This window comes from Phyllobates terribilis, unplaced genomic scaffold (assembly GCF_046119375.1).
Source record: "Phyllobates terribilis strain yellow unplaced genomic scaffold, ASM4611937v1 Scaffold_5__5_contigs__length_657084704, whole genome shotgun sequence".
Taxonomy (NCBI): domain Eukaryota; kingdom Metazoa; phylum Chordata; class Amphibia; order Anura; family Dendrobatidae; genus Phyllobates; species Phyllobates terribilis.
This window is the reverse complement of record NW_027362765.1, coordinates 66,748,160-66,864,572: the sequence shown is the minus strand read 5'-3', so window position 1 is coordinate 66,864,572 and position 116,413 is coordinate 66,748,160. Positions and strand designations below refer to the sequence as shown.

General features: G+C 45.1%; 2 protein-coding genes across 4 annotated transcripts; one reads left to right on the top strand and one right to left on the bottom strand.

The window, feature by feature from the left end:
• Window positions 1-25,649: 25,649 nt before the first annotated feature.
• LOC141270757 (uncharacterized) lies at window positions 25,650-35,614 on the bottom strand. Its single transcript, XM_073680869.1, has 2 exons — window positions 35,026-35,614; window positions 25,650-28,228 (listed from the first exon to the last, which is right to left on the bottom strand). The coding sequence occupies exons 1-2, from the start codon at window positions 35,125-35,127 to the stop codon at window positions 27,197-27,199; spliced, it is 1,134 nt and encodes a 377-aa protein (XP_073536970.1). The 5' UTR covers window positions 35,128-35,614; the 3' UTR covers window positions 25,650-27,196.
• A 24-nt stretch (window positions 35,615-35,638) lies between these two features.
• Window positions 35,639-82,797, top strand: LOC141270720 (uncharacterized). 3 transcript variants are annotated; one of them, XM_073680814.1, is made up of 10 exons: window positions 35,639-35,706; window positions 61,031-61,179; window positions 61,309-61,488; window positions 61,572-61,695; window positions 61,779-61,876; window positions 69,917-70,096; window positions 70,180-70,303; window positions 70,387-70,481; window positions 71,140-71,230; window positions 79,107-82,797. In XM_073680814.1, the coding sequence occupies exons 2-10, from the start codon at window positions 61,102-61,104 to the stop codon at window positions 80,528-80,530; spliced, it is 2,394 nt and encodes a 797-aa protein (XP_073536915.1). In that variant the 5' UTR covers window positions 35,639-35,706; window positions 61,031-61,101; the 3' UTR covers window positions 80,531-82,797. The 3 variants fall into 3 exon arrangements, with proteins under 3 accessions (XP_073536915.1, XP_073536914.1, XP_073536916.1); XM_073680813.1 differs by having other exon boundaries at window positions 79,104-82,797; XM_073680815.1 differs by lacking the exons at window positions 61,779-61,876; window positions 69,917-70,096; window positions 70,180-70,303 and having other exon boundaries at window positions 79,104-82,797.
• Window positions 82,798-116,413: the final 33,616 nt, after the last annotated feature.

Genomic DNA, 116,413 nt, shown 5'->3' with positions numbered 1-116,413 from the left:
CTGTGCCAGCGAAGAATGGCGCCATGAAAAACTGGCAGGTAGATGGCAACTACCACCTCCCTGTTTGTGCTTAGGCACTTTAATAAAGGGGATATGCCCTTTTCATAAATAAAATAGCTAAACTAGTGCATTTAGTTTTATATTAAAAATAATTTATTATATAATCAAAAATTATTAATGCAAAAATAAAAATTGTGGCATCTTCCTTAATAGACCAGGCACAAAAGTGGCATTTTTAGATGCAGACTAACGAGCTGATCTAATTTGATGCAGGTGTTAGTTTTGGAAATGAAAATTTACAGGGTGATTCCATAATATTTTCCTCAGAATTAAGTGATTCCATAATTTTTTCCCTCTGCTTGGTCTGAAAAAAATTACCCTTACGGAGTACCACATTTTTAATCTTGATTTCTTTTAGTGTTTCTTAAAGCCCTAAAGTTGCCATTTGAAATTACTTTAGTTTCGTGCCATGTCTGTGATCTGCTTTTTTTCAACATTAAACAACTGAATGAACATCCTCCGAAATAACATCCATCCTCCGAAATAAAGGGACACTCAAATAACACATCCTAGATCTGAATGAATGAAATATTCTCATTGAATACTTTGTTCTGTACAATGTTGAATGCGCTGACAACAAAATCACACAAAAATCATCAATGGAAATCAAATTTATTAACCAATGGAGGCCTGGATTTGGAGTTACCCCCAAAATTAAAGTGGAAAAACACACTACAGGCTGATCCAACTTTGATGTAATGTCCTTAAAACAAGTCAAAATGAGGCTCAGTATTGTGTGTGGCCTCCACGTGCCTGTATGACCTCCCTACAACGCCTGGGCATGCTCCTGATGAGGTTGCGGATGGTCTCCTGTGGGCTCTCCTCCCAGACCTGGACTAAAGCATCTGCCAACTCCTGGACAGTCTGTGGTGCAATGTGACGTTGGTGGATAGAGCGAGACATGATGTCCCAGATGTGCTCAATCAGATTCAGGCCTGGGGAATGGGTGGGCCAGTCCATAACTTCAATGCCTTCATCTTGCAGGAACTGCTGACACACTCCAGCCACATGAGGTCTGGCATTGTCCTGCATTAGGAGGAACCCAGAGTCAACCGCACCAGCATATGGTCTCACAAGGGGTCTGAGGATCTCATCTCGGTACCTAATGGCAGTCAGGCTACCTCTGGCGAGCACATGGAGGGCTGTGCGGCCCTCCAAAGAAATGCCACCCCACACCATTACTGACCCACTGTCAAACCGGTCATGCTGAAGGATGTTGCAGGCAGCAGATTGCTCTTCACGGCGTCTCCAGACTCTGTCACGTCTGTCACATGTGCTCAGTGTGAACCTGCTTTCATCTGTGAAGAGCACAGGGCGCCAGTGGAGACTTTGCCAATCCTGGTGTTCTGTGGCAAATGCCAAGCGTCCTGCACGGTGTTGGGCTGTGAGCACAACCCCCATCTGTGGACGTCGGGCCCTCATACCACCCTCATGGAGTCGGTTTTTAACTATTTGTGCAGACACATGCACATTTGTGGCCTGCTGGAGGTCATTTTGCAGGGCTCTGGCAGTGCTCCTCCTGTTGCTCCATGCACAAAGCCGGAGGTAGCGGTCCTGCTTCTGGGTTGTTGCACTCCTACGGCCCCCTCTACGTCTCCTGGTGTACTGGTCTGTCTCCTGGTAGCGCCTCCAGCCTCTGGACACTACGCTGACAAACACAGCAAACCTTTATTGCCACAGCTCGCATTGATGTGCCATCCTGGATGAGCTGCACTACCTGAGCTACTTCCGTGGGTTGTAGAGTCCGTCTCATGCTACCACGAGTATGAAAGCACAACCAACATTCAAAAGTGACCAAAACATCAGCCAGAAAGCATTGGTACTGAGATGTGGTCTGTGGTCCCCACCTGCAGAACCACTCCTTTATTGAGGATGTTTTGATAATTGCCTATAATTTCCATCTATTGTCTATTCCATTTGCACAACAGCATGTGAAATTGATTGTCAATCAGTGTTGCTTCCTAAGTGGACAGTTTGATTTCACAGAAGTTTGATTTACTTGGAGTTATATTCTGTTGTTTTAAGTGTTCCATATATATATATATATATATATATATATATATATATATATTTAAAGGGATATCACTCTACATGTGTCTCTAGTTATGTATATGTAAATATACAATACGTGTGTGCTTATATACTGTATGTCTTTCTACATATACGTGTGTGCATGTATATATTGTATATGTGTGAGATATATACAGTGTATAGATACTCTCTTGGGTGTACCACACATGATGGCATTAGATACATTCTCTGGAGTATCACACTTGATGGCATTAGATACAACTCTGCTATGTCAATTTAATACACTGAAGGAGGCTTACATTAACAAAACCGACCATGTATAAGTGATCAGAGCACAGCTGCTTGACTAATACTCTGCTGTGCTCTAAACACCTGCGGTGACAGCAGTGGGGAGCGGTGGTCAGCAACCTGGTACTTTACTACTACTGACAAGCTGCGAACACCGCCACCGATACTCGCCTCTTCTCGAACCTCCCGTCACTGCTCGCACTGTGGGTAATGACAAGGGGAAAGTGAAGCTCACAGCATAGCTGTAGGCTTCAATAAAATGGCGTCTATCTCCTCCAACAGTTGTGATCTAGACAGCTCATGGGTGTAGGAGCTACTGTAGGAGAGCCACCAGCAAATGCAGATGGCAGTCCCCATTGGCTGAAGATTAAGTTAAGGTATCAGGGATAGTGATGAGTCAGCAGTAAAATGCTTGGGTATTCATTGCTTAGGTTGAGCAAATCGTAATGCTCGGATGCTCGACCCGAGTAACAAGCCCAATGTAAGTCAATGGGAAACGCAAGCATTTTTGCGGCAGATCACCCGTAGGTCTGGAGGGGGCCTAAATATTGGTCAAATCGATGGAAACAGTGCTGAAATGACATGGGAACAGCATGGGGAAGACCCCTGGAAGCATCTCTGACTCCCAGGTCACTGCTGTGTTGTCAGAGTATTACGCCACTTTTACAGACTGACAATGAAACGTACAAAAACGAATCAAAAATGGATTTTCCTGGAAAAAATGTTAAGAAACCTCCTTTCCAGAATAATGACATATATAAGGCAAAATAAATAACCAAAAAACAAAAATGCTCCTCCACACCTTGGGCTATGTTCACACATAGAGTTGTTGATGCGTTTTTTCACTTTTTGCATTTCTCAATGGTGAAAAATACATTCACCAGTAAATGTAATTTAACATTTTACTACCGTATCTGGCCATGTGGTGTGTGAGACATGATAAGACACATGCAGAATGAACACTCATTTCCAGCTGATAATACAATTTAGCACCTGTCCCTGTCCTGGCAGCTAACAGCGTTCTCAATAGGGAATAGGTTTCTTTTTTTCAGCATGGAGTATAATACTATAATCCCTTACTAGATGCCTGTAAGACAGTATCCCAACTGCTATAGGTCACCCGTACACGAATCTCAGATAAGAGAGGTAATTTAGTACAATAGAAAATAGTAGTTTTGGCGTGCTCGGCATCTAAGTTTTAGCCGCCGCGGCTGCATGTGTCGCGGCTGTTACACAGCTGTCACAGGCAATCCCTGGATGTGTCACAGCTGTGTAACACATTTAGTATCCAAGACCTGTGATTCTGAACGTGTGTTTTCAACGTATCCTGTGTGTCCGGACTGCTACAACCAGTCTTCAAATTACCTCTGTCTGAGTCTCCGTGTCAGTAACCATTCTGCAGTGATCCTGAACCTATTATTTTGAATGGAGCCCAAGTCTGTGTCAGCGAACCTGACCCCCGGGGTCAGCAGTTGCAGTACCGGGAACTGCCTAGGAGTGATACCTGGTGGCTACCTGCAGCCAAGCCTGATTGCACCACCATGAACTCCAGTGAACACCTGGTGGCCACTTAACTATGCCACTTTCTAGGCAGGCCCGGCCCTATGGCATGGCTCTTTCTATTGCCTCTGCTAAGCCATAACGTTCATCTAGCCTAACCCAGATCATTTTGAGGCCAGTCTCAGGGTGGTTTATATTGATGTTTTTGATCCTTACTGCGTTTCTGCCTGACTCTTGCAGATATTTAACTAAGAGACCTATTGCTTCTCTGAGTGACAACCCCAAGTATCTAGTAACATTTTGGAAAAAGACTCCAGTGTTACGAATCACGATTATTTATTCCCACCTTGTAATGGATCAGGTCCGGTACTGCGCTACTCCAGTCGCAAGTGCCGCCATTGTCCTGACCCTAGAGGCGGAGTTACAACTCGTGCAGGGAAACTGTCCCAATCTTGTGTAGCATCAAGTTCTGGTGTTGTGGGGTGTGTGAGGACACGGGATGCTGTGTTCCTCACTGATTTCTCTGCCAGGGGAAGATGGGACGCTGTTGCCCGGGTTGCCAAGCAACGCAGGATGCTGTTTTGTTTGGCAATAAGCAATGGTGGGATTTTGTCCAGCCTGGTGTTGAAGCTAGCAGGGAGTGGCTGTCTGGAGATAATTGGGAGGTTACACCTGATCATTAGGTGGGCTATTTAATCGTGCTACCTGCTCAGTCCTATGCTGTTTATTGCAGTACTCTATGTACTTGGTGGTGAGTGATGAAGCAGTAGGTTTTGGTATCTTAGCACGGATTTCTAATTTTCTTGCTAAGGTACTCCCGTGGTCCTAGATGCCAGCTATCCTGCAACAGTGGGCCTGGGAAGGGCTCTGCCAAAATCCCCGTTCAATTTACTGGGAGCTGGGTGAAGAATATTTCCGGCCCTCAAGGGCTCGCCTAGCTGGGCAGCTTGTGCCAAGTGCGTCTGTGGCTGCTCCTTTGCTGGTTTGGTGCCAGTCTTGCTGGGTCCTTTTGTGAAGCTCATAACATCAAGGCCTTGTAGCCTTCGGCCTGATCATTGAATTTTAAGAGCCCTTTGGCTACTAGTTCACGCCGTGTAAAGAACTTAGCAAAGTTCATTGTGAACCGGTTATCAGCAGGGTATAATGGTGAGTCACCCTGGTAATGATGTGAGGTGTACTCATACTTGTTAGTATTCTGTGAGTTGCGCCAGCCGGTGTCCTATTGCTTTGATGTGACAAAAGATATGCCAGCATGGTGATTTGCTTAATTTGGCTGGTGAGCGGCATGGTTGTTGTTAGCAGAGTTGTCTTGCACGTTGCTTTCACAATCATAGCTCTAGATCTGCGTCTTATGTTGAATCCTGTTTGTCTCAATGGAGATATCGTGTTTTCGTACTGGCAAAGGCTGTGTGCCCACGTAGCGTTTTACAAGTGTATATGCTGCGGAATTTCCGCAACGTAAACGCTTCAAAAACGCTTGGTAATCCGCCCCCCATGGTCCTCAATGACAAGCCGCAATGTCAATGCCCATGCTGCTGATTTTTCCGCAGCGTTTATGCTGTGCTCAAAAATCCGCAGCACGTCCATTAATTTTGCGGACACGCAGCGTAATCGCCGCCATTGACTTGCATTGAGACGCATATAATCCGTGTCTGTACATTTGTACACACGGATTATATGCATTTCAATGTGCGGATGGTACCCAAGTCTGGAGGAGAGGAGACTCTCCTCCAGACCTGGGTACCATAGAAACTGTAAAAAAGAGAATTTAAAATAAAAAATAAAGTTTATACTCGCCTTCTGTTGTCCTCCCGGTGTTATCTCTGCCGCGTCCGCTCTCTCACATGGCTCAATGACGTCACCGCAGGTCCTTCACACCACCACGAGCCGCCCAACACACCGGACGCGGCAGAGAGAACACCGGGAGGACACCGGAAGGTGAGTATAAACTTTCTTTTTTACCATTTTATTCTTTTTTTTTTAACTAACTTGGTCACACTACTATAAATCCATGCCGGTTGCATGGATTTATATAGTGTGACCAAGTTGTCAAGCACTTTCCAAGTGATGCTAAAATCGCTTGGAAAAGCGCTTGATAACCCGCATGCAGAAATGCATGCAAAGACGCTTTACGAACGCTTCTACCTGGCAGGAAAAACGCATGTAAAATCCGCATGCGTTTTTCCTGCCAGGGAGAAGCGTAAAAAATATGCAGCATTTCTGCATCGTGGGCACATAGCCTTAGAATTGCATTTTGAATCAGGGAGCTCATTAACGTACTGCAATGTGCGTTGTAATGAATCTTGTGGTATAAACATCATGCTCTTGTCTTTGCAATTCAGGATATTGTGTGGCTTCTAGGAGCTCTGCTTCAGATAGAGCGGCTGCAGCCTTCTTTTCTGCTGCTAGTCTCTCTAAGGTGGCATCCAGGCGTGCATTCTCAATTTGTGACCTCCTCTATTGGTTAGCTTTTGCTATCTGCAGTGTTGCTTCCAAGTTCGTTTTCTCTAACTTCAGTTGCATTTCCACGGTGTTGCTGATTGACTATGCCTTTGTGGAAATAGAAGCTACAGATCTCTTTTATTATGAAGATTTTTGGGACATGGTGTCTTTAACCCTTTTGTCCCCACAAAGCTGTTTGCATGTTAATGACCAAGCCAATTTTTACAATTCTGACCAGTGTCACTGTAAGAGATAATAACTCTGGAACGCTTCAATAGATCCCACTGATTCTGAGATTGTTTTTGTGACATATTGTGCTTCATGATATTAGTAAAATTATTCAATATGAATTTGGCAAAATTTGGAAAACTTTGCAGTTTTCAAACTTTGAATTCTTATACCCTTAAATCAGAGAGATATGTCACAGAAAATAGTTCATAAATAATAATTAATTTCCTACATGTCTACTTTATATCAGCACAATGTTTGGAACAAGATTTTTTTTTGTTAGGAAGTTATAAGGGTGGAAAGTTGACCAGCAATTTCTAATTTTTCCAACAAAATTTACAAAATGATATTTTAGGGACCACATCATATTTGAAGTGACTTTTAGGGGTCTATATGACATAAAATACCCAAAAGTGACACCATTCTAAAACTTGAACCCCTCAAGGTGCTCAAAGCCAAATTGAAGAAGTATATTAACTCTGCAGGTACTTCACATGAATTTTTGAAATGTGGAAGAAAAAAAGAAACAACTTTTTTTCACAAAAATTTAACTTTTAGACCCAATTTTTTTTTTATTTTTGCAAGGATACCAGGAAAAAGTGGACCGTGAAATTTCTCCTGAGCATGCTGATACCCCATATGTGGGGGAAAACCACTATTTGGGCACACGGCAGGGCTCTGAAAGGAAGGAGCGCCATTTGAATTTTTGAATGCAAAATTTGCTGAAATAGTTAGCTTACGCCTTGTCGAATTTGGAGTGCTCCCGATCTGCTTCAACAGTGGAAACCCCCCACAAGTGACACCATTTTTGACACTAGACCCCTCAGGGAACTTATCTAGATGTGTGGTGAGCACCTTGAACACCCCTTTTTACCACAAAAAAAATCTTTTAGCCCCAATTATTTTATTTTCACAAGGGTAATATGAGAAAATGGACCCCAAAATGTTACATATTTCCCACAAAAAAAATGTTTTGCATTTTCATAACGGTAACAGGAGAAAATTCAACCCAAAAACTGTTGTGCAATTTCTCCTGAGTACGCCAATACCCCATATGCAGTAGCGTAGCTACCGGGGGGGCAGAGGGGTCGGTGGCCCCGGGCCCAGCACTTTGAAGGGGCCCACCCGGAGCTACACTTTTATAACTGTATCGGCATGTGGTGCGATACCAGATGTGAAGGATGGGGGGATTAAATGGCAGCTTACAATCATCCTGTAAGCATGTGTAGTTGTAACAAGACAACTGGCCAGCTTCAAACAAGGGATTCCACAACCCACCTAGATTCTAGATGCAAGCTCCTACAGAAAGGATCCCTGTGGATCCAAACCATGCTGTCTACTTTGTTCAGACACAGGAATTCCACATCAAGTTATGGAAATACTCTACGTCCTAGCCGAGCATTGTGTACATTTCCGAGATCCCCAGGACATGGTTAATGTCCACCTGGTTCTCGAACCATTCTAGCACATAAAGATAGGAAGATACCTAGAATAGCTACCAGGAAACAGATAGTACAGCTGTGTTTGGTCTCCACGCGTACTAAGGGCCTGGCTGGATCCGATGACACCAGAACCACCTTCCTAGGACCGTCCATAAAAAAGTTATGATCTTTCATAGGTATTGGGACATTTAGCTATAAACCTCCTGGAAAGGGGACTTAAGTCCAGCCCAGGTGGCAGGAGGGGAATGACACCAAATGGGTTACATGCTCGTGTAAAGCAGGGGTTAAATGCTCATGTAAAGCAGGGCCTAGTGCTTTTTCTCTGGGTCGCGACTATCATTTGGGGAGAAGTCATGCAACAGAGGAGATGTGATGACACAGCTTTTCTTTTTAATTAGACAAATTCAGTAAGCCAGGAGCCATATGCTTTTATCTTCATGTTGACCTTTGCATTGGCGTTCTACTCTGGTTGAATAACACAGGCTATTGTTTGAATAATCCTGAATGTTGACACTTGAGTTGAGATGTACTGTAACATATCGTCTGCAAATCTTGCAAGATAAGAGACATGGAGCAATACTGTGATTACGTATTATACTAAGCCATGCAAGTTGATTAAATGCTCAAATAATAAGTCATGAGCCCTTTGCCCCTTGATCCCTGACCCTTGACTTGTGAATGATGGCTGCAAGGACAATTGTGATCTATAAAAAAGGGGTCTCTGCTTCTATTCGGTGTCATTCTACAGCATGTCAGCTTAGGCGACTTCGGCCCCAGCTGAAGGAATACATATCGGCTGCATTGACCATTGCTGAACTCTCAGAGACGTCTTGAAGAATCCAGGTTGGGACAATCTGGTCACTTGGCCCCAGACTTTACTGCTCTGGGCTAGTTTCCTAAGCTTGTCTTTACCTTCTCTCTTTGGGGGCCCTTCGAAAGCGGGGTGCCACTGGTGGGGGTAGTCGGCCCTGGAAGCCCCGAAATCGCAGCTACTCTATTCTCGGCGGGCCAGAGGAAGTGTAAGAACTGTGTAATGTTGCACCATTCTGGGTACTTGCTGGGACTGTTCTGTATGTTTTTTGTCCGCTTTGTGGTTCAATAAAGTATTGCCACGCTGGTTTACCCTCACCCTGTGTTGTCTGAGTAGTGTTACGCCCACGGAAGACCCCGGGTCTTCACAGGAGACCACAAGCCTCCCATGTAGCAGCCCATTCCCCGCAAGCCAGGCCTTTTATCTGACTGGTAATTGACTTATGTATGTATAACCCCTGTGTATATGGTGTATTGTCTAGTGTGCCCTTAAGGTGATTAAAATTATAATTCAACCTTGCTCTTTTATCTCGATGCATGAATCCACATGTCCGTTGCTCGGTTTAATTTTCCATGCTACCGGGGCTGGTTTCTGGCCCGATATAATTCCCGTTAACGGACCGGGCTTATATCTAATGAGGAACTGGTGGCGGCTCTACCTGACTGATAAGGTTCTGTTTCACTGGGGCTAGTGAAAGGGGCCTCTCACAGCCTGTCAGGGGTGGGAGCAAGTGAGGTGCCACGTCAGTGACTGGGTGGGCCACACCCTCTCACTCCCTATGCCTTCCTGAGCCCGTGTGGACGGGGTGCATCCGTACATGTATACAGGTAACGCAGAAATACACAATGCAAATGACTTAACCGTTTATAAACAACATATGTTAAACCAGCCTGCTATCCTGTCTTATAAATGCACCTGACTAATGCAGGGGTGAGAGTCTTGGGTATCTGGTGGCTGCATCAAGTACCACATAATCCTTCTTACCAGCAATGCTATCACAAAGGGGAGTAAAATGGTGGATGTCCTCTGAACACCAGTCAGCGAGTTAATGAGCTTCTTCCCAAAATGCACCACTACAGAGCAAGGGATAGGAAGAGCAGAGGGACCAAAAGCTTGTCCTGATAAATAAATTCAGCCACAAGATGGAGCCTGTGTACTGAAAACAAACTCACCAAATGGAAATTAATGCTGAAGGCATGAAAACACTGTATACAAAAATTTATATATTGAGAAACAAAATTACATAAGTATAAAAGTGATAAATAAAGGTGCCTCAAGCCAAGAGAGATCGAAGCTACCAAATCATTATGGGCAAAATATAAAACAACAAGTAAATAAATGCTGGCTAGCATTGGTTGTACTAAGTGCACTTGTAAATAATAACAATCAGTCTGGTATACAGAATTTTCAAACAAGGAAAATATTGATTATACTACGTGCACTTATAAGTAATGTCAATCAGTCTGATATGCAGAATGCACACACAAATAGGCAATGCTATTATCATCACTGTTAATATTATAACACCAATGGTTATATTAGTAGGTAAATAAATCTATTGCATGTGCATCTCAACTATAGATATAATGTTCCCATTAAATATGCCCAAGATAGGCCAGATTAAACAAAAATTGGTAATTGGTGTAGAGTATATTAATTACCTAAGTGGCAAGCGTGTTGACTGAATCCATAGGACAAAGTGTAACTGTGTCCCTACACCCCGACATGCATTGCAACTTGCTTCTTCCGGGGGCATGTCAGGGTGGGGGAGCATCACTGCCATTTAAAGGGAATCTGTCACCACTTTGGAATTATCAGACCTCTACTATGGCCATACAGGGTATAGAAAAGTAAATCTATACATACTTGTATGGCTCATAGTAGAGGTCTGAATGCAGAGAAATGTAGTTTCATCTTCTTGGTTTTTCACAGGCTTGACGTCCCCCGGATGCCAAGCTATCCCTGCCCATCTGCTTATTATGCTACCAAATCCCCGCCTATGTACATATTTGCCATATTGTTTCCCCTCCCCGCACGCCATAGGGCCCTGTGACTTGGGCTTTTCTCCCTCCTCTCCCTCACCTCAAGGAGCGCACTTTGTTTCCTCCTGGGCCCGTTTGGCTGAGCACAGTGCCGCAGTGCTCTATTGCGCAGGCTCCGGGGAGTCACACTACAAAGACTACATCGCTCTGATTTATTATATTCAGGCCCTTCGCTGAAGAATTGAATGTGTGAGTTTAACAGTATGAAGGAAAGTGCATATATCACTATTAAAGTGCTAAGTTATGAAATATTTTGAGCTATGCAAATGCTGTTGTTAAAGTGCTCTGTGTAAGGACATAGTTTTGCACCTATTTAAAACAATGCAAATGGGCAATTATTAAAGTGCTATGTGCCAAGGCATTATAGGCTAAAGTAAAAAGCTCAGCCATATCAAATCATATTGTAAAATATGAGGATATAAAGATATATATGTCTGTGTTAAAGGACTCTGTGCAGAACTATGTTAGCCATATATGAGCAGGGTTGGACTGACCTGGCGGGGTACCGGTGAAATGCCCTGTGGACCCTAGAGAGGAGAAGGAAAAGGAAAAAATGTTTTAGGGGCACGGGCCTTTTTAAAACGGAGGATGCAGGAGCGCCACCACCCCGTGCATGCAGGCAAGTACTGTGGTCCGGGGAGGAGGGAATGATGGCATGTTATGGGACCCGCGCTGCCACTGGGGTCCCTCCCACCCTTGCCCCCCCCCATCTCAAATACTTACATCTCCTCGTTCCCCGCTGCTTCAGTGTCTTCAGCGTCTCCTGACTCTGATGTGTCAGAGCAGAGGGCGCGATGATGTCACTACCGTGCGCCCTGTGATCTGAGCACTGCAGAGTTAGAAGATGCGCTGAGTATACTGGACCTGCAGGAAACGGAAGAGGTGCAGCATTATATTGGGCCATTATAGTTCATGGAGCAATTTATGGGGCCCATTATATACTATATGGGGCCATTATACTGTATGGAGCAATTTATGGGGCATAGTATATAATGTATTGAGCAATATATGGGGCCCAGTATACACCGTGTTCCAAATTATTATGCAAATAATATTTTCTCAGATTTTCCCAAATTACCTATATGAATTGCAGTCATTGTAATTTTCCAGTCAAATAACTATTAGAGTACAATTGAAAGGTTTTTGTGCAAACTGCCTATGATAACACTATATTTAAAAAAAAAATAAAAAACTCAAACTGCACTCAAAATGCATGTTCCAAATTATTATGCACAGCAGAGTTTTCAACCTTTTCATTTTAATAAAGAACAAAAAAATGGTCATTTTTGAAATTATAAGCATTAGCAGGTTATTACAAACTGAAATCAAACAGTTTTCAACTCAAAACTTTATTCTAGATGATGTTACAATTGCACATAGGACCCCTTGTTCGAAAGGAGCTTCTGAACTCTCTCGTCCATTGAATTTGTCAGGTTTTGGATGGTTTCTGCTTTAATTGTTTTGCATGAGGACAGAATACCCTCCCAGAGCTGTTGCTTAGATGTGATCTGCCTCTTGCCATCATAGACACTCCTTTTGATGATGCTCCAGAGGTTCTCAATGGGGTTGAGGTCAGGGGAGCATGGGTGCCACACCATAAGTTTGTCCCCTTTTATGCCCATAGCAGCCAGAGATGCAGATGTGTTATGTGCAGCATGAGACGGGGCATTATCATGTATGAAAATGATCTTGCTGCGGAATGCACGGTTCTTCTTCTTGAACCATGGAAGTAAGTGCTGTTTGAGAAACTCAACATACATTATAGAGTTCATCTTTACCCCTTCAGGGATCCTAAAAGGGCCGACAATCTCTCTCCCCATGATTCCAGCCCAAAACATTACTCCACCTCCTTCTTGTTAGCGTCGTAGCCGTGTTTGCATGGGGTGTCCATCAACCAGCCATCCTCCACTCCATCCATCTGGACCATCGAGATCATTTCATGCATGATAATGCCCCGTCTCATGCTGCACATAACACATCTGCATCTCTGGCTGCTATGGGCATAAAAGGGGACAAACTTATGGTGTGGCACCCATGCTCCCCTGACCTCAACCCCATTGAGAACCTCTGGAGCATCATCAAAAGGAGTGTCTATGATGGCGGGAGGCAGTTCACATCTAAGCAACAGCTCTGGGAGGGTATTCTGTCCTCATGCAAAACAATTAAAGCAGAAACCATCCAAAACCTGACAAATTCAATGGACGAGAGAGTTCAGAAGCTCCTTTCGAACAAGGGGTCCTATGTGCAAATGTAACATCCCCTAGAATAAAGTTTTGAGTTGAAAACTGTTTGATTTCAGTTTGTAATAACCTGCTAATGCTTATAATTTCAAAAATGACCATTTTTTTTGTTCGTAATTAAAATGAAAAGGTTGAAAACTCTGCTGTGCATAATAATTTGGAACATGCATTTTGAGTGCAGTTTGAGTTTTTTATTTTTTTTTAAATATACTGTTATCATAGGCAGTTTGTACAAAAACCTTTCAATTGTACTCTAATAGTTATTTGACTGGAAAATTACAATGACTGCAATTCATATAGGTAATTTGGGAAAATCTGAGAAAATATTTGCATAATAATTTGGAACACAGTGTATATATATGGAGCAATATATAAGGACCATTATATACTATATGGGACCATTATATTGTGGAGCAATATATGGGACCCAGTATGTACTGTATGGAGCAATATATGGAACCTAGTATATACAGTATGGAGCAATATTTAGGCACCATTATATACTATATGGGGCCATAATACTGTGTGGAGCAACTTATGGGGCCCAGTATACCAGTATATACTGTATGGACCAATATATAGGACTCATTATATACTATATGGGGCCATTATACTGTATAGCGGAATTTATGGGGCCCAGTATATACAGTTATATGAAAAAGTTTGGGCACCCCTATTAATCTTAAGCTTAATGTTTTATAAAAATTGGTGTTTTTGCAACAGCTATTTCAGTTTGATATATGTAATAACTGTTGGACACAGTAATGTTTCTGCCTTGAAATGAGGTTTATTGTACTAACAGAAAATGTGCAATCTGCATTCAAACAAAATTTGACAGGTGCATAAGTATGGGCACCCTTATCATTTTCTTGTTTTAAATACTCCTACCTACTTTTTACTGACTTACTAAAGCACTTTTTTTGGTTTTGTAACCTCATTGAGCTTTGAACTTCATAGCCAGGTGTATGCAATCATGAGAAAAGCTACTTAAAGTGGCCACTTGCAAGTTGTTCTCCTGTTTGAATCTCCTTTGAAGAGTGGCATCATGGGCTCCTCAGAACAACTGTCAAATGATCTGAAAACAAAGAATATTCAACATAGTTGTTCAGGGGAAGGATACAAAAAGCTGTCTCAGAGATTTAACCTGTCAGTTTCCACTGTGAGGAACATAGTAAGGAAATGGAAGAACACAGGGACAGTTCTTGTTGCGGCCAGAAGTGGCAGGCCAAGAAAAACATCAGAAAGGCAGAGAAGAAGAATGGTGAGATCAGTCAAGGACAATCCTCAGACCACCTCCAGAGAGCTGCAGCATCAACTTGCTGCAGATGGTGTCACTGTGCATCGGTCAACTATACAACGCACTTTGCACAAGGAGAAGCTGTATGGGAGAGTGATGCGAAAGAAGCCGTTTCTGCAAGCACGCCACAAACAGAGTCGGCTGAGGTATGCAAAAGCACATTTGGAGAAGCCAATTTCTTTTTGGAAGAAGGTCCTGTGGACTGATGAAACCAAGATTGAGTTGTTTGGTCATACAAAAAAACACAGCATTCCAAGAAAAACACTTGCTACCCACAGTAAAATTTGGTGGAGGTTCCATCATGCTTTGGGGCTGTGTGGCAAATGCCGGCACCGGGAATCTTGTTAAAGCTGAGGGACGCATGTATTCCACTCAGTATCAGCAGATTCTTGACAATAATGTTCAAGAATCAGTGATAAAGTTGAAGTTACGCAGGGGATGGATCTTTCAGCAAGACAATGATCCAAAACACCGCTCCAAATCTACTCAGGCATTCATGCAGAAGAACAATTACAATGTTCTGGAATGGCCATCCCAGTCCCCAGACCTGAATATCATTGAACATCTGTGGGATCATTTGAAGAGGGCTGTCCATGCTCGGCGACCATCAAACTTAACTGAACTGGAATTGTTTTGTAAGGAGGAATGGTCAAAAATACCTTCATCCAGGATCTCATTAAATACTACAGGAAGTGACTAGAGGCTGTTATTTTTGCAACAGGAGGATCTACTAAATATTAATGCCACTTTTCTGGTGAGGTGCCCATACTTATGCACCTGTCAAATTTTGTTTGAATGCAGATTGCACATTTTCTGTTAGTACAATAAACCTCATTTGAAGGCAGAAACATTACTGTGTCCAATAGTTATTACATATATCAAACTGAAATAGCTGTTGCAAAAACACCAATTTTTATAAAACAATAAGCTTAAGATTAATAGGGGTGCCCAAACTTTTTCATATAACTGTACTTGTTGGAGCAATATATGGGGCCCATTATACTGTATGGAGCAATTTATGGGCCCAGTATATGCTGTGTGGAGCAATATGTGGGGCACATTGTATACTATATGGGGCCATTATACTGTGGAGCAATAGATGGGGCCCAGTATGTACTGTATGGAGCAATATATGGGGTTCATTATACTGTGGAACAATACATGGGGCCCATTATATACTATATGAAGCCATTATACTGTATTGAGCAATATACTGGGCCCATTATACAGTATGGAGCAATATATGGGGCCCATTATACAGTATGGAGCAATATATGGGCCCATGATACTGTATTGAGCAATATATGGGGCCCATTATACAGTATGGGGCCCATTATACAGTATGGAACAATATATGGGGCCCATTATATACTGTATGGAGCAATATATAGTGCTTATATACTATATGGGGCCATTATACTGTATGGAGCAATATAAGGGGCCCATTATATACTATATGGGGTCATTATACTGTATGGAGCAATATATGGGGTCATTATACTGTATGGAGCAATATATGGGGCCCATTATATACTATATGGGGTTATACTGTATGGTGCAATTTATGGGGCCAAGTATACAGTGGGTACGGAAAGTATTCAGACCCCTTTAAATTTTTCACTCTTTGTTTCATTGCAGCCATTTGGTAAATTCTAAAAAGTTCATTTTTTTTCTCATTAAAGTACACTCTGCACCTCATCTTGACTGAAAAAAAACCCAGAAATGTAGAAATTTTTGCAAATTTATTAAAAAAGAAACAGCCTAACAGCCGCAACACATGCAGCCGCTGTGGCTCAAACGTAGATGCTGAGCACACCGAAAATACTCTGTGAGCTTGCCGAAAGGGTTAACAATACACGCTCGCTCATCACTACTCTGCGGTTTTGGAGCATTTTTCTCTATAGGCTTGTTCTGAAAAAAACGCATGAAGAAAAAAAACTCCGCTGCATTTTTAAGTGCAGAATCAAAAGTTTTCTGTACTATTAAAAAGCGTTAAAAACTCTGCTTCATTTCTGCTCCAAAATCGCGGGAAAACGCATAAAAGAAACGCAGCAAACACAATAATCAGAGAAGATTGTTATTGCGTCGAGTGGTGCGGACAACTGCAGAAAGAACGCAGCATTTACACTGCGTGTGAACACGGCCTCAGCATTACAGTTTTATTACATTTTTTTATTGGTTTAATAGAGAAAAATATCAATTATGCCATTTTTTAACGCCATTTATCGATCCCCATAAATAATCTGATCGCTGTGTTCTGCGGGTCCTTACGATTACAGGGACACCAAATATGTCCATGTTATGTGCTGATTTGTGATGTTCATTATTTAAAAAAAAAACGCATTAAAAATGACTTTTTTTATTAAATATTTTTCTTTATTATTTTTTAGCAATTTTATAGGCTGAAAAAATCACATTCACATTCATTGTACACAGCAGTGTATTTCTAGCCTGCAGTACAGAGCCTGCAGTACAGATGAAGTAGACAGAATTCTAGCACTGATCACGATAGCCGGTAGCTCTGCAGGGTAAGTGTCTGTGTCAGTCATGATTTAAGGTTGTGGGTTTGAGACCAGGGACTCACAGAAAAAAAAACACATTTTTGTAATTGCTCATAAATTTACTACATTTTCTTCTGCTCAGTATATAGGCACCATAAAAATACATTGCTATACACAATGTATTTCTATGGACTTGTATGAGCTGCTTCTGGATGCATTGACTGCATTGTAGAGTCAAGTTAACTAAATCCTCCTATGGTCACCATTGAGAGCTGTAGCTCAGTGGTTAGAGCTGCAGCCTCTGGATACTGAGTTCCTGGTTTGAGTCCTGGGCAGGTGTGGTCACAGGAGAAAGAGGGGTGAGTAATATAACTTAATTTATTCACTGACCAGTAAGTGGCCCTGTCCCTGAGGAGGAGGAGCTACACCCCCGACATCAGAGAGCCTCTGATGGCCACAGGGACTGGGCCCAGTGAACAGCACACCAGAACCACTTCAAAATACACAAGTAGGCTTCAAGTTAAAAGGCAGTCAATCCAAAAGGTAAGTATACAGAAATTAAACCAAGTCTGTCGATAACCAGGGATCCAAATTTGGTGTGTATGAATATTCAAAGTTGGAAATAGGTCTGCTGGCACAGATGGATACTCATGCTGTCATGTTCTTACATCCTAAAACAAATCTTCAAAGGAAAAAAATGCTTCCTCACCAAACCAGAGTATTCCTTGTTTATATTCTCTGGTTGCAGAATATACAAGATATTCATTATTCTTGTTCTCCAAGATATTCATTATTCTTGTTCTCCAGACCCCTAAAGCCCAGTGGGATTAAGTCGATAATTTAATTTTTAGTAAATTGGTATTGCACTGATGATGTCGCCTGAAGTGTTTTGGAATTGTTTTCAATACAGATTCATCCTCCACATTTCTGGCCTTTTCTCTGTGTGACATGCATAAGTAGTGCTGTTGCAGAGTGTGACATGCAGAAGTTGTGTTGTTGCTTTAAAAGAATTCAGCAACTATTAGAAGTAACACAAGCACAGGAGACAGGAAGTGTTGTGCTCCAGAAGCACCCAGCGACTAGAGGGGTTAACACAATCACAGGAGAAGGGGAGTGTTTTAGCAGAGCACCAGGGCGGATTGTGGGGAAGTTGTTTACTGTCTGGCTGGAGCCGAAGAGAAAAGTGGCTTATGATCTGGATCTCACAGAAGGCAAGGGAACCGAATTCAGGTCAGGAGTGAAGCTAAACAAAGGTCAGTTAGACTCCCTGAGCTAACAGTGTGGAGTATTGTTGGCCTGGAAGATAAGGACTGGAAGGAATCCTATCATAAGGATCATCTCCCTCATCAAACCCTCCCCACCTCTATCTCCATGCAGGATAAAGAATGCTGTGTACAATTGAGTCCTTGTGAAGGAAAAGCCTGTGGTTGTGTATGCATTAAAACTGTGCTGCAGGATAATAGACTGTGTACTACTGTGCTGCAAAGGAAATTGTACTGTTACTACTGGAGCCTGTTGCTCAAAGAGACATTTACCTTGCATTGGCCGTGCCTCATTAAATGTTACTGTTCTACATTTCATGAAGACCCTTGTCAGATGTGTCTGGTCAGCAATTGAATCTGTCCTGTGCCTGAGAGAAGCTGCAGCCTATGGTCACCCGGAATAACGGTTCCCCCAGGATTCCAACAAATTTATGTAACTGGTCTCACCCTTATCTGAATTTAGGTGGCGTGCGTGTAACATATGTTGCTGCAATGCTCCCATATTAGAATTTTAAGTTCCCATGTTGTTAGTCCAATACATCTTTTTCGACATGGACATACCGCATAATATGTAACACCTTTGGATATGTAGGAGATGTACTTGCTGATGTCAAATGTTTTTGACCCATCAAAGTTGCTGAAGGTGTTGGCCTTTATAGGATTTGAACAGGCCTGGCATAGCCCACATGGATTGAAGTCTTTAGGTGTGAATCCGGCATTTGGTAATTTTTTTTGTAGGATTATAGTTCCTATGTAACAGCAAGTCCCATAAGTTACTAGATCTGTTTGCTACAATAGAGGGTGTAGATGGAAGAAATTTCTTCCGGATCGGTCAGTATGAAGGACTGTCCAATGTCTGTCTGTGAGGACCTTGCCACTTATTAAATACTTTTCCAGCACTGAGCACCCATTTTCATCGATCTTATTTTTGTATTTTGTTAGAAATTTGCTTGCTGTGTTTTGTTAGGATTTGTTTGCTCATCAGTTCAACCTCAGGTATCCATTCAATTCAGTGACGTTATCTCAGGGGCCTCGGGCCATTGTTTTTCAGCCAAGGGACCTCTTATGTAGATGGAAAGAGTGGACGCAGAGGAGCCGTCACCACAGGAGGTCTTACATGCAGTCCCATGTTAAACTAAATGGTTAAGGGGGAGGGTGTCATCACTTCTGGGCTTTTGAAGGGGCTGACCCCAGGGAGGAAGAGAGACACATGCTTTAGTGAGGAGTTGGGTGGAAGGACATTGAAGTAAGAGGATGGAGACCGTGGACTTGGAAGGATGGATGGATAAACATGTTACCATTATGGATTACGTCGTTTGGATTTAAATTCTTAAAAGGACTGTTGCTACTGGATACTTGGGCTTTCATCGTTTTATCTGTCGTCTAGAGGATTGTTGACTGTGGCTACAGACTATACTGGCTGGAGATACGAAATCTGTTGGCCAACCAAAAGTTGGGAGACAGTGAGCATCGCCTGGCACAAAGTCAGTTGAACTACTGAACCCAGATTGGTAACTTAAGGACTGAGAGAGCTGTATTTTGGCTATTTACCTGGAATTGCTTTATTACCATGGCTGTGATTAATAAAATATTGTTGCATCGTTAACCTGCCTAGGTGATTACTTACAACCCACAACCTCAGATCTCTACACTGTCTATGATTTCTCTGAATTTATGCCACTTATTGTGGTATATTATAAGTTGTACCTGATTGTCAGAATGGGAGTCTCTTTTGGTCCTTTTGTTGTTTAGTAATTCATTCCTGGGTGTCTTTTTGGCCCTCTGGTAGCCCTGTTGGAAAATTATTTAGCTATATCCACATTCCTGAAATCTTTGGACTAAGTCTTCAGATTGTGCTTCAAAATCCTGGATATCCAAACATATTCATTTCACTGTCAAATATTGTCCAATTGGGATTCCACGTTTAGTAACCTATGGATGAGGAGAATGAGCATGGAGAAAGGAGTTGGTTGCTGTAGATTTGCTAAAAAATGGGAGGATAAATAGGAGGCCATTAAGAGAGCTAATGAACAGCAGCTCCCTGTGGAACTAGCTAGAAATCACAGGCAGACATTCACCACACCACCCACTATGAAGGAATCCCCTTGAGTGTCCCACAAGGACTTTAAGCCTTTTAATAAGGCTGCAGGGGCCATTAGGGATTCTTCCAGGACTTTGAACACCAATGTGAGTTAATGGAAGTTTCAGAAATGGAGTGTTTACGGCGTCTGGTGGGACTCGTAGAGGGTGGAACTGCGGAAGCGTATCGAGCTATAGACACTTGGTGGAATCGCGAGTATGAGGACATTAAGGAAATTGTTTTGCTCGGACTGATAAGCACAAGCATGGTTCGTGGTCCCACTGTGCCACAACTATTAAATTGTCATCATCGCCATTACTGTTAATATTGTGTGAGTTAACACCTTGTATTCAAACAACTGACTTTCTCCACTTACTTATGAATTCCCCCAGGGCACACACTGTGCACTGCGAGGAAACGACCGGAGGGTATGTATGTGTTATGCATGCTGCCAGCCAGCTGCCTCACCCTCCACACACTTGTATTGCCTTGTCACTAGTCGGGTGGGGCCTGGGCTCCACAAGTGAATGGAGTGAGGCCACGCCCACTGACTGGGAGTATGTATAACTCATACAGATTGCAGACTTATCTATTTGGACCAGACAACCCCTTTAAGGAGGTACCCTGACCCTAATTACATTTTATAGATATGATTTTTTTTTAGTAAACCCATCATGAACATCCGAAGAATGAAGTCTGCAGGGAGCTCTCGAGCTGCAATTGTATGGCCATTACAAGGATTTTAACCCCTTCACCCCCAGCCATTTTCCTTTTTTTTTTTTCTCCCTTTTTTCCAAGAGCTATAACTTTTTTATTTTTTATCCACATAGCCATATGAGGGCTTGTTTTTTGTGAGACAAGTTGAACTTTTCAATGACACCATTCATTCTACCAAATAATGTAGTGGAAAGTGGGGAAAAAAATTCCAAACGTGTTTAAATTGCAAAAAAAAGTGCAATTCCACAATTGTTTGAGTTTTTTATTTACTATGTTCACTATATAGTAAAACTGACCTGGCAATATAATTCTTCAGGTCATTATGAGTATGCAGATGCCAAACATGTACAGTTTTTATTTAAGAGGTGAAAAAAAAATCTGAAATTTCTAAAAATAAATAAATAAAAATTGCCTTTTGTCTCCATTGTTACGAAACTGCAACTCAGAACTAGGGCAGGAGAGGGAAAAGCTGTCACTGCACTAGGACTAGACTGAAACCCTACGATGGAGTGGGCAGCCTATTCCTAGCGAATAGACTCACCAATGTTTCCTAGACTAAACTCAAAAGAAGACCTAAAGGAAGAGGGAAAGGAGACCCTGAAAGAACTAAGGACTGGGAAAAAACAAACAGGTGACCTGCTAGCAGGAAACTAGAGGAAGCTGCAGAAACGAAAAGGAAATACAGGAATCTCAGCAGGCAGAACTAGAGGATCCCAGAACTGCACAAATCTAAACACAGAAACCACTACTACCAAACCTCCTAGCTAGAACGCTTGCGGATTAACACGGTTGTCCGGCAAATTCTAGGAGGCAGGTGCTGGGTAATAAAGGGTGATACAATTACCTGACCTTAGTCAAAACCAACACCAGGGGAAAAAGACCAACAGCCAAAACCCACAACAAAATGGCGGATGGTCCCAAAGAAACAGATTCTAACATCCATTTTCCGAGATCTGCAATGTTTTAATTTTACGGCTGCATGAGGGCTTATTTTTTGCACCCTGAGCTGACTTTTTTATTGATATCATTTTGGGGCTGATATGATGTTTTGATTTTCTCTTACTGTTCTTCATTGCAATGTTGTGGCAGCCAAAACATGTAATCCTGGAGTTTTTAATTTTTTTCTTGTTACGCAGTTTACCTATCGGATAAATTTACTTTATATTTTCATAGATCAGACTTTTACAAGCGCAGCAAAACCAAATATCTGTATTTTTTATTGTTTTAATGCTATTATCAGTGTAGCTCCTGCTGTAGAGGCTGGGGGCCCCCAAAGGTGTGGGGGCCCTGGGCAATAGCCAAGTTTGCAGCCCCCTAATTCTGGGCCTGTGGTGACTCATAACAAGGCGGGTCATGGGATGTGGCTTCAGTTTCAGATTCCCCACATTCACAATATTTTTGTTCCTGAAGATTGCAGGAATTAGATATTGACGTCATGTTTTCTATTGTGATTTTACCTTTACAGAGAGACAAAGGATGATTCAGTTCACACCATCTATCAGTCCATTATTCAATTGGAGAGATTCTGGTGGCCCTACGCCGATGTGCGTGAAAGCGTTATGTCCGTCCCTTCGCTACGATGCCAAAAATCTATTTCCTATAAATATCAGATCGATACAAACCCCAATATTGCTATCTGGACCCTGGAGCTGAACTGGCTACCACCTGTGCTGGGGGAATGAAAGCTCCGTGCCTGTGAAAGCACACATCTCCTTTTGATATCTGTTTTCCCAGAAAAATCTTTCCTGTTTAATTACCTGTACTCTGCAGGAAGTCCTCTGCTTCACCTTCAATGGTTAGCTCTTCCTATCTTAATTAGTTTTAATCCCTTTTTCTCCCCTAGCTATAATTGGCTTCCTCTTCCCCATATGTCCTAAGTGTCAGCTCTTTGTCCCTGATGTTCTGTCTGAGGGCGGGAGGGAGAGGGGTTGGGTGAATGCCCCCTCTCCGGAAATGTCTTATGGATTTTAATATCCCTCTATGACAACCAGCTAACCAGTGGAGGAGTCATCCTCAACCCCAACAACCACCTCATACACCTACACATGGTTATTAGCCTCCAGGTTCCCTTATCTACTTCCCCAGAATGCAAATAGGGAGGAGTGTGCCACAGCGCACTTTATCAATGTGGGCAGCCCATGCATCTGCAAGCCTCCTGCCCTGCTAGTCAATTGAGGAATGACCCTGCACCAAATCTACCTATAAATTATCTACAGTCATCTACAATGGAGTAAGAGGTGTCACCACTCCGAGATTGCTCTCAGTGGGAAAAACAAGATAATCTTGTATGATACATTTAATAGCTAACAAAAATAAAATAAATGATGTTACAAGGCAAGCTTTCGAGACATCTTAGGTCTCTTCCTCAGACACTCCACACCTGTCACGCAAGGTGTGGGAAAGACTAAATGCAACATGAAGGGAAGAGGGGGAGGAAGCCCAAACACTAGGGAAAGGGGGAGTGGAGACCCCTAGGCAGATCTAATAACACCCTGCCTATCCTAACGTCCCTATATTGGTTCCACACCAATCGCCGAGCAGGACCCTAAACCCTCTATATCCCTCCCTTTAGAGCTTGGCTCTAAATAGGGAGAGGGAGCAGTCAGGCCCCAAAACAAACTAAAGATAACAAGGTAGACAAACAAAGGGGATTAACTTAGCTTGAGCAGACACCAGAGGAGTAACACCAATTGTCCTCCAAGGGCACCAGAGAAGAAGTCAGCCAACAGCTAATGCTCCAAGCATGCACAAAAGAACATAGAAGTATCACCGACAATTGCCTGGAGCAAACAGAGAGTTTATAACTCTCATGCAGGGGTCAATCAGCAGCAGGAGGGAGGTCGCCGCTGGGCCTTAAAGGAATAAGGATTAATAAGGTGTCTGCAATGCTAAGCACAGCGACCTTCTGCAGCCAGATCCAGAGCAACTGTCTATTACACCTGACACACCCGTGACAACACCACTCCGGGATACAGTGGGGAAAAAAAGTATTTAGTCAGCCACCAATTGTGCAAGTTCTCCCACTTAAAAAGATGAGAGAGGCCTGTAATTGACATCATAGGTAGACCTCAACTATGAGAGACAAAATGAGAAAACAAATCCTGAAAATCATTGTCTGATTTGGAATGAAATTTTTTTCAAATTTTGGTGGAACATAAGTATTTGGTCAATTACAAACAAACAAAAACAAGACCTGGAACTTCTTCTTTAAGAGGCTACTCTGTCCTCTACTCATTACCTGTAGTACTGGCACCTGTTTGAACTTGTTATCAGTATAAAAGACACCTGTCCGCAACCTCAAACAGTCACACTCCAAACTCCACTATGGTGAAGACCAAAGAGGTGTCGAAGGACACCAGAAACAAAATTGTAGCCTTGCACCAGGCTGGGAAGACTGAATCTGCAATAGGCAAGCAGCTTGGTGTGAAGAAATCAACTGTGGGAGCAATAATTAGAAAATGGAAGACATACCAGACCACTGATAATCTCCCTTGATCTGGGGCTCCACACAAAAGATCTCACCCCGTGGGGGGGTGTCAAAATGATCTCAAGAACTGTGCGCAAAAGTCATAGAACCACACGGGTTGGGGGGGCTAGTGAATGACCTGCAGAGAGCTGGGACCAACGTTACACAGGCTACCATCAGTAACACACTACGCTGCCAGGGACTCAGATCCTGCAGTGCCAGACGTGTCCCATTGCTTAAGCCATTACATGTCCGGGCCCGTCTGAAGTTGTCTAGAGAGCATTTGGATGATCCAGTAGAGTATTGGGAGATTGTCATATGGTCAGATAAAACCAAAGTAGAACTCTTTGGTAGAAACACAACTCGTTGTGTTTGGAGGAGAAAGAATGCTGAGTTGCATCCAAAGAACACCATACCTATTGTGAAGCATGGGGGTGGCAACATCATGCTTTGGGGCTGTTTCTCTTCCAAGGGACCAGGAAGACTGATCAGTGTACATGAAAGAATGAATAGGGCCATGTATCGTGAAATTTTGAGTGCAAACCTCCTTCCATCAGCAAGGGCATTGAAGATGAAACATGGCTGGGTCTTTCAGCATGACAATGATCCCAAGCACACCGCCAGGGCAATGAAGTAGTGGCTTCATAAGAAGCATTTCAAGGTCCTAGCGTGGCCTAGCCAGTCTCCAGAGCTAAACCCTATAGAAAACCTTTGGAGGGAGTTGAAAGTCTGTTTTGCCCAGCGACAGCCCCAAAACATCACTGCTCTAGAGGAGATCTGCATGGAGGAATGGGCCAACATACCAGCAACAGTGTGTGCCAACCTTGTGAAGATTTACAGAAAATGTTTGACCTCTGTCATTGCCAACAAAGGATATATAACAAAGTATTGAGATGAACTTTTGTAATTGACCAAATACTTATTTTCCACCAAAATTTGAAAAAAAATTCTTTCCAAATCAGACAATGTGATTTTCAGGATTTGTTTTTTCATTTTGTCTCTCATAGTTGAGGTCTACCTATGATGTCAATTACAGGCCTCTCTCATCTTTTTAAATGGGAGAACTTGCACAATTGGTGGCTGATGTCGTCACTGAATTTTGGGTCTTCTATCCTTTGGATTACGAGCTCGGAGAGAATGAAGACACAGGACAGGATGTTTGTGTCTAAACATACTCTAAAAACTTTATTACAAAACACAGGGCTAATATACACCCTAAAGGCAGGAAACGGATTTGCCATATATGGTTCGATTATACAGTTTAGCTGAACAAGCGAAAAAAGCTAGTTTCTGTATGCTTTAAAATATTTAATTAGACTTATCTAGTTAGCAAGGTCATTTCATCTTTCTGCAAGAACACATTATTGCTACACTAGAAGAAACATCTGGCCAGGGAGAATCACTTTATCTTCTCCCAAGGACACGCTATTGATACAAGAAGGAACATTCATAGCTGTTGTTTTCACCTAAAATAACTGTCAGACTTATATAGCATAGATGGGGCCTTTAAACTTGAGGGACTCCATCTTCTGCTATAACATTCCATCCTTTTGTTCCTTCATTTATCAATACGAATTTCTATGTTTTCTTTTAGTACAACGCTGAATACACATTAAAAAAAGCTTAAAAACCAAATAAACCGCAAGACACATTAGCAAAACCTGTAAAATAGCTTGTACTATACCAGCCAACCACCCACCAATACCTTTAAACCAATTTGCGGGATTTAGAAAGGAAAATCTCTGTGTGGAATTATTGGCCAAAGTATCTGAACAGTTCACGCAAAAGTTTATCTCTTCCCATGAGACTGGGACAGCGAGAAAGGGTATGCTAGTGGATGTCACAGGGGCATGTGTACATATCCAACAATTAGCAATGGTCTGGTTTTGCTCCTTTAGTCCATCGATTAGAGCAAGATGGTGTCTAATGAATCTATTGTCGTCTCCATCCATGGTGCCTAACCTAGTCCATGCACCTGTGGTCGCAAGGATGCAGGTAAGTATAAACAATGTCATCATTCTTTGTCCGCTGGTTCTCCTAGTATCTTTTTGCAATGGGACGCGTGGATCCAGGTCTCTTTTCCCTCTAGCTTAACGACTGTACTTGTGGTCAGCAGAACTTGAAAGGGTCCGTCAAACCGTGGATCTAGGCTTTTCCTCACGTGTCTTTTTATAACCACCCAGTCTCCAGGTTGCAGCGTATGGCTGCTAGCGTCTTGATCTGGATCTGGAAGAGAACTGAAGACATTATCATGTACTTGCTTAATCTTTTTGTGTAAAGCCCTCACATAGGAACTTAGCACATGGTTGTTCATTTCTAATGCTTGCGGATAGAAACACCCTAGGCTGGGTACGTTGCCAAACAATATCTCATATGGAGAGAGTCCAGTCTTTCTATTAGGCGTGTATCTTACTGAAAACAGAGCAAGTGGTAAACAGTCCGGCCATGGTCTTCCTGTCTCAGCCATGGCTTTCTGAATTTTTAATTTCAATGTCCCATTCAGTCTTTCCACTTTACCACTACTTTGTGGGTGATATGGGGTATGGAATGCTTGTTGAATTCCTAGAGCTGACATGACTTCATTCATTATTTCACCTGTGAAGTGTGTACCTCTGTCACTCTCAATTACCTCTGGTACCCCATACCTGCAGACCACCTCCGCAAGCAGTTTCTTTGCGGTTGCCGCAGCCGTGGCTTTGGCAATCGGGAAAGCCTCTGGCCATCCTGAGAACAAATCAATACAGACCAACACATATTCCCATGATCCTGACTTTGGCAGCTGAATATAATCAATTTGCAGTCTCTGGAATGGATAGAGGGGCCGGGGGGGTGTGTTTGGGTGGTGTTTTAACTACTCTACCCTGATTATGTGTAGCACATATCATGCACCCTTGTACCAGGTTTTCAATACAGGTGGAGAATCCTGGTGCCACCCAATGTTTCTGCATCACACTCATCACACCCGTTTTAGATTGGTGTGTCGGCCCATGTAGTATCTGGGCAGCTGCTGGGTACAGTGCCCTTGGAAGGCATCGTCGTGTCCCTTTCCCCCATACCCCATTTGCTTCATTCAGGCATGCACCTTCCTTTAACCACTTATCAACCTCCTCCTTTTGAGCCTGAGCCTGCATTTGGGATAAGATGTCCTCCGACACAAAGGGGTTTTTAGGGGCACTTAACTGACGTACTGCTGACCCTTGTTGCGGCTTACAGGCTGCTGTTTTTGCCGCTGCATCTGCCATCGCGTTTCCTCTGCTTACCTGGTCGGTGCGTCTGGTATGTGCTCTTACCTTTATGACAGCTACTTGTTTAGGTAGTTGTAGCGCATCAATTAACTGCTGGACCGCATCAGCATTCTTAATGGGGTGTCCTGCTGCCGTCAGGAAACCTCTTGACTTCCATATGGGACCAAAATCATGCGATATACCGAATGCGTACCTAGAATCTGTGTAAATGTTAACAATACCACCTTCCGCTAGTTTACAGGCCTCGGTTAGGGCCATAAGTTCAGCTTCTTGAGCCGACTGGTATGGGAGCATTGGTTCTGCCTTGATTACTGCATTGAGGGAGACAACTGCATATCCAGTATGGAAGGTACCTGAATCGTCCTGATGACGGGATCCATCTACAAAAAATTCAAAATCTGCATTTTGTAATTCATGTTCAAATACAGTAGGTAAACCTGCCGTTTCTTGTGCCATCATTTGTACACAGTCATGAGGAACTTCCTCTCTTGGATCTTCCTTAAAAAGCACAGTACCTGACTCCTCCTTTAGATCCGAGAGAGGTAACAAAGTTGCTGGATTCAGGGTAGTACACCTCTGTAAAGAAACATTGGGAGGCATTAACAGTGCACATTGTAACCTGAGATGACGTGCTGCTGAGAGGTGAGCGGGTTGCACTTGATTCAATATAGTGTAGACATCATGAGGTGTTAGAACGGTGAGCGGGTGGTCAAGAACAATGTCTGCGGATTTATGGAGTAATAGTCCAACAGCATGCAGAGCACGTACGCAGGATGGTGCACCTCTGGCTACCGCATCCAATCTGCCACTAAAGTAGGCAACAGGTCTCTGATTATCACCGTGTGTTTGAGTTAAAACTCCTGCTGCATGTCCAGCTTGTTCATGAAGGTACAGAGTAAATGGGAGCTCATAATTAGGGGTACCCAAAGCTGGAGCGGCCAAAATACGGTTCTTGAGAGAATAAAAACAGTCTATTGCTGTCATGCTGTCTCTGTATACTGGAGGTAGGGGGCCTAAACTGACCCTAAGCTGGGGCCCTGACTAATCCCTCAACCTGGAGGTACTGTTAAAGGTACAGAGGTCCAGGTCGCCAGCGTAACCCCTACCTCCTGAGGATCCCTGCACCTAAGTAATCTAGTCCTGAGAAGGACCCCGATCACAACAAAAGAGGACAAGTAATAATATTCCCACACACAGTACTTAGACGAACGAGACAGTACAAGGGAAAAACCAAAACCACCTTGCATACAAAAACTACACAACTACAACAGAGGGAACACCAACGGGAAAGGAGATAAATGATAAAGCGAGGAAGGGAAAAAGACTCCAAATACACTTATCTCAGAAACTCCAAATACCACGATCCGCTCTGTAAGTCTGTATGAAATGCTTTCACCGACACTTCCCAAACAGACCAGCAGGCATTTGAAGGAGACTCACTACAGCAGCATTGATTGCAGCTGGGCGAGGCTGGACCTCGTCTAGCACAGAGAGAGAGAGAATTAACTCCCTCACTGCCGAAAACACAAAGCACCAAAAAGTCAGCTGCGAGAAGTCAGGCTGTGTAATCGTGACGATCTTCGTGGCGACACACCCGTGACAATTGCCTCTGGTGTTAGTACAAAAGGTGTTGGAGTAAGACAGTCATAGAGGGGCTGCATCAAAATAGAGACGGCATGAATCCACTGTCTGCATTAGGAAACAAGTCCAAGAAAAGTTCTGAGGGCTGCAACATTAATGGGGACGGTGAATGCCTGTACTTCTTGTTTGTGTGCATTTGTTAAATGACGAGCTCCTGGTGTAATGCAATGTCCCAAAAAGGTGACTGAAGATTTACAAAACTGAAGCTTATCTTTCGATGCCTTGCAGCCAGCGCGATAGAGAAACAACATAAGCGATATAGTTGCACTATGACATTGTTTCCTGGAGGGGGCACAAATGAGCAGGTCATCGACATATTGCAAAACAACGATATGTGGTTCAGACCATCCCTCCAGTATTTCCTGCAGACTTGCAGTGTACATTGTGGGTGAATTCTGGGCACCCTGTGGCAACACTGTCCATGTATATTGACTACCCTGGAATGTGAAAGCAAACAGGTACTGGCAGTCAGGATGTAATGGTACACTGAAAAATGCATTTGCCAAATCGATCACTGAAAAACAAAGAGAGTTAGAAGGTATCTGTGACAGAAGAGTATGCGGGTTGGGCACAACTGGTGTTAGAAGTTCTGTGGCTTTGTTAACCAACCGGAGGTCATGGACCATTCTATATGCGGCTGGTTGTCCTGGCACACTCTTTTTCTTTACTGGGAACAGGGGAGTGTTGTAAGGGGACTGGGTTTTGACTAGGACTCCTCTCTGTAGTAATTTTTGGACCTGCTGGGCTATGGCATTCTCCTGAGCCGAGCTAAGGGGATACTGCCTCTGTTGAGGCAAGATGGCTCCTGGTTTTAATTTCACCATTACTGGTTGAACTCTTAACCTACCAACATCTGTTTTGTCTGAGGCCCAAAAATCATGTGCTACAGCCTGCTCCAATATCGGGGGAAACTCATTTGTCTCTTCTATGCTGGCAATATCTAGTGACATAATTTTGCAAAGGGTACTTGGTTTTAAACCTGGGGTCATGGTGACAGTGCCATCGGGATGATATTCAATATGTGCTTGTAATTGGGACAACACATCATTTCCCAAAAGATTACATTGGCCTCGGGGCGATACCATGAGCTGGCTATTGACAGTAGCTCCTTGAATTTGCAGGGGAATTCTCTTAGTGACAGGAAGCAGGACAGATGGGGAATTGAAGGGGGTGGCAATGACATGATGTGAAAAATCAGTGTCAGTATATGGCCAATCACCTTGCGTAATTACTGAATTGTCGGCCCCCGTATCTACTTGGAAATCGATTTCATGTCCCCCTGGTAGGTTCACCTGCACTATACAACTGGGAGTTGGGGGTAAGGAGATGAGGGGGTTCATGTGCAAGCTACCCTCATCCTATGGGGGCGTTGTTTGGTCGGCTGGAGGACCCGTACTCTGAGCATTTGGATACGGGTTGGTCCTACAGTTCTTTCTAAAATGTCCTGGCTTTTTACATCCGTAACACAGTTTCTGTCCTCCTCCTTCAGTCCGTCCTCTGCCTCTGTTGTTTCTGGGGGTCGTCTCTACTATATGTATTCTGGCAGCTCTTTTTGCCTGCGCTATGTCATGTTGTGCCCCCTGAGCTATTCTAGCTAAATCTTCTGCCTTCACTGATCTCCAGTCCGGTCTACTTGCTTTTACCTTCTCTGCAATCTCTTTCTTTAGTCCATTCATGAAAGCACTTGCTAATACCCTCTCACTAGTCTTATTCCCGGGGTTGAACCCCATTTCTGACCAGGTTTTCTTTAATGCATAGAAATAATCCTTAGGATCTTCCTCCTTCCCCTGCACTCTATCTTCTAGTGTAACTTGCTTTTCTGCTTGCCTGTCTTGACATGCTTTTACCAATGCTGCTGCGAATAGGACTCCAGCTGCTGCATCATTAGATTCTGCATCTACGGGTCCGGTCCTATTGGCATACTGTTTTTTTGTCTCATCTATCAACCTATCATAGCGGGCTTCATCTGCCAATTTTCCCTTAATTACCCCCTGCAGATCTATTCTAGTGGCATGATACGTATCCTGTATGGTGGTGATCATTCTAGCAAAACCCATAGGGGACTGGGACGGATCTGGCAGCTGGGAGATCAACGCCAACTGCTCTGAAGGGCTCCATGGTCTATACATTAACATTGTACGAGCTTCCTGACCTGGAACCACTGCATCCCCCACTGCTGCTGCTGCTGCTGCTGCTCCCGGTGCTCCTGGCACAACTACCGTCCTCATTGGGAATTGTCTAGCTGGGTGGGGTCTCGGTCCTCCACATGCCACACAGATGTCTACTGTCAAGGGATTCTGCTGTCCACATCTGGGGCAAACCCAACATTTAGGTTCCTGGGAATTCTGGTACTGGGGTGGGAGTGACGTCGGGAGCGGACAGGGAGGAAAATCTGTCATTCCAGTTTTTGTCAGTCTGTAACGTCCGTCTCCTAATTCTTCAATCTTTCCTTCAAAATAAGCGCATGCATTCATCCATACATCTACTGTCCCTAACAGACCCTTATCTTTCAACCATACATGATAGGAGTTAAAGAAGGATTTCCATTTCTCTCCATTCATCTCTCCATTCTCATTCATTCCCGCTTTACACAATATTTTGTCAATTCCAATCAGTGCCTGTTTCCCTTCTCTGCGTACCACTAAGTCTTTGGCTATAATGCCTTCCTTGGCATTTTGGTTCCCCATTTTTTTCGGTTCTCCTCACCTAGAAGAGACTCTTCAGTCACTTAGACAATGGTCACTTAGACAATGGGCCACAAAGGTTTCTGAACCATTCCACTACTAGCCTCTCTAGGACTTATACGCCAACCAGAAAAACAGACCAAAAACATCAATCCCGGGACACAACCACAACACAATCATCGGATCCATACTTTCATTCTTAAATTCTCCAAAGGATAGAGGGCAGGACTGTCAATTTATCTGAGGGATTCTACTGGTTCAAAGGGACCTGAGCCAGACAACAATCTGTTGAATTACCTGGGGAGCCGACCGCTCGGGGGTGAGGGAGTCTCTTCTATGCAGTGATATAATTAGGTAGAATATAACAGATATTCTTACCTCAGCGCTGTATATATCACCAACAGAGAGCTTCACTCGTCCCACGTCTCGGACCGGTCGAGCACCCTTGGGTAGATTAACTCAAGGTCCCTGTTCGGGCGCCAGCTGTCGTCACTGAATTTTGGGTCTTCTATCCTTTGGATTACGAGCTCGGAGAGAATGAAGACACAGGACAGGATGTTTGTGTCTAAACATACTCTAAAAACTTTATTACAAAACACAGGGCTAATATACACCCTAAAGGCAGGAAACGGATTTGCCATATATGGTTCGATTATACAGTTTAGCTGAACAAGCGAAAAAAGCTAGTTTCTGTATGCTTTAAAATATTTAATTAGACTTATCTAGTTAGCAAGGTCATTTCATCTTTCTGCAAGAACACATTATTGCTACACTAGAAGAAACATCTGGCCAGGGAGAATCACTTTATCTTCTCCCAAGGACACGCTATTGATACAAGAAGGAACATTCATAGCTGTTGTTTTCACCTAAAATAACTGTCAGACTTATATAGCATAGATGGGGCCTTTAAACTTGAGGGACTCCATTTTCTGCTATAACACTGACTAAATACTTTTTTTCCTCCACTGTAACTTACCTAATGACTCAGACACCAATGCTCGACCACTAGTCCCTAAAAAGGTCTTTTGGGTTGTTCACCGGTCTGCTGTCCCTGCTTGCTCTGTCACACCGACATGTACAATGAGCCATATACAGTAATGGTCATTCATAGTACACCTCTGCTCTTGTTTAACTATTAAGCAGAAAAAGGAAGGCCATAAGTGTTTCAACCACCCCAAAATTTACTATATAATCGGCTTATCCCGTCTGTCTGTCCGTCCAGGAAATCCCGCGTCGCTGATTGGTACAATCAGCGACGCGGGATTTCAGAACAAAATGGCGGCCGTTAGCGGCTCATCTGCCGCACGGAGGTCAGCGGCGACGCAGCCGGGAGATGACCGGCGCTAGCAGAAGTACCCCGACCGGCGGCCTAGGCGGCGCCGCTCCCCGGTCCTCCCTTCACACTTGCCGTCTGGAGATCAGTGGCCCTAACCGCTGATCTCCCGACGGTAGCCGCATGGAGGTCAGTGGCGATACAGCCGGGAGATGACCGCTCCCCGGTCCTCACTAACACGGTTCGCTGACCAATCAGCGATATTGGCGCAAAATTTAAAACACCGCTGTCCTGATTGGTTGTGGCCGGCGGCTGCCACCAATCAGCAACAAACGCAGTCCGGCCGCGAATTGGCGCCGGATTTGAAACACGCTTCGCTGATTGGTCGCACCCGCCCGGCCGTGACCAATCAGCGATATTGGCACGAAATTTAAAACACCGCTTCTCTGATTGGTCACGGCCAGCTGGCCGCAACCAATCAGCTACTGGCGCAGCCCGGCCGCGAATTGGCGCCAGATTTGAAACACGCAGGCCACCGTCGGGAGATCAGCGGCGACACAGCCGGGAGATGACCGGAGCTAGCTAGTCATCTTCCGGCTGCTCGCGGCAGAAGTACCCCGACCGGCGGCCTCGCTCCCCGGTCCTCCCTTCACATTTGCCGTCGGGAGATTAGCGGGCCAAGCCCCTGATCTCCCGACGGTAGCTGCATGGAGGTCAGCGGCGATGCAATAAAACGCGATCAAAAAGAAGAATGCAAATAAAAATGGTACCGCTGAAAACGTCATATTGTTCCCTGCAAAAAACAAACCGCCATACAGCTCCATCAGCCGAAAAATAAAAAAGTTCTAGCTCTCAGAATAAAGCGATACAAAAAAAATATTTTTTCTATAAAAGTTTTTATTGTGTAAAAGCGCCAAAACATAAAAAAAATATAAATATAGGACCACTGTAAACATACTGACCAGAAGAATAAAGCTACCTTATCAATTTTACCACACGCGGAACGGTATTAAAAAAAAAAAAAAAAACAATTCTGGAATTGTTGGTTTTTCTTTGTTCTCCCTCCCAAAAATCGTAGTAGAAAGTGATCAAAAAATGTCACGTGCCCAAAAATGGTACCAATAAAAAACGTCAACTTGTCCCGCAAAAAACAAGCCATCACATGACTCTGTATGCCAAAATTTCGGAATAATTATAGCTCTCAAAATATGGCGATGCAAAAAATAGTCTTTGCAAAAAAAAAAAAAAAGCGTCTTTTAGTGTGTGACAGCTGTCAATCATAAAAACCCGATATGATTCTGGTATCGCTGTAATCGTACCGACCTGAAGAATAAAGACGTCCAATTACTTATACCGCACGAGGAAAGGCGTAAAAAAACTCTAGGGTTAGGGTTGTGCTAGGGTTAGGATTGGGATTTTTTCAAAAGTAAAGAAAAAAAATGGCAATATGGCTACTAGTGTTGAGCGCAAGTGCTCGCTACTTGAGTTTGGGTGCTCGAGTCTCCTCCTCATATGTTTTGCAGCTGTTATACAGCCAAAAAAACCTTACGGGGATTGCCTGCCATGCACGAACGATCCCTGCATATTGTTTTTTTTGGGGTGTCTAATAACCGCGAAACATGCGGGCGGGGACTCGAACATGTCACTCGAGCACCCGCGATACTTGGTGCATATCTGAGTACCCGATGCAAACTCAATTAGCGAGCACTTGCGCTCAAGACTAATGACAACTTATTCAATATGATGACCTAATGTAAACAAATTCTGTGTCGTACCTCTGGGTTCAAGATGTTAACTATACCCCTTGATAAAATCCTTGAGGGGGCTAGTTTCCAAAATGGGGTCACTTGTGGGGGGTTTCCACTGTTTAGGCGCATCAGGGGCTCTCCAAACGCGACATGGTGTCCGCTAATTATTCAAGCAAATTTTACATTCAAAAAGTCAAATGGCGCTCCTTCCCTTCGGAACCCGGCCGTGCGTCCAAACAGCGGTTTACCCCCACATATGGACAGCCCCGGATACGGCGGACGTCCCCGGACACGGAGGACGGTCCCGGATACGGAGGACGGCCCCGGATACAGAGGACGGCCCCGGATACAGGGGACAGTCCCGGATACAGAGGACAGCCCCGGATACAGAGAACAGCCCCAATTTGGGTCTCTGCCATGCAGTCTCAGGCGTCTGCTGAATGCCCCTCACTGCCCTCATGCCCCCTCCGACATCTCCTCCTGCCGGGGGAGAGAAGTGGTAAATGTCTGTGGCTGGGGGCGGTAGGGGGGGAAGAGACATTTCTCGGAGCTGAGCAGAGTTTATCCCTCTTTCTATTCTGGGAACCTTTGCAGTTCTGCTTCCAGGACCTGTGATGATGTCACAGTCATGTGATCAGTCACATGGGGGGAGGAGCAGGATGGGGCTTGTAGGAAGTGAAGGGTTTTCTGTGTAGGAAGCGGCCACAGGTAAGAGCTGAAGCTGAGGAGAAGTCTACACTGGGGACCGGTAATGAGGGAGCAGGGACTGTGTGATAGAGGGGACAGGACTCAGTCCTGGGGGAAGCACCGGGACTCTGCACTGGGGACCGGTAATGAGGGAGCAGGGACTGTGTGATAGAGGGGACAGGACTCAGTCCTGGGGGAAGCACCGGAACTCTACACTGGGGACCGGTAATGAGGGAGCAGGGACTGTGTGATAGAGGGGACAGGACTCAGTCCTGGGGGAAGCACCGGGACTCTACACTGGGGACCGGTAATGAGGGAGCAGGGACTGTGTGATAGAGGGGACAGGACTCAGTCCTGGGGGAAGCACCGGGACTCTGCACTGGGGACCGGTAATGAGGGAGCAGGGACTGTGTGATAGAGGGGACAGGACTCAGTCCTGGGGGAAGCACCGGGACTCTGCACTGGGGACCGGTAATGAGGGAGCAGGGACTGTGTGATAGAGGGGACAGGACTCAGTCCTGGGGGAAGCACTGGGACTCTGCACTGGGGACCGGTAATGAGGGAGCAGGGACTGTGTGATAGAGGGGACAGGACTCAGTCCTGGAGGAAGCACCGCGACTCTGCACTGGAGACCGGTAATAAGGGAGCAGGGACTGTGTGATAGAGGGGACAGGACTCAGTCCTGGAGGAAGCACCGGGACTCTGCACTGGGGACCGGTAATGAGGGAGCAGGGACTGTGGGATAGAGGGGACAGGACTCAGTCCTGGGGGAAGCACCAGGACTCTACACTGGGGACCGGTAATGAGGGAGCAGGGACTGTGTGATAGAGGGGACAGGACTCAGTCCTGGGGGAAGCACCGGGACTCTGCACTGGGGACCGGTAATGAGGGAGCAGGGACTGTGTGATAGAGGGGACAGGACTCAGTCCTGGGGGAAGCACCGGGACTCTGCACTGGGGACCGGTAATGAGGGAGCAGGGACTGTGTGATAGACGGGATAGGACTCAGTCCTGGAGGAAGCACCGGGACTCTGCACTGGGGACCGGTAATGAGGGAGCAGGGACTGTGTGATAGAGGGGACAGGACTCAGTCCTGGGGGAAGCACCGGGACTCTACACTGGAGACCGGTAATGAGGGAGCAGGGACTGTGTGATAGAGGGGACAGGACTCAGTCCTGGGGGAAGCACCGGGACTCTACACTGGGGACCGGTAATGAGGGAGCAGAGACTGTGTGATAGAGGGGACAGGACTCAGTCCTGGGGGAAGCATCGGGACTCTGCACTGGGGACCGGTAATGAGGGAGCAGGGACTGTGTGATAGAGGGGACAGGACTCAGTCCTGGGGGAAGCACCGGGACTCTACACTGGAGACCGGTAATGAGGGAGCAGGGACTGTGTGATAGAGGGGACAGGACTCAGTCCTGGGGAAAGCATCGGGACTCTACACTGGTGACAGGTAATGAGGGAGCAGGGACTGTGTGATAGAGGGGACCGGACTCAGTCCTGGAGGAAGCACCGGGACTCTGCACTGGGGACCGGTAATGAGGGAGCAGGGACTGTGTGATAGAGGGGACAGGACTCAGTCCTGGGGGAAGCACTGGGACTCTGCACTGGGGACCGGTAATGAGGGAGCAGGGACTGTGTGATAGAGGGGACAGGACTCAGTCCTGGAGGAAGCACCGCGACTCTGCACTGGAGACCGGTAATAAGGGAGCAGGGACTGTGTGATAGAGGGGACAGGACTCAGTCCTGGAGGAAGCACCGGGACTCTGCACTGGGGACCGGTAATGAGGGAGCAGGGACTGTGGGATAGAGGGGACAGGACTCAGTCCTGGGGGAAGCACCAGGACTCTACACTGGGGACCGGTAATGAGGGAGCAGGGACTGTGTGATAGAGGGGACAGGACTCAGTCCTGGGGGAAGCACCGGGACTCTACACTGGGGACCGGTAATGAGGGAACAGGGACTGTGTGATAGAGGGGACAGGACTCAGTCCTGGGGGAAGCACCGGGACTCTGCACTGGGGACCGGTAATGAGGGAGCAGGGACTGTGTTATAGAGAGGACAGGACTCAGTCCTGGGGGAAGCATCGGGACTCTGCACTGGGGACCGGTAATGAGGGAGCAGGGACTGTGTGATAGAGAGGACAGGACTCAGTCCTGGGGGAAGCATCGGGACTCTGCACTGGGGACCGGTAATGAGGGAGCAGGAACTGTGTGATAGAGGGGACAGGACTCAGTCCTGGAGGAAGCACCGGGACTCTCCACTGGGGACCGGTAATGAGGGAGCAGGGACTGTGTGATAGAGGGGACAGGACTCAGTCCTGGGGGAAGCATCGGGACTCTACACTGGGGACCGGTAATGAGGGAGCAGGGACTGTGTGATAGAGAGGACAGGACTCAGTCCTGGGGGAAGCACCGGGACTCTGCACTGGGGACCGGTAATGAGGGAGCAGGGACTGTGTGATAGAGGGGACAGGACTCAGTCCTGGGGGAAGCATCGGGACTCTGCACTGGTGACAGGTAATGAGGGAGCAGGGACTGTGTGATAGAGGGGACAGGACTCAGTCCTGGGGGAAGCACCGGGACTCTGCACTGGGGACCGGTAATGAGGGAGCAGGGACTGTGTGATAGAGGGGACAGGACTCAGTCCTGGGGGAAGCACCGGGACTCTGCACTGGGGACCGGTAATGAGGGAGCAGGGACTGTGTGATAGAGGGGACAGGACTCAGTCCTGGGGGAAGCATCGGGACTCTGCACTGGGGACCGGTAATGAGGGAGCAGGGACTGTGTGATAGAGGGGACAGGACTCAGTCCAGGGGGAAGCATCGGTACTCTGCACTGGGGACCGGTAATGAGGGAGCAGGGACTGTGTGATAGAGGGGACAGGACTCAGTCCAGGGGGAAGCACCGGGACTCTGCACTGGGGACCGGTAATGAGGGAGCAGGGACTGTGTGATAGAGGGGACAGGACTCAGTACTGGAGGAAGCACCGGGACTCTGCACTGGGGACCGGTAATGAGGGAGCAGGGACTGTGTGATAGAGGGGACAGGACTCAGTCCTGGGGGAAGCACCGGGACTCTACACTGGGGACCGGTAATGAGGGAGCAGGGACTGTGTGATAGAGGGGACAGGACTCAGTCCTGGGGGAAGCACCGGGACTCTGCACTGGGGACTGGTAATGAGGGAGCAGGGACTGTGTGATAGAGGGGACAGGACTCAGTCCTGGGGGAAGCACCGGGACTCTGCACTGGGTACCGGTAATGAGGGAGCAGGGACTGTGTGATAGACGGGATAGGACTCAGTCCTGGAGGAAGCACCGGGACTCTGCACTGGGGACCGGTAATGAGGGAGCAGGGACTGTGTGATAGAGGGGACAGGACTCAGTCCTGGGGGAAGCACCGGGACTCTGCACTGGGGACCGGTAATGAGGAAGCAGGGACTGTGTAATAGAGGGGACAGGACTCAGTCCTGGGGGAAGCACCAGGACTCTGCCCTGGGGACCGGTAATGAGAGAGCAGGGACTGTGTGATAGAGGGGACTGGACTCAGTCCTGGTGGAAGCACCGGGTCACTGCAGTGGGGACCGGTAATGAGGGAGCAGGGACTGTGTGATAGAGGGGACAGGACTCAGTCCTGGGGGAAGCACCGGGACTCTACACTGGGGACCGGTAATGAAGGAGCAGGGACTGTGTGATAGAGAGGACAGGACTCAGTCCTGTGGGAAGCACCGGGACTCTACACTGGGGACCGGTAATGAGGGAGCAGGGACTGTGTGATAGAGGGGACAGGACTCAGTCCTGGGGGAAGCACCGGGACTCTACACTGGGGACCGGTAATGAGGGAGCAGGGACTGTGTGATAGAGGGGACAGGACTCAGTCCTAGGGGAAGCACCGGGACTCTGCACTGGGGACCGGTAATGAGGGAGCAGGGACTGTGTGATAGAGGGGACAGGACTCAGTCCTGGGGGAAGCACCGGGTCTCTGCACTGGGGACCGGTAATGAGAGAGCAGGGACTGTGTAATAGAGGGGACAGGACTCAGTCCTGGGGGAAGCATCGGGACTCTACACTGGGGACCGGTAATGAGGGAGCAGGGACTGTGTGATAGAGGGGACAGGACTCAGTCCTGGGGGAAGCATCGGGACTCTGCACTGGGGACCGGTAATGAGGGAGCAGGGACTGTGTGATAGAGGGGACAGGACTCAGTCCTGGGGGAAGCACCGGGACTCTGCACTGGGGACCGGTAATGAGGAAGCAGGGACTGTGTGATAGAGGGGACAGGACTCAGTCCTGGGGGAAGCACCGGGACTCTGCACTGGGGACCGGTAATGAGGAAGCAGGGACTGTGTGATAGAGGGGACAGGACTCAGTCCTGGGGGAAGCACCGGGACTCTGCACTGGGGACCGGTAATGAGGGAGCAGGGACTGTGTGATAGAGGGGACAGGACTCAATCCTGGGGGAATCACCGGGACTCTACACTGGGGACCGGTAATGAGGGAGTAGGGACTGTGTGATAGAGGGGACAGGGCTCAGTCCTGGGGGAAGCATCGGGACTCTGCACTGGGGACCGGTAATGAGGGAGCAGGGACTGTGTGATAGAGGGGACAGGACTCAGTCCTGGGGGAAGCACCGGGACTCTGCACTGAGGACCGGTAATGAGGGAGCAGGGACTGTGTGATAGAGGGGACAGGACTCAGTCCTGGGTGAAGCATCGGGACTCTGCACTGGGGACCGGTAATGAGGGAGCAGGGACTGTGTGATAGAGAGGACAGGACTCAGTCCTGGGGGAAGCACCGGGACTCTACACTGGGGACCGGTAATGAGAGAGCAGGGACTGTGTGATAGAGGGGACAGGACTCAGTCCTAGGGGAAGCACCGGGACTCTGCACTGGGGACCGGTAATGAGGGAGCAGGGACTGTGTGATAGAGGGGACAGGACTCAGTCCTGGGGGAAGCACCGGGTCTCTGCACTGGGGACCGGTAATGAGAGAGCAGGGACTGTGTAATAGAGGGGACAGGACTCAGTCCTGGGGGAAGCATCGGGACTCTACACTGGGGACCGGTAATGAGGGAGCAGGGACTGTGTGATAGAGGGGACAGGACTCAGTCCTGGGGGAAGCATCGGGACTCTGCACTGGGGACCGGTAATGAGGGAGCAGGGACTGTGTGATAGAGGGGACAGGACTCAGTCCTGGGGGAAGCACCGGGACTCTGCACTGGGGACCGGTAATGAGGAAGCAGGGACTGTGTGATAGAGGGGACAGGACTCAGTCCTGGGGGAAGCACCGGGACTCTGCACTGGGGACCGGTAATGAGGAAGCAGGGACTGTGTGATAGAGGGGACAGGACTCAGTCCTGGGGGAAGCACCGGGACTCTGCACTGGGGACCGGTAATGAGGGAGCAGGGACTGTGTGATAGAGGGGACAGGACTCAATCCTGGGGGAATCACCGGGACTCTACACTGGGGACCGGTAATGAGGGAGTAGGGACTGTGTGATAGAGGGGACAGGGCTCAGTCCTGGGGGAAGCATCGGGACTCTGCACTGGGGACCGGTAATGAGGGAGCAGGGACTGTGTGATAGAGGGGACAGGACTCAGTCCTGGGGGAAGCACCGGGACTCTGCACTGAGGACCGGTAATGAGGGAGCAGGGACTGTGTGATAGAGGGGACAGGACTCAGTCCTGGGTGAAGCATCGGGACTCTGCACTGGGGACCGGTAATGAGGGAGCAGGGACTGTGTGATAGAGAGGACAGGACTCAGTCCTGGGGGAAGCACCGGGACTCTACACTGGGGACCGGTAATGAGGGAGCAGGGACTGTGTGATAGAGGGGACAGGACTCAGTCCTGGGGGAAGCACCGGGACTCTACACTGGGGACTGGTAATGAGTGAGCAGGGACTGTGTGATAGAGGGAACAGGACTCAGTCCTGGAGGAAGCATCGGGACTCTGCACTGGGGACCGGTAATGAGGGAGCAGGGACTGTGTGATAGAGGGGACAGGACTCAGTCCTGGGGGAAGCACCGGGACTCTGCACTGGGGACCGGTAATGAGGGAGCAGGGACTGTGTGATAGAGGGAACAGGACTCAGTCCTGGAGGAAGCATCGGGACTCTGCACTGGGGACCGGTAATGAGGGAGCAGGGACTGTGTGATAGAGGGGACAGGACTCAGTCCTGGGGGAAGCACCGGGACTCTGCACTGGGGACCGGTAATGAGGGAGCAGGGACTGTGTGATAGAGGGGACAGGACTCAGTCCTGGGGGAAGCACTTGGACTCTTTAGATTTGCTTTGCTTTGATCACATATTTGTATTACTGTGAAGAGCTGTAAAACCTGCCCTCATGTAATGACCACAGACAGGATACAGATCCACAACACACAGGACTATAATATTCTAGGACATTCACAAGTTCCTCTTCCAATGGGGTGTACTTAATTCTGTGCACTGTATGTCCTATTGGGGGTCTCTGTTTTGGAGAAACAGGACAGAAACTGAGAGCAAGGATGAGTTCTCATCGCCCTACGATTGCCGACAAAATTAACTTTTACCTCTGGCCAAACATTCCTGTGGTCCAGGACTCAACATAGACAATATAAAAGCTGTTGTATTGAAACTTCAACTTCAAATCACAAATACGTCAAAGGGTCTGGGAACAAAAATGTATGTCCTCAGTGATCCCCTCCACACAGGAACAACTCTGCCAGGAGGATTTATGATTTACTACAACATCTGAGTAATCTGCTCCAGAGACAGGAGGGCACCAGGTCTCTGATCTTACATGGATATTGGGACAATAAAACTTTCACACCACTTACCTAATCTAATTAAGGTTTCATTCTTTAAGATGTTTGTTTATTTCAACGTCCATTTGTTATGCCGTCTCTGCTCTTTTTGTGTATATATTTTTGTTTCTTGAAATATGGGGATGAGCCGACTTGTGGATGTTCTTGTTTGGTCAAACTGTAGTCCAAACTTCTGTTTGGTCATCAGAACTTGACCCGAACTTCACCCCGAACACCAGAACTACAGTGCTGTAAAATAGTCGTAGTAACGCTAGGGGGCTGCAAAAGGAAGCAAAACGGGAATAAAAGCAGGATAAGTGCCGTGCCAAGAAATGTGGATAGTAAAAAGACTTAAACATTGAAGAAGAAAAAAAAATTCTAAACCAGGAGGTCCAAGTGGAGGAGGAGGGGGAGATGGACGTTGCACTGTAGGTAGAAGAGGCTGAAGAGGTAGCCTAAACTTTTTTATGTTTTGTTTTTATTTTAAATGTAAGGAGGCCCCAATACATTGGGAATGGCAAATAGAAAAAAACAAACTGCGGTGGAGTATAACGATGGGTGGGTCTAGTCAGCCAATGGTACAGACAGGTCCTTTGGGATCCATGTTAAATATTCTTATTTTGTATTTTTTATTTATTCAAGTCTCCTTACCAGATGTGATATTCCAAAGAACATGTCACAATAATTTTTATAAACAATTTAGTGGTTTATTGGATAGTCCACCAAAAACAATCATTGTATAAAAGCATAAAATTTAAGTAGTTACACAGAGATTGTCCATAATTAGCTTATTAGCTGAAGTTCATCCATCTTTTCCTAGGATCCTGAATGGTAGGTTGCGTATGTCTGTGTCAAGCACGTGTGTCAGGGCCTAAATGTCAGCTGCTCTCCATGTAGAGACCCTCCGCCTGGTGTCAGTGTAAAGCGTCTATACCCATGTGTTGTCTCTCTCCTTAACAAGAGCTTGTGGAGATCACCTCCTTGAGTCGTTAAGTTAACTCTTTCTAGTTCCGCAAAGCATAACACCTCAAGGTTGCTGAAATAAACCTTCTGAACATGTTGAATGAGTCTACGTAAGCACTTACCTGTCGTGATGGACTTAAAATGTTTCCGAAAATGGACAAAAGCGGTCAGATTGTTTTTTCTGATGTAATAGAAACTGCAAGGACAAAAAAGACTATACACAATATAACGGTTTCTGCAGGAGATGAAATCCTGGACTTGGTGGCGACATCTCCTATCTGTAAAAAGTTAGAGGTGAGATGGAACCTGCAGAAGGAACAATTACTGCATTTGAGGTTACCTACTGGTCTGGAACTGTTCAACCAGTTTGTGGATTCCATTTTTACCTGATTATGTACCAGCATGCCCTTTAGGTTAGTGCTTCTCTTATATAAAACTAAAAGTAATTGGATCCTTGATCTGATAGGTTCGGGTCTGAGGTTCGAGTTCCAGGCGATTCCTCGTGGGAGATTCATCTTGACCCCGGTCCGTTCCTCAGTGTCATAGGAGCTGGCCCTACAAAAGGAGGTGCTGGACTTAGTTCATAAGGCAATCCTGGTGGAAGTCCCGGCGTCCGAAAGGGGGTTGGGGTTCTACTCGCCTTTTTTCCTGGTCTCTAAGCCGGACGGCTCCTTCAGATGTATCATTAACTTAAAAGCTCTTAATAAGTTCTTGATAATTCCCACCTTTAAGATGGAGTCTGTTAATTCAACAATAAAATTGCTGTTTTCAGGCTGTTACATGGTAGTATTAGATTTAAAAGACTCCTATTACCATATACCTATCCATGAGGAATACCAGAAATACCTTAGGGTGGCCTTGGTCATGGATGGGGAAATCAAGCATTTCCAGTATAGGGCCCTGCCATACGGTCTGGCCATAGCCCCCCGGGTATTTACTAAAATTATAGCGGAGGTCATGGCTCATGTCAGGGAATGTGATATTTTGATTATCCCTTATCTGGATGATTTCTTGGTGGTTGGAAATTCTGCCTTCCAATGTAATAAACACCTAAAAGAGGTGATCACCATCTTAGAGAGTCTGGGCTGGGTGCTAAATTTTGAAAAATCTAGGTTAGTGCCCTCAAAAGTTCAGCAGTTTTTAGGAATTATTCTTGATTCAGATTCTCAAAAATGTTACCTCCCGGAAGCCAAAAACCAAAAGATAAGTAATCAGGTAAAAAATGCTGTAGCAAATCTGGTCATGTCCATTAGAGCAGCAGTGTCCCTGTTGGGTACCTGACATCATGTTTCCCAGGGGTTCTGTGGGCACAATACCACTCCAGGGTTCTACAGTGGGATGTGCTATATAATGAAGTTTTGCTTAAGGGACACCTGGAAGGAAAGATGTCCTTGTCACCCCGGTCAGTAAAGTCCTTACAGTGGTGGGTGGATGAGGTGAACCTATCTCGAGGGGTTCCCTGGGTACTTATAACCACTAGAACAATTACCACCGATGAGTCCCAGTGGGTGGGGAGCCCATCTGGGAGATATGGTAGCTCAGGGGACCCGGTCAAATAACGAAAAGGGTCTCTCCTCCAATGCAAAAGAACTGCTTGTGGTAGACTAGGCGGTTAATAATTTCTTAGTTTTCCTCCAAGGTCAGAATATAAAGATCCTTTCGGATAATAGCGTTGCAGTAGCATATGTGAACCCCTAGGGGGGTACACGGTCAAGATCGCTGATGAGAGTGACGGATCATCTCTTTCAGATCACGGAATCTCATCTCCTTTCCTTAACGGCCCTAAATATAAGGGGAAAAGAAATTACAAGTGCAGACTACTTAAGCCGCTATCCTCTGAAGCAGGGAGAATGGGAACTAAAACAAGACTTTTTCTCCCAAATAGTCTGAATATGGGGGGCCTTCGGTGGTAGAACTGTTTGCCACAAGACTAAATCGGAAGACAAGGCTCTTCTGTTCCCTAAATCCAAGAGAAAAGAAAATCCCCTGGCAGTGGACGCTTTCCTGATTCTTTGGGATTTCAGCCTGGCCTATGCCTTTCCCCCATTGGCTCTTCTTCCCATGATCATAAGAAAGATCAGGGAGGACAAGGCGAGGGTTCTGCTGGTTGCATCCTTTTGGCCCAGGAGACCCTGGTTCTCATGCCTGAGGAGCATGTCCATCTCCGATCCTTGGGTCCTGCCCGAGGTTCCGGATCTCCTCTTCCAGCGTACAATAGTCCATCCTCAAACATCTGGCTTCCACTTGACGGTATGGAACTTGAAAGGTCACTGCTAAGTCAGAAAGGGTTTCCCAAGATCTAGTAGCTACCCTAATGCGTAGCAGAAAACCTGTTATAACTCAAATTTATGCCAGAACTTGGAAGAAGTTTTTGTCTTTTTCTGGATCTAGAGTTGATGAGGGGGCACCAATAGGAAAGGTTTTGGAGTTTTTACAAAAGGGTCTTAAACTACGGTTATCCACCTGCACCCTAAAAGTTCAGGTTTCTGCCTTAGGCGCCCTATATAGCTGTGATCTGGCGGGCAACTATTGGGTTTCTCGGTTCATTAAGGCAGCTTTTAGATCTAGACCCATCATCAAAAGCAACTTGGTTCCCTGGGACCTAAATTTGGTTCTAAAGTCCTTGACTAGCTCGCCTTTTGAGCCAATAGAATCAGCAACCCTTAAATCCCTCTCCCTTGAAACAGCGCTGCTAATCGCTTTAGCCTCGGCAAGGAGGATTAGTGACATTCAGGCCCTGTCTACGGCCTTGCCATTTACTCAAATCCTGGATGATAGGCGGGATCAGGTTTAAAAATTACTCTATCTCCATAAGGTAGCTACTTGTTTCCACAGACTTCAGGAAGTAGTCCTACCCTCCTTCTGTCCTAATCCGAGTAACCAGAAAGAAGCAAAGTTACATACATTAGACGTGAGGAGATGTGTGGTTAGGTACCTCTTGGTTACCAAAGACTTTAGGAAAGATAGCTCATTGTTTATATCCTACCAAGGTGTTAGGAAAGAGTTTAAAGTCACAAAGTCCACCATAGCTAGATGGATTAGGAAGGCTATTTCTCTAGCTTATACAGCGAGGAAGTGCCACAAGGGTTGAAGGCTCACTCTACCTGGGCTGTGGTGACCTCCTGGGCAGAGAAGACAGGTGTCTCGATAGAAGCCATACAGTTAGGTCCATATATATTTGGACAGAGACAACATTTTTCTAGTTTTGGTTCTAGACATTACCACAATGAATTTTAAACAAAACAATTCAGATGCAGTTGAAGTTCAGACTTTCAGCTTTCATTTGAGGGTATCCACATTAAAATTGGATGAAGGGTTTAGGCGTTTCAGCTCCTTAACATGTGACACCCTGTTTTTAAAGGGACCAAAAGTAATTGGACAATTGACTCCAAGGCTATTTCATGGACAGGTGTGGGCAATCCCTTCGTTATGTCATTCTCAATTAAGCAGATAAAAGGCCTGGAGTTGATTTGAGGTGTGGTGGTTGCATTTGGAAGGTTTTGCTGTGATGTAAACATGCTGTCAAAGGAGCGCTCCATGCAGGTGAAACAAGCCATCCTTAAGCTGCAAAAACAGAAAAAACCCATCCAAGAAATTGCTACAATATTAGGAGTGGCAAAATCTACAGTTTGGTACATCCTGAGAGAGAAAGAAAGCACTGGTGAACTCATCAATGCAAAAAGACCTGGGCGCCTACGCAAGACAACCGTGGTGGATGATCGCAGAATAATCTCCATGGTGAAGAGAAACCCCTTCACAACAGCCAACCAAGTGAATAACACTCTCCAGAAGGTAGGCGTATCAATATCCAAATCTACCATAATGAGAAGACTGCATGAGAGTAAATACAGAGGGTTCACTGCACAGTGCAAGCCACTCATAAGCATCGCGAATAAAAAGGCTAGACTGGACTTTGCTAAAAAACATCTTAAAAAAGCCAGTACAGTTCTGGAAGAACATTCTTTGGACAGATGAAACCAAGATCAACCTCTACCAGAATGATGGAAAGAGAAAAGTATGGCGAAGGCGTGGTACAGCTCATGATCCAAAGCATACCACATCATCTGTAAAACACGGCGGAGGCAGTGTGATGGCTTGGGCATGCATGGCTGCCAGTGGCACTGGGTCACTAGTGTTTATTGATGATGTGACACGGGACAGAAGCATCCGAATGAATTCTGATGTATTCAGAGCCATACTGTGTTCTCAGATCCAGCCAAATGCAGCCAAACTGATTGGTCGTCGTTTCATACTACAGATGGACAATGACCCAAAACATAAAGCCAAAGCAACCCAGGAGTTTATTAAAGCAAAGAAGTGGAATATTCTTGAATGGCCAAGTCAGTCACCTGATCTCAACCCAATTGAGCATGCATTTCACTTGTTAAAGACTAAACTTCAGACAGAAAGGTCCACAAACAAACAGCAACTGAAAACCTCCGCAGTGAAGTCCTGGCAGAGCATCAAAAAGGAAACGCCGTCTGGTGATGTCCATGAGTTCAAGACTTCAGGCAGTCATTGCCAACAAAGGGTTTTCAACCAAGTACTAGAAATTAACATTTTATTTACAATTATTTAATCTGTCCAATTACTTTTGGTCCCTTTAAAAACAGGGTGGCACATGTTAAGGAGCTGAAACTCCTAAACCCTTCATCCAATTTTAATGTGGATACCCTCAAATGAAAGCTGAAAGTCTGAACTTCAACTGCATCTGAATTGTTTTGTTTAAAATTCATTGTGGTAATGTCTAGAACCAAAATTAGAAAAATATTGTCTCTGTCCAAATATATATGGACCTAACTGTACAGTATGTAAGGCTGCTACCTGGTCCTCTCCCTCTACATTCTATAGGCTCTATAGACTGGATATGGGTGTTTCAACTGACCTCACCTTTGGGAGAAGAGTGCTCCAGGCTGTGGTCCCTCCCAAGACTACTTCATGTCTGTAATTCTCTCGTGGTGCTGTCATGGTCAACCGATAAAGTCATAAATTACCAGTAATGGGATTTTTCGGAGACCATGACAGCACCCTTATATTCCCCCCCCCCCCCTTCACGTTTGTAGGAGCACTCCCTGTTTATTAATTAGAATTTCACACTTAATAGGGGTTGTATGGTATAGTAGTTTTGTCATTGTTTGCTATGTTTATTAACCTGGCGGTCCTCTCAATGCTCTGTAATCCAAACTGAGGCGAGAGAGAGGTGTCGCCCCTTTTAAGCCTGTAGGTTTCCTGTCCTTGGTAGGCGGATCCCCTCTCTCATGGTGCTGTCATGGTCTCCGAAAAATCCCATTACCAGTAATGAACTTATGACTTTTATTTATATAGCGCCAACATATTCCGCAGCGCTTTACAATTCAGCAATTTACAGTCATGGGCACTGTCCCCATTGGGGCTCACAATCTACATTTCCTATCAGTATGTCTTTGAAGTGTGGGAGGAAACCGGAGAACCCGGAGGAAAGCCACACAAACACGGGGAGAACATCCAAACTCCTTGCAGATGTTGTCCTTGGTCTGGATAACCCCCATGAAGAAACACTGCTTGTTCTAAAAAATGGCTGTTTATTTTTCTGAGCCTCAGGAATTGACTATAAGGGAGGGATCTTTTGGTATGGACAGGATGGGCACTTCTATAGTGTAGTAGAGAGTTAGTGGAGGAAGATATTCTGTAGTATCTGTTATCAAAGTGCCTTCACAGACCTGAATTTTTACGTCCAAAAATTGTAGATTCAGTCCCCTGAAACTAGAGGTAAACTTCATATTCATTGTGTTCACTTGGTTTAAATAAATCACAAAATTGTCGAATTGGTCCTTAGTTGCAGAACATACAATAAATATATCATTGGCACATCTAAGAAACATTCTGATATATTTAATCAAATGATTTTCTACCAAGAACACACACTTCGCAAAGGTGGCCAGAAATAAATTTGCAAAGGCGCACTCTGCCGCAGGGGTGGACACTGACAGTTTTGGGCCCCTGTGCAAGAAATATGTATGGGCCCCCCTCCTTTTATTGTGACAAAGCTACAGATATATAAACCTTACATAGTCTATATACTAAGGGACTGTGCTATACATAATAAGGCTACATTGTTGTATCCGTGTGCAGTGACAGTGTGCTGCCCGCTTTTACACACTCGTTGAGCATGTCCTTTTCTGATTCTCAAAATCGGATCAGAACTGGACAGTCTCTGACCCTCACAGATCTCATTCTCAGATCCGTGATTTTCATTGATGTGTGAATGAATCTATAAAACTCTACAAGTCCTTGTGCCGTCTAATAAAAAAATCTGGCAGCACACAGACCTTTCACACAAAAGTGAGAAAGCAGCCTAAGGGATTTTACAGATGACATTATTACTCCAAGTCACACAATGCAGATACAGAATAATATTTACATCCAGGCACTTACCACTGACGTCTCATCTGATCAGAGTCGGTTTCTGCTGTTTCTTCTCCATCTGTTCAGACCTTCATGTCGACATCTCCCAGCCACGACTCATCTTGTCATGATGATTTCCAACCTAGAAAATAACAAGATCACTTATATTGTATACATACATGTGTCTTCCCCACACTTTGGAGGTGGGAGAAGACGTTATCAGGTACTGAGCATCCTCCGCCACATCCCAATTCATTACAAGCCCCTGTCAGCGTCTTCTCCCACCTTTCAATTAATTATAAAGTGTCCTATACATCTTACCCCCATCATTGCTCTCCTCCCATCTTTGTTCTCTCACACCACACCTCAGCGTCCTCTCCCTCACCCCCCATCGTTGCTGTCCCACACCACCCCCCATCGTTGCTGTCCCACACCACCCCCCATCGTTGCTGTCCCACACCACCCCCCATCGTTGCTGTCACTCACCACCCCCCATCGTTACTGTTACTCACCACCCCCATCGTTGCTGTCACTCACCACCCCCCATCGTTGCTGTCACTCACCACCCCCCATCGTTGCTGTCCCTCACCACCCCCCATCGTTGCTGTCCCTCACCACCCCCCATCGTTGCTGTCACTCACCACCCCCTATCGTTGCTGTCACTCACCACCCCCATCGTTGCTGTCACTCACCACCCCCATCGTTGCTGTCACTCACCACCCCCCATCATTGCTGTCACTCATCATTGCTCTCCCCTCATCATTGCTCTCCCCATCACCCTCATCATTGCTCTCCCTCATCATTTCTCTACCCCACCACCCTCATCATTGCTCTCCCCCCATCACCCTCATCATTGCCCTCCCCCCCATCACCCCTATCATTTCTCTCAGCCATAATTGCTCTCCCCCCATCACCCCCATCATTGCTGTCCCCCATCATCCTCATCATTGCTGTCCCCCCCCATTACCCTATCATTGCTCTCCCCCCATCATCCTCATCATTACTCTCCCCCCATCATTGCCCCAGTGTATTGGATAAAATAAAAAAAACAGCTTACCTCTCAGCCCGCTCCCCCGCAGCATTGTCCTCACCAGCAACTTTCTCCCTGACACAGGCGCGCGCAGCTTGCTGATGTCATCAAGCAGTGCGCGTCTGTGTCACATAGAAAGGGCGGGCAGGAAGCAGAAGACAGATCCCTGCAGTTCAGCTGCCATTTTCTCCTATAGGCCGCGGAGCTCCCAGGGATCGCCGCACAGGAAGAGGGCAATCTGGCCATGGTCCCCCTGGATCCTGGGGCTCTGAGAAACTGGCCCGATTGCCCTCATTATTATCCACCCTGCAAGGGCCCGCCTGCACCGCCGGGCCCCGATGCAGTTGCACCAGCTGCACCGGCGGTATGTCTACCCCTGCTCTACCTGGTCCTCATTGCTGTACCAGTACTCTGCAAGTACCATCTATCCAAGAATTTAAAGGCATTATGCTTTAGAATGAAACTCGGAGCCCCACATATAACATCTAAAAAAAATTACTACTTTTTTCAGTATTCACCAAAACCTCTCGCACCGCCTCAATCCACTGCTCATGCAATATTCTGGTATAAATGCTCTCTACGTTTATTGACGCTAACGAGAAGTCGTCCTGCCAGACAAACTCCTGGAGAGCATTCAAGAACTTGCCTGTGTCCTTGATATAAGAGGGGATACATTTTAATAGAGGTTGCAATAACCAGTCCACTTACTGACATAGGGGAACAGTTATAGAACCAATCCCTGACACTATGGAACTTCCCGGTGGGTCAGAAATTGACTTGTGCAGTTTCGGTATAAAATACTAATGTGGTTTCTGTGGGAAATCCAGAAAAAAAAAAGTTTTTCAGCCCTTGTTCTTGAAAGCACCACCAAATCGACTTGTCGCCTGATTATTGTATCATCCCAACTGTGAAGACACGGGGTCAGTGGGTGCTCTTGTCCGCTGGCCCGGCTGTCTTTAGAAAGACCACGTGGACCAGGGCTCATACCCCTGAACGCCCGCTAGCTTTTACCATGGGCATAAAACTAATCAGACAACACATGGTGATGGTAAACAGTGTGGCAATAATTTATTGAACCACCAGCAATTACTAACATAGAACAGTCCCAGCAAATTCACAAGATGGTGCAAGTTACAATAGAGTCTCACTCTTCCGCTGGCCCGCCGGGAATAGAGCAGTGAGGTATGTGGCCAGGTGACCTGATTGTCCAAACCTGGATTCTTCAAATAGTCTCTGAGACTTCAGCAATGGTCAATGGAGCAGATCTGTATTTTTCCTCTTCTCCCATGACAGCACCACCTGAGAGAGGGTATCCGCCCACCAAGGACAGGAACCTACTGAATAACCTCTCTTTCGCATCAGTTTTGGTTCCTGTCCTTTATGGGAGCCTCGCTAGGTGGTACCTCGCCAACCTGGGATCCCGGGATCGGTGCGGCCTGGAGGCCGTGAAGAAGCAGCAGATGGCCCTCTGTTCTCAGCCCCATCTGGCTGCTACCTGGGTCTGAGTGCGGGGGGAGGCTGCCTTCCGGGGTCCTCTCCCGCGTGCGCCGGGTCCTGCGGCCGGGTCTGTGCTCACATGGTAGCGATGATTGAGCGCGCCGGCCGGCAGGTCTTCCGGGTCTGCGCACGTGGGGGTAGCGTCGCGCCCTGTGACGTAGCACACCGGAAGTCCGGGCTGCGCATGCGCAGGGTCGTGATGCGCCCTATTACGTAGCGCGCCAGAAGCCGGGTCTGCTCATGCGCGGGGTGCGATGCCGGGTCATCCCCGCTGCAAGCGTGCCGGGAGCCGCTGAGCTGCGCACGCGCAGGGGGCGTCCTGCGGCGTAGCGTGCCAGCTGGTGAAAAAAAAAAAAAGGAGAGAGCACGCTGCCGGAAGGGGAGGAGCCTAAAGGAGGTGGAGCCCTTACGCTTTAAAAGGATGGGAAGCAGTCAAGATGGCGGTGTCTGCATTCCCATCATCATGAGTGAGAAGCCGCAGTCACCTGGCAGCAGTTGTCACCGCCGCAGGAGGAACAGCAGCAGCCGCAACCGCCAAAGCAGCGTAAGCAGCTCAAGCAACCGGAACGCCGAGAGTCTTCCCATCATCAGAGCCACAGCAGTGGGGGTTGTACGAGTGCCAGCAGAACCGGTCATAAAAAACCTCGTCCATCCACCTCCGCCAGATGGGAGCCTTCATATGATCGGCAACCACCACCTCCGGAGGCAAAGAAGTGTAGTTCTAAGAGTAAAAACAAGGAGTGTGCGTTATGTAAAGTCAGCCTTCCCACCTCTTACGCCAAAAACCTTTGCTCGACTGTATCCAGAGGACCATAGCAGAAGAGTCCCCCGGGTTTTCTTTGGATTAGATTTTTTGTAACTCCAAACGGAGGTTAGGGATTCTTTAAGAGGCTTAACCTCACGTAGAAAGAGGAAACAGAAGCAGGTTTCCTCAGACTCAGAGGAATCAGTGGAGTCCCGTTTTACAAAAGAACTTCCTTCCTCCTCTGATCTCTCCTCATCGGAGTCTTCGGATGATGATGGTGGAGGTAGGCCTTGTTTTTCGGTAGATAATACTGAGAGGCTGGTTAAGGCCATTAGAGTGACTATGGGTATTACTGATACCAAAGCTCCCAGAACAGTTCAAGATGTCATGTTCGGGGGCTTGGACCAGAAAAGGAGACGCACATTCCTGGTTAGTGAAAGAATCAAATCCCTTATAGATAGGGAATGGAAAAAAACAGAGAGGAAGGGTCAGCTGCCTTCTTCCTCTAAGCCGAGATACCCCTTTGAAGAAGAGGATGCAGCTAGATGGGACAAAACCCCTAAGATCGATGTGGCCATCGCAAAGTCCTCAAAAAAATTCCACACTGCCCTTTGAGGATTTGGGGGCCTTACAAGACCCGCTGGAAAAAAAGGCGGAGTCTTTCCTTAAACAGGCCTGGGAGTCGTCAGCAGGGGCTCTTAAACCGGCAGTGGCAGCCACCTGCCCCGCCAGGTCTATGATGATCTGGCTTCAACAGTTGGAAGACCAGATTAAGGGGAATGTCTCGAGGGAAAAGATTCTGTCAGACCTTCCCCTTGTGCAGGGGGTGGCTGCATTTCTGGCAGATGCATCGGCAGATTCAGTTAGGCTGGCTGCCCGGTACGCAAATTTCTCCAATGCAGCCCGTAGGGCATTATGGCTCAAGAGCTGACCCTAAGTGACAGTCCTCCCCAGGTGGGAGGAAGATTGTCCCACTGCCTGCCCGCTTGGGAAAAAATCTCGTCCAGTACTTGGATTTTAGGGATAATCAGGAGGGGGCTCAAATTGGAGTTCAGGCACATGCCCAAGAACACCGTCAGGATTTCAGCCCCCAGAGGCCTAACGGAACAGATGGCCCTGCAGCAGGAAGTTCTCTCTCTGGTTATGAAGGGGGTCCTAGTGGAAACACCTGTACCCGAGCAGGGAAGAGGGTTTTACTCGACTCTCTTCCTAATAAAGAAGCCGGATGGCTCCTTCAGAACCATTGCCAACTTGAAAAAGCTGAACGACCAATTGATCTACAGGCCGCTCAAGATGGAGTCAATAAAGTCAGCCATAAAGATGTTATTTCCGGACTGTTATACAGTACAGACCAAAAGTTTGGACACACCTTCTCATTTAAAGATTTTTATGTATTTTCATGACTATGAAAATTGTACATTCACACTGAAGGCATCATAACTATGAATTAACACATGTGGAATTATATACTTAACAAAAAAGTGTGAAACAACTGAAAATATGTCTTATATTCTAGGTTCTTCAAAGTAGCCACCTTTTGCTTTGATGACTGCTTTGCACACTCTTGGCATTCTCTTGATGAGCTTCAAAAGGTAGTCACCGGAAATGGTTTTCACTTCAGAGGTGTGCCCTGTCAGGTTTAATAAGTTGGATTTCTTGCCTTATAAATGGGGTTGGGACCATCAGTTGTGTTGTGCAGAAGTCAGGTGGATACACAGCTGATAGTGATACTGAATAGACTGTTAGCTGCTTTTTTCTTGCCATAATACAAATTCTAAGTAAAGAAAAACGAGTGGCCATCATTACTTTAAGAAATGAAGGTCAGTCAGTCTGAAAAATTGGGAAAACTTTGAAAGTGTCCCCAAGTGCAGTTGCAAAAACCATCAAGCGCTACAGAGAAACTGGCTCACATGAGGACCACCCCAGGAAAGGAAGACCAAGAGTCACCTCTGCTTCTGAGGATAAGTTTATCCGAGTCACCAGCCTCAGAAATCGCAGGTTAACAGCAGCTCAGATTAGAGACCAGGTCAGTGCCACACAGAGTTCTAGCAGCAGACACATCTCTTCAACAACTGTTAAGAGGAGAATTTGTACAGCAGGCCTTCATGGTAAAATAGCTGCTAGGAAACCACTGCTAAGGACAGGCAACAAGCAGAAGAGACTTGTTTGGGCTAAAGAACACAAGGAATGGACATTAGACCAGTGGAAATCTGTGCTTTGGTCTGATGAGTCCAAATTTGTGATCTTTGGTTCCAACCACCGTGTCTTCGTGCGACGCAGAAAAGGTGAACTGATGGACTCTACATGCCTGGTTCCCACCGTGAAGCATGGAGGAGGAGGTGTGATGGTGTGGGGGTGCTTTGCTGGTGACACTGTTGGGGATTTATTTAAAATTGAAGGCATACTGAAGCAGCAGACTACCATAGCATCTTGCAGCGGCATGCTATTCCATCGGGTTTGATTAGTTGGACCATAATTTATTTTTTAACAGGACAATGACCCCAAACACACCTCCAGGCTATGTAAGGGCTATTTGACCAGGTAGGAGAGTGATGGGGTGTAACGCCAGATGACCTGAACCCAATCGAGATGGTTTGGGGTGAGCTGGACCGCAGAGTGAAGGCAAAAGGGCCAACAAGTGCTAAGCATCTCTGGGAACTCCTTCAAGATTGTTGGAAGACCATTTCCGGTGACTACCTCTTGAAGCTCATCAAGAGAATGCCAAGAGTGTGCAAAGAAGTCATCAAAGCAAAAGGTGGCTACTTTGAAGAACCTAGAATATAAGACATATTTTCAGTTGTTTCACACTTTTTTGTTAAGTATATAATTCCACATGTGTTAATTCATAGTTTTGATGCCTTCAGTGTGAATGTATAATTTTCATAGTCATGAAAATACAGAAAAATCTTTAAATGAGACGGTGTGCCCAAACTTTTGGTCTGTACTGTATGTGCGTCCTCGATCTGAAGGACGCTTATTATCACGTTCCAATCTTTGCGGCACATCAACAATTTCTGAGAGTAGCTGTACAGTTCAGCAAGCACGTAAGGCATTTTCAGTTTGCAGCTCTTCCCTTTGGCATCTCCATGGCCCAAGAGTTTTCACAAAAATTATCTTGGAAATCACAGCGCATTTAAGGGAAAAAGATATCCTGGGCATCCCTTATCTGGACGATTTCTTAGTAGTAGGCAGATCAAAACAACTCTGGCTCTGGCGGACGTCATGACCAGTCTGAAGGGCCTGGGTTGGCTGTTAAATTTAGAGAAGTCGAGACTGGAGCCAAGGAGGGTTCAATCTTACCTGGGTCTCATTTTGGACTCAGAAAATCAAACCTGTCTTCTACCAGAGGACAAGAAACTGAAGATCAGATCCCTAATATCACGGGTTATCTGCAATCCAACCATGACCTTGAGGAGTGCAATGTCTCTATTGGGTACAATGACATCCTGTATCCCAGCAGTTCAGTTGGCCCAGTTCCATTCCAGACGTCTTCAACAGGAGATCCTGACAGCAGCTAGGCAGCTCAGAGGTTGCCTGAATGGAAGGATATCTCTTCCGGAGGGAGTAATCAACTCGCTGGACTGGTGGAGATCTCCAATCTATCTTTGGGGGTTCCCTGGTCCTTCCGGGTGTCGGATACAGTCACGACAGACGCAAGCGCAGAGGTCTGGGGTGCTCACCTAAGAGATAATTCTGTACAGGGCCTCTGGTCGGACAGCGAGACTGGTCTCTCCTCCAACATGAGGGAACTGTTGGCAGCCAGAAACGCTCTAGTAAAGTTCAGTTCTTTTTTCCAGGGTCATCACATCCGGATAATGTCGGACAACCGAACGACAGTCGCCTACATCAATCATCAGGGGGGTACCAGGTCTCTCCCTCTGATGTTAGTAGCGGATCAGATCTTTCGTTTTGCCGAGAGTCAGCTATTCACGCTCTCGGCGCTGCACATAAGAGGAGAAGAGAACATAAAGGCCGATTTCCTAAGTCGTCACATCTTAAAACAGGGAGAGTGGGAGTTGAATCCAGCCGTATTTCAGCAGATTGTTGGCCGATGGGGACAGCCCCAAATAGATCTGTTTGCAAACAGACACAATCGAAAGACCGAAATCTTTTGCTTCCTGAATACAAAGGAGAGGCCGTTTGCGGTGGACGCGCTGCAGATTCCTTGGCATTTCACTCTGGCCTATGCCTTTCCCCCTCTGATTCTGATTCCTACCATCCTAAGGAAGATCCGGGAAGAGCAGGTGAGCGTTATATTGATCACCCCGTTGTGGCCCAAGAGACCATGGTTCACTTGGATGAGGAGAATGTCCCAAGCGGACCCATGGGTTCTTCCTGACATCCCAGATCTCCTCAGACAGGGCCCAGTCTGCCATCCCCAAAGATCGGGCCTGCATTTGACGGCCTGGATTTTGAAAGGTCACTATTGACGCAAGAGGGGTTTTCTCCGAATCTGATAACTACTCTACTGGCGAGTAGGAAGCCGGTTACGACTAGGATCTATGGTAGAACCTGGGCTAAGTTTCTGTCTACCTCGGGTCAGTCCGCCAAAGGGAGGGTTCCTATTGGGGCCATACTAGAATTCCTCCAGAAGGGGTTAAGCATGGGACTAGCCACCAGTACTCTTAAGGTTCAAGTATCAGCTCTGGGGGCACTGTATAATTACGACTTGGCGGCGAATAGGTGGATCATCAGGTTCATTAAAGCTTGTGGTAGATCCTGGCCCATTCCTACTCCAAGGATGCCTCCTTGGGACCTTAATTTGGTTCTAGAGGCACTAACCAAACCTCCCTTTGAGCCCTTAAAGGAAGTTTCAGAAAAAATTCTAACTTTAAAGACAGCCATACTGGTAGCTCTGACATCAGCTCGTAGAATTAGTGATTTACATGCACATCTGTTAACCCTCCATTCACTCAAGTATGTATGGATAGAGTAATCTTAAGACCAGACCCGGCCTATCTTCCTAAGGTAGCCTCCAGATTCCATAGGACGCAAGTAATCACTCTCCCTTCCTTCTATCCTAACCCTAAGGGTTCTGAGGAACATAAGCTTCACACCTTAGATGTTAGGAGGGTATTAGTTCAGTATTTGGAGGTGACCAAGGCCTGGAGGAAAAGTGACTCCTTATTTATTTCCTTTCAGGGGGCTAGGAAAGGGCTTAAAGTTACAAGAGGGACCATAGCTAGATGAGTCAGGGATACCATAACCTTAGCATACTCTTCTAGCAATCTGCCGGTTCCAGAGAACCTGAAGGCCCACTCCACCAGAGCGGTAGCGGCCTCCTGGGCTGAGAAGGCGGATGTTCCCATCAACATCATATGTAAGGCGGCAACTTGGTCATCCCCCGCTACATTCTACAAACATTACCGTCTTGACCTTTCTTCTTCTTCTGATCTGTCCTTTGGAAGAAAGGTGTTGCAAGCGGTGATCCCTCCCTCTGGTGTCTGATCTCTATAAATCTCTCAGGTGGTGCTGTCACGGGAGAAGGAGAAAAGATCCTAGTTACTTACCGGTAACGGGATTTTACAGAGCCCATGACAGCACCCTATTAATTCCCTCCCCTTAATCACTATGGTGTGCACTTTTTAAGGTGTTTTATTACAAATGTTGAGGTGGCAGTTATTTGTTAACCTATTTTTCGGAGGCCCTCTCATGCTCTGAAACAAAAACTGATGCGGAAGAGAGGTACCGCCTTTTTATTCAGTAGGTTCCTGTCCTTGGTGGGCGGATACCCTCTCTCAGGTGGTGCTGTCATGGGCTCTGTAAAATCCCGTTACCGGAAAGTAACTAGGATCTTTTCCAGGCAGGGCTGTGGTCCCGTAGACTGACATCCTCTAGAGTCTCTCTGTGATTCTCCTACAAAAATGATAGAAATCCCTTTTTTATATTTACATCTGTGGCTCAGGTCATCATTCCCAGGTCAGGGAAGGTGGGTGGCAGTGGCTCATTGTTTGAGCATTTAATCAATTTGCATAGTTTGTATCCCCTTGCTCTGTAAATCAACAAACTAATTTCCTGGGGAGATAGGGGGCATATGGGTAGAATTTATCCCTCCTGTGAAGTGTTCAGATGGAATCTTAGCTGCCTCCACATTGCCTTCCTGAGGATCTTCGCTAATGCTCACTAATTAGGCTGCATCATTGGCGACTGAAGCTATAGCTGAATCATTAACATCCCCCACCCTAAAGCCCAAGGGTCCTTTAGAACAAGTCCTCTCACTATGACCCAAAGATTGTTCCTTATAATTGGAAGTAAGAAAAGATTTATATAAATGTATTTTCCTGATAGCCTTACAGCGCACATGTCAGCAGGATTGTGCTTAGTAATCTACATACACTGTCAGGTGGGTGACATTACACTGATTAAAATGATACCTTGGTTGATGAAATCTGCCCTGTGGTTCTTGTCTAATCTTTACTTTCACTTTGGAGATAATGATATGCTCTTGCTTTGGGGCGGCCTGTGGGGGGGAACTCTATCTGGTGCTCTGCTTACTTATTCATCTGTATGCTCTTATGACCGCTCACTGTGCCTTCAGTGACCTGCCTCCTATTTTACATAATGCATCTAGTAGTGTGGGGCTAGGTAAAATAGGAGGCAGGTCAGTGAACTATCAGTGACCTGTCATAAGAGGAGTTAATAGTCCAGAATAACCAGACCTGTCGTTCGGCCAGGTTAGTTAATTTGTATTCCAAGGTCCCCCCCCCCCCCCCATTCAAGAACCCGCTGAAGTGCAGGAAGGCGCAAAATGGACATCGTCCATTAAGTGTACAATTTCTTCTGCATAAATGTTTTACATTTTGTTGAATAAATGAGTTTTTAAGGGATGGTGAGTGCCACCTTTCTTTTTCTCCTTCACAAGACCCATCATTCGGTATGTGGAAACTTGTGGACCCGTAATCTTCCACCATGTTGTTGAAGCACTGTATACTGCTAATACGGACACATTTTGGCTATGCTATTTCTCCCTTCCGAGGTGGTGCCGTTGCCCCAGCTGCGTTGCCAACTTTCTTCTCTTCGGCCTCGTCCTTTCACCAAGCCCCCGCTGTCAAGTGGGCATGCTGTCAGTAGTGCATCTACCAGCGTGTGGTTGTATTCCCGCATTTTCCAATCCCGCTCCAGTGACGGAAGTAAGCATGGTATGTTGTCATTGTAGCAGGGATCCAGCAGGGTGGCCATCCAGTAATCGGTACTGGTAACAATCCGGGGAACTCAGCGGTTGTTGCTCAGGTACAGTAGCTTCTCTTGGGTAGAGGGCAGAAAAAAAAGTATACAGATATTACAACATGGGAAACTTCTTATTTTGAAGTATAACATCGTTTAAAAACAGGAAGGGAAATGTTTTACCTCACAAAAAGAATCAGCTGTGATCCCGTGCTGTAATGTCTGTATACTCTTTTGTTTCCTCCCCTGCCATGAGATGTGGTATGGTCAGACCATGTCCCTGCACGGTCAGACACAGCCATTACACAGTACACAGCAGGGGAACATTTATAAGATTATCTCAGCACAGGGACATTTTATTTAAACACATCCAATTGTGGAGGTTATTACTATTCCAAAATCTATTGATTAAAATGAGCTTTTCTTTATGGGAAATCCCTTTTAATGTTCTATCATTATCTGTTACTGACATGCCCTGTTCTGCCGTCCCGATCTCTGTGGATGTGCCCTGCACTATATAACTTGTTTTTATGGAATATTTATTTAACAAAGATTCAGATAATTTTGATTTTTCTTTTAGATTTGTACTGTGTTTTTGGGCTGGATTGGAGAGATTGTGATAAATCTCTGTATGTGACTATAATGTGGTTGTGTGTTATACCGGGGGCAGGACGGGGCCATGACTGGATGTAGTGATCATGTGAAGCCGGTAACAGCTCCGGAGATTTCTTACATGGGATCTTTATGATGTTACATCGTCATCTTCTCCCCATTCAGGTCCCTACAATATCTGATCCTCTCAGTGGAGATCTTCTATATAAGAGAATTTTCCTCATTGACCATCAAGGATGGATAATGACAGGAACAAGATGGTGGAGAAGATATTTGATTTCACCCTAGAGATTCTCTTCCAGCTTACTGGAGAGGTGAGAGATTCTGATGACGTCACATTACATCATTCTTATCTATGGGAATAACAGATGGACAGAACTGGAGAGGTGAGGACTCTGGAAATGTCTGTAGTGAGATTTATTAATGTGTCTCTCCATAACCAGGATTACACAGTAGTGAAGAAGACCTCTAGTGAGCGCTGTCAGGCCCCTGTGTCTGAGGGATGGGGAAGACCCCTGAGCCAAATCACGGGACCTCCACCTCACCCCCTGATACACAAGGACATCAATGACCAGAAGATCCTAGAAGTCACCTACAAGATGATTGAGCTGCTGACTGGAGAGGTGACACTGCTGGGAATGCTGGGACATTATACAGTAATGCTATGAAGGGATCGGGGGGATGACGGTATCATTGTATGTGTCAGGTTTCTATAAGGTGTCAGGACGTCACCATCTATTTCTCCATGGAGGAGTGGGAGTTTTTAGAAGGACACAAAGATCTGTACAAGGACGTCATGATGGAGGTTCCCCAGCCCCTCACATCACCAGGTAATAGACAGGACTAAATACACACGGCCTATAATTATCTGTATGTAAAGAATGAATTCAGTCCCTGTATGTGTTTCCTACAGTTCTATCCAGTAAGAGGACAACACCAGAAAGATGTCCCCGTCCTCCTCTTCTACTGGACTATAAACATGAAGATACCAATGTACCTCAGGATCATCAGGTAGATGGGGGAAAGGTGTCATGAAATCTTCCCTATGTGTAGGTGGCTGTGAAGGTCTCATGTGTAGTCTTGTTTTATACACCAGTATAAGGGAAGAGTCAGACGGCGTATAACTCGGACGAGGATTACATCACAATGCTCAAACTGGCTAGCGGCTCTCCCGACCCGAGTATGACAGCCTGTTTTTTTTTTTTTAAAGTTGGGGAGGCCCTAAAAAATTGGGAATGGCAAATAGAATGAACAAATTGAGGTGGAATATAACAATGGATGGGTGCGGCTGGTATACTTTTCCAGTCTGCCAATGATACGGACATATCCTATGGGATCCACACCTGGTTCATTTGAATGACTGTGAGCTTGCCCACATTGGCTGTGGACAGGCAAATGAGCCTGTCTGCTCATACACCTTACCGAGCTAAACATGCGTTCCAACAGTACACTTGCCGCAGGGCAGGCTAGCACCTTAAAGGCATAAAAGGCAAGCTCAGGCCATTTGGAGACCCAAAAGTTAAATGGGGCAGAGCCATCTCAGTATGTGGAAACGTGTGGACATGTACTCTTCCACCATGTTGTTGAAATGCTATCTCCTGCAAATACGGACCGTAGCTGAAGGTGGTTTGTTGTGGCGTGCTGAGGGAGGTTTTCCACATTTTGGCAATGCTAACCCACCCTTTCGAGGTGGTGGCAGTGCCCCAGCTGTGTTGGGGACTTCCTGCAACTCTTCCTCTGCCTTGTTCTTCCACTGATCCCTTGCTGTCAGGTGGGAACGCAGTCAGTAGTGTGTCTACCAGCGTGCGCTTGTATTCATGAATTTTTCGATCCTGCTCCAGTTACACAAGTAGGGATGGTACGTCGTCCTTTTAGCTTGGATCCAGCACGGTGGCCACCCAGTAATCTGCACTGGTAACAATCCGAGCAACTCGGTGGTCGTTGTGCTGGTACAGCAGCATGTATTGGCTCATCTGTGCCAGGCTGCCCAGAGGCAACGACAAACTGTCCTCGGTGGGAGGTGTATCGTCTGGGTCCTCTGTATCCCCCCAGCCATGCTCCAGTGATGCCTGTGAGCTCCTTTGAGTGCCGAAGCCAAAAGAAAAATTCCCCTAAAAAAAATAATCCTTTATTAATCAATTTAAAATACCAGAATATTGGTAGACTCTCCTAATTAGAGGTAAAATAGCGTGTGGCATACTGACAGATATAACAGTAGGGGTTTACAGAAACTAGGTATTACAAATCAAATATCCCTATATTAGCCCTAGGTCCATTCACCCTACCTTGCCGTGGAGGTTGGCACCCTAAATATGCGAAATGGCGCCCCCACTCAACTTCGGCTGGCCCTTATAGGCCCTATTGTATACCCTATCACAAAAATTACATGTGCCAAAAACAACAATACGTGATCAAAAAATATCCAAAATATATTGCACATGTGTCCAGATCTCAAGATACCTGCCTCTATTGTCTGAATGAATATGGCATTACAATCCCATGTGCATGGATTTTACAGTATATACACTGGTGTGCACTAATACTAATAGTCTAATTATTCAATAACCTTTTGTACAATAGCATATGGAGACCACAGTTAAACATCCCATAAACAGATAGTATACATACTTATATGCTCTTATAAAAGCGGTTGGTCACTCCAATAGTGTATTGCATAACCCCAAAACCCATGGAAAAACCTTAGTAGGTTCAATATTTCACCCTTATTCGAATCAAGGGTAAAGAATTTTATAAGTGCAATATACATGCTTTTGAGGAGCTGCCCACTTTCTAAAGACTATGATACTTTTCCAGCAACGGACCACCATTTTTGTTAATATTATTATTGTGTTTTATTAGTGATTTACTTGTTATGTTTTATATAGTTCTGCTAACTTGTCAGTATGTGCACTAGATTCACTGGTAAAATGTCCAACATTCCACTAATCTGTATCTCAGGAGTATCTAACTATTGTTCCAATAGCCAATAATCTCCTTATGTCTGTGTAGATTGTAGACTCAGTGGAGCCGTCACCACAGGGGGTCTTGCAGGCAGTCTCAGATGAAGGCTTCTAGAATATTCTTCATTGTTTAGCGAACAGTGAATGTTTAAGGGGGAGGGTGTGATCACTTCTGGCCTGGGAGAGGACTGAGCCCAGTGGAAGAAAGGACAGACATGTTTTAGGAGAGTTGTATGGAAGGATTGAAGGAAGAAGATCATGGACTGTGGCTACAGACTATACTGGCTGGAGATACGAAATCTGTGGGCCAACCAAAAGTTGGGAGACAGTGATTATGGCCTTCTACAAAGCCAGTGGAACTACTGAACCCAGATTGGGAATTTGAGGATTGAGAGAACTGTTTTTTGGCCATTTACCTGGAATTGCTTATTACCATGGCTGTGATCAATAAAATATTGTTGCATCGTTAACCTGCCTAGGTGATTACTTACAACCCACAACCTCGGATCTTTACAAGTGGTGGCAGCGGTGGGATCACCTATATCTGGAGAGCATACCAGGGAAAGTTACCAAGCGGTGACTTGGCAGAAGAGATGACGGAGGATGGACCGACTGAGTTGAGGAGGATGCTGGACGCGCTAGGAGAGCGGGCCACGGAGATGGAGCTGGCGGCAGTGTTAAACAAATTTCTGGGTGTGCATGTAGCGATTCCCCCACCCGCCCCAGTGCAGAGGACAGTGGGTAACAGGAGAGAGGGGCCTACATCTTTAAGGTACCGAGATATACCACAGTTTAATGAGGACACCTCAGATATTGATGAACATCTCCGGTTATTTGAGAACCTCTGCACCTCTGCCTGCTGCATGAGGTGTCAGTCAGTGACTGGCCAAGATATTTGAGTGTTGGCCTGACCGGAAAAGCAAGAGAAGCTTTTAATAACTTGTCTTTGATGTATCAGAGATGTTACTCTACCATTCGCAGTGCATTGCTAGAGACGTGTGCCGTCATGCCGGAAACCTACTGGAGGAAGTTTCGGGAGACTGACAAGCCCGCTGCGCACACACATCGGGAGTTTGCCAACACACTATGTACAGCATGTACTCGGTGGATAGAAGGACTGAGGGCTCGGGAAGCAGAACATGTAATGGATATAATCATGCTGGAGCAATTTATGTCAAAGCTCCCAGGTAATTTAAAAGAATGTTTGGCAGATAGAAAACCACTCAGCCTGGATGAGGCTGCAAGATTGGCTGATGATTGGTCTGCTAATCGACCAGGGCAACGTGGAAGTACAGCCCCAGTGAGTCGGGAACAGGAGCTTACAGGGAGGCCATTGAAACCCATGGACTGGCCAGAGGAGGAATGGCAGGGAGTTCGGACTTCACAAAGAGGGGGAGGTTGCCCAAGCCCCCATGTACGGCCCGTGTTGGGGCTAGGAAGGCTTAACTGCCATAACTGTGGACACATGGGGCATTTTGCCAGGGAATGCTGGGAACGTTCTAGCCCACATCACAACCTAGGACAAGGATTGGTGTGCCACTGGGCAAATGTCGTAACCCAAAGCCAAAGACCGGTTCTCAATGCTTCAGCCGAGAGGGAGCGGCACTATCTGCAGACTAGCCCCCCACCTGTGGTGAGTAATACACAAAATACAATAACTGCTACCATGAAGGAATGTGACCTGGGAGAGGGAAATGACAGGGAGGAGGGCCAGGGACTTCGGGACACTGGTTCTACCATCTCTCTGGTCAGCCCAAGTATTGTCTCCCCAGAACACTATTTATCAGGCCACCAAGTGACCATCCCCCTAACTGGGTGTCAGCACTCTGAGGTTGGTCGCAATGGATACAAGTTTGGTTCTCATTGGGCACGTGTGGAGCTTCCCAGGACAAACTGGGGATCAGGGGGGGGATATGGAGGACCCCGCGGAAAGGGACAGACCCCTGATCCAGCGAACTAAATACAGAGTCCTTGTCTCCGGGCTTCCCCCATCGGGAAGTTGGCAGGATCTGAAAGACCATATGAGAGAAGCTGGAGATGTCTATTACACTGACGTATACCAGGGTGGAATGGGGACTGTGGAGTATATTCGCAAGGACGACCTGGAATATGCTTTGAGGAAACTGGATGACATCAAAGTTTCGTTCTCATAAAGGCGAGATCTCTTAAATTCGTGTCCGTGCTGAAAAAGTGGGGGAGGTATGTGAGGAGCTGCCCACTTTCTAAAGACTATGATACTTTTCCAGCAACGGACCACCATTTTTGTTAATATAATTATTGTGTTTTATTAGTGATTTACTTGTTATGTTTTATATACCGTAGTTCTGCTAACTTGTCAGTATGTGCACTAGATTCACTTGTAAAATGTCCAGCATTCCACTAATCTGTATCTCAGGAGTATCTAACCATTGTTCCAATAGCCAATAATCTCGTTATGTCTGTGTAGATTGTAGACACAGTGGAGCCGTCACCACAGGGGGTCTTGTAGGCAGTCTCAGATGAAGGCTTCTAGAATATTCTTCATTGTTTAGCGAACAGTGAATGCTTAAGGGGGAGGGTGTGATCACTTCTGACCTGGGAGAGGACTGAGCCCAGTGGAAGAAAGGACAGACATGTTTTAGGAGAGTTGTGTGGAAGGATTGAAGGAAGAGGATCATGGACTGTGGCTACAGACTATACTGGCTGGAGATACGATATCTGTGGGCCAACCAAAAGTTGGGAGACAGTGAGTATGGCCTTATACAAAGCTAGTGGAACTCCTGAACCCAGATTGGGAATTTGAGGATTGAGAGAACTGTTTTTTGGCCATTTACCTGGAATTGCTTATTACCATGGCTGTGATCAATAAAATATTGTTGCATCGTTAACCTGCCTATGTGATTACTTACAACCCACAACCTTGGATCTTTACAATGCTCAACAGAAGATTTTAGATATTTATCCCATCAGAGTGTACTGTCCTGTCCCAACGCGTTTCTCCCTGATTGTTGGAGTTCATCAGGGGACTTCAAAAACATCAGAGATTCAGGGTCATAGACACAGGTACTATCATTGTGTAGCTCCTGAGGTCACAAAGTTAATGCTGTAAACCTCAGCAGGTTTCTGTTTCTTAAATAGCCAACACATAATGTCAGTCACTCATCAAATCAAAATCATCTGTTGTCAATCTTGGACACACACATGCGTCCCATTCGTCCAAGGACCCTTGCCATTCTTCCTTGTGTTCCATGATGCTTAGTGGAACGCTATGCATCCCACCAGAGACGTCACCTGAAACCGGAAGTGACGTATGCAAAATGGTCGTCGGCAGCATTGCTGTTAGTGGTTTATTCTGTACCACTTCTGAGATATTGATGATATTAGTGACAATACATGAAATTGCCTATAATTAGTGGTTTATTAAATACCACTTTTGAGATATTAATGACATTCCCTCCTTTTGAATCATAAGGAGTGATGGTTATTATATTATTGGATATGAGTAAATTGGTACTTTATGGGGGTATTACCACCTCTTTAGGACGAATTTTGCCAGCTGAAATGCATTTTTGCAGTTCACAGAAGCCTAGTGGGACTTGGCCTGTGCTCCATGAATATGTCATTTCCGTGTTGGAGTGGAACGAATTTGCGTTCTACCCGCCTGCTGCCAACAACCATTTTAAATGCGTCACTTACGGTTTCGGGTGACTTATCTGGTAGGACACATAGCGCTTCTATGAGCATCATGGAACAGTGAGAAGGGATGGGAACGCATGTGTGTGTCAAAGATTGACAACAGGTGATTTTGATTTGATGAGTGATTGACTATGAGTGTTGGCTATTTAAGAAGCAGAGACCTACTGCCTGAGGTTTACAGCATTAACTCTGTGGCCTCAGTAAATCCACAATGATGGTACCTGTGTCTATGACCCTGAATTTCTGATGTTTTTGAAGTTCCCTGATGAACCCCAAAGATCTGTGGGGAGAAACGCGTTGGGACGGGACAGTACCCTCTGATGGGATAAGTATCTGAAATCTTTTGTTGAGCATGTATATTGCACTTATATAATTGTTTGTCCTTGAGTCGAATAAGGGTGAAATATTGAACCTACTAATGTTTTTCCATGGGCCTTGGGCTTGTGCAATACACTGTTGGAGTGACCAAATACTGTTATTAGTGCATAGAAATATGTATACTATCCGTTGTTTATGGGATGTTTAACTGTGGTCTCTATATGCTATTGTGCAATACGTTATTGAATAATTAGACTATTAGTATTAGTTCATACTAGTGTATTTACTGTAAAATCCATGCACATGGAATTGTACAATATTCATTTAGACAATAGAGGCAGGTATCTTAAGATCTGGACACGTGTCCTTGGGAAGGTGCAATATATTTTGGATATTTTTTAATCACGTATTGTTGTTTTTGGCACATGTAATTTTTGTGATCGGGTATACAATAGGGCCTATAAGGGCCAGCCGATGTTAAGTGGGGTTGCCATTTCACATATTTAGGGTGTCAGGTAGGGTGAGTGGACCTACGGTGAATATAGGGATATTTGATTTGCAATACCTGGTTTCTGTAAACCCCCTACTGTTAAAATAGCGTGTGACACACTGACAGATATATCTCCAATTGGGAGTGTCTACCAATATTCTGGTATTTTAAATTGATTAATAAAGGATTATTTGTTTTAGGGGAATTTTTCTTTTTGTTAAGGTCTATTGACCCCTGTTGTATATATCTTTTGGTTTTCTTCTTTGAGTGCCACCCTGCTAAGAACCCGGTTACTCATCATCATCCTCCAAACCTGCCGCTGGCTCAACAGTTGTGTACATAACCTCTGTTTGTACAGGAACCAACCTTCGGAGCCATGTGTGGTCAACTGGCCTGATAATGGTGTGAATATTCCCTGTCTCTCCTCCTCTTCCTCCTGTACCACCACCTCATCCATCATCTCCTGAAGCATTTTTTCAAGCAGACATAGAAGTGGCATAGTAACACTGATGATGGTGTCATCAGCACTGGCCACGTTGGTGGAGTACTTGAATCTGCGCAACACGGCACACACGTCCCGCATGGAGGCCCACTCGTTGGTGGTGAAGTGGTGTTGTTCTGCAGAGCGACTCACCCGTGTGTGCTGCAGCTGAAACTCCGCTATTTCCTGCTGCTTCTTGCACAGTCTCTCCACCATATGTAAGATGGAGTTCCACCTTGTGGGTACGTCGCATATGAGTCGGTGAGTGGGAAGGCAGAAGTGACGCTGTAGCGCACACAGGCGAGCAGCAGGGTGAGAACGCTGAAGGCTCACACAGGCGACCTGCACTTTAAGCAGCAGTTATGACCTAATGGGGTAATTTTTAAGGAAGCTCTGCACCACCAAATTCAACACATGGGATGTGCATCAAACTGGCTAGGCCCAGAGCTGCTATGAGATTTTGCCCATTATCACTCACCAGCAGGCTGGGCTTGAGGTTCAGCGGCATTAAACACTCATCGGTCTGTTCACAGCTCCTGCACAGTGTAGAATCTTTCCCCCAAGCAGATGAGTTTCAGAACAACCTCCTGTCGTTTCCCCCTGGCCGTGCTGAAGTTGTTTGGTGCAGGTGTTACACTGACCGGATGAGGAGGAGGCAACATTGACAGAGAGACATCCAGCAATCCTTGGAGTTGGTAGTACATGCACCAGAACACCTTCTGCTTCAGGCCCAGCCGCCACTACATTTACCCAGTGGGCAGTTAGGGAGGTGTAATGTCCCTAGCCGGGCTTACTGATCCACATATCAGTGGTTATGTGGACCTTGCCACTGATCTGGAGAAATGGAGGCGGCTGGGAACCACATACTGTGTATTACAGTCACTGCCATCAGTTTTTTAAAACTGTCCGTCTCTACCAGCCTTCTCCAATGGGTAGAGATCTTCAGTATAAGGATATTACACCTAACCCTAGAGATCCTCTTCCGGCTTACTGGAGAGGTGAGAGATTCTGATGACGTCACATTACATCATTCTTATCTATGGGAATAACAGATGGACAGAACTGGAGAGGTGAGGACTCTGGAAATGTCTGTAGTGAGATTTATTAATGTGTCTCTCCATAACCAGGATTACACAGTAGTGAAGAAGACCTCTAGTGAACGCTGTCAGGCCCCTGTGTTTGAGGGATGGGGAAGACCCCTGAGCCCAATCACGAGGCCTCCACCTCACCCCCTGATACATGAGGACATGAATGACCAGAAGATCCTAGAACTCACCTACAAGATGATTGAGCTGCTGACTGGAGAGGTGACACTACTGGGAATGCTGGGACATTATACAGTAACACTATGAAGGAATCAGGGGCATGATGGTATCATTGTTTGTTTCAGGTTCCTTTAAGGTATCAGGATGTCGCTGTCTATTTTTCCACGGAGGAGTGGGAGTATTTAGAAGGACACAAAGATCTGTACAAGGACGTCATGATGGAGGTTCCCCAGCCCCTCACATCACCAGGTAATGGACAGGACTAAATACACACGGCCTATAATTATCTGTATGTAAAGAATGAATTCAGTCCCTGTATGTGTTTCCTCCAGTTCTATCCAGTAAGAGGACAACACCAGAGAGATGTCCCCGTCTTCTTCTACTGGACTGTAAACAAGAAGATTTCAGTGTTCCTCAGGATCATCAGGTAGATGGAGAGAAGGTGTCATGAAATCTCCCCTATGATGTGTAGAAGGCTGTGTCAGTCATGTTTTATCAAGTCAGAGTCAAAGTCAGATGGCCATATAACTCGGACAGGGATTACATCATAATGCTAGAACTGGTTGTCGGCTCTCCAGACTCAACCATGACAGCATGTATTTCTATGCAATTATCAGGCTCGGACCGCACACCTAATATCATGCCTCAAGTGCCAACAATGAGCAATAGCGCAACCTCACTCAAAGTGGCTATTCAGTGTGTGTTTTATACCTTACAGGGCTGTGCAGTCAAAGTCGGTATAAAATGGACCGACTCCTAAAATTAATATGCTGTAAGTGTTTTCATAAGAATTTGGGAAAGTTATGAAATGTCCTATAAATGTCAGCTCTGTTCCTGATCTAAGGATTTAGGCTTTTAGTTGAGATAAATCTGTGCTGCACTTTATGTACATGCTCAGTAGTGAGGCAGTGCTGTGGAGTCGAGAGTCAGGGAAATTGAAAAGTCTGAATTAGTGGTTTGGCTTACCGACTCCACAGCCCTGTGTGGTGTAGACGACAGGATGAAGCTGATCATAGAAATTAGATGTTGTCTGGATCTTCTCAAACGTCTTCATCTGTCTGTGACTTTTACAATATTTCTTTCAGGGTAAAGATCTGACCCATATTAATACTACAGAGCCATATGTGAGGGGCGATGAGCGGTGTAAAGAGGAGATTCCTACAGATAACCGCACAGGTGAGTAGTGATCACTAAATGCAGAGAAACCACAGGTTCTAATCAGTCACTGACTTGTAAAGTAACTTTAGATGTTCAGGGTTTTTTCGGTTGTGTTCACATGAAACTTTTGATGTGCATGTAGGGGCTGATTCATTATGGAGTTACCCGGGACTATTCTTTTTTATTTTTATAATGTGCTAAGAACACATAGTGCTAAGAACACGCAGATAGTTGCTTTCTACCTACTTTTTGTGCCTACTGACACAGAGCTGTCACAGACTTCTCTTACTGGTGATTCAGCTTCTCTTCCATTCTGCTCTGTTGATGGGGTGTGACTGCTGATGTAATGCTGATTGACAGCCGGCTTCCCACAGGTCAAACTAACAATCACCATGATATCAGAAGTTATACCTTGTCGACAGAGCAGCCAGAAGAAGAGAGGCTGCTCACTGACATGGAGCAGCTGCATCACCGGCCGGAGTGGTCAGTCACCACTCTGACCCAGCGCTGAGTACAGCAGGCAAGTAATTGCCTCTGTTAGCAAATACCTGCCTGTTTAGTTTTTAGGCCTATAGTAAAAAAAAAACAAAACGGAGGTCTTAGACAATCTCCTCAAGAGTGGCACCATGTACACCAGTCTTTAATGAAGAGCAGTGGTGTGATAAATAATGCTGAATTCATTCAGATGTGCACATATTACTCCCTATCAGTGGTGCGCACCTCTGTGCACCTCGCCAGAAATGGTACCCATGTCAAGGACTGACTGGAGCAATATTTCTGATGGGTGTATGTTATGCCCTAAGCGATGAATTTGGCGGGCACCAGCAAGCCCCGTTCATGCTCCACCCACTTTGGCGGACCCTCCTTAGACTCGTGTGAAAGTGCGAAAAAGTTCGCAACATTTCAGCGTTTCACCCTTTTTTTGAGTAGCAGGATTGGAAGTGTTTCTGTGCTCTCCGGATTAAGGCATAATTATTGGTATGATAAAATTGTAGGTTTATTGTCAACGCGTTTCAGAGCCTACTGACTCCTTCAGGAAAACCATACATATATAACCAGTATACAATACAGTATTTTAAGGTTTTTCAACTGCGTCCAGAGCACATTTCTGAGCTGCTGCAGAGGAGATGACTCTTTACTCACAGGTCACTGTCCATCACAGGTCACTGTCCATAACAGGTCACTCTGCATCACAGGTCACTGTGCACAATGGATGTCTCTAAACATATTTTGAAGCATGTTAGTGTCAGTGACCTCTGATATATAAGGCAGAAACATTACCAGCCACAGGCTTCACTGTTATGTACAAGAGAATTTTCTCAGCCTAAAAACCTCAATAGCATTCTTCATTACATGTTATAATATACTGGTCTATACAGATATCTCTATATGCCAGTACATTAGAAGATACAATAAAGATGCAAAACAATTACAATAAACATGACATACTTTGTGTAATCGTTACAATTAAGTGAACAAATTATTTATGGTGATCGACAAATGGTGTGACTAAAAATGGTTGAATTTTTTTATTCATGTCAGTTAGGACAACTATTAAATAAGATCATCATTACACAACTTTGTTTTCTAAAAATGGAAACATATCGGAAGGCAGAAAGACCCCAATGTTCCTTTTGTATCTTCAACTGAGATCTGTGTGTCATCTGAGTGCTCTTTATTCTTCAAAGCAGCTGATAGAAGTGTAAGGTTTCTGCTTACTCTGTTGCATTTCAGATAGGCACACAAAACGGTTTAGTTAAGACGTCCAGGCTGGTTTATTAACACTCCATAAACAATGTCACACAAGCAAAGGAAATGAACAGCCTTTCTATGCAGGCAAAACAAAGTAAACAGTCCAAATAACAGCACTATAGTGATAGTCTAGGACACTCAGGCTGGATAGCATCCAGTATACCAACTTAGTCTGCAGACACCACACAGGAGGCCTTCTTACCTCCACACATTGTGCAATAAGGATACAGCTGGACTTCCTTATACCCGCCATACCGCGCCCCGGGGCGGGAATATGTGAGCAGCCAACCCCACCCATCTCCTTGCCACGCCCTATTAACACTCTCAGCACCATCCATGCCAGAGTTTGCTTTTGGGCTTACATCACTGAGGACAACCACCTCCTTGATGCATATCTCCCTTCAATGATGTGTCCGGCGGCCATTTTATGTATTCCTCCTCTTCCCAAAGTTGGGAGTCTTGGCATCTTCCGCCTTCATACAGTGGACTTTCGACAGAGGATCAGCATTGCCATGTAGTCTTCCGTGCCTATGCTCTACATGGAAGCTAAAATCCTGAAGAACGAAAAACCACCTGGTCACTCTGGCATTGTTCCCCTTTTTCTCTCGCATCCACCTCAGCGGGGCACGGTCTGACATTAACCTGAACTTCCTGCCTAATAGTTAATACACAGTGTCATCAAACAAGATAGCCTCTACAACAATAGTCAAACAACACAATACTAGAGCTCCCAATGGTGTCTCCATTAAAATGAGGCATAAATAGATGATTAAAATTACAGTTTTATTAAAGATAAAAATAAAATATACATACTATTAAGCAAAGGTATCCAAATGTAGCAATCAAATAACAAGGCATATAATCAAATAATTTTCTGATATAAACTAAGAGGATAACTTTATCAAGAGTTAGGTAAAATGCCACTTACATGTTGTAAAGGCTCTCTAATTACAACATGTAAATGGCATTTTACCTAACTCTTGATAAACTTCTGATAAAGTTATCCTCTTTCTCCCTATGTGCAATATTCTGGCCAGCTGATAGTATGTATTCAATATAAATATAATACAGGCACTTGCATCTTATTTATTTAGTTAGTTGTTGAAACACTACAGCACCTTGCACTTTGATTAAATTTGCTGCTAATATATTTGGAATATGGACATTTAGGCACAAGCACCTTGCAAAAAAAAAATTTTCTTTTCCTATTTTTTCATATCTATTGGCACTTTAAATCATTTAGGGACGACTAGAAAATACTTTATATCAGAAAATTATTTGATTATATGCCTTGTTATTTGATTGCTACATTTGGATACCTTTGCTTAATTTTATGTATATTTTATTTTTATCTTTAATAAAACTCATTTTAATCATCTATTTATGCCTTATTTTAATGGAGACACCACTGGGAGCTCTATCATTGTGTTGTTTTTCCTGCCTAATAGGTAGTATCTTAAAGTGTCCAACGGCCACTTTATGGCCTAACCCTTTTTATTCATGATGGAGTAGTCCTTCTCGCAGGAAGACCTTTTCGGACTCGGATACGTTATCGGATGTTCTACACCATTCACTTCCTGAGACCAGACCGAGGCGTCCATCTGGTCCCCAAACTCTTTAGAGGAGTCCAGAGCCACTAATACTGGCTGTGTACAAAGGGCTATCTCCAGTTCCTGGAATGCTGTCTCCACTTCTGGAGACCGCTTGGACATAGTCGACTTCATATCCTCAAGGAGGTCTGTCAGAGGTGCTGCTATCATGGAAAATTAGGGATGAACCAACAGTAGTAGCCCATGATGTCCAGAAATGCTCTGACCTGTTTCTTTGGGAACGGCTGTTGACCAGTCTGAATTGTGTCAACCTAATTCACTTGGGATTGGATCTCGCCCCTCCCGACGAAATAACCCAAGGGCTTAACTTCTCCATCCTCGTGGCACATTTCTTTGGGTTGATGGAAAACCCCACCTTCCTTAAATCAATAAATATCGCATGGACTATGCCTAGATGGCTTCCCCAATTCTGGCTTAAGGTCATGATATCATCCAGTTAAGCTCCGGCGTATGCCTTGTGGGGAGCTAGGATTCGGTCCATGGCTCTCTGGAAGGTGGCTGGAGCTCCTTCAAACTCAAATTACAACCTGATATACTGAAAACAGGGCCTGGGAGGTGGGAGGGTCTGAGAAAATTGTCCCAGACCTTTGATAGTGTTCCCCTGCCTCTGCTGTATCTGGTTTGTGTCTCCCTTGTCTCTACTTCTTGGTTGTCCAAGGAACTGTGACCTCTGCTGCCAGCGTTGTCAGATGGGAATGTTTTTTAATAAATCTTCAACTAAGGCTTTATGATGCTGCAACATTTTCGTAGACCTCTCCGCCACGGGAATGAGAGATGGAAAGTTCTCCTTGTAGCGTGGGTCTGGAAGGGATACCAACCAGTAATTAGTGTTGGCCAACGCGAGGGTCACGGGAAAGGCAGCGGAACATAAATTCAGCCACGCGTGCCAGACTGCCAACCACCAAAATTTCCCTACCCCACAAAGAGGACGACTGTCCATGTTCTCTTCCTCGTCCTCCTCCTCCCCGTCTTCAGGCCATACACGCTAAACAGACGGGATGAAAGTGGTGTGGGTAGTACCGTCTGTAGCGCAGGCAACCAGCTCCTGTTCTTCTTCCTCCTCTTCATTATCACCCAATCCGTGTTGAGAAGATGAGATGAGTAAAGCACCATGGAATAAATGGCGCTATAATAATAAATATTAAATAATGAGGCTGGGCTGTGTAGCATCACTCTGTATAATTTCTTGCTCCATCTCAACCTGCTCCACCTGCAAAGCGTCTTCTTTAATTGTGTGCAGCGAGCGTTTCAGTAGACAGAGAAATGGTATGGTTACACTGATTATTGCATCATTGCCGCTCACCATCTTGGTCAACTCCTCAAAGTTTTGGAGAGCAGCACAGATGTTAGACAACCATGCCCACTCATCAGCTCTTATGTGCAGAGGCTGACCGGAATACTGATGGTCATGTTGGAGCTGGTATTCAATTACTGCCTTCAGCTGCTCACAAAGCTTAGCCAACATATGTAATATTGAGTTCCAATGCGTGGTGACATCGCACACTAGTCGGTGAGCTGGAATATGCAAACGCTGCTGCAGCACTGCTAGGGCGGTGGAAGCTGTAGCTGACTTGCGGAAATGGGCATACATGCGGCGTACTTTATCAAGTAGCTCAGGCAGTTCTGGGTTTAGCACGTGTGCCAGGCATGGTACATGTGCGAGGTTGCCAAGCTTCAGAGCTGCCACCAGTTTACGGCCATTGTCACACATGACTATGCCTGGCTGTAGGTTCAGGGGTGAGAGCCAAAGATCAGTCTGGTCTGCTAGACCTTTCAACAACTCTGCAGCGGTGTGCGGTTTGTCACCTAAGCAGATTAGCTTCAGCAGAGGCTGTTGCTGCTTGGCCGAGGCAGTTCTTCTTGCTTGCGACTGATGTTGACATTTCGGAGATGGAGGATGTGCAGAAACTGCTGTAGAAAGTGGGGTAAACCCTGAATGAAATTGGGCCCGCATTCCTCGGTGTCGATTTCACTTGTTCCATCCCAGGGTTCAACTGGGTCCTGGCTTCCACAATATTCATCCAGTGTACCGTCAAGGAAATGTAGCATCCCTGGCCACAAGCACTTGTCCACGTGTCCGTGGTTAAGTGGACCTTCCCAGTAACAGCATTGGTCAGGGCATGGCTGATGTTATGGAACACATGATTTTGTAAGGCAGGGACAGCACACAGGGAGACATAGTGGTGGCTGGGGACAGAGTACTGAGGGACGGCCGCCACCATGGGGTTGGCTTCCATCTCCACAAGCCAAAATGGCAGCATTTCCAGGGCAAGCAGTCTGGAAATGTGGCCTGTGGGTTGGTGGCCTTGCGTCTCAAGGACTGGGATAGGGACAACTGAACGCTGCGCTGGGACATGGACGTGAACATGGTTGCTGATAGTGGTTGCAAGTGTGCAATGACAGGTGCAGGGTGGGAGGCATCTTCGCCTGCATCAAAGACAGGGGATTGGCGTGCATGTAGAACAGTGGAAGAGGCAGTGGTGTCACCCACAGACACGGTTTTTGGACCCTGGCGTTTGGCCCAAATAGACGGGTGCTTTGCTGTCATATGCCTGATCACGCTGGTGATGGTCAGGCTGGTAGTTGTACTGCCCCTGCTGATGCTGGCATTGCAGATGTTGCAAATTGCCTTTTTTTAGTTAACTTGACAGTCTTTAAAAAAAGTCAGACTTGGGAACACCTATCCCTTGGCCTGGCAACTTCCCCCATGTTGGTGTTCTGGGGAACAGTTGCCTGTATTGTGTCTCTGGCCACCCCTTGCATGTCACTTTCGCAGGTTGGTTCAGTGACTTCATCGTACACCACCTCGTCTTCCACTTCCGTACCTTGGTCGTCCTCCTGATTTGCTGACTTTAGAACATCACTTTTTGGCAATTGTCTCATCTTCATCCAACTCTTGTGGCCTCTTGCAGTTTCCCACCATCACCTTCTTGTGAGTGTGGCTGCTCAAATATTTGGGCATCCCTACCTGCGATCTCCTCATGTCCTCCTAGAAACGGGCAGGGCGAGAGGCCAGAATCTATAAATGGAAATGTGAACAGGTCTTCGGAGTGTCCAAGTGTGGGATCACTTGTCTCTGGGCACTCGGCATGGTGGGAAGAAGGAGGATCAGTGTAAGGATTATGTGGTCCAGAATCACGGCTACTGAGACTGGACCATGTAGAAGACCGGGTGGTGTTGGCAAACTGACTGAAAGCATTATCTGCTATTCAACCAATAACCCTTTCACACTGGTCTGGCTTCAAGAGTAGTGTTCTGCCCCCCACCCCCACTAAAGAGTGGGATCGGAAGCTAGGCCCCCATAATGTGTGCTTGTTGTGCTCCAGCAGCATGCACAGTTTCACCTTGCCCACGGCCGCTGCGCTCATCATCAGCATCACGTACACTTTCCTGTTCCTTACCACGTGCCTTGCCTACTTTAAATTGCAGATGATATTTCCCTGCTGAAAAAACTTTTCTGGATTTGTATCGCCGTAAAATTTGCCCAACTCAGATGGAATTGTTACACTGCAGTAGCAATATAGCGATGCTATTGCTTACTAACTGAGTCTGACTGTATGCTTTTGATGCACAACTGGCGCAGTTTAAATGACGTATAATATTTAGATGCTGAAAAAACTTTGTAGGATTTGTATCGCAGGATATTTAGCACACCTCATATGGACTTTTTTCACTGCTTGCACTATATAGTGATGCTACTGCAACCTACCAAGTCTGACTCTATGCTTTTGACGCACAACTTGAGCAGTATAAATGGTGTATTATTTTCTTTTCACAACAATTTGCAGGATTAAGAGCAAAAAGAATATTTGTAGCCATGAGAGAGGCTATTGATATGAGTTGCAGCAGACAGGACGTGCAATGAACCCTATCTTGTCCTACACTATTCCTTTTAGCACAATCTCTCCCTAAGTGCTACTAACAGCAGTTTTAATATTGATTATAATGAGCCCTAATAAGGGATGCTGTTGCAATTGAAAGAAATAAAATTGGTGTTGAATTGTCTCTTAATTCACCAGCACCTTTGCCTGCTTTGCCTGTTTCCGTTGGTAGACTGTGACGAGCATAGGGTCCTGAGTCTTATATAAACCCGATGACTCTTTGCTGCCAGCCAATCACAGTAATGCCACTACCAACATGGCTATGGCATTACAGTGACTGGCAGGCAATCCCCATATGTTTATTGGCTGTCTAAAAAGCGCCAAACATGCGGGGCGGGGACTCGAGCTTGAGCCCGAGCATTCAAAAAGTACTGAGTAACGAGGATCTCAAGAACACTGATGCTCGAGCAAGTGATGACCACGTTCACTCATTACTAATGGCTATAATAGAGTAGTGAAAATTTGTAAGGACATAATCTGGTGGCCTAACACTAATCTCAGTCCCTCTTTGTGGTCTGTTGTCTTAGTCTGTCAATAATTGAATTGTATTGCAGTTTTCATGAAAATGCTATAAAGTATATAATATAAATAGTAATATAATTCCTATGCAATGTTACTGAAAAACAATAAAATCATTTTTATTCTTAGCAGATGACTGTACCAGGAGATCTGAGGGACGTCTAATACTCTCGGATTTTTCAGCAGATCATCTTGGTGTCACACCAGATACTTGTGAAGAACATGTCATTATACCAGATATACCTCTAGATGTTATAAGAAAAAATCTGTTATCTGATCCTTTTCAACAGATCCTTGTTTCTGTTTCATCAAAGACAAATAAGAAAAACAAAAGGCTCAGAAGGGCTGTTGAACATGAAATGGCTTTCATAGGGGAGAAACCATTTTCATGTTCAAAATGTGGGAAATGTTTTACACACAAATCATGTCTTGTAACACATCAGAAAAGTCACACAGGGAAGAAGCCATATTCATGTTCAGAATGTGAGAAATGTTTTATAAAGAAATCACATCTTGATAGACATCAGATAATACACACAGGGGAGAAGCCATTTTTATGTTCAGAATGTGGCAAATGTTTTACCACAAAAGCGTGTATTGTTAGACATCAAACAATACACACAGGGGCAAAGCCATTTTCATGTTCAGAATGTGGGAAATGTTTTACATCAAAATCATGTCTTGCTAGACATCAGAAAATACACACAGGGGCAAAGCCATTTTTATGTTCGGAATGTGGGAAATCTTTTCATCGGAAAACACATCTTGTTTCACATCTGAAAAAGCACACAGGGGATAAGCCATTTTCATGTTCAGAATGTGGGAAACGTTATAGTGAGAAATCCCTGCTTGTTAAACATCAGAAAACTCACACAGGAGAGAAGCCATTTTCATGTTCAGAATGTGGGAAATGTTTTTATCTGAAAGAAAGTCTTGTTGCACATCTGAAAACTCACACAGGAGAGAAGCCATTTTCGTGTTTAGAATGTGGAAAACGATATAGTGAGAAATCCACACTTTTTAAACATCAGAGAATTCACACAGGAGAAAAGCCATTTTTTTGTTCAGAATGCGGGAAATGCTTTACACACAAATCAAATTTTGTGATGCATCAGAGAATTCACACAGGGGAGAAACCGTTTTCATGTTCAGAATGTGAGAAATGTTTTTCAGAGAAATCAAGTCTTGTTACACATCAGAGAATTCACACAGGGGAGAAGCCATTTTCATGTTCAGAATGTGGCAAATGTTTTACATATAGATCAACTCTTGTTACACATCAGATGAGTCACACAGGGGAGAAACCATTTTCATGTTCAGTATGTGGGAAATATTACAGTATTAAATCAAAACTTGCTAAACATCAGAGAATTCACACAGGGGCGAAGCCATTTTCATGTTCAGAATGTGGGAAATGTTTTACAACGAAATCAGTACTTAATAGACATCAGAAAATACACACAGGGGAGAAGCCATTTTCATGTTCAAAATGTGGGAAATGTTTTAATCGGAAAACAAATCTTATTACACATCTAAAAACTCACACAGGAAAGTAGCCGCTTTCTTTTTTTTTCAAATTCAAAGTTTTATTAATTTTGTAACTGCATAATATAACAATAAACAGAAGAAAATCAAAGTCTGAAAGAGAAAAACAGAAAAAAGGGACATATAGACATATATATTAATTTCATAAAGCATCAAAGCATATGAATAAAGAGGGATAATCATGGTATAAGTATCATGAAACCAATGTGTAGCGTCGGCGTCTCTGCCTCGTGCCGGGTAGAAACGCCGATCCCCTCACTGCCGCGGCCCCGGTCCGGCATCCTCCGGATCTCCTGCTGCATCTGCCCGGGGTGCGCGCAGCACGCGCAGTTCCCCGAGCACTGTACTTAGAGCGAGCGCGTGTGCGCTCCCTCCTTCTTAAAGGGGCCGCGTGCCGTCCTAAAGAGTCCCCGGACAATGGCTGGAGGACTGCCCTTATATAAGGCACCTCCTCCAAAATAGAGGTGCCTGTGCAAGGTTGTTGTTTTTGTGCTAACACTCTCCTCAGCCCTCAGGTTCCAGTGCCCGCCAGCCTGTCTATCCTATCAGCCGTGCCCGCCTGCCTATCAGCCGTGTCCGCCTGCCTGTCTACCAGCAGTACTCATCTGCTGTGCCTGTCTGCTTCGGCCATCAGTCCCGTGGGAGTCGCCTGCTCTCACACAAGGTCTGCCCTAGAGTGGTACCTGGTTCACCTTCCCGGTCCCTCCTTGGTTCACGGAGTCGACTAAGCCTTCGCTCTCAGATCTGTACCAAGAGTTCTCTCGCCAGAGATCCAAACAGGATACTATCCTGTCCTATCTGCGGACAGTGAACTCCCGCTTGGACGCGCTGTCCACCCCGTCTGTGTCTGCCTCTAACCAAGCAGCACCTGCTCCAGCGGCACCTCAACCCAGTGGTGCTCGGGCACCCAGCTATCTGCTCCTCCACGTTTTGGTGGTGATCCTGCCCTATGTCAGGGCTTCATAAATCAGTGCACACTGCACTTTGAGCTCCTGGCACACCAGTTCGCCTCCGCCTGGGCCAAGGTGGCATTCATCATGTCACACCTCACCGGAGAGGCGTTGGGGTGACTTAACCCTCTGTGGGAGAGGGGATCCTCTGGTGTCCGACCTCCAGGCCTTCCTCGCGGCTTTCTGGAAGGTGTTCGATGAGCCCGGACGAAAATCTTTGACTGCCTCCTCTCTTCTCTGACTCTGCCAAGGGAGTCTCTCTGTGGGACAGTGTGCCGTGCGTTTTCGCACCCTCGCATCTGAACTTGCCTGAAACAATGAGGCTCTGGTGTCCACCTTTTGGGAGGGCTTTTCCGGACGGATCAAGGATGAGCTTGCCGTTCGTGACATACCTCCCTCTCTGGACGACCTGGTGTCATTAGCTACACGGATCGACATCAGTTTTCAGGAGTGTTCTAAGGAGGTGACCCGTGAGAGAAGACCCCTGTGCCTCGCACCAAACTTCCGAAGGCCAGTCTCGCAACCAGCATCCCCTCCGGTGTCTTCTCCAAAGTCTATGCAAAGAGACCAAGTTAAGATGGTCAAATCTCGCCAGGATGTCCGCCGTGCCGAGGGGAGTTGCTTCTACTGTGGCAGTATATAGCATTTAATCCGCTCCTGTCCGGTGAGACCGGGAAACTTCAGTGTCTAGGACCACTCGGAGAGGTCGTCCTAGGCAAAAGTTCTTCCTCTCCACCTTTGACTCTGTCCGTTTCTTTTACCAGTAATGAGACCCTCTTCTTCGAGACTGCTTATCTGGATTCTGGAACCGCTGGGAACCTCATTCAACAGGTCGTTGTGGAGCGATATCAGATTCCTACCATACGTCTGGCTGATCCTTTAGCGGTTTCCTCTGTGGATAGAAAGCTTCTCTCTGTGACCATCTTGTTTGTCACTGAGCCTGTAACTCTTCAGGTGGGAATGCTACATTCGGAGAGGATCTCCTTTTACATGATGTCTCTCATCCCATCTTGCTTGGCCTGCCTTGGTTACAGAAACATGAGCCCATCCTGAATTGGAGATCGGGTGAGGTGCTCCGTTGGGGTCAGGAATGTCATAAGTCCTGTCTGATTCCGGTTCGTCCTGCTCGACCTCCGTCTACTCCAGCTAACCTACCTGGCCTGCTGGCGCCCTACTTGTCATATGCGGACGTCTTTGATAAAAAGGAGGCAGAGACAATACCACCTCATAGGCCGTATGATTGCCCCATCGACCTAATACCTGGTGCTTCACCTCCTCGCAGGCGAATCTACCCCTTGTCACTGGCCGAGACCCGTGCTATGTCTGAGTACATAAAAGAGAATCTTGCTAGGGGATTTATGCAGAAATTCACCTCTCCAGCTGGAGCAGGATTCTTCTTCGTCAAAAAGAAAGACGGCTCTCTTCGTCCATGTATCAACTATAGGGGCCTAAACCAGATTACCATCAAAAATAAGTACCCCCTGCCTCTCATCTCGGAGCTGTTTGACCGCCTAAAAGGCGCGAAGATTTTCACTAAGCTCGATCTTCGTGGGGCGTACAATCTGGTCCGGATTCGCCAGACGGCATTAAACACTAGGGATGGTCACTACGAGTACCGGTCTCTGTAATGCTCCAGCCGTCTTCCAGGAGTTAGTGAATGACATCTTCCGAGATCTCCTGTATTCCTGCGTGGTGTTGTACCTGTATGATATCTTGGTGTTCTCCCCTGATCTGCCCTCTCACCGAAGGGATGTTTGTCAGGTATTGCTGAGGCTCCGGAAGAATCACCTGTATGCAAAGTACGAGAAATGCCTCTTTGAGCAGACTTCCCTACCATTTTTGGGGTATATCACCTCTGAGACCGGACTGCGGATGGATCCTGAGAAGGTGTCTGCCGTCTTAAAGTGGCCCCGACCTGAGGAGTTGAAGGCTATTCAGCGGTTTCTGGGATTCGCTAACTACTACCACCTCTTCATTCCTCATTTCTCCTCTCGGACTGCTCCCATCTCTGCTCTCACCCGTAAAGGAGCGAATCACAGGGAATGGACTTCCGAGGTGGAAATTGCCTTGGTCTCTCTTAAACAAGCCTTCTCTTCCGCTACAGTGCTACATCATCCAGATTGCAATAAACAGTTCTTCCTGGATGTTGATGCCTCTTTCTCCGGGGCCGGCGCAGTGCTCACCCAGAAAACCTCGTCCGGGCGAATGGTGACATGCGGCTTCTTCTCCAAACTCTTTTTTTCTCCGTCCGCGCGCAATTATTCCATAGGAAATCGAGAACTGCTGGCCATCAAATTAGCGCTGGAGGAGTGGCACTACTTGCTTGAGGGGGCTCTGCACTCAGTGGTCATCTACACTGACCATAAAAACCTCGCTTACTTGCAAACCGCCCAAAGACTAAATCCACGTCAGGCCAGATGGTCTTTGTTCTTTGCTCGTTTCAGCTTCACTCTCCATTACCGCCCGGCAGACAAGAATATTAAAGCTGATGCTCTATCCCGCTCTTTCCGGTCTACCGACCAAGAGGAGGAGCCTCTACACATCATTGACCCCTCCAGAATAATGACTGTTGCTCCGCTTGATCTAACTCCTCTACCTCCTGGTAAGACCTTTGTAGCGGCTCTGGATCGGAAGAGGGTCTTATTCTGGGGTCATTCGTCCAAACTGGCTGGTCATGCCAGCCAGAGGAAGACGCTTCTGCTCATAGCCCGACATTAATGGTGGCCCACCCTGCGCAAGGATGTTGCGGATTTTGTCGCAGCTTGTTCCTCCTGTGACTGTAACAAGATACCTGGGCACCTCCCAGCTGGTCGTCGTCTTCCTCTCCCCTTGCCTTCGGTTCCTTGGCAACGCATTGCTGTGGACTTCATCACTGATCTTCCGGTATCTGCCGGTTCTGTCATCATATTGGTGGTCACTGACTGCTTCTCCAAGATGGCTCACTTCATTCCTTTGCCTGGTCTTCCGTCCGCACCTGTGCTGGCTAAGGACTTCATCCGTTACATCTTTCGTCTCCACGGCTTACCCCTCCACATTGTCTCGGGCAGAGGAGTTCAGTTCACTTCTCGCTTCTGGAGAGCCACGTGCAAGCTGCTGGATGTCAATTTGGACTTTTCTTCGGCCTATAATCTTCAGTCCAATGGTCAGGTGGAACGTATTAATCAGATCCTTACCAGTTTTCTTTGGCACTTTGTCAACGCTCACCATAGCGATTGGGTAGAACTTCTGCCTTTGGCCGAGTTTTCTTATAACAACCATGTGAGTGAGTACTCTAAGTCTCAGTTTTTTGTGGTTTACGGTCGACACCGCTGAATTCCGTTTCCTGTCTCTTCTTCAGTGGACAATCCTGCCGCGGAGTCTCTCGTCAGTGACTTTTCGGTAATTTGGGAAGACACTAGATCTGCTCTTCTTCAGTCCTCCGAGTGGATGAAGAAGCATGCTGATAAGAGACGTCTGGATCCGCCTCTATTTCGTCCGGGAGACAAGGTCTGGCTTTCCTCCAAATATGCCCGTCTCAAGATACCATCATACAAGTTGGGCCCGTGGTTCATAGTCCTTTCGAGATTCTGAACCAAATAAATCCAGTGGCGTACAAGCTGAAATTCCCTGCCTCCTTACGGATTTCCAATTCCTTTCATGTGTCTCTCCTCAAGCCTGTTGTCCTTAATCCCTTCTCTGACGATCCAGGTACCACTCCAGCTCCAGTCTCCGCTGAGGACGTCCTTGAGGTAGAGAATATTTTGGCCATCAAGAGGGTAAAAGGAAAGACTTTCTTTCTTGTGGATTGGAAGGGGTTTGGTCCTGAGGAGAGGTCTTGGGAGCCCAGGGAGAACATTCATGCTCCTCGTCTTCTAGAAAAATTTCTTGCGGGCCGAAAGAAGAGGGGGCGTAAAGTGGGGGGACTGTAGCGTTACCGTCTCTGCCTCCTGCCGGACAGAGACACCGATCCCCTCGCCGCCGTGGCCCCGGTCCTGCATCCTCCTGCTGCATCTGCTCGGGGTGCGCGCACCACGTGCAGTTCCCCAGGCACTGAACTTAGGGCACGTGTGCGCTCGCTCCCTCTTAAAGGGGTCACGCGCTCCATCCTAAAGAGTCCCCGGCCAATGGCCAGAGGATTGCCCTCATATAGGGCATCTCCTCTAAAATGGAGGTGCCTGTGCAAGGTTGTTGTTTGTGTGCTAACACTCTCCTCAGCCCTCAGATTCCAGTGCCCGCCAGCCTGTCTATCCTATCAGCCGTGCCCGCCAGCTTGTCTACCAGCCGTACTCATCTGCTGTGCCTGTCGGCTTTGGCCATCAGTCCCGTGGGAGTTGTCTGCTCTCACACAAGATCGGTCCCAGAGTGGTACCTGGTTCATCTTCCCGGTCCCTCCTTGGTTCACGGAGTCGACTAAGCCGCCATGTGGCCAGGGTCGGTCCGAGTAAGAACTTAGTTACGCCCCTCTGGTCCCTCCTTGTATCACAGCACAGAGGTTCCACCCGGATCCGTAACACAATGTAGTAGTATATAGATAAGCAAGACGATTCAAGGATGGGAAGTAAGAAGAAGAAAAAGAAATATCAAGGTGATTCTTGGGTATTCATAACTTTATAGCATAGATTGTATTACAACCAGGGTGTAAGGACGTTGATTGGCGGGAAAGTATTTGACAATAGGTTGTCTATGGGAGTGCAAAGAGGGGACAAACTATAAGGCACCTTAGGATAGTCCGGTAGAGTGGAAATTTAAGGAAGGTTTCCCAATCAACCATTTAGTAGCCGTTGTAATAGTCTCTTCTTGTGTTTGGGCTATCAGCTTTTCCTTGGCATGAATTCTAGCCATCTTTATGAACCACTCTTCTAAAGAATGAGAGTCTACTGAATTCCAATAATGTGTTTTTGTTGCCTAATTGTTTTGGCTGCCTAAAGTAGAAGCCTTTAAAGGGGTTGTCCAGTACTTTATATTACCCCCCCTCCCTCCCAATGTATCACCCCAGGGCCCCTAAGGATTTTTGTAAATACATTCCATTGCAAATAATGCCCGTGACCCCCGGCTGCAGCCAGCTGTGACATCCGCTGATGTCACAACAAGTGCTGGCAGCAGCCAGGGGTCTCTGTCTTCCACGTTCCACGGTGGATGCCAGGCTGTGGGCGGGGTTATCCCCCACGTCACACCCAGCATCCACCGCGCTCTGCCTTTCCCCATTCATTGGGAAAACGCGCGGTGGATGTTGGGTGTGACGCGGGGGGTAACCCCGCCCACAACCCAGCAGCCACCGCGTGGACCCCAGCGCTGAGTCACGCCTCACTTGTTGTGACGTCAGTGTGGGGTCACGTGATGCCTGTGAGCGGCCACCGATAGCACCACAGAAACAGCAACGCAAGGTAATTGCAAAAAGTCTTGGGGGCCCCGGGTGAATACATTGGGGGGTAATATAAAGTACTGGACAACTTCTTTATAGTGATTTTCTTATACACCTATTTGGGCATAGAAAAGATGTATAACAGTGTAGCCTCTGGTGTCCTAGGTACTTATACTCCTGTCACCTCCTTAATAACTTTTATGACATCCCAGAAAGCTCCTAGAGCCGGGCAAGACCACCGTATATGTGACATTCTCTCTCCAAGCACCCTGCAATGCCAACATAGACTAAATATCTCAGGGAGTCTGTCAAGCCTTGCAAAATTGAGCAAGGTTTTCCAGATCTGGGGCTGTCAACAATTTGTAAATACCAGAGATGGCATAGGGGGTCAACACAAAACATTTCCAAAGGGAATAATGGGCAGAAAGATTTCGAACCACTCTGCAGTGAAAAGTAACTGTGTTGAAGTTGTATGTATTCAAAATTGTGTCGTATTGTGACAGTCACCACCTAGGATAGTAGAAGGGGATAAGTGCGAACCAAATCGAGCTACCTGGTGTATACGTAAGGACATATTTTTCGAGCCAGCTAGGAAGGAATTTTCAGAATTATCAGGTGGAAACCTAGAGTAATCAGTGTATATATAGTCTACAGTGTCTGCCTGACGTATGATACTGAAATATTATGCACTACAAAGGGTCAAGTCCATGGAAAAGGGAATGTCGACACCGAGCAAATATGGTTTGCAATGCGGACCCAAAGTACGAGTATTGACTTAATGCAATGCAACAAATCAAGGATAGTTGCATGGGCTGATACTAGATAAAATCGAGGGTAATCAGATAAACTGACACCAACAGGATCTTTTGGACAGGATATAATATTATACTGGATTCTTGGGCGGCTTGATGGCCAAACAAAACGACTAAAACAACTTTGAATTTTTAACCTGATAAGAGGAAGGTATACAGTTATATGAAAAAGTTTGGGCACCCCTATTAATCTTAAGCTTAATGTTTTCTTAAAATTGGTGTTTTTGCAACAGCTATTTCAGTTTGATCTATGTAACAACTGTTGGACACAGTAATGTTTCTGCCTTGAAATGAGGTTTATTGTACTAACAGAAAATGTGCAATCTGCTTTCAATCAAAATTTGACAAGTGCATAAGTATGGGCACCTCACCAGAAAAGTGACATTAATATTTAGTAGATCCTCCTTTTGCAAAAATAACAGCCTCTAGTCGCTTCCTGTAGCTTTTATTGAGTTCCTGGATCCTGGATGAAGGTATTTTTGACCATTCCTCTTTACAAAACAATTCCAGTTCAGTTAAGTTTGATGGTCGCCGAGCATGGACAGCCCTCTTCAAATGATCCCACAGATGTTCAATGATATTCAGGTCTGGGGACTGGGATGGCCATTCCAGAACATTGTAATTGTTCCTCTGCATGAATGCCTGAGTAGATTTGGAGCGGTGTTTTGGATCATTGTCTTGCTGAAAGATCCATCCCCTGCGTAACTTCAACTTTATCACTGATTCTTGAAAATTATTGTAAAGAATCTGCTGATACTGAGTGGAATCCATGCGTCCCTCAACTTTAACAAGATTCCCCGTGCCGGCATTGGCCACACAGCCCCAAAGCATGATGGAACCTCCACCAAATTTTACAGTGGGTAGCAAGTGTTTTTCTTGGAATGCTGTGTTTTTTTGCCGCCATGCATAACGCCTTTTTGTATGGCCAAACAACTCAATCTTGGTTTCATCAGTCCACAGGACCTTCTTCCAAAAAGAAATTGGCTTCTCCAAATGTGCTTTTGCATACCTCAGCCGACTCCGTTTGTGGCGTGCTTGCAGAAATGGCCTCTTTCGCATCACTCTCCCATACAGCTTCTCCTTGTGCAAAGTGCGTTGTATAGTTGACCGATGCACAGTGACACCATCTGCAGCAAGTTGATGCTGCAGCTCTCTGGAGGTGGTCTGAGGATTGTCCTTGACTGATCTCACCATTCTTCTTCTCTGCCTTTCTGATGTTTTTCTTGGCCTGCCACTTCTGGCCTTAACAAGAACTGTCCCTGTGTTCTTCCATTTCCTTACTATGTTCCTCACAGTGGAAACTGACAGGTTAAATCTCTGAGACAGCTTTTTGTATCCTTCCCCTGAACAACTATGTTGAATAATCTTTGTTTTCAGATCATTTGACAGTTGTTTTGAGGAGCCCATGATGCCACTCTTCAGAGGAGATTCAAACAGGAGAATAACTTGCAAGTGGCCACTTTAAGTAGCTTTTCTCATGATTGCATACACCTGGCTATGAAGTTCAAAGCTCAATGAGGTTACAAAACCAAAAAAAGTGCTTTAGTAAGTCAGTAAAAAGTAGGTAGGAGTATTTAAAACAAGAAAATGATAAGGGTGCCCATACTTATGCACCTGTCAAATTTTGTTTGAATGCAGATTGCACATTTTCTGTTAGTACAATAAACCTCATTTCAAGGCAGAAACATTACTGTGTCCAACAGTTATTACATATATCAAACTGAAATAGCTGTTGCAAAAACACCAATTCTAAGAAAACATTAAGCTTAAGATTAATAGGGGTGCCCAAACTTTTTCATATAACTGTATATACTGGGGTGGATTGTAGCAGGTATAGCAGCCTAGATAGGACTGTCAACTTAAGAACATTGACTCTGCCAAATTAGGAGAATGCTCTCTGGTTCCAGAAGTTAAAACCAACTGGGAGAAAAATAATTGAAAGTTGAGAGATAATAGCCTCGTGATTGGAGGGAACATCGATGCACAGATGGTTGATATTGTTACTTGGGGGCCATTTAATGGGGAAGTTGGACTTCAGAGTGTTCACTAAATGTTGGGGTAGAAAGACATTCAATGCTTTAGATTTGTCAATGTTTATCTTGAAATGTGACCATACGCTTCAATTCAGAAAGGGGACAGATATATGTTGATTTGGTAATATAGATCAGGAGATTATCAGCAAATGGTGAACATTTCTATTCTCTCCCTGCAATCTTGATTTCATGGATATCAGGGTTGGCGTGTATGGCTACCAAAAGATATTCCACAATTGGTATATAGAGTAGGGGGGATAAAGGACAGCTTTGTCGAGTGCCTTTATTTATGGAAAAAGCGTCTGATATTGGACCATTACTTTTTAGTCTGACCGTCGGTGAGTGATTATAGAGCAAGTATTTTAGACATAAATGTGGGCCCAAGATCAACATGATAACAGAGTTTGTGAGAGGGAAGGCCAGGAAATTCTGTCTAAAAACCTTTTTGGTGTCCAAAGACAGAATCATGAGCGAGAGTCTTATATAAGCTTGCATAATTAATAATGTCAAGCATTTTGTGGGTGTTGTCACGTGCCTCCCTACCCGGTACAATACCCACCTTGTCAGGGTGAATTAAGCTCGGAAGATTGGGCCCCTATATATTTGCAAGTAATTGAGCATACAGTTTCAAGTTAAATTTTGCAAGATTGGGAATCCTTTTTCGGTATAGGAATAGCTGTAATATGTGTGGCTGTGAAGTGACATGGGAATGGGGTGGAATCTGAGATGGAGTTAAAGGCTTTTATCGTCAAGGGGGTTATTGCTCGGAAAACGATTTATAAAATTTAGATGTGAGACAATCTGGGCCTGGACTTTTGTTTCCGGGTAGTTCTCCTATTAATTTTAGTAGTTCTGGGGAGTGAAGGCTCTTCTACATCTTTTATTGCCTCATCTGACAACTGTCGGTAAGGAGAGAACATGTAGGGGATTCTGAATCAGAGGGTGTGGTAGGTAGGTTATTTAATTTGGAATAGTAAGAATACTTGGAACTAGAATTCATTGGGGTAATATTTACTACAGAATCTTTTGAATGTTTGATACAAGGAATACACTGTGTGCAGAATTATTAGGCAAGTTGTATTTTAGAGGATTATTTTTATTATTGATCAACAACTATGTTCTCAATCAACCCAAAAGACTCATAAATATCCAAGCTTAATATTTTTGGAAGTAGGAGTGTTTTTTTTTTCGATTTGGCTATCTTAGGAGGATATCTGTTTGTGCAGGTAACTATTACTGTGCTGAATTATTAAGCAACTTAATAAAAACCAAATATAATCCCATCTCACTTGTTTATTTTCACCAGGTAAACCAATATCAGTGCACAAAATTTAGAACTAAACATTTCTGACATGCAAAAACAAAAACCCAAAAAAATTAGTGATCAATATAGCCACCTTTCTTTATGATGACACTCAACAGCCTTCCATCCATAGATTCTGTCAGTTGCTTGATCTGTTTTCGATCAACATTGCGTGCAGCAGCCACCACAGCCTCCCAGACACTGTTCCGAGAGGTGTACTGTTTTCCCTCCCTGCAGATCTCACATTTTATGATGGACCACAGGTTCTCTGTGGGGTTCAGATCAGGTGAACAAGGGGGCCCATATCATTATTTTTTCTTCTTTTAGACCTTTACTGGCCAGCCAAGCTGTGGAGTAGTTGGAGCATTGTCTTGCATGAAAATCATGTTTTTCTTGAACGATACCGACTTCTTCCTGTACCACTGCTTGAAGAAGTTGTTTTCCAGAAACTGGCAGTAGGTCTCGGAGTTGAGCTTCACTCTATCCTCAACCCGAAAAGGTCCCACAAGTTCATCTTTAATGATACCAGCCCATACCAGTACCCCACCTCAACCTTGCTGGCGTCTGAGTCGGAGTGGAGCTCTCTGCCTTTTACTGATCCAGCCTCTGGCCCATCCATCTGGCCCATCAAGAGTCACTCTCATTTCATCAGTCCATAAAACCTTTGAAAAATCAGTCTTAAGATATTTCTTGGCCCATTCTTGACATTTTATCTTATGTTTCTTGTTCAAAAGTGGTCGTTTTTCAGCCTTCCTTACCTTGGCCATGTCCCTGAGTATCACACACCTTGTGCTTTTTGATACTCCAGTAACGTTGCAGCTCTGAAATATGGCAAAACTGGTGGCGAATGGCATCTTGGCAGCTTCACGCTTGATTTTCCTCAATTCATGGGCAGTTATTTTGCGCATTTTTTGGCCAACACGCTTCTTGCGACCCTGTTGGCTATTTGCCATGAAACGCTTGATAGTTCGGTGATCACGCTTCAAAAGTTTGGAAATTTCAAGACTGCTGCATCCCTCTGCAAGACATCTCACAATTTTGGACTTTTCAGAGCCCGTCAAATCTCTCTTCTGACCCATTTTGCCAAAGGAATGAAAGTTACTTAATAATTAAGCACACCTTATATAGGGTGTTGATGTCATTAGTCAACACCCCTCCTCATTACAGAGATGCACATCACCAGATTTACTTAATTGGTAGTTGGCTCTCAACCCTATGCACCTTGGAGTAGGACAACATGTATAAAAAGTATCATGTGATCAAAATACTCATTTGCCTAATAATTCTGCGCACAGTGTATGGTTTTGGGCCATTTTGGACTTCAGGACTCTCGTTAACATCCTCCCAGGTTTTTTTTTTCCCGAATCCATAGAATTGGCTATAGCCCAGTTGAAGTAAGCGCCTATGTGAGATATCTAGCATTTGTTTGGCTTCTATTCTGGCCTTAAGATGGTCCCAAAGGGTTGTTGTGAAAAGTTCCTGACCATTTTTAGTTTAGTGACATTCTAGAGGGCTGTTTTTTTTAAGCCTATGCCCTATGCTTTTTGATTCTTCACCATGTTTGATGAACACTGCCCCTTTAGGACACATTTAAGAGGTTCCCATTTAATCAAGGTGGCTGTATCTCTGGATGAATGATCCACGATATAATTATGTAATTTTGTATGTCAGATGAGCAGAGTGTATCTAGTAGTAATGACTCTCAGAGCAGCAAAGACCATACTGTTTGGTTAGCTAGGACACTTTAAGGGAACAGAACTCTGTGCATCGTTGGACCAGGGAACGTTTCCAAAGATGGTATGTGAAAACCTTGGGGCCAGGAACTGTGCTGAAGAAAAATATAGTCTAGTCTGCTATACACGTCCAGAGGGTTAGAATAGAAACGGTATTACCTATCAGAGGGATGTTGGAGTCTCCAAGTGTCATACAGTTGTATTTGCAACAGCGCTTTTAATGTTTCATTACATAAGATGGGATCTACCCTTGGAGTTGTCTGTCAGATCAAGTGTGGCATTAAAGTCACCCCAGTGCAGTGCCGTCTTCTTCCAATGGAAGTGAGATATCAATCCGCTTAGGATTCCAATAAGAAGCAGCCATGCTACTTGGTGCCCTTGATCAAAGTAAGATTAAAATAAAGAAGTTAGGACATAAAGTAAGTAGAGCAAATGTAAAACAAAATCAGTGAGATAGCCTGTGCAATAGGAATTAGAGAATGAGAATCACATTTAAGGAGCCCATAAAGGGCTCCCAACCTACTTGAGAAAGAGAGAGAGAGAAAGGGTAGTAATGTCACAAAACAGCTCCATTAGAAATGAGATTCATGTACTAATAGTAAGATCAATCAGCATCCAAGTAGAATAGTCTACTACCCCTGGCAAAAATTATGGAACCACCGGGCTCGGAGGATGTTCTTTCAGTTGTTTAATGTTGTTGAAAAAAGGCAGATCACAGACATGGCACAAAGCTAAAGTCATTTCAAATGGCAACTTTAGGGCTTTAAGAAACACTAAAAGAAATCAAGATTAAAAATGTGGTACTCAGTAAGGGTAATTTTTTTCAGACCAAGCAGAGGGAAAAAATTATGGAATCACTCAATTCTGAGGGAAAAATTATGGAATCACCCTGTAAATTTTCATTTCCAAAACTAACACCTGCATCAAATAGATCTGCTCATTAGTCTGCATCTAAAAAGGAGTGATCACACCTTGGAGAGCTGTTGCACCAAGTGGACTGACATGAATCATGGCTCCAACACGAGAAATGTAAATTGAAACAAAGGAGAAGGATTACCAAATACAAACAGGCTGTATTTCAGCAGGCTGGTAACCAGGAGCAGGACATGTCGGAAAGATTCTTTCCACGATGTCGCTGCTCCCCTGATCGCTGGTGAGCCTGCCTGTTTGACAGCTCACCAGCGATCACATAGCGACGCAGTAACGATCCCTGACAGGTCGTATCGTTGTCGGGATCGCTGTAGCGTCGCTAAGTGTGACGGGGCATTAAGGGATTTTCAATAACAATCTTTTTATTTATATAGCGCCAACATATTCCGCAGTGCTTTACAATTCAGACAATTTACAGACATTATCGGCACTGTACCCATTGGGGCTCACAGTCTACATTCCCTATCAGTATGTCTTTGGAGTGTGGGAGGAAACCGGAGAACCTGGAGGAAAACCACACAAACACTGGGAAAACATACCAACTCCTTGCAAATGTTGTCCTTGGTAGAATATGAACCTAGGACCCCGGCGCTGCAAGGCTGCAGTGCTAACCACTGAGCCACCATGCTGCCCATATCCAATCAATCCAAACAGTATACAAACAATACTGTTATATATTAACAGTGTATAATATATTTTACATTTACATTACATCTTCAGCTCAAAAAGGGTTGTCCAGTGATGCTTTTTACCAACCTGTTTGACATCAACAATAGAGAGATGCTGCTATACATGATCAAGCCAGTTGTGAATGTAATCATCCAATGCCCAGCTTGTTCCATCCAATTCATAGGGTGACCTGATAGTTTGAGGTGACCAGGGGTATTTATAGAAATTATGGGGTTTCAAATCAAGTTTAATTGCAAACTCTTTCAAACGCCTCACCCCTCCAAATGAAACAACTCTTTAGAGTGGTTTTGAAGAAAATAATTCACAACTTTTAAAGACAGAGAATAGGATAAGTGGGCCCGTGGATGTTCGGGTTCGATTGAACTACGGTCCAAAGTTCAGTTCGGGTACCAGAACTTTACCGCGAACCCAAACCTCATAGAAGCCAATGGGGACCCGAACTTTTGTGCTGTAAAATTGTGGTAATAAGGGTTAGGGGGCTGCAAAAGGAAGCAAAATGGGGGTAATAGCAGGACAATCGCCCTGCAAACAAATGTGGATAGGGAAATGACTTTAAAATAGCATAGAATAAAATGTTCCTTTATGTCCCACCAACTACCTTCCATGGCGTGCACATTGTATGACAAACCTATGCTGGCCCTCCACATAGTATGATGCCCCCAAAGTCAATTCTCACTACACATTTATCCTTACTAAACCTGAAATAAAAACAGAATGAGCAAATACCCAGTAGTAAAAATGGCAATAGTGCATGTAAGTAACAAGGGATACATAGTTAACGTTGTTTTGACAAAAAAGTAAAAGCCATCCCACCACGACAAGATGACCCCAACTGGGACAGTCCTAACCTCTAGTATTAAAACCTTACCATGTGTTAAATGACATCAATGTGAATGTATACCAATTTACACTTCAGTTCATTTCTTTCGATTTTGCTTTAGGTTTTTGTACTGAGTGCAAACAAGGGCATGGCCTCCCTTTTTTAAGCTGTACATTACATTCATATAGCTTCCAATAGCTGGGTGAACAAGTTGGGCCCTGGTTCTCCTCGACCATTATTCACATTGACGTTATTTGACACATGGTAAGGTTTTAAATACTAGAGGTAAGGACCGTCTTGATTGAGGTCACCTTGTCGTGGTGGGATGGCTTTTACTTTTTTTTGCCAAAACAATGTTAACTAAGTATCCTTTGTTATTTACATGCACTATTGCCATTTATTTACTTACTACTGAGTATTTGCTTATTTTGTTTTTATGTTAGGTTTGTCTGTTTAACCCCTTAATGACCGGGCCTCATTTTTTAAGTCTGACCACTGTCACTTTGAGGTAATAACTCTGGAACACTTTAACGGATCCCACTGATTCTGAGATTGTTTGTTTGTTTTTTCGTGACATAGTGTACCTCGTGATAGTGCTACAATTTGTTCGATGTGACGTGGAAAATTTAGCATCTTTCAAACTTTTCATTTTTATGCCCTTAAACTAGAGACTTATGTCACACACAATAGTTAATAAATAACATTTCCCACGTCTACTTTACATCAGCACAATTTTTGAAACATAATTTTTTTTGTTAAGAGGTTAGAAAGGTTAAAATTGACCAGCGATTTCTCATTTTTTCAACAAAATTTACAAAACCATTTTTTTAGGGACCACATCACATTTGAAGTGACTTTGAGCGGCATATATGACAACAAATACCCAAAACTGACACCATTTTAAAAAGTGCACCCGCCAAGGTGCTCAAGACCACATTCAAGAAGTTTATTAACTCTCTACGTGCGTAATGGAATGTGGAAGGAAAAACTGGACATTTTACCTTTTTTCACAAAATTTTACTTTAGACCCACATTTTTTTATTTTCACAAGAGTAACAGGAGAAAATTAACCTTAAAATTTGTTGTGCAATTTCTCCAGAGGACACAGATACCCCATGAGTGGGGGAAAACTACTGTTTATGGCAGGGCTCGGAAGGGAAGGAGCACCATTTGACTTTTTGAATGCAAAAATAGCTGGAATTTAGAGCTGATACCATGGAGAGCCCCTGATTTGCTTAAACAGTGGAACCCCCCCCCCACAAGTGACCCCATTTTGGAAACTAGGCCACTCAGAGAATGTATCTAGGTGTGTGGTGAACACCTTGAACACCCCTTTTTACCACAAAAAAAATCTTTTAGCGCCAAATTTTTTATTTTCACAAGGGTAATAGGACAAAATGGACCCCAAAATTTGTAGTGCAGTTTCTCCTGAGTATGCCAATACCCTGCATGTAAATAGGAACTACTTTTGAGGCACAGTACAAAGCTCAGAAGGGAAGGAGCACCATATTATAGTGCAGATTTTACTAATATGATTTTTGGGTGCCATGACCCACTTGAAGAGCCCCTGGGGTGCCAGAACAGCAGAACCCCCCCCCCCCAATAAGTGACCCCATTTTACTAACCACGCCTCTCAATTCATTTAAGGGTGCATTGATCATATTCACAGAATTTTATACTATTGAGCAATGAAGAAAAAATAATCACATTTTTACCACACAAATTTAGTCTTAGCCCCAGATTTTACATTTTCACACAACAAAATGGGTAAAAATGGCATCAAAATTTGTCACACATTTTCTCCTTAACTAGGAAATACCCTGTATGTGGCTGTGCAGTACTGCTTAGCCATACGGCAACACTCTGAACGGAAGGAGGTATTTGCCTCCTGGTGCACAGATTTTTACTAGAATAGTTTGTGGACTCCATATAGAGAGCCCCTAAGTGCTAGAAGAGCAGAATACCCCCTCAAGTGACCCAATTTGATAATTCTACCCCTGTGAAACATGTGGATTCTAAATGTGGATTATGCACACTGTGGGGCTTAGAAAGAAGGGTGCATTTGGATTTGGGAGTCCAGAATTCACTGAATTTCTTTTGGGGGATGGGGGTGGCATATCGCTTTTTCAGAGCCTTTATACTACCATTAACCTGGAAGCCCCCTATATTTCCATTAACGCATGAATGACCTGAGTGGGGACTTTCTTTTTTTTGTGGATTGAGTTGAAACTTTTATTGGAAACATTTTATATAACGTTGGCATCACAATTATCCTTTGCTCTACACTGAGCTCTGATATCGGGGTTTCCATCTAAATCTCCGAGTGACGTGATTCAGATGAAACCCCTGCGGGATTCATTCACTATGATGAGGCAACAGAGTTACTCTGGACTCAATCTGGCTTCTGTTCAGCGGTGTCCTTCTTTTCAGAAGTTCACAAATCTGTAGCCGATGGCACTTTTGTGCACGCCTAAAAAGACAGACACCACCTATCACAGGTCAGACTGCGTCCACAGTATCTTCATCTGCCTCATTATAAGGAGTCTTCCGTCGGGAGTTCCGTCTAAATCACATATTTCAGAGATTTACACAGAAACCCCAATGTATATTGGGATATGTTGAAGATCTGACTATTGATGATTACAGCAAAATTGCGGCGGCACGTATGTTATATATGGCAAGAAAATTGATAACAGATCAGGAGCCTATGATATCAGAATTTATTGATAAAGTTAACTGGCTAGTAAATTTGGAAAAAGATGTATACGTAAAAAGAGATGCTATCTCTAAATTTGACAAGATATGGGGTCTATATAAACATTAATATTCCATAGATAACAATCTTCCTAATTATGCGAGAAGTATACTGGATTATCTGGTTAGATTCCAAACAACCAAAAGGTTTAAACTTCCGCAAGGACACTGTGTTAATCTATTGAACAGCTGTTTTTTTATTGACAGAATACCAGTTTAAAGTTATATTATGTTATATCCAACACAATATTGGCAACATTTTATTATATATCTAATTTTTTTGGTCTATATATTAACATCTTGCAGCTTGAAATGATGAAGTCGATCGCAGCATTGCAGGGGCAAGGGGAGGTGATCGCGATACTCACCTCTCCTGCCGGCCTCCCGGGAAGCCGCGGCAGACAGCGCTGATGTTGTCATGACAACATCCGGGTCACCAGACAACAAGAAGATATTTTGGTCATGCGCAGTGCATGACCAAAGTATCTTCTGCATCTGCAGCGCTGACAGCCTGCATAGCACAGGGATGGTGCTCAATTCCTGTGCTATACAGGCGATCAGAATAAAAAAAGTGAAAGTCCCATAGTGGGACCAAGAATAAAAGTAAAAAAAAGTGTCAAAGTGAAAAAAAAAATATATATATATATAAAAAAAATAATCCACCAAAAATAAAAATATAGTATACCCATCAATAAATATTATTATGAAAACAAACAATAAAAGTACACATATTTGGTATCGCCTCGTCCGGAACGACCTGACCTATAAAATTGTCCCACTAGTTAGCCCCTTCAGTGAACACGGTAAAAAAAAAAAAAAAAAAAACGAAGCAAAAAACAATGCTTTATCATACAGCCAAACAAAAAATGGAATAACACGTGATCAAAAAGACGAATATAAATAAAAATGTTACCGCTGAAAACGTCATCTTGTCCCACAAAAAACAAGTCTCCATAAAGCTCCATCAGCCGAAAAATAAAAAAGATATAGCTCTCAAAATTAAGCGATGCAAAAAAATATTTTTTTCTATAAAATAGCTTTTATTGTGTAAAAGCGCCAAAACATAGAAAAACGATATAAATGTGGTACCACTGTAAATGTACTGACCCGAAGAATAACACTGCCTTATCAATTTTACTACACGCGGAGTAGAATAAAAAAAATTCCTGAATTGTTGGTTTTTGTTTATTCTGCCTCCCAAAAATCAAAAAATGTCACGCGCCTGAAAATGGCACCAATAAAAAATGTCAACTCATCCCACAAAAAGCAAGCCGTCACATGACTCTGTCGGCCAAAATATGGAAAAATTATAGCTCTCAAAATATGACGATGCAAAAAAATGCGTCTTTTAGTGTGTGACAGCTGTCAATCATAAAAACCCGATATAATTCTGGTATCGCTGTAATCTCACCGACCCCAAGAATAAATTTACTGAGATATTGACTTTCGTGTTTTCATTGGCTGTAAGCCATAATCATCAACATTAACAGAAATAAACACTTGAAATAGATCACTCTGTTTGTAATGACTATATAATATAGGAGTTTCACTTTTTGTATTGAAGAACTGAAATAAATTAACTTTTTGATGATATTCTAATTTTGTGAGATGCACCTCTATATAAATGGCATCACAACAAAATTTCTTTAGGTTTGTTCATGAATATTGAATAATAACATAGTTCTTGACATGGTAAATGCTTAAAAAAATTAGTTCCAGCCTAAAAAGAAAGGACTATCAAATACAAGTTGAGGGGACCAGAAAAAAATGAATAATTCTAGATATTAATTAATAAATATAGCTATATTTTTTAGAGAAGTAAATGTAACCCCTTTACAACCCAAGGCGGTTTGCACGTTAATGACCAGGCCAATTTTTTCAATTCTGACCACTGTCACTTTATGAGGTAATTACTCTGGAACGCTTCAACGGATCCCCCTGATTCTGAGATTGTTTTTTCGTGACATATTGTACTTCATGATTGTGGTAAAATTTCTTCGCTATCACTTGCGTTTATTTGTGAAAAAACGGAAGTTTGGCGAAAATTTTGAAAATGTTACAATTTTCAAAATTTAAATTTTTATGCCCTTAAATCAAAGAGATATGTCACACAAAATAGTTAATAAATAACATTTCCCACATGTCTACTTTACATCAGCACAACTTTGGAACCAATTTTTTTATTTTTTTATTAGGGAGCTATAAGGGTTAAAGTTAACCTGCAATTTCTCATTTTTCCAACAAAATTTGCAAAACCATTTCTTTTTAGGGACCACATCACATTTGAAGTGACTTTGAGGGGCCTTTATGACAGAAAATACCCAAAAGTGACACCATTCTAAAAACTGCACCCCTCAAGGTGCTCAAAACCACATTCAAGAACTTTATTAACCCTTCAGGTGCTTCACAGGAATTTTTGGAATGTGGAAGAAAAAAATTAACATTTAACTTTTTTCACAAAAAATGATATTTTTGACCCATTTTTTTTTTTTCCGCAGGGGTAACCGGAAAAAATTGACCCCAAAATTTGTTGTGCAATTTCCCCTGATCACGCAGATACCCCATATGTGGGCAAAAAGCACTGTTTGGGCGCACGGCAGGGCTCGGAAGGGAAGGAGCGCCATTTGAATTTTCGATTGTAAAATTTGCTTGAATAATTAGCGGATGCCATGTTGCATTTGGAGAGCCCCTGATGTGCCTAAACAGTGGAAACTGTTGTGAAGCACCTATCTAGATGCTCACTATGCATCTAGATAGGTGCCTTTGGGGGTCTAGTTTCCAAAATGGGGTCACTTGTGGGGGAGCTCCAATGTTTAGGCACACAGGGGCTCTCCAAACGCGACATGGTGTCCTCTAACAAATTGAATGGAAAATCGGCTCAAATTGTTAGCGGACACCATGTTGCGTTTGGAGAGCCCCTGTGTGCCTAAACATTGGAGCTCCCCACAAGTGACCCCATTTTGGAAACTAGACCCCCAAAGGCACCTATCTAGATGCATATACTGGATAACATTCATGGCAGTATATATAATGGTGCTGTGTTGTTTAAATGTATACTCTATCACTAAGGGCTTCGGCCAGAAACGCGTCAGAGAGAAATTTTCTTTTAAATGTATGGATATCCCTACCTTTGTTTTTAACAAAATGGAATAAAGCTCAACCTTTTATGGAATTTATTATTATTTATTATTATAGCACCATTTATTCCATGGCGCTTTACATGTGATAGGGATATACATAGCAAAAACATTTACATAATCTTAACAAAACGAGTCAGCGATGGGTACAGGAGGAGAGAGGACCCTGCCCGCGAGGGCTCACAGTCTATTTATGCTACATGATCCTCCTTTTTCCCTTATTTTTCGTCTTCTTACCAGAGGTCAATGGATTAGGATCCAGGCGATCAAATTAAGGAGCTGCTTCACATTATGATGCACGGTGAGGCTTTTTCTATTTCTTTTTTTCTAGTTTTTGCATTGCCATTGACGCGCCCCCACGGCCGTGGGTTACTCGGCAACCGGGCCTCCGGTTGGAGCCGGAGGATATCACGGTGGCTGGCCCGGTCCGTGGCCCAGGGCGGTCACTGAAAAGGGAACTTATTGGTTGGGGAAAATTGTCGTGACGCCACCTGTGGTGTCTGGTGAGGATCACCAGTGCTGCGGCAGTCCTCTGAGGCAGATGATAGGGCAGCTTAAGATGGAACGGCTCCCCACAGGTGGAGCCTGCCTCAGGGCAGCGTAGGAGAAATTGGAGGAGGTGCGCTGGGCGTTGTAGTGCAGGGAGGAAAAAGGTATTGGCAAAATGAAGGAGCGGAGGCAGTTCAGTGCAGTCATCCGAGTTTGCTCACAGTTCTATTCAAGTTCCTCAGGTGCACAGTACTGGTGCAAGCCTCCCGCGTCGCACTGCATTCACCGGGCAGGGGTTCAGTCCTTCCTCAGGCAGCTCGGGTGTACCTGGCAGAACCCCACTTTCATACGTACCTTCCTAGACCGACTTCACGCCGGGTCTTTACTCCCTCCCGCCCTGCGCTTCTCACTGTGAATCCTATTTGGGTGCTGCGAGGTCCCCCCTGTCCGTCGGAGTTACTCAGACCTGCTCGACCTTACTTGGATTGAAGTGTGAGTTTGACTTCTGGCTATAGAAGTCAGAAGCCTCCGGTTTTTCCAGCCGAGGCTTGAAGCTGCACGACTGGTCCAGGGGCCGGTCCCCTTCTTGCGGCCTAGATCCTCTTGACACCTGGCAGGTTCGGGGTGTACGGGTGCCGCCTGCACTTTACGTACCCCCTAGGATCCCTTCTTCAGAACGGAGCCTACTCCCTGCTCCCCTCCTGGGCCTCAGTCGTGGGCCCTTGAAGTGGAGCAGAGCTCCTAGAGAGACTCTGCTCCGAAACTGAGAGAAGGGAGACACCACACCTCTGGGTGAGGTGCAGTACCACTGTGGCGACCGAACCCTCAGGGGTGCCACACCATACTTTAAGAGCTATAATTTTTCCATATTTCTGCCAACAGAGTCATGTGAGGGCTTGTTTTTTGCGGGATGAGTTGATGTTTTTATTGGTACCACAATTCAGGAATCGTTTTTTTTTTTTTTTTTTTTTTTTTATGCTGTTCCACGTGTGGTAAATTTGATAAGGTGGCTTTATTCTTCGAGTCAGTACGATTACAGCGATACCATATTTATGTAATTTTTTATGTTTTGGTGCTTTTACACAATGTAGCATCGCTATATTCTGAGAGCTATAACTTTTTTTTTTTTTGCTGATGGAGCTGATTGGTGGCTTGTATTTTGTGGGACAAGATGACGTTTTCAGCTATACCATTTTTATTTACATTCATCTTTTTTTAACTTGTTTTATCCCACTTTTTTCCAGTGGTATGGTGAAAAAGCATAGTTTGCCACATTTTTATTTTTTTACCGCATTCACTGCAGGGGTTAACTAGTGTGACACTTTTATAGATCCCTCCCTCTGCCTGCCTCCTAAATGTTGCGATCACATCATTTTGGGGGGTTAAACAGCCAGCTCCTGCTGTGATCTTGCTGTGATTGGCCAGACATATTGACTGACTGATCACAGCCCTCAGAGTGCGAGGACCTATGACATGGGTCCCCGCATCTCTTGCCGTGCCGCTTAGCTGTCATTGACAGCTTTCGGCATTGAACTGTTACATGCAGTGACAGTTTAAATCCATGATGGGTATAGCCCTCATGGTGCTGGAACTGACACCCACTCATGACGTCGTGCTATGTCCGTCATTGGTCGTAAAGGGGTTTATGGCCAATGTGAACATGCACCTCCACGTTTTACATTTAGCTTTACTGAAGCACTGAATATTTTCTTATACAATACTAGCTATTGAGCCCGTTCTACACCTGGGTGGTGAGCATTTTTATTGGTATATGGTCTCCCATCCTGGTATTTGTGCTGCCCCCATCCTGGTATTTGTGCTGCCCCCAATCCTGGTATTTGTTCTGCCCCCAATCCTGTTCCCTCGTCCTGTTATGTGCTACCCTCGTCCCTATCCTGGTATGCATGGCACGCCTCATCCCTGTCCTGGTACGCATGGCACCCCTCACCCCCAATCCTGGTATGCATGGCACCTCTCACCACTAATCCTGGTATGCATGGCACCCCTCACCCCCAACCCTGGTATGCATGGCGCATGGCCCCTCATCCGAATCCTGGTATGCATGCCCCCCCCCAGATCCCTATCCTGGTATGCATGGTACCCCTCATCCCTATCCTGGTATGCATGGCACCCCTCACCCCCAATCCTTGTATGCATGGCACCCCTCATCCCAGTATGCATGGCTCACTCATACCCAATCCTGGTATGCATGGTACCCCATCCCTCATCCCGATCCTGGTATGCATGGCCCCCCAGATCTCTATCCTGGTATGCATGGTACCACTCATCCCCCAATCCTGATATGCATGGTAACCCTCATCCTCCAATCCTGGTATGCATGGTACCCCTCAATCCTGGTATGCATGGCACCCCTCATCCCCCAATCCTGGTATGCATGGCACCCCCATCCCCAATCCTGGTATGCATGGCACCCCCCATCCCCAATCCTGGGTATGCATGGCACCCCCCATCCCCAATCCTGGTATGCATGGCACCCCCCATCCCCAATCCTGGTATGCATGGCACCCCCCATCCCCAATCCTGGTATGCATGGCACCCCCCCATCCCCAATCCTGGTATGCATGGCACCCCTCATTTTAAATCTGGCATACCTGGCACCCCTCATCCCAATACTGGTATGCATGGCACCCCATCTCTCATCCTGGTATGTATGGCACCCCTCATCCCAAATTTGATATACATGGCACCCCTCATACCAATCCTGGTATGTATGGCACCCCTCATCCCAATCCTGGTATGTATGGCACCCCCCATCCCCCAATCCTGGTATGCATGGCACCCCCAATCCCCCAATCCTGGTATGTATGGTACCCACTCCCTCGTCCTGGTATGCATGGCTTTCTCATCCCCAATCCTGCTATGTATGTCCCCCTCATCCCTATCCTGGTATGCATGGCACTCCTCATCCCCCAATCCTGGTATGCATGGTACCCCTCATCCCCCAATCCTGGTATGCATGGTACCTCTCATCCCCCAATCCTGGTATGCATGGTACCCCTCATCCCCCAATCCTGGTATGCATGGTACCCCTCATCCCCTAATCCTGGTATGCATGGTACCCCTCATCCCCAATCCTGGTATGCATAGCCCCCTCATCCCCCAATCCTGGTATGCGTAGCCCCCTCATCCCCCAATCCTGGTATGTGTGGCCCCCTCATCCCCCAATCCTGGTATGCGTGGCCCCCTCATCCCCCAATCCTGGTATGCGTGGTCTCCTCAACCCCCAATCCTGGTATGCGTGGTCCCCTCCTCCCCCAATCCTGGTATGTATGGCACCCCTCACCCCCAATCCTGGTATGCATGGTACCCCTCATCCCCCAATCCTGGTATGCGTGGCTCCCTCATCCCCCAATCCTGGTATGCGTGGTACCCTCACCCCTCAATCCTGGTATGCATGGCGCCCCTCATCCCCCAATCCTGGTAGGCATGGTACCCCTCATCCCCCAATCCTGGTAGGCATGGTACCCCTCATCCCCCAATCCTGGTATGCATGGTACACCTCATCCCCCAATCCTGGTATGCATGGTACCCCTCATCCCCCAATATTGGTATGCATGGTACCCCTCATCCCTCAATCCTGGTATGCATGGTTCCCTCATCCCCCAATCCTGGTATGCATGGTCCCCTCACCCCCCAATCCTGGTATGCATGGCACCCCTCATCCCTTTCACGCTGCACACATGCAAAAAAAAAATAAACACTTATACTCACCTTTCTTCCCTGTGCTCCAGTGCTGCTGTGTCCTGTTCTGCTGGAGGCCGGGGGAGGAGTGCGGCGCAGGAGTACGCGCGTGCCCATACCGTGCTGTCCGGTGCCATTTTGCTTTAGACACACTGCAAATGTGTCTTCAGTAAAATGGCGCCAGATAGCGCTATGGGCATGCACCAATTCCGACGCCTTCACTCTGCCCCCGGTCTCCGGCCAGAAGAGAGGCGCCGCGGCAACGCTCCTTCCGGTCAGGTAACTATGTAAGTATGGCGCCAGAGATCACGTTGTGCGTTAAGTGTCTACGCATACCGCTATCTCTTGCGCCATACACTCCTCTTACCTGTAATGGCTCCATGCGTTCTTCTGTCTGGAGCCAGACTGCGCAGGCGTGTCGCGCTTGCGCAGTCTATAGAGGCTTCAGACAGAGGGATGCTTGTAGCATTATATTATAGATTAAGCCCCTTCAGTACTACATCATAGAATAACCTACCACAATGTCCCGTACACAGAGCTTGATGCTCCCAATATAGTATGAGGTCACTATCATCTACCCAATACAGTATGATTCCCCCACTGTGTCCCCCAATTTAGTATGAGATCACCACTGGGCTCTCCAATGCAGTATAATGGGCCCTCTGTACCTCCCAGTATAGTATGAGGCCACCTCAGTGCACTCCAATACAATTTAGTGTTCTTCCTCCTCTTGTAGAAAAATGCACAGACACAAGAATAACTGTGCTGGTCCTGTTAACTTTATCTGGACTTAGGCTCCACGTACCAGAACTGAGACACAGTTGTTGAATGGTGGAGCAACAATCTGATTGCTCCATGTTCCACCATTATATACAACTGGATCTTTGGCCAGAGGATGCAAATACCATTGGAATTGAGAAATTGGCCGGGTCGTTCAACACTAGGCACCCCGTTCCAACTGTTGTCTCTCAGGCTCCATATTGGCCGTGTGGTCTGCCAACATTGGCAGTATTTCATTGGATGAGACCAGTTAAGAAACTGAGTTGTCTTGACAGTTGTTCTGGTCATTTACAGTAGCATCTCACAATGCCTGATATCAGATCATGTGGATCAGAGAGGTGTAGGATAACCCATTTTCAAACTTATTACCAATCATTACTAGAAATGTGCTTAAAAATCTTTGTTTTGTACTGTATTCATTTACATAGTTAAATACATTGAAAAAAGGACTTTGGTCCATCAAGTTCAACCTTTCTCCACCAATTGTACATTTTGTCACTAAATTATTTATAACCCGCAATGTTATTTGTACTGAGGAAATCATCTAGCCTTTTTATAAAGCTGTTATAGTGTCGGCCATCACTAGCTCTTGTGGTCGGCATTCCACAGTCTGACTGCTCTGACTGTAAAGAACCCTTTCCTATATAGATGCCAGAATCGCCTTTCTTCCACCTGTAATAAGTGCCGCCTGGTCCATATGTTTTTTTTTTTCTCTTTGGCATGGATGGATTTTTACAATTTTTGGGGATATATTTTAGTGTCACTGGCTATTTGTTTCTTTGTAGATAACTTTGTTAGCTTAATTTATTTTTTACATACAGTACAGACCAAAAGCTTGGACACACCTTCTCATTTAAAGATTTTTCTGTATTTTCATGACTTTGAAAATTGTACATTCACACTGAAGGCATCAAAACTATGAATTAACACATGTGGAATTGTATACTTAACAAAAAGTGTGAAACAACTGAAAATATGTCTTATATTCTAGGTTCTTCAAAGTAGCTACCTTTTGCTTTGATGACTGCTTTGCACACTCTTGGCATTCTTTTGATGAGCTTCAAGAGGTAGTCACCGGAAATGGTTTTCACTTCACAGGTGTGCCCTGTCAGGTTTAATAAGTGGGATTTCTTGCCATATAAATGGGGTTGGGACCATCAGTTGTGTTGTGCAGAAGTCTGGTGGATACACAGCTGATAGTCCTACTGAATAGACTGTTAGAATTTGTATTATGGCAAGAAAAAAGCAGCTAAGTAAAGAAAAACGAGTGGCCATCATTACTTTAAGAAATGAAGGTCAGTCAGTCCGAAAAATTGGGCAAACTTTGAAAGTGTCCCCAAGTGCAGTTGCAAAAACCATCAAGCGCTATAAAGAAACTGGCTCGCATGAGGACCGCCCCAGGAAAGGAAGACTAAGAGTCACCTCTGCTTCTGAGGATAAGTTTATCCGAGTCACCAGCCTCAGAAATCGCAGGTTAACAGCAGCTCAGATTAGAGACCAGGTCAATGGCACACAGAGTTCTAGCAGCAGACACATCTCTTCAACAACTGTTAAGAGGAGAATTTGTACAGCAGGCCTTCATGGTAAAATAGCTGCTAGGAAACCACTGCTAAGGACAGGCAACAAGCAGAAGAGACTTGTTGTGGCTAAAGAACACAAGGAATGGACATTAGACCAGTGGAAATCTGTGCTTTGGTCTGATGAGTCCAAATTTGAGATCTTTGGTTCCAACCAGTGTCTTTGTGCGACGCAGAAAAGGTGAACGGATGGACTCTACATGCCTGGTTCCCACCGTGAAGCATGGAGGAGGAGGTGTGATGGTGTGGGGGTGCTTTGCTGGTGACACTGTTGGGGATTTATTCAAAATTGAAGGCATACTGAACCAGCATGGCTACCACAGCATCTTGCAGCGGCATGCTATTCCATCCGGTTTGTGTTTAGGTGGACTATCATTTATTTTTCAACAGGACAATGACCCCAAACACACCTCCCGGCTGTGTAAGGGCTATTTGACCAAGAAGGAGAGTGATGGGGTGCTACGCCAGATGACCTGGCCTCCACAGTCACCAGACCTGAACCCAATCGAGATGGTTTGGGGTGAGCTGGACCGCAGAGTGAAGGCAAAAGGGCCAACAAGTGCTAAGCATCTCTGAGAACTCCTTCAAGATTGTTTGAAAACCATTTCCGGTGACTACCTCTTGAAGCTCATCAAGAGAATGCCAAGAGTGTGCAAAGCAGTCATCAAAGCAAAAGGTGGCTACTTTGAAGAACCTAGAATAGAAGACATATTTTCAGTTGTTTCACACTTTTTTGTTAAGTATATAATTCCACATGTGTTAATTCATAGTTTTGATGCCTTCAGTGTGAATATACAATTTTCATAGTCATGAAAATACAGAAAAATCTTTAAATGAGGTGTGCCCAAACTTTTGGTCTGTACTGTATGAGGAATGCCTGTTTCTTAAGCATTCCTCACGTGTATTAAAACTGTCAAACAGTCGCAAATCATGCACACGAGTGACTCAAACATAACACCCGAGCACGCTGAAGATACTTGGCGAGCATCCTCGCAGAAAGGGTTAAATGAACATACTCGCTCATCCCTAGTCACTAATCATTAAGGATTCATGGCAGGTCTGGGATGCTGTAGTTTAAATGTTGCTTTTATTTTTTCCTTTGGTCCAGCAAGAGTTAATGTCAGTTTCTAGATGGCAAGGTTCTTTTTGTCCGATCAGCTGATGTTTGTTGGTAACCATTCCCACCTCATTTTAAATAGTCACATGACCCAACAGCTGATCGTTATAGAGTTCTTCTATGCAGACCAACTTGGTGTGGGGTTCTGCTTGCCTGTAGCCATTCTGGAGTGTTGCAGTAGGTTCCTCTTTTGGTGCTGGGTGTTGAGCTAAGTAGTTTTTCTTTCCGCCTGTCCCGTGTTTTTGTCTTTTGCCCTGTGTATATTACCTGCAGTGGCAAGGCTAGCGACCTTGCCGACCAATGCACTAGCCAGGATTAATAGAGGTGACAGCCAGGGACTAGGCACGTGACGCAGCGGGGGAAGGACCCGCATAGGGCATTAGGGTAGTTTAAGGACAGACATCGGCTAATGTCAGGATGTGTCCCATTTTCCGCTCCCTACCATTAGGGCCTTCCTCTCCCATTATCACCCCATTGTACCGTGTGTTGTGCCGTCCAACGGACATTACCCATGTCCGGTCTTGACAGTATGTATACCTGTATTGGAGACCGTATATACCTGGATTTGGTGACATATACATATATCAGAATGGGGACATATATATACCAGGATAGGGGGGATATTAGTATGGAATTGGGGGACATTACCCCTATAAGTGTCAACAGCAGACCTCCCACCCTCCCTACCCCGCCATAACAGGGCATCATGACCACATTTTTTGCTTCAATTTTTTTTCCTATTTCCCTGCTCTAAAACCTAGGCGTGTCTTATGGTCCAGTGCGTCTTATAGTCCGAAAAACACGGTAAATCCTGATCTATTATTCTACAGCTCTATTTAGTAACAAACAACCTACCTAGCATCTAATTTGAAATCTTCCATTATCCCATCTATTGATGAAATAATTGATAAAGTTACAACTCATTTGAACTAGCGTACGCGGTAAGAAATTTTACTAACCAACAATACTGCGATAGATGGGATCTCTGGAACAAAGAGTTTCCTTCAAAGTCATTGCCATCATTTTATGGTAAACAGTAAGGCCCGAAACTTTAGAGTTCTTACAATAAACAATGTTTTTTTTTCTATAGAAATACTTTAACAATATTCATGTAACAATTATAGTACACAAAAGCATTTTTAACCTTCTCATTATGTAAGTATTAGCTCTTAGTGACTTATTTGTACTGTTTGTTTGGTTTATTCCCCACCTATTTTCTCCTATTTGTTCCCTGTTTACCCCCCCCCCCATTTACTTCCCCTCTTCCCTCGCATCCCTCCTAATATTAAAAATGTTGTAAAATCTCAATAAAAATAATTTGTCCATGTCATAGAAATAGGTGTCATAGAAGATATTAACATCTCTACGACACATGAAACTGCAGGGGCAAAGAAGTGGACACTTAGATATAGGGTTGTTCAATAGACTAGTACAGGTAGGAAGTTGATTAACATGCAAAAGAGAGCTTCTTGTGGGACAAAGACCAGGAGGAGGTATATTGTTGTATGACAAAAAGCTGTACAATTGACAGGTAATTGAGAGTTAGACAGCCAGAGATATATATTTTTAACGGCAGGGCTAATTGGGGAACAGCTGATCAAGGAGTGTGCAGGGTGTCGCACCACCACCGATCAGGCATTGATGACCTATCCTAAGCCATCAATGTTAAAGTCAACCATCTAAAGCCAGCAAATGATGTGGACTTGGGTCAGTTTTACGTATTACAGTAGTTTGAAATCCAAATTTAATTTTCATTCTAAATTCCCGTCTATTTGATGCCAAAATTGAAACGATTTTCTAATATACTTAAATTAAAAATTATAGCACCACTCCAGTGTTTTTTGTTTTCACGGTTGGAGTAATGCTTTAAATCCAAGTACCCCTGCCCCTTGTCTTATACTCACCTTTCAGAGTCTCCCCTGCTTTTCTGATACCGCAGCGCCATCTTGTGCGCGCTGCTTTTGATTGGTCAGAAGTCAAAAGCTACGTCACAGCCTATCAATCTAAGTCTATGAGGGCCAGAACGAGGCCAGAAGCAGGCTCCCATAGACTTACATTGAGTAGTGACCTCCAGCTCTTCCAGCAAACACTGGAGCAGTCAGCCGGTCACAAACTGCAGGAGACGGACTGGAGCAGCTGTAAAAACAGATGAAGACGCCGGATGGTGAGTATATTACTGGGCCAGGGGACTGACTTGTAAAGCGCCACTCCAGCGGAGAAATAAAAAAAAACAGCTGGAGTGGTGCTTTAACTACACTAACAGCTTTTCTCTTTTTCTGCTTCCTTTTGATGACTCATTCATTTGAGAATCCCATTGCCTACCGGGATAAAAATGAAGCATCATCAGATAAAAATTCTAATCACTCCCCCCCCCCTTTACCCTAGTGCCGTGATGACGAACCTATGACACGCGTGTCAGCACTGATACGCGTAACCATTTTCGATGACACTCGGCCGCATACAGTGAAGTATGGGGCCGCATTCCGAGAAGGACGTTTCATCCTCGGCTCCTGCAGTGTAGACACTGTGCCGGAGGTCTTTAGGCCAAAACAACAGAACTCTGGCACAGAGCGTCTAGTTTTGGGACTTGCGGTTAGGGTGGACCGTTAGGGGATCTTTGACCTCACTTCCGGCCGGCGGAGCAGGGAGCTGCGGAATGCCGCGGGGTACGCATCTCTGGGGGCCCTGTGATCGCCATTACCAGGAATCGCATAACCACAGCAACCATCATCCAATCTACTGTTCTGGGGTGTCGTGGATTTCTAATTGACCATCATTACTGAGATAAGTGAAGGGTAGGCTGGGGGAAGTGAGGTCCTGTGCTATGGGTGCCATTTCCCGCCATTACAAATAGCAGCAGCCATCTTAATTTACATAAGGAACGCATAGTGCAGACTCCTTTTCACCACTATTACTGTTGTGCATCCTTAATAACCCCTATTTCTGCTAGTTAGGCTAGTTAACCTCTAATTGCCTGCAGGGCTAACAGGCTATCTATAATTCTATCTTCTGTCACTGCCCCCCTGATGGAGAACCCAAAAAAAAAAAAAACAAGGTTAAGTAAAGGAAGTGGCAGTAGCAGTAGCCGACCCTTTCAAGAGACATGGACCGAGATGTATGGCATTATAGAAAAAAATGGCAGATCATTTTGCGTTCTATGTACTGAAACGGTAGTAAGCAGAATGTGGAATATAAACAGACATTTTGAAACTAATCATTACCAGCTCTTGAAAAAAAAAGTGAGGATGAAAGGAAGGAATACATTTCCAGGCAGCTACACCTTTAACATCTGCAAGTTTGAGCATTGCTCACTCCACAGCTCAGTATGGAAAAGCACTCAGTGAGGGAGAATTTCTTAAAGAAACTCTCCTAAGATGTGCACCACTTCTATTTCACGATATGCAGAATAAAGATGCAATTATTAAGAGAGTATCTGAGTTACCACTCAGTAGAAATATCATAAAAGACCGAATAATGAGACTGAACACAAATGTACAACATCAATTAAAGAGAGACAGAAGTAATTGTAGATATTTTTCGATCTCTCTTGATGAAACTACTGATGTCACATCACATGCTCAGTTGGCCATTACTGGTCGATATTCTGATGGTCTCACAATGAGAGAAGAGCTGATAACGTTAGTATCAGTGCCAACGAGTACATCGGGAAGTGAAATATGTAAGGTTGTTATACAAACAGTCCGTGACCTAAGCATTGATATCTCTCAAGTTGTGTCAGTGCCGACAGATGGGGCACCAAACATGGTGGGGAAAAAAGTCGGATTTGTCAAATTGTTTATGGAAGCTATTGGACATCCGATTGTGCCTTTTCATTGTATTATCCATCAGGAGGATTTAATAGCTGCTCGTCCCCTTCACAAGCGAGAATTTTCTGCACTTTTACTGGAGGTTGATTCCACCTACAGTGGACTGCTGATGTACAATAATGTAAGATGGCTGAGCCGAGGCTAAGTTCTTGAGCGCTTTGAAGAAATTAAGGTATTTCTTGAGGATAAGGATCTGGGAAACTTTCCTCAGCTCAATGATGATACGTGGGTGTGGCGCCCCTGAGGGTTCAGTCGTCACAGAGGTACTGCACCTCACGCAGAGGTGTGGTGTCTCTCTTCTCTCAGGTAAGGAGGGAGTGCTGCCTGGAACCCCAAACACCTGCATCCAACACTACACTGCTCCAGGCCGGCTGGAGGGGCAACATGCAGAGCGCAGCTGCTGAGCCCTGACCCTGGCTGGAGTGGGGGGAACCCAAAGGTAGGGGGAACCAGTAGTGGGTGTGGGTGGAGGGAGTAGTTAACCCCTTTACCCCCGAGGGTGGTTTGCACGTTAATGACCAGGCCAATTTTTACAATTCTGACCACTGTCACTTTATGAGGTAATGACATGGTAAATGCTTAAAAAAATTAGTTCCAGCCTAAAAAGAAAGGACTATCAAATACAAGTTGAGGGGACCAGAAAAAAATGAATAATTCTAGATATTAATTAATAAATATAGCTATATTTTTTAGAGAAGTAAATGTAACCCCTTTACAACCCAAGGCGGTTTGCACATTAATGACCAGGCCAATTTTTTCAATTCTGACCACTGTCACTTTATGAGGTAATTACTCTGGAACGCTTCAACGGATCCCCCTGATTCTGAGAATGTTTTTTCGTGACATATTGTACTTTATGACTGTGGTAAAATTTCTTCGATATCACTTGCGTTTATTTGTGAAAAAAATGGAAATTTGGCGAAAATTTTGCAATTTTCAAAATTTGAATTTTTATGGCCTTAAATCAGAGAGATATGTCACACAAAAGAGTTAATAAATAACATTTCCCACATGTCTACTTTACATCAGCACAATTTTGGAACCAAAATTTTTTTTTGTTAGGGAGCTATAAGGGTTAAAAGTTGACCAGCGATTTCTCATTTTTCCAACAAAATTTACAAAACCATTTTTTTAGGGACCACATCACATTTGAAGTGACTTTGAGAGGTCTTTATGACAGAAAATACCCAAAAGTGACACCATTCTAAAAACTGCACCCCTCAAGGTGCTCAAAACCACATTCAAGAACTTTATTAACCCTTCAGGTGCTTCACAGGAATTTTTGGAATGTGGAAGAAAAAAATGAACATTTAACTTTTCACAAAAATGTTAATTTAGACCCAATTTTTTTTATTTTCACAGGGGTAACAAGAAAAAATGGACCCCAAAATTTGTTGTGCAATTTCCCCTGGGCATGCAGATACCCCATATGTGGGAAAAACCACTGATTGGGCGCACGGCAGGGCTCGGAAGGGAAGGAGCGCCATTTGACTTTTTGATTGTAAAATTTGCTTGAATAATTAGCGGATGCCATGTTGCGTTTGGAGAGCCCCTGTGTGCCCAAAAATTGGAGCTCCCACACAAGTGACCCCATTTTGGAAACTAGACCCCCCAAGGCACCTATCTAGATGCATAGTGAGCACTTGGAACCCCCAGGTGCTTCACAAATTGATTCGTAAAAATGAAAAAGTGAAAAAAAAAACACTTTTTCATTTTTATGAATCAGTTTGTGAAGCATCTGGGGGTTCCAAGTGCTCACGATGCATCTAGATAGGTGCCTTGGGGGGTCTAGTTTCCAAAATGGGGTCACTTGTAGGGGAGCTCCAATGTTTGGGCACACAGGGACTCTCCAAATGCAACATGGTATCCGCTAACAAATTGTCGGCTCAAATTGTTAGCGGACACCATGTTGCGTTTGGAGAGCCCCTTTATGCCCAAACATTGGAGCTCCCCCACAAGTGACCCCATTTTGGAAACTAGACCCCCCAAGGCACCTATCTAGATGAATAGTGAGCACTTGGAACCCCCAGGTGCTTCACAAATTGATTCATAAAAATGAAAAAGTGTTTTTTTTTCCACTTTTTAATTTTTAAGAATCATTTTGTGAAGCACCTGGGGGTTCCAAGTGCTCACTATGCATCTACATAGGTGCCTTGGGGGGTCTAGTTTCCAAAATGGGGTCACTTGTGGGGGAGCTCCAATGTTTAGGCAGGCAGGGGCTCTCCAAACGCAACATGGCGTCCGCTAACAATTTGAGACGATTTTCCATTCAATTTGTTAGCGGACACCATGTCGCGTTTGGAGAGCCCCTGATGTGCCTAAACAGTGGAGCTCCCCCACAAGTGACCCCATTTTGGAAACTATACCCCTCAAGGATTTTATTAAGGTGTAGAGTGAACATTTTGAACCCAGAGGTACGACACAGAATTTGATAACATTAGGTCATCATATTGAATAAGTTGTCATTAGTCTTGAGCGCAAGTGCTCGTTACTTGAGTTTGCATCGGGTACTCAGGTATGCACCATGTACAGCGTGTGCTCGAGTGACATGCTCGAGTCCCTGCTCCGCATGTTTCACGGTTATTAGACACCCAAAAAAAAACATGCGGGGATCGCTCGTGCATGGCAGGCAATCCCCGCAAAGTTTTTTTGGCCGCGAAGCATATGGGACGGAGACTCGAGCATGTCACTCAAATACCCACGATACTCAATGCATACCAGAGCACCCGATGCAAACTCAAGTAGCGAGCACTTGCGCTCAACACTAGTCGCCATATCGTCATCTTTTTTTCTTACTTTTGAAAAAAATCCCAACCCCATCACAACCCTAACCCCAAACCCAGCCCTAACCCTAGCCCAACCCTAACCCGAGAGTTTATTTTTCACGCCATTCCTCGTGCGGTATAAGTGATTAGACGACTTTATTCTTCGGGTCGGTGTGATTACAGCAATGCCAGAATCATATGGGTTTTTTATGATTGACAGCTGTCACACACTAAAAGAATCATTTTATGTAAAATCTAGTTTTTGCATCACCATATTTTGAGAGCTATAATTTTTCCAGATTTTGGCAGACAGTCATGTGACGGCTCCTTTTTTGCGGGATGAGTTGACGTTGTTATTGGTGCCATTTTCAGGCACGTGACATTTTTTGATCGCTTTCTATTCCGATTTTTGGGAGGCAGAATAAACAAAAACCAACAATTCAGGAATTGTTTTTTTTGGTTTTTTTTATTCTGTTCCGCGTGTGGTAAAATTGATAAGGCAGCTTTATTCTTCGGGTCAGTACGTTTACAGCGGTACCACATTTATATAGTTTTTCTATGTTTTGCACTTTTAAATAATAAAAGCAATTTTATAGAAAAAATTATTTTTTAGCATCGCTTTATTCTGAGAGCTATAACTTTTTTATTTTTCGGCTGATGGAGCTGTATGGCAGCTTGTTTTTTGCGGGACTATTTTTATTTATATTTGTCTTTTTGATCGCGTGTTATTCTATTTTTTGTTTGGCGGTATGGTGATAAAGCATTGTTTTTTGCTTTGTTTTTTATTTTATTTTTTACCGTGTTCACTGAAGGGGTTAACTAGTGGGACAGTTTTATAGGTCAGGTTGTTCCGGACGCGGCGATACCAAATATGTGTACTTTTAATTTTGTTTTTTTTTATTTTCTTTTTTATAATAATATTTATTGATGGGTACATTATATTTTTATTTTTGGTGGATTATTATTATTTATTTATTTTTTATATTTTTGCAATTTTTTTTTTATTTATTTATTTTTCACTTTCTGATAGTTTTTATACTTTATTACTTTGTACCACTATGGGACTTTCACTTTTTTTTCTCTGATCGCCTGCATGGCACAGGAATGCAGCACCATCCCTATGCCATGCAGGCT

What these genes read in the sequence shown, in the direction of transcription:
- LOC141270757 (XM_073680869.1), bottom strand. Translation starts at nt 35,127, where the DNA reads ATGCGCCTAAACAGTGGAAACCCCCCACAAGTGACCCCATTTTGGAAA. An exon ending in TTAACATCTTGAACCCAGAG is followed by an intron (nt 28,229 to 35,025) that starts GTACGACACAGA and finishes GTTTCTTTACAG; the next exon opens with AGGTGTACTACCCTGAATCC.
- LOC141270720 (XM_073680813.1), top strand. Translation starts at nt 61,102, where the DNA reads ATGGATAATGACAGGAACAAGATGGTGGAGAAGATATTTGATTTCACC. An exon ending in TTGAGCTGCTGACTGGAGAG is followed by an intron (nt 61,489 to 61,571) that starts GTGACACTGCTG and finishes TGTATGTGTCAG; the next exon opens with GTTTCTATAAGGTGTCAGGA. An exon ending in ATGTACCTCAGGATCATCAG is followed by an intron (nt 61,877 to 69,916) that starts GTAGATGGGGGA and finishes CTCCATAACCAG; the next exon opens with GATTACACAGTAGTGAAGAA.